The 144179-nt window shown below is 31.8% G+C and overlaps 1 protein-coding gene across 2 annotated transcripts; it reads left to right on the top strand.

Moving 5' to 3' along the window:
* The first annotated feature begins 45477 nt into the window (after nt 1-45477).
* Nucleotides 45478-142722, top strand: SI (sucrase-isomaltase). Of its 2 annotated transcripts, XM_001159286.5 has the most exons (47): nt 45478-45595; nt 46823-46956; nt 52245-52362; nt 52612-52721; nt 53949-54100; nt 56028-56199; nt 58095-58194; nt 59155-59267; nt 61610-61735; nt 62338-62469; nt 62557-62676; nt 66336-66449; nt 71779-71863; nt 72415-72532; nt 74663-74834; nt 78496-78612; nt 80578-80732; nt 81701-81785; nt 82538-82594; nt 83648-83772; nt 85195-85283; nt 88234-88283; nt 88992-89162; nt 90817-90972; nt 97911-98117; nt 100285-100439; nt 101896-102064; nt 103610-103706; nt 103803-103915; nt 104004-104129; nt 105596-105724; nt 106404-106514; nt 108598-108660; nt 112234-112350; nt 113629-113716; nt 114675-114813; nt 122952-123085; nt 124845-124879; nt 124966-125082; nt 127212-127360; nt 129214-129298; nt 129378-129434; nt 130134-130258; nt 134386-134474; nt 138564-138613; nt 139205-139372; nt 142186-142722. In XM_001159286.5, the coding sequence occupies exons 1-47, from the start codon at nt 45478-45480 to the stop codon at nt 142252-142254; spliced, it is 5481 nt and encodes a 1826-aa protein (XP_001159286.2). In that variant the 3' UTR covers nt 142255-142722. The 2 variants fall into 2 exon arrangements, with proteins under 2 accessions (XP_001159286.2, XP_063662639.1); XM_063806569.1 differs by lacking the exons at nt 45478-45595; nt 46823-46956 and adding an exon at nt 49522-49633.
* The last annotated feature ends 1457 nt before the right edge of the window (nt 142723-144179 follow it).

The following is a 144179-nucleotide window of genomic DNA, read 5'->3' as shown; positions in this document are numbered from 1 at the left end:
CCAGAAGAAAGCACTATTATCATAGGAGATGACAGCTCCATGGGTGTTATTGCCCTTATAGACCTTCCAGTGGGACAAGATGTAGAGGTAGAAGACAATGAAATTGATGATTCTGACCATGTGTAGGCATAGAACAATGCGTAGGTTTGTGTTTCAGCTTTCAAACAAAAAGTTTTAAAGGTAAAAATAAAACTAAAAATAGAAAAAAGTCTGGTCCAAAGGTAGTGAGTTATCTCAATTGATTGTTCAGTCAGTTTCATGTCAAACTTTTTGTTCTGTGCTTTTCCACACCTTCTCACTACAGCACTTGAAAAAATTTTTGAAAAGTCATAGAGAAGCCAGGCATGGTGGCTCATGCCTGTAGTCCTAGCACTTTGGGAGGCCAAAGCAGGTGGATCACTTGCAGTCAGGAGTCCAAGACCAGCCTGGCCAACATGGTGAAACCTTGTCATTACTAAAAATAAAAAATTAGCAGGGCATGTTTGTGATTGCATGTAATCCCAACTACTCAGGAGGCTGAGGCAGGAGAATAGCTTGAATCCAGGAGGAGGAGGTTGCTAGAAAACTGGTTTTCTGAAATATGAAAGTCAGAAAAAAGTAGGAAAAAAAGAACAAAATGAAATGAACAAAATCTCCAAGAAATATTGCATTATGTAAAGAGACTGAATCTATGACTCATTCATGTCTCTGAAAGAGATGCAGAGAATGAAAGAAACTTGAAAAACAAATTTCAGAATATCATCCATGACAATTTCCCCCAACCTAGCTACAGGCCAACATTCAAATTCTGAAAATGCAGAGAACCCAAGTAAGATACTCCACAGGAAAATCATCTCCAACACATATAATCATAGGATTCTCTAAGATTGACACGAAATTAAAAATATTAAAGGCAACTGGAGAGAAAGGTCAGACTACCTACCAAGGGGAGCCCATCAGACTAACAGCAGACCTCTCAGCAGAAACTATAGAAGCCAGAAGAGATTTGGGGGCAAATATTCAACATTCTTAATTGAAAGACATTCCAACCAAGAATTTCATATCCAGCCAAATTAAGCTTCATAAGCAAAGGAGAAATAAGATCCTTTCAGAAAAGTAAATGCTGAGGGAATTTGTTACCACCAGACCTGCCTACAAGAACTCCTGAAAGAAACACTAAATATGGAAAGGAAAGAACATTATGAGCCAGTACAAAAGCACACTTAACTGGGCAGACCAGCCAACATCATGATGACAGAACAAAATCTATACATATGAATATTAACATTGAATGGAAACAAGCTAAATGCCCCAGTTAAAAGGCACAGAATAGCAAGCTAAATAAAGATCCAAGACTCATTGATATGCTGTCTTCAAGATATCCATCTCACATGCAATGACACCTTTAGTCTCAACACAAATGGTTGGAGAAAAGTTTACCAAGCAAATGGAAAACAGAAAAAAAATCATGGGTTAAAATATTTATTTCAGGCAAAGCAGTCTCTAAACCAACAAAGATAAGAAAAGATCAAAGAAGGGCATTACATAATGGTAAAGTTTCAATTCAACAAGACCTAACTATTCTAAATGTATGTGCACCTAAAACAGGAGCACCTGGATTGATAAAGCAAGTTCTTAGAGACTTTCAAAGGGACATAGGCTCCCACACAACAATCGTGAGAGACATCAACATCCCTCTGAGTATTAGACAGATTATTAAGGCAGAAAATTAACAAAGATATTCAGTACCTGACTCAAAATTTGATCAAATGGACCTGATAGACATCTATAGTGCTTTCCATGCCATAAAAACAGAATATACATTCTTCTCATTGCCATGTGGCACATATTCTAAAATTGACCAAATATTTGGATCTATAACACTCCTCACCAAATGCAAAATAATTCAAATAATAAAAATCACTCTTAAACAACAGCACAATAAAATTAGAGATCAAGACCAAGAACATTGCTTAAAACCATACAATTACATGGAAATTGAATAATCGGGTCTTGAATGAGTTTTGGATAAATATTGAAATTAAGGCAGACATCAAGAAGCTCCTTAAAACTAATTAGAATGAAGATAAAACATACTAGAATATCTGCGACACAGTTAAGGCAAAGTTAAGAGGGAAATCCCTAGCACTTAGTACCCATATCAAAAAGTTAGAAAGACCTTAATTTAATAACCTAACATCACAACTAAAAGAATTAGAGTACAAAGAGCAAACCAACCCCAAAGCTAGCAGAAGACAAGAAATAAACAAAATAAGAGCGGAACTGAAGGAGATTGAGATACAAAAAATTATTCAAAAGATCAACAAATCCAGAAGTTGTTACTTTCAAAAAATTAATAAAATAGATAGACTGCAGCTAGACTAATAAAGAAGAAATGGAAGAAGATCCAAATAAACACAATCAGAAATGACTAAGGGAATATTGCTTTGACCCAACAGAAATACAAATAACCATCAGATATTATTATGAATACTTCTATGCACTTAAAGTAGAAAATCTAGAAGATTTTCTTGAATAAATTGAATCCCAGAACAGATGAATAATGAGCTCCGAAATTGAATCAGTAATAAATATCCTACCACCACCACCAACAACAACAAAAAGCATGGGACCACACGGATCCACAGCCATATTCTACCATATGTACAAAGAAGAGCTGGTAGCACTCCTGCTGAAACTATTCCAAAAAATTGAGTAGGAGTAACTCCTTCCTAACTCATTCTATGAGGTCAGCATTACCCTGATACCAAAACCTGACAGAGAAAACAAAAATAGAAAATGTCAAGCCAACATCCCTGATGAACATCAAAGCAAAAATACTCAACAAAATAGTGACAAACCAAATCCAGCAGCATATCAAAAAGCTTATCTACCATGATCAAGCAGGCTTCATATCCGGGATGCAAGGCTGGTTCAACATATGCAAATCCATAAACGTAATCCATCACATGAACAGAAGTAAAGACTAAACTCACATGATTCAGTAGACGTAGAAAATGCTTTTGATAAAATTCAGACACTCTTTCATTTTAAAAGCTCTCAATAAACTGGGTATTAAAGGAACTTACCTCAAAGTAATAAGAGCCATCAATGACAAATCCACAGTCAACTTCATGCTGAATGGGCCCAAACCAGAAGCATTCCTCTTGAAAACCAGCACAAGGGAAGGATGCTCTCTCTCTTACCACTCCTATTCAACATAGTATTGGAAGTCCTGGCCAGTGCAAGAGAAAGAAATATAGGGCATCCAAATAGGAAGAGAGGAAGTCAAATTATCCCTGTTTGCAGATGACAAAGTCCTATATCTAGAAAATTTCATAGTCTTGGCACAAAACTCCTTAAGCTGGTAAACAACTTCGGAGTCTCAAGATACAAAACAGATGGACAAAAATCACTATTATACTTGCATGCCTATAAAAAAACAACAGTCAAGCCAAGAGCCAAATCACAAATGAACTGGCATTCACAATTGCCACCAAAAGAATGAAATACTTAGGGATACAGCTAACCAGGGAGGTGAGAGATCTCTACAAGAACTACAAATCACTGTTCAAAGAAATCAGAGTGGTCACAAACAAATGGAAACACATTCCATGCTCATGGATAGGAAGAATCAATATATTGTGAAAATGGTTATACTGCTCAAAGTAATTTATAGATTCAATGATATTCCCATAAACTACCATTGACATTAATCACAGAAGTAGGAGAAACTATTTTAAAATTCACATAAAACCAACAAAGGGCCTGGATAACCAAGAGAATCCTAAGCAAAAAGAATAAACCTGGAGGCATCATGCTACCCAACTTTAAATTTTCTGCAGGGCCACAGTAAACAAAACAGCATGGTACTGGTATAAACACAGACACATAGACCAATGGATCAGAAAAATAACCCATAAATAAGGTCACATACCTACTACAATCTCACCTTCAACAAAGTTGACAAAAATTAGCAATAGGGAAAGGACTCCTTCTTCAACAAATGATGCTGGGAAAACTGGCTAGCCATATGCTGAAGATTGTAATGGGACTCCTTCCTTACACCATATACAACCATCAACTCAAGATGGATTAAAAACTTAAATATATAACTCAAAACTATACAAATCCTGCAATACAACCTAGGCAATATACCAATCTGGACATAGAAACAGACAAAATTTCGTTCTAAAGATGCCAAAAGCAATTGCAACAAAAGCAAAAATTGACAAATAGGATCCAATTAAAGTGAAAGAGCTTCTACAAAGCAAAAGAAACCATCATCAGAGTGAACAGACAACCTACAGAATGGGAGTAAATTTTTGCAATCTGTCCATCTGACAAAGGTTTATTATCCAGAATTATGAGAAATTTAACCAAATTTACAAGAATAAAAAACAAACAATCCCATTAAAACGTGAGCAAAGTACATAAACAGACACTTTTTCGAAAGAAGAGATACATACAACCAACAAGCAGATGAAAAACAGTTCAGTTTCACTGATCATTAAGAAAACGCAAATAAATACCACATTGAGATACCATCTCTCACCAGTGAGAATAGCTATTACTGAAAAGTCAAAAAATAATAGGTGCTGGCAAGGTTGTGGAGAAAAATAAACACTTATACACTGTTAGTGTGGCTGTGAATTAGTTCAATCATTGTGGAAAACAGTGTGACCATTTCTCAAAGACCTAAAAACAAAACGACCATTAGACCAAGAAATTCCATTACTGGGTATATACCCAAAGGAATATAAACCATTCAACATAAACGCACATGCAAGTATATGTTCATTGCAGTCCTATTCACAATAGCAAATACATGGAATCAACCTAAATGCCCATCAATGGTAGACTGGATAAAGAAAATGTGGTACATATGTACCATGGAGTACTATGCAGCCATAAAAAATGAGATCATGTACTTTGCAGGCATATGGATGGAGCTGGTGACCATTTTCTGTAGCAAACTAACACAGGAACAGAAAGTCAAATACTGCATACTCTCACTTATAAGTGGGAGCTAAATGATGAAAACACATGGACACATAGAGGGGGACAACATACACTGGGGGCTATAGGAGGGTGGAGTGGAGGAGGGAGATGATAAGGAAAAATAACTAATGAATACTATGCTTAATACCTGGGTAACGAAATAATCTGTACAACAAACACCCATGACAAAAATTTACCTAAATAACAAACCTGTACATGTACCCCTGAACTTAAAATAAAAGTTAAAACATAGAAGAAAGCTTATAGAATAAGGATATAAAGAAAGAAAATATTTTTGTATAACTAGATTGTGTTTTAAACTGTTATTACAAAAGTTATCATTTTTAAAAAAAATTTTGTTTATAAAGTAAAAAAGTTACAGTAAGCTGAGGTAAATCTATTATTGAAGAAAGATTTTTTTTTTTACAAATTTAGTGTAGCCTAAGTGTACAGTGATTACAGAGTTTACAATAGTGTACAACAATGTCCTAGGCCTTCACATTCATTCACCACTCACTCACTGATTCACCCAGAACAACTTCCAGTCCTGCAAGCTCCATTTATTGTAAGTGCCCTAGACACATGACCATTTTAAAAAATATTTTATGCATTATTTTATTGTATCTTTTCTATGTTTAGATACACAAATATTTACTATTTTGTTATAGTTGCCTATGCCACTGAGTATAGTAACATGATGTACAGGTTTGTAGTCTAAGAGCAATATACTATGCTATATAGCCTATATGTGCTATATTAGATTTTTGTAAGGCTGTATGACATAGGTTTGTGTAAGAACACTCTATGATGTCAACACAACAATGAAATCACCTGATGACACATTTTTCAGAATGTATCCACATACATGACTTGACTTTAAACATAGATCTTCAAGTTATAACCAGTTTATTTTTAGAAAATAATATAACCCTCTCCAAATCAACATTTTATTTGTTTGCAGCAAAAAGATAGTATTACCTACTTAAAATAGTTTTGCAATAATTAAATAAGAGAGTATGTGAACATGGAATGATATACAGATGGTCAAACACTAGTCTATTTTTCATATTTTTTTTAAAAAAGAGAGATAAAACACAAATTACTAATACTAGAAGTGGAAGGCAGGATGTCACTACAAATGCCATAGACATTAAAAGCATAGTAAGGGAATGTTATAACAATTGTATGCATATAAATTAGAATACTTAAATGGAATGCAACAAAACCATGAAATGCTTAACCGCCCCCCCCCCCACTGATGAAATACATAAGCAGAATAATTCTACACTTTTACTACTTAAGATACTGGGATTGTAAATAATCATTCAAAAGGAAATTTTTTAGTCCTAGATATTTAAACTGGTGAATTCCATCAATCATTTATTCCAGAAAAATCATATAAATGATTATTCCCTAATTTTTTATGAGATCAGCATGATCCTAATGGTGAAACCTAATAAATATAGTACAAGAAAATAAACCACAAAAGAAACTTTTGGACTGAGACAATGGGGTTTTCTAGATATTGTCAAACAAAGACAATTTGACTTCCTAACTTTTAATTTGAATCCCATATATTTCTTTCTCTTGCCTGATTCCCCTGGATAGAACTTCCAGTACTATGTTGAACAGGAGTGATGAGAGAAGGCATCCTTGTCTTTTACCAGTTTTCAAGGGGGAATGCTTCCAGCTTCAGCCCATTCAGTATGATGTTGAGTGTCAGTTTGTCATAAATGGCTCTTATTATTTTGAGGTATGTTCCTTCACTACCTTGTTTATTGAGAGTTTTTAACATAAAGTGATGTTGAATTCTATCAAAGGCCTTTTCTGTATAAATTGAGATAATCATGTGAGTTTTTTGTCTTTAGTTCTGTTTATGTGATGGATTAGGTTTATGGATTTGCATATGTTGAACCAGCCTTGCATCCTGGGTATGAAGCCTATTTGATCATGGTGGATTAGCTTTTAGATGTGCTGCTGGATTCAGTTTGCCAATATTTTACTGAGGATTTTTGCATTAATGTTCATCAGGGATATTGGCCTGAAGTTTTATTTTTTGTTGTTATATCTCTGCCAGGTTTTTGTATCAGGATGATTCTGGCCTCATAAAATGAGTTATGGAGGAGTCCCTCCTTTTCAACTGTTCCTACAAAGAGAATAAAATACCTAGGAATACAGCTAACAAGAAAAGCAAAGGACCTCTTCAAGGAGAACTACAAATCACTTCTCAGGGAAATCAGAGAGGACACAAACAAATGGAAAAGCATTCCATGCTCATAGATAGGAAGAATCAATATGGTAAAAATGGCCATACTATCCAAAGCAATTTATAGATTCAGTGCTATTCCCATTAAACTACCATTGACATTCTTCACAGAATTAGCAAAAAAAAAACTATTTTAAAATTCACATGTAAACAAAAAAGAGCCCAGATAGCCAAGACAATCCTAATTAAAAACAATAAAGCTGGAGGCATTATGCTACCCAACTTCAAGCTATTCTTCAACCCTACAACAACCAAAATAGCATGGAACTGGTACAAAAAACAGACACATAGACCAATGGAACAGAATAGAGAGCTAAGGAATAAGACCACACATCTACAACTTCTGATCTTTGACAAACCTGACAAAAACAAGCAATGGAGAAAGGATTCCCTATTTAATAAATGGTGCTGGAAGAACTGGCTGGCCGTATGCAGAAAATTGATACTGGTCTCCTTCCTTATCAATTATCCAAAAAGTAAATTAAGATGGATTAAAGACTTCAATGTAAAACCTATAACTGTAAGTACTCTAGAAGAAAACCTAGGCAATATCATTCAGGACATAGGCACAGGCAGAGATTTCATGACAAAAATAGCACAAGCAATTGCAGCAAAAGAAAAAATTGACAAATGGGATCTATTAAACTAAAGAGCTTCTGCACAGCAAAAGAAACTATTATCAGAACTGACAAACTCCAGAATGGGAGAAAATTTTTGCCATCTATTCATGTGACAAAGGTCTAAAATCCAGTGTCTATAGGAAACTTAAATACATTTATAAGAAAAAAAAAGCACACAACCCCATTAAAAAATGAGCAAAGGACATGAACAGATACTTCTCAAAAGAAGACATTTATGCAGCCAACAAACATATGAAAAAAAGCTCAACATCACAGATCATAAGATAAATGCAAATCAAAACCACAATGAGATACCACCACACAACAATCAGAATTATTACTGATACCAGAAAAATCATAGAAATAATTATTCCCTAATTTTTTTATGAGACCAGCTCGTGGTGGGAGAATAAATTAGTTCAACCGTTGTGAAAGACAATGTGGTAATTCTTCAAAGATCTAAAGACAGAAATACCATTTGACCCAGCAATCCCATTACTGGGTATATACCCAAGGGAATTTAAATCATTCTATTATAAAGGTACATGCACGTATATGTTTATTGCAGCCCCATTCACAATAGCAAAGACGTGGAATCAACCCAAATGCCCATAAATGGTAGACTGGATGAAGAAAATATGGTACATATACACCATGGAATACTACACAGCCATTAAAAACAAATAAGATCATGTTCTTTGCAGGGACACGAATGAAGCTGAAAGCCATTATCCTCAGCAAACTATCCCAGGAACAGGAAACCAAACACTGCATGTTCTCACACTAAAGTGGGAGCTGAACAATGAGAACACATGGACACAATGAAGTGAACAATACACACTGGAGCCTGTCAGCCGGTTGTGAAAACATCAGGAAAAATAGCCAAAGCATGTGGGCTTAATACTTCGGTGATGTGTTGATAGGTGCAGCAAAGTACCATGGTACATGTTTTCCTGTGTAACAAACCTGCATATCCTGCACATGTACCCTGGAACTTAAAATAAAATATTTTTTAAATAAAATACTATCAAATTATAATTTTGAAGAATAAAAGAAAATAAATGTAAGACTAGTATCTACTATGAACAGAGAAATAAATCCTCAATAAAATGTTGGAAATTTGAATCTATCAATGAATACACTAAACAAATACAAAAACCTCAAAACTCTTCATCAAAGTGGGATTTATCTCAGGGATGAAAGGCTGATTCAATATTCAAATGTCAATAACCCATAACATGATCATATAAAATGCATTTTATAATTCCATATCTATTTGTAATAAAAATCTCTCAACAAATTTGAAATAGAAGGAAACTTTCTCAACCTAAGATTCTACAGCTAACGTCACCTTAATGTTGAAAGATTAAATGTTTTCTATGTTAGATAAGTAACAAGGAAGAACAGGTACTCTGATCATCCTTATTTAACATTGTTCTGGAAGTTCTGACCAGTACAGTAGATACAGGAATAAAAAGCTATATGGATGGGAAAAAGAGGAATATAACTGCCTTATTTATAGATGATATATTATTATCCACCTAGAAAATCCCAAAGAATCTGTGATGGTTAGTTTTATGTGTAAGCTTAGCTAGGCTAAATAGATTTGTACCTAACTTAAAAACTAATATAGATCTTATAGTAAAGGTGTTTTGTAGATGCGGTTAACATCTACAATCAGTTTACTTAAATTTAGGGAGATCATTCTTGATAATGTGTATGGGCCTCATTCAACCATTTTAAAGGTGTTAAAAGTAAACTGAGGTTTCACTGAGGAAAAAGAAGTTTTTCCTCAAGACTGCATCATCAACTCCTGCCCCCAAATTTCCAGTCTGGTGGCCTGTCCTACAAATTTTGGAATTGCCACCTTCCATCATCACATGAGCCACTCCCATAGATCTCTCTTTATATATATTCTAGTTATTTTGTTTCTATGGAAAACTCTGAATGATACAGAATCCAAAGCCAAACAAAACAAACAAGCAATAAACTCCTGGAACAAATCAGTGAATTTATCAAGGATACAGCATACAGGGTTAACAGACAAAAATTCAATAGAAATTACAATAACTTTAAGAAATGAAATACTAAGGCACAGATCTAAGAAAACATGTAAAACATATACTTGTATAAACTATGAAATGATAATGAAATGAAAGAAAACCTGAATGCTTGGAGAGACATGCTGTGTGCATGGATTGGATTTTTCATGCACTCAACATAGTATTTATGACAAATCTCCCCAAACGGACATGGAGATTTTGTGAAATTACAATTAACATCCCAGCAGGATTTTTGTTAATATAAACAAACTAATTCTAAAATTTTTATGAATAAGCAAAGGAACATTTCTAGTGGGAATGCTAAATGTTAAAGCCATTTTGGAAAATAGTTTGACAATTTCTTCTAAATTGAAACATACACTTACCATAAAACCCAGGAGTTCCACTCCCAGATATTTATCTTAGACACATGAGAACTTACGTTAGCCCAAAAAATTTGAACACAAATATTAATAGAAATTCTGTTTGTAATTGCCAAAACCTAATTCAACAGGTAAATGGATAAACTGTGGTACATTATTTACAATGGAATATTACTTAGCAATACAAAGGAATAGGGTATTGGTCTATGCAACAATTTGAATAAATCTCAAAGTTATTATATGCTGGGTAAAAGATGCCAGTTTTTTTTTTTTTTTAACTTTTTGAGACAGGGTTTCACTGATACCCAGACTGGAGTGTAGCCGTGCTATCATGACTGTCTGACTGCAGCCTCTACCTCTGGGACTCAGGTGATCCTCCCACCTTGTCCCCCAAAAGTGTTAGGATTACAGGTGTAATCCACCATGCCCTGCCAAAAATGGCAGTGTTAAAGGCTACCTAGTGTACCATTTAATTTAAATTGCATTCCTGAAAATACGAAACTATAAAGATTGAAAACAGATCGGCATTGGTCAAGGTTTAGGGCTAGGGAGAGATTTAATGACAAAAGAGCAGTACAAAAGAGTTTTTTGAGGTTTTTGGAATTCTTCTTATCTCGATTGCAGTTGTGGTTACAGAAATCTATACGTGTGCTAAACTCAGAAAAGCATATACCAATAAAAGGCAATTTTCATGTGTGTTAATTTTAAAAATATGAAATATTGTAATAATGCTATCCCCTGGCACATGCAATCACCTTCTTACTCATTTCTCTACATAGCTCTTACTGTGTTCTAACACAGTATATAATATACTTATTTAATAGGTTAATTGTTGGTTGTCTATTACTTTCCCATTAGAATCTAGGCTCCAAGTATAAGGACAGACATTGTTTTGTCCTTAAACTTTTTTCTTCCTACTGATTTAGGCCTAGTAGCTGAAAAGGGAATTGCGAATAGCAGGATCTCAATAAAGAGTTGAATGAGTAAATGAAGTCATTTTAGAACATATTTAAAGAATGTTAAAATATTTGTATTTTAATTTAAAAAACATATGCTTCATAATTCGTTGAAAACTGGACTTTGTGTTCAAATATTTTCATCAAATATAATTGCAATAAAACAGATAATTTATTGGAGGAAAAGTTATTGTTGTACCTTGATCCTCTTATCACAGTGAACTTTGCGTTGTAAGCCAATTTGTATTCTATCTTTCCTTCTTTTCTTAGTAGGAAGTTAGTTATAAAAATTACAAATGCCTTTTCAAAATGTTATATTGTACTAAAATGCATGAACTTAACATATTTAATTGTAATAGTGTACCAACAGTCATAGCAAGACAATTATGTTTTTTTCTCTTAGGCATATATAATTTTCTGAATTATAATGGTCAATATTTGATTGTTTTTCATATACAATCAAATAAACAAGGTTGAAGACACATTACCTTATTAAAATATTTCATTCTTATAAACAATATGCTGCTAATTATAATTAAATAAGTGTATTTAGGTTAGACTTTAGGTTTTAGGCTTAATGCAATAATTTTCTTTAGAGTTTCCATTCCTTTATTATTAAAGAACAGAAAAGGAAGTAACTTCCTTCTTCCTATCTAAAGCATGGTCCACGTTCATTACTTACTCTACCATCAGTGAAAAGTTTTGCCAACTCTGTTGGTTACTATGAGAAAGGCATCGTTTACTAACTAGCATAAGATTTCACTTTTTAACAGCTTGGTATGATACAGAAATTTCTCTCATCACAATAAGATAACTTAGAAATATTTTACTAACTAGTATTAAAACTTTGAAAACTTCACTAGTAAGCTTATTTTCTTAACATTAAGCTCTCCAGCATCAGTTTGCAAACCTACCTCTGATTCTACCAGGCAATTTTGGTTATTCAGCTATAATTTATTCTTTCTAACTTTCTGGAAAGCATTTCTTAATATTTTTGAACAGATTCAGTTCTATTTAATCCTTGCCACCTAGCATCAGGCTTTGTACATAGCAGCTGTTTGCCAAATGAAAGAAGAAATGTAATATATACATTCATCATTCAATAGCTTCCTTTTGCTCTCTTCCTAAAACCATGTTTTGTGATCATACTAGGTTATAGGGTAAGAATACTATACAACTAATAATAATAAAATGTTATGAAAAATAACTGCTTTTATTAATAGATTGCAATTTGTGAAGAACTTTCAGAATTTTGTTTAACTTGTTATTATCTCTTACATGTTCATAAAAATTTTATGGTATATTTTTAAATGTCTGTTTATAACTATGGAATAAATTAGAATTATCTGTAAAAGGTTGATGTACCCAGGTGTATCCTAGGTACTTCTGATGCCCTAGCACAGTGGTTCTGCAAGTGTGGTTGAGGCATTTCTAGGGTCTCAAGAACCAATCAGGAACTCCTCAGTTCAAAACTGTTTTCATAATAATACAAAGATATTATTTGCTTTTTTTATTCTCAATTTTTCGTAAGTGTATACAATGTGTAATGTAATAAATTAATAACAGGAATAAATATGAGAAGCCAGCTACTGTTTAGTAAGCCAAATATTAAAGAGATTTGCCAAAATGCAAAGCAAAATTTTCCTCATTTTTTAATTTTTTTGAAAACATTTTTCCAGAAAATATTTATTTTAATGTGTGATGGGCTATTATCAATGCTTTTAAATGACATAATATTTTAAACTCTCATTTTAATGTCAAATATGGTAAATATTGATTTATAATATCCACATAAATAAAACCTCTTTAGGTACTTCACTACCTTTTAAGAGCATAGTGAAGTCCTGAAAGTAAGATATTTGAGGACCACTGATCCAGCTAATACAGGAAGCAAGCATAGAAGATCAGGGTGATACATATATAACAAATTATATACCTAACTTCTTAATATCTGTAATATAAACTTGGTTCTGTAATCTGGAGACAACAATAAAGCCTAAACCCAGAGGATGTTGTGAAATTTTCATTAAATGATTCATGCAAGTCTTTAGAAAATTGTCTAAAACAAACTAGGGGCTCAGTAAATAATCTTAAAAATGAACTTCCTAAAAGTTCTGGATTTCAGTTTATACTTGAATTCTCAAGTAATTGCTTGGAAATATAATCATCTATCTTGTTTGTTATAAATAAAATACTACATATGTTAATGAAGTGGAGCACATTTAAAAATTAAGAGATATCCTACCTGGGGAGTATTCTACTTCTGCACAGAAGAGGATTCGTAGTTCCTGTCCATTTAGTTGAACTATGACACCACCACAATGCTCCAATAATTGTAATCATATTGAGCTAACATAGTAGAATTCTACATTTTAAAGTAGTAAAAATGGTTTTGAATCAGAATTTTTATGCATTTGTATTTATTTCATTTCAAATATAAATTACCCCTTGAAAATATGTTATTGCTATTTAATTTTTACAAAGACAGGGTAGCAGCAAAATATTTCTCAAGTAGGTGAATGCATTGACATTGGAAGATACATATCAAATGCAAGTTATTGTATTTCAATACAGTGTTAAGTTAAACTTTCTGACAATAACAAACTGATTTTTAGCTGCAATTCAAAGTTATCAGATGAAAAGAATGCTATAACAGGCGAACATGTGCCTTGTTCATATCATATCTGTGTCATTTTACTTAAACCTATGGAAAATTAAAGGAAGTCTCAGATAACACATATGGTAACTTAAAGGAAGGTTTAGAATATATATCTGTTATTTCTTATTCAGCGTTATACTTTGATCTATGTTGTTTTGTATTCTGAGTTTAGTAATATTACAGGCTTTGAAGAAATATTAACATTCCCCAAATTTCTACCTACATTATAGAGCGTGGCTGTGGAAACACCAGAAAATCTCAGTGTTACATTTTGGTATCATTTTACCAGCTTAAAAATTTGTTTAAATGGGATTATATTGATTTTTCTGGTTAATTCAGAAAGAATCAGTATCTTTATAACATTGAGTCTTTTGATACAGAAACAAAGTATAATTTTTGCATTAGAATATCATATTCACTTATTCCTATTTGCTAGAATTGTGATTTTTGGGAATCTGATATCAAGGAACTCAATGATATCTATGTTACTTTGTTCCCCACAGTAACCCTGACAACTCTACTATGAAATTAAAATTTGATTGTGCTTCCTGAATATTGCCATGGTAGCCACTTATTTTCTCCTTTTTGTTTTCTAATTTTTAAAATTCCAACTTTTGTTTCAGATGCAGGAGGTACATGTGCAGGTTTGTTACATGGGAATATTGCATAATGCTGAGGTTTAGGGAACAGATCCCATCACACAGGTAGTGAGCATAGTACCTAATAGGTAGTTGTTTTGACCCACATCTCTCTCCCTCCCTCCCCCTTCTAGGATACTGCAGTGTCTATTGTTCCCATGTTTATGTCTATGTGTGTTCAATATTTAGCTCCACTTTTAAGTGAGAACAAGTGATATTTGGTTTTCTGTTCCTGTGTTAATCACTCCCAGTTACGGGGTCTTCTTGAAGGCCAGAACCTAAGTCCTAGTAGGACCCTTTGTGTTTTTCCGAATCTGCCTCCAGCTTGGCAAGATTTACAAACAGTATTACCAAGTATTCACTAGTTTTCCAACTCTTGGGAGTGTCTTTAATCACGGGATAAAATATGTGAGAGCCCATGACTTCCCAGAACTTTGGAAGCCTGGAAACAGATGGATTTGATCATGACACAGACGACTATCTAATGGCCTACAGTAGCCAGGAAAACAAATATTAAGTGAACACTCCATATTCCTTATCTGCACCTATTTGTTTTAGTTTTATGTTGTTTATGTGTTTTGTTGAGTAGTTTTAGTTTCCTTTGGCTTAGCGTTGTTTAACATAATAAAAACATAAGTATGCTGTACAATTTACACAATGTACAATATTGTCTAACATTACATTTTGTTATATTTTTAATGTGAATAAAATATTGCATCATATATGTATTGTAAATATTTTTTATTTTTATCTAATTTTTTATGTTATTTAACTTGTGCCTTTACACTTTTGTAAGATGTATGTACTGGAATAAAAATTAGACTACAGTATTCCAAACTCACCGCACACACACACACAAAACAAAACAAAAAACATATACTCCTGGATGAGGAGGGATTATAATTCTGAGAGATTTCTGGGCACCCCATTCTTACTAGCAGTTTCAAGTTCTCTGGAATCTGGATTTAGCACAGGTAAATTTGACAGACAAAGTGAATTGGGTCAGTCTTCGAGCAAAAGTGGTTTGACAGCTGAAGAGGTGTTCCAAAGAGCAGATTGGTATTTGGATGCAGACCTAGAAAAGAGAATGGGACCAGGTGGTAAGTGGAAACAGCTGTTTTGTGATATGGAGAATAAATGGCTAAATCGTATTTTTAGAACATTTTGTGTGTGTTTAGGAAAATAATTCTCATTAATCTCTCAGTCTTCAAAAGTTCTGAAGTTGGAATTCTCAGTGTGTTTGTGTATGTGTAATTGTGTGTGTGTATATATATGATTGTGTGTATGATTATGTGAGTATGTATGTGTGGGTGTATTAAATACAACTCTATGCTGCTGCCAGCACCAAGGTAGCTTAGCTTATTCAGGTTATATAGTGTATATTAAAGATATATATTTAATAAAATTTACCACCAAAAAAGACTATCATATTCACATTTTCTTATATGTCTTTGAGAATAGTACTCAAGTTTTCTTAAGTTAGGTCCTACATGTTACGTCACTTTATTTTAAATTTGGTTTTTTAATGAAGAATCTTTTCTAAATATATTTATAGGAATTTATATTCCCATTATACTTTCTAAAATTACTATTAATATTTTATTAGCATTATAGTCAACTATCACTATTTTTTTTGTTTCTACATGTTTTCCTTGATTTCCTTGTATTTTTCATGTATATATTCATTTTATCTACAGTTAAAATCTCAGTAGAATATTTTCCCATGCTAATAACTTTGTTTTCTTTCTTCTGTCTAACTGCTTACATTAGTAGGTCTAATTAACAGTGTTTAACTGTGGTGATAATGTCCTGGATAATGTTTATTTTCATTTTTTTGTAACAGCATGTTGAAAGTCTCAAATTTCCCGTGGATTTGCAATTTAGAGGGCTGGCTTTTATTACTGTTTCTTCTTTTTATTTTACTTTTAGCAGACTTATGTAGATATAACTTACATGTAACAGACAGTATATTTATTATACAATTTACTAAGTTTTGATGTATACACATACCCATGAATATATCACCACAACCAAAAAAAGAATACTCCTATCACCCCAAAAGTTCCTTGTATACTTCTATAATCTTTCATTCTTTCTCTTACCCTTCTCCTTAGCACCCTTTGCTCTAGCAAAAAATGATCTACTTTCTGTCACTAAAGACTAGTTTTCATTTTCTAGTATTTTATATAAATTGAACCATACTCTATATATTCATTTTTGTTTAATCCATGCTGTGAATGTATTGGGAAGGAAAAATTCTGTTTTCTCTATTGATTTTTAAGTTCTTCACTGGGGGCCCTGTAAATTTGATTAAGAAAAGACAGATTGACAGGAGAAAAACAAAAAAAAATTAACATGCATTATGGTAGCATTAAAAGATGAGTAATTGAAAGGATTGGCTGGAACTTGGCCTTACATACCAACTTAACAAAAGAATGGTAAGTTTTTAGAGAAAAGGAAGTTTATGATTTCAAGGGCAATAAACTGTGGGATGGTAAATAGTAATATATGGGGAGGTGGAATGGAAACTAATTAGATTTTCTGTGAAGGTCCATACGGCACTGACTTTCTGCTGTATGGCCTTAGAACTTCCCTGAGCTAGGATATTTATGGCAGTCCTCGTTTTTCAGAATTTTCTGATTTTAGTCAGATAAGAGAAGCTCTGAGAAAACTTTTTTCTGTATCTGCTGACTCTCATTTGCCTCCAGCTTAAAATAATCGTTATGCCAACATGGCATATTTTAGCATGGTGTATTTTGATCCTTACAAGTCAATTCAGAGTTCATTCAGTTTTTTCTTCTTCTTTTTTTCATTAAGATGTATTCCATTGTATGGATATAACACAATGTGTTATCAATTCACTTGTTGATGGATATTTAGGTTGTTTCTAGTATTTAGCTACTACAAACAAAACTGGTACAAATATTTATTTACAAGTATTTATAGAGATCTATGCTTTCATTTCCTTTGGGTAATTATCTAGGAGTAGAATGGCTTGGTAACATGGTACTTGTATGTTTAAATTTTTTAAAAATTCTAAACTATTTCCCCAAGTGATTGTACTTGGGTTCAATTATTCCACATCCTTACTATCACCAGTTATAGTGAGTTTTGTTTTTAATTTTACACATTCTAAAAGGTTTGTATTAGTATCTCATGATAGCTTTAATTTGCAGCTTTTTAATGACCACTGATGTCAAGCATCTTATCATGTGCTTATTTGCTGTAGTAAATCTTGGAAAAATCATTTCAGTATCAAGGGAAATGGAGAGGAGTCAGCTGACAAGATCAGAGAGACCAGTTATGAGCCTGTAAGAATGCAGGCAGGAAGTGATGCATATCTGAGTTAAACAAGAAGGATAAAAGTGCTTTAGTGCAAAAAGCAGAATAGATACAGAAGATATTGTCAAATTTTATTACACTTTCTGTCTGAAGTACACAATTCTTATTTGGATCATTTTATATAAAGTGTATTTATGAAATCACAATTTCATGCTATTTATAAATTTTGTTATAGTACCTTTCAGGCTGGCGTGAGCTTAGAAACTCACTTACTTTAAGTATAGCACTTCTAATGGTTATGGAATCCCTAATTTTATTGTCACATATTATACCTTTCATATTGCCCATAAAATTATCAACAGATACATTTTTAATTGCTTATATGTGAACACTTGAATTCTTCCTAATTCTCTCACTCAACCCACTTAAAAACGTTGTTCAAATGGAATTGATGTTATTCATAAATGGCTTGATGAATCCAACAAAGATACTTTTCTGATATCAAATTATCACAAATTATTTTAATGTTCTCAAAATAATATATTCCAGATTTTTTCCTCATTAAATCAGTTTGAACAAAAAATCACTGAAATGCTCCTAAACAGTTAAAAAATTTTAAGCTGGATCAATATGCAATAGTTAAAACGTAAGATAACAGCATGCTAACAATTGACACTTGATTCATAGATTCAGTTTTAGTTCTTTCTTTGAAACAAGAAATATTTACTCATTTTGATAGCTCCATCTCTTTAGCTTTCTACAACAATGAAAAATTAGCATTTTTTCTATAATTTTGAAGTAATCTGAGGTACAGCTAATCCAGAACATGAGATTTAATCCCATACTATAGAAGCCAGGCACTCTTGTGTATCTTCAGCTTTCTTGAGATTTATTCTTCCACCGTACTGTTTTAGTGAGAAAGTTATTTTATTTGCCAGAGAAGATAATCCCCTACAAAAGGAATAAAGTAGTGTCTGTCATATAATATTACATATAATATTATTTTACCATTTGTCAAAAAGAGTAATACTTTATTCATTTTTCAGTCCAAATTTGGTTTATGGGTCTTAGTAATTTTCACAAACTTCTAATTTAGAACATTATGAGTCCACATAGTTATCTTAAAAACTCATGTGACTCATCTATGTGTTTTTGTTTTTACTCCTTATTTCTATCATTTAAATAGGCACTTTGTAAACTTTAAGTTCAGTGAGACTTGTCCTTGCAATTACTCTTTTTATCTTCTAATTTTCTTCTTCATTAATAGCTTTTGATTTCTATGTAAAAATTGTGTTTATGAGAAATTCCCAATAATATTGAATCATATTCTCTGAAGTATCCTACATGGAATCAACAAGTTAATGACATAAAAGACTGTATAGTCATTCATTAATCTTAATCCTCTTGTAAGATGATAATTACAGCTGATCAAAATCAGATGTTTGCTTTTCAAGCAAAGTAAATGTTTTCAAAAGAAAGTTGTAGTAGGTAATTGAATATAATTTCAGCCAATTAATTATCTGCAATTGGAGAGCAATAGAGAGCTTCATACTTTAAATATGCAGAATATAATCCCTTAAGGATTTGGGGGAGAGATAGATAATTATTTGAATATTTCATTGGTTTAAATAATTTGATGGGAGCATCATTTAATTAGATAAGAAGACACATCTAAATATATTGTCTATTTTTCTTCATTTTCTTTTCTTTCCTTTCTTTCTCTTTCCTTTTGTTTGTTTTGCTTTTTCTCTTTTGTTCTACCTTTTTATTTTTTCTCATTTAGCAAGACTGAAACAGAAAACTGTTTTAATTTTCAGGAATGAAATAAAACTACTGAATAATAGTTCAAAATCAAGTGAGATATAACAAATAGTAGACCATTATTTCTTCTATTATGTACCTGGAGTCGCAGACTTCTCAAAATATCATTATCATACCAATAAAGCAGAATGAAAAAGTTGTTTTTGTAGGCTGACAAAATTAACATAAAAAGATATTTTCAAAAAATTTTTGATTTTAGATTTTGTTTTCCTTTATATCTAAAGAAAAAGTTCAATTGAATTTTCACATTAAACACTTACAAATTTGCACGTTTATGAATGTGATTGTCCTGTTGAATAAGAATTTCATCAATTTAAAAACGTTTATATAATGATCTCTGTTATTGAGGAGTAGCACAGATACTAAGCTACACACACACATGGCCCATGCTCACATATAGATCCTAACTGATTAAAAATTAGGTAAATAAACAACTAGATTGTAATTGCGGATACAACCAAATAAACTGATCATTACTTCACAGTGTCAATTGTTAGCATGCTGTTATCTTACGTTTTAACTATTATATTTCTTCAACTTCAACTTAATTATGGAATATTAGGAAATACAATTCTTATCAATAGACTCAGTTTTAAAGTTGCATGATTTTAGCATTCTTCCTTTAATTGCTTCTGAAGTACAGGCACTTTAGAACCACAAAGATAATTAGGTTACATTAGTCTATAGTTCTTCTCAAATAAAACTGTGATGCAGCTCCAGAGACAAACTTGTAAATTTCTGTCTATATTCCAAGGTTAAGGAAAATAAGCTTTATATCAAATATATTTTTTAAATAAACACCTTGACTAACAAGTAGAAGTGGAAAAAATGAAGTGAGGCAGGGGATTGAGAAGCAGACTAAAAGGAAATGGCAATGATGTGAAATGAGCTGTTTATGGAACTGCTAATCCCCCTGAACTGCTGATTGATACAGGCGTATAGAATTTCTTATTTGTAAGCTTCCTCCTCAGTGGAGGTATATTTGTGTTAACTGATGCTGCTCTGAGTTCCTGATGAACTGGGAGGTTAAAAGCTAAACCTTTTCATGGCCCTTCATCTGGATTGTGGCTTAATTGCTCTAGGTGAGTTATTAGACACCATGGTTGCCCAGGGGACTGGAGGCAGTCACTGGAAATTGCCAAGGACAGAATGTTCTGTTTAACTACATGTTGTGTAAAGGACTGTTTCCCTATGTGGATATCACTAATTTAAAATAAATATGTATTGTTACATGATAAACAAATTGTGTGACATTTTAAAATTCTAAAGAGACTCAGAAATTAGAGTGTGTTTTGAACATCATTATGGGAACTGAATAATTTTTCATTCTCCAATATATTGAGGAGATGTTCTAGTAATTCTTTGTTTCCTTTATTGTTTATGTTCAGGAGATATGGATGCTCACTGAGATCATAAACCTAAGTTTTGCATGGCTTATTTTTTTTTTTAACCAGGGACCAGACTTCATCTCTTAGTATCAACAAAACATTCAGAAAATGGGCAGAAACCAAAGGATGCTAGGTAGTGCCAGAAAAAGCTATGATAATGCCCTGAGAATGATCTTCTTAGGAGTCTATCAGCACTCCTGGACCCACAACTTCGCTGCTTCCCAGTGAATTATCTCTGGCAGTTAATGTTGCTGCTGAGAGCAAGGAAAGACTCTATGCTCCCTTTTATCATGAGAGACGGTCCTTGTTTCCCATGACTGGGATCTTTCCATTAATAGGAAAGATTTTTGAGATTTTATAACTATGACTTTCATTTAGCCAATCTCTATTGAAGATAAAAGAGAATATCTTGAACAAACTTCAGTGTTTCCTGAGCTTGATGCTTCACTACAATAACAACATTAACTAGTAATAATATACAAGAGGCATTATACAAAATTTAAAACTAATCAAAGATGTCCTTTTTAACACCTTAAATATTTTGTCTTATCTTTTCTTATGGTAACATTTGGCAGTCAGCCTTTTGATTTTATGTTTTATTACTTTGTGTTTATTATCTATGATTCAGTGGGTTTTAATTGTGTCTATAAATAACCTAGAATATATTCAAATATAGACAATGATTTTATTATTCCCTCAGAATGGTGTTGCTTTATTTATCATCAAATAGAATAGTTTCGAGGGTCAGGCTTGGTGGCTCATACCTGTAATCCTAGCATTTTGGGAGACCGAAGCAGGTGGACCGTTTGAGGTCAGGAGGTCGAGACTAGCCTGGCCAACATGGAGAAACCCCATCTCTACTAAAAATACAAAAATTAGCTGGGCATGATGGTGGGCACCTGTAATCCCAACTACTCGGGAGGGTGAGGAGAATCGCTTACACCCGGGAGGCAGAGGTTGCAGTGAGCCGATATCCTGCCACTGCACTCCAGCCTGGGTGATAGAGCAACACTCTGTCTCAAACAGCAACAACAACAAAACAAAACAAACAACAACAGCAATAAGAAGGAAGAGCTTCTTTTTTGCAAGACTGATTTTCTTTACTAATCTACCAACAGTCATTCATTATCTGCTTTATTTTCAGAGTTGGGTACGGTTTAAGGAAAAATAAAACATGCCATGATATATTAGGAGAAAATATGATTATAGAAAATTTTACAAATTATACATCAGAGTAGAATTAAACCAAAGTTCTGTGTAACTTTGAAATAGACATATTATTATTCTCAGTCTCATCAAACTGTCTGTAAAATGGGAATTATGGGTTATACTTAACATAATTTTGTTAAGATTAAAAGTTATTTAGGTAAGACATTTAGCACATAATGTTCATAGCTAAGTCCACATACATAAAACCGTTAGGGAACAAAACAAAATTACCTAGTATTAAATGTATTTCTAAAATTCTATAGAAATTCTGAGAAGGGGAAAAGCTTAAGAGCTGAGATGATCAGAAGCTTCATGCAAGATCTGACATGAATTCACCTATCTAATGAAAGATGTTAGATAGCTATTGAGGATGGTTACTTTAGAAATAGTGGCACTAAAAAGGTCTTGAAACATTTTAGGGGCAAGTTGAGAAAAAGAATACTGAATTTGGTTTCAGAACTGTCGACTTTGAAACATAGAAGCACACTCAAGTAAAAATGTGTGGCATTTTGTTAGGCATATTGTAGCTTAGGTAAGAAGATGATACTAGACAAAAAAGTACAATAGAAAGTTTGGGACATAGTAGTTTTGATAAGAAAAAAATTAGAAAAACAAATTTAGTAGTTTTCAGCATACATACAATTAAAGAAAAAATTCTCTGAGGGGTAGGATTTTAAGAAAATACAGAGGTCTAAAGTAATTTTAAATTCAGTAAACCGTATTATTTTTGTTGTTCTTTTAAGACATGCTCAATATTCCCTTCACAATTATGAAAAAAGATTCCACTTTTAAAAGGCAAATGTTGTTTCCATGAAATCCTAGCTGAAAAACACAAATATAAATCTAATTTCATTTTAGCTAATATACTGGTAAAAAGAAATGCTTCATTTATGAATCAGCTAGCTACATCTTTTCTAATGGAATTTTTCTTTCCCAAATACTTTATCCATTTGGTATAAACAATCCTTGAGAAGCAGTAAAGTATCTTTATTTTCTGGTGATGTACACTTTCTAAAAATATCTTGGGTAAAGAATATAAAGTAAAAAACAAAAGTAAAGATAAATTGTAGATAAAAGAAAATGTAATGTTTTTCATCACCTTAAGTTATAACTGAAAATATATTTATAGGCTGGGCGCGGTGGCTCATGCTTGTAATCCTAGCACTTTGGGAGGCAGAGGCGGGCGGATAACGAGGTCAGGAGATCGAGACCATCCTGGTTAACATGGTGAAACCCCGTCTCTACTAAAAATACAAAAAGTTAACTGCGCTTGGTGGCGGGCGCCTGTAGTCCCAGCTACTCAGGAGACTGAGGCAGGAGAATGGTGTGAACCCAGGAGGCGAAACTTGCAGTGAGCCGAGATCACACCACTGCACTCCAACCTGGGCGACAGAGCGAGACTCCATCTCAAAAATAAAAAAAGAAAAGAAAAGAAAAAGAAAACATATTTATAAATTTTTTATTGCCAGTTCATGACAGAAAGTTTTATCTGATGCAGATGATTTCATTTTCTTACAGATTATTAATCAGCAATTGATTATGATTAGAGATAGTCATATCAGATGCTTTCCCTTTAAGACAAGTTGTGCATTCAAGATGTGAATATTATAAGGATCGATATAATCAAATGCTTTATTCACTAGTAATTTTTGCTCTAAAATTGCACAAATAATTTTACGTTTATACTGTACACCTAAATATATTTTAAACCACCAAAAAGCTAGGATGAACTCATCATTTATTATTATTATTTTAGTTATACCATGTCTCTTAATATCTTTAACTACTTTCAAGTGTAATCCAAATTCTCAATATTACTTTTTCTGATATTGAAGATACTTGTCTTAATATATTATTTTAATAATTTTTCTCATCTCATAAACTTAATATATACATTCTCATAAATTTCTTTTCTAGTATTCTTTTTTTCTGTTTTTCAAAAATACCTTTTTTAAGGAAGGAGAAAATAAGATGGAAAGGGTAATGGATAATATTTACATTTATATCTCAAGTACTTGCGTGCACGCGCTTACACACACACACACTGAACCTCCTTGGGTATACAGTTGAATTGTTGCTACTCAAATTTATTCATCTTTCACTTTGGAGACCAGAGAGCAAGAAACACAATGTAGTCCTGATAATGAGTAATAGAGTTAGTCTTCTGGTTTTAATCTTTTATGTTTCCAGAGATTTAAAACATATTAAATGATCCCAAATTGTATCTTTCTTTTTTAATACCATAATATGTATTTCTGGGATTTCATGCATATTTTTTTCACATTTGATATCATTATTAGTTTACTTAAATTCATTGAGCCTTAGATTGAGGAAAATTTTTTCAGCTTTAATCACACCTAAGGATATCTTTTTTTTTTTTTTCCAAATAGTCCTAATTGGACTATCCCAATTAAATGTCCTAACTATATGAAACCACTACTTTGTGATCACTGACATTAAAACTTGCTCTTTTTTTTCCATTTTAAAAGTATGAGAAAAATTCAAGAAAATATTCAAATATAGTAGTTTCACAAAGATTACTCCACAGTTGTTAGGTAGCATTGAGTAGCTCAATTTGTAATTGCTTAGAATATTTTTTCATCTGCTGATGTCTAGAAGTCTAGATTGGAATATGAAGGTAGTTTATGGTGCCAGTATACAGGAGAATGTGTAGGGGAATAAAAAATTGAAAACGGGAAGGTTAAGCATTCTACTATCTATACTTGGATTAAGCAAGATAAGCAGAAATTTAATCATAAAATGCCATGGTTTTGACTATAAAATTGATTATACTGAACTACCTCCCTGAATAGACCCTTTATTAATCTGTCCTCACACTGCTAACAAAGACATACCCTGAGATACAGTAATTTATAAAGGTAAGAGGTTTAATGGCTCACAGTTCCACATGGCTGGGGAGGCCTCACAATCATGGCAGAAGGCAAACAAGGAGCAAAGTCATGTCTTATGTGGTGACAGAAAGAGAGCTTGTGCAGGGGAAATTCCATTTATCAAGCCATCAGATCTCGTGAGACTTATTCACTACCATGAGAACAGTATGGTGGAAACCGCCTCCATGATTCAATTACCTCCACCAGGCCCTGACCTTGATACATGGGCATTATCACAATTCAATGTGAGGTTTGGGTGGGGATGCAGCCAACCATATCTGACCCATTTTTGTTTAGGTCTATATTGAGAGGACAAATGGATGAAACTTACTGCCTTAGACACTGTAACAAGGTGAGGTGATATCCTTTACTTTCCTGTACCCTATACACCAAGACCCGTGAGATAAATATATTCACACTCTCAATATAAGAAACTGATGTGAGCTTTGTGGACAACTGGTTTGGTTTTATTTATGAACACTGGAAATTATGTAACTAAGTCTGACTCATTTGGCAGAGACTACTAGAGAGCATAAAACAAAATTTTTTATGATCTGTTCGAATATTGAGGAAATTACATCATCAATATTTGTGTTATCATCAATTCTGGTTTCTTCTAATCATATTTCATGTTTTCTATCATCTTTCTTTTTTTCTCTCTCTCCTGCTTTTCTCATACACTCATTTCAAATGTTAATCTATTCTATGATGTTGTTTATATGTAAGTAAACTATAAGTTCTTTTTGTTATTCACTGAGGTAATCATGTGTAAACAAGAAAGATTACTTGCTAACACATTGAGTGATGTTTGGAACACTGAAAGAGTGTTATTAAGATGGTTGGCAAATATACACAAATATTTATAAAACAGGAAAAGGGAGATAAGAGGAATCTAATGTACCATAATGGGGTTTCAGGGATAAAATGGCTGTTAGCTAGGGTGAATCAAGTGGGGTGGAGGAGTTCACAAAAGTCTTCATTACAGTGAGGGCATTAGACTTGATCTTTAAGGAGTTCAGATTTAAATATCAGTGCTGTGCTATATGAAATATAATTATTGTAAATCTATTGAAGTTTCAAGTGAAATTACTTCTAAAATTTTAAATTTACATTTCTTATTATAGCAGCCTGTCCAAATATTTTAAGCTAAGTAAGAGAAATAAATCTCCCCTCACTGATTTGATAGGGTAACCTTCCTAACATCGGCAGATTTCAGGAAGGTTTGTTTTGTTCACGTTTACTAAGTAACTCTGTCTAACACTTAACAATTTACATGTGTCAGGCATGCCATTCACTGTGAGAAATGAAAACATGATAAAAAGTTAAAAACATAAAAATCATATAGTGAATTACAGGCTATTTCATGTTTATTATCTTAAAGAAATACTTCAATTACAATAACTTAAGTGAATAAAATATGAACTTATAGAAAAAAACAACAAACACAGGCAAAACTTCAAACACAAAACCCCATGATCTTATTCTGTTACAATTATTGTACAAGTATAAAATAAGGAGAAAATAAGAAGCATCCGTTTTTTTCTTACTTATTCATACAGAGCATCAGAACTCAGAAATTAAGAGGATAAATTATCAAAATAAAAAAATCAATGCAAAAATCAATAACCATCTGCAAAAGCAAAGACTTTCATTCTGGAAAGCACTGTGACTGCCAGTGATAATCAGACCCAATCTTATTTGATCTTAATGCACTTTACTTTTTAAAATACATTATCAAATGTGTTATATTTAAATACATTATCAAATGTATCAAAAGGCAAGAAAACACAATCTCAGGATAGGAAGAACTGAATTTGTGGCTTAAACTCAATAAACTATTTACACAAAGATACAATTTAAATAAACATACAATAATTATTTATGTTGATTTATTTTTAGTATTAGAAATGAGGATGCAATAAACATACATATGCATGTGTCTTTATGGTAGGATGATTTATAATCCTTTGGGCATATACCCAGTAATGAGATTGCTGGGTCAAATTGCAGCACTATTCACAATAGCAAAGACTTGGAACCAACCCAAATGTTCATCAATGATAGACTGGATAAAGAAAATTTGGCACATATACACCATGGAATACTATGCAGCCATAAAAAAGGATGAGTTCATGTCCTTTGCAGGGACATGGATGAAGCTGGAAACCATCATTCTCAGCAAACTAACACAAGAACAGAAAACCAAACACCACATATTCTTACTCATAAGTGGAAGTTGAACAATGAGAACACATGGACAGAGAGAGGGGAACATCACACACCATGGCCTGTTGGGGGGTAAGGGGCTAGGGGAGGGATAGCATTAGGAGAAATACCTAATGTAGGTGACAGGTTGATGGGTTCGGCAAACCACCATGGCACGTGTATACCTATGTAACAAAACAACACATTCTGCACATATACCCCAGAACTTAAAGTATAAATAAAAGGGATCCCAGAAAAAAAAAAAAAAAAAAAAGAAATGAGGATGCAAAATCTTTTGGTTTCCAACAAATTCTTTTGTACTTATTAAAGGCTGTAACCAAAAACAAAATAAATTGAAAATAACATAAACAAAGCAGAGTGAGAGGTGGAAATAATTGGATTTGAGATGTTTATGTACTAAGTCTTTAGGATATTAGAGTTAAATATTACTGTATTTTAACCACTGTTTGTCTCGCTGTCTTCTCCACTTAATTGTGTAAAGCAAAGTATTGTCATTTTTGCTATTTATCATTTGTGCCTAAAACAATGTCTGATAAAAAGTTGCTAAATATTGATGAATAAATAAATTTAAAGTACAAAATCTATCTCATAGCAATTAGCTTTCAGAACTGAAGGTCTCTTGGAAATCATAATGTATTTGTGACAAAAATTGCACTTACTCTATAAAATATTTGAAAACTAAAAAAAAAAATTTGACTTTCTTTCTCACTGCAATTTACTTAATTAAATATTTATTCTAATTTAGAGACATAAGGGATGCATTTAAGACATAGTTGCCGTTTTTGAGGGGCTTTGTGGTGTCATTAATATGACAAGTATGTGGCAAATTGTAAAGAAAGAAAAGTGTGATTTAAACAAGAATTTATAGAAGTTGCCTCTCTACTTATTTTATGACTCTTAATAAAATCAGACTCCAAGGCTGAAATCAAGGTGTTTCTGTTTTATCTTGAAGCAAAACTGTCCTACCAAAATATTTTAACTGCATTGATAATGGTATTATTAACCTACTCTGTTTACCTGAACTAAATTACCTGCCTAGTATTTATTTAACTTTTCCTTTTTTTAACAGAAAATATTTAACTTATGGTTAACCTTTCTTACGTTTTACATTTTAGGTACCTTTCACCCCACAATAAATGGTAGTTGCCCAGGAAAAAGCAAAGCTATGTAAATTTACATCCATAAAATTGGATGTATATATATATAAATAATATATATAATATTATATATTATATATAATATATATTATAAATAATATATAATATTATATATAATCTATATTATAAATAACATAATATAATATATAATGTTATATATAATATATAATATAATATATAATATATAATATAATATATATAATAAATAATATATTATAATATATATAATAAAGCAATAATTTTGATTTTGAATAACTTTCATTTATGTAGGAAATTAAAAATTAATATTATTTGTTACATAGTCTTATTAAATATCTTTTCAGTATCTCTATGCATAATTTAATTAACTTATGCAGTTTTACTTTAAATTGTGATGATCAATTTACTTAATCAAACACTTGGTAAATTTATTACTACTACTCTAGTTGCTCAGATGTGAATGCCGTCTTTAATGAGTCTAAACCATATAGATGAACAAAAAATTCCAGTCAGAATTTAGTGAACTCAAATTTCTTATCTTTTACATTATATTGGATGATGACATCTGATCTTACATTCTAAATAAGCTACTAGACTATAATATCTATGAAAAATAATTTATAGCTAAATATATAGCTGAAAAGAAGCCCCCATGATCAGATTATTTCACTGATAAATTCTAACAAACATTTAAGAAAGAAATAATGCCAATGCTTTATAAATACTGAAGAGGAGGAAGATTACAGAAGAGGAGGAAGCACTTCCCTGTTGATTGTATGAGGTCAGATTTACACAGATATCGAACCAGACTAAATAATTAGAGACCAGTATCCTCATGAACAGAGACACATGAAAGCCCAAGAAAATACTAGAAAATAAAACCAACCATATGTATTATAATAATACATATGATCCATGTATAATAATACATATAATAATACATATGGTTACGATAAATATATAATAATACATGTAATACATATGATCATGTAGAATTTATTCTATAAATGAAAGACTTTTTCTAACATTAGTAAACTAATCAAGGAAATTCACCAGTTTAATAGAAAGAAAAGCAATTTGATCATCTTAATACAAGCTGAAAAGCTTTAAGTAAAAATTAGCATCCATTTAGCCAAACAAGACAGGTAACTTTTTCAACCTGATCAAGAGTATCTACAAAGAAAAACCCTATAAATAACATTACTTAAAATAGTGAATGATTGTAGGGTTTCTCTGTGATCAGGAACAAGGCAAAAATGATTAGTCAAATCACCCCTATTTAACATTGTTTTGGAGGTCTCAGTGCAATAAAACAAGGAAAAGAAATAACAGACGCAAACATTTTTGAAGAAGAAATAAAACTCTATAATCAGACAGCGTGGTCATTGTTGTAAAAGTCTCAATGATTATCAATAATGGTACAAGAACTCTGTGAGTTTAGCAAAATTGCAAGATACAAGATCAATATACAAAAATCATTCGTATTTCTATAATTAACACTTAAAATTAAAATTTAATATAAGAAATTTATTTTACACTAGCACCATAAAACATAGAAACATTAAGGTGTAACTTTTAAAAAATATAAACAAGATCTGCATGCTGAAAACTTCTAAATGAAGAAACCAGAGAGCCTAAATATATCGGAAGATATGCCACGTTGATGGATTGAAAGACTCAATACCGTTATGATGTAATATCTCTCAAACTGATCTATAAATTCAAGGCTATCACAAGTAAAATCTCAGCAGGCATTTTTGGTAGAAATGTCCTAACTGATTCTAACATGTACATATATATGGAATTCAAATAAGTAAAGCAATTTTGAAAAAGAACAAAGCTAGAGGATGAACTCTATCAGTTTTCAAGAATTACTCTAAAACAGTAAGTAGTGTAGTATTTGAGAAATGCTAGACATAGATCTTTGGAACAGAATAGAGTCCAGAAATGGACCCACACTTATATAGACAATATATTTTAAATATAGGTGTGAAAGTTATTCAATCGAGAAAGAATACATTGGTTTCTAATGAATGGCACTGGAAAAACTGTACATCCATATGCAAAAAATAAATCTTCCCAGATTTTACACAGTTAATAAAAATTAAGTCACCATGGGTTAGGCAAAGACTTTGTAGATATGACACTGAGGCGATGAACCAACAACTACAAAAAAAGTTAAACTTTAAAAAATTAAGAAAATTAAAACTATGTTACATGAAATGAAAATTTCACATGGTCTTTGCAAATTAAATATATAATAAATATGCAAAATTTTATATAATTATGTGTACATTATATAATCACATTATATATTTTATATAAGCTGTATAATCACATTGATAGTATATTCAATCAATATATAGTCAGCTATGTAAATCTGTTTTAAATGCATAAATTTATTTATATAACTACATACGTAAGTATATTAGTTACATATATTTTAAATTATATAACTGATTATATATAACACATATGATTATTATAATTATTACATACATTCTGTATTATACAATAACATTACATTGAATATATATGTCACATATATCATTATGTATACTTATATGTACGTTTTTCTTTGTGGCCTCATTATAAGTGTACATCAATGGTTGAAAAGTTCCTTTCATTTAAAGGTTAACATTTTTACATATAAAGCAATATATATGTATATTTTAGTAAACAACACAATTTTATTTCTCACAGTTCTAGAGGCTGGAAGTTAGAGATCACGGTGGCAGCCCGGTCAGGCTCTGGTGAAGACTCTCTTCTGAGTTGCAGACTGCAGACTTCAGATTGTATGCTCACCTGGCAGAGACGATGTGGGGGGGTTCTCTCTCTCTCTCTCTCTCTTTTTTTTAAATAAATGCAGTAATTCTAATTATAAAGCCTCCACCCTCAGTTCCTAACTAACTCCGATCTCCTAATACCATTACATTGAAGGTTAAAATTTCCACATGTACATTTTGGGGAGAAAAACATTGTCTATTGCAATTCCCAAGATTTCATTACAAAAAGAGCTGTCATTTTCCACCTTCTTGCTCTGTCCTGTTTCTTTCCTCAATCTCTGTCTTTGTCTCTGTCTCTCTCTCTTGTTTCTCTCTGTGCCTCTCTGTTGTATTTTTCAAACTGAGGATGTGAGCTCCAATGTTATAAGGTGCCCTGTGTAGATGCTTACATGCCAGAGAACGGAGAGAGTACCTAGGCCAACAGACAGGGAGGAACTCAGGCAGAGAGTAGTTCAGTCCACACTGAATCCTGGTAGCTCGTCCAATCCAGGTTCATTTGAGACCACAGTCCCAGCCTCATCAGAGACCCTGAGGAAAGGCGCCCAGCTAAGCCTTGCTGATTCCGGTCCCTACAAATTGTGAAATATTAAGTAGTTGTTTAAAATACTAAGCTTTGGGGTGATGTTGTCATAGAAGAGCAGATTGCTAACCTCATCTCCCAGGGCCCAGGATCCTTCCTCTCTCTGCTCCGGCTCCCCACCCTCAGAATCTCTACAGCCACACTGGCCCCTTATTCACTTCTGACAGATTCACTTCCAGTTGTGAGTGTCTGCACCATGGGTGGCTGCTCTTTGACACTGTTTCCAGAATTGTATAGGGTTGGCTCTCTAAAGTCATTCTGGTCATAACGTAAATGTCACCTCAGTGAGGCATTTGGGTCATGACTTCTTAACCCTCTCTCCCAACATCTTTATTTTTACTTATAAATCAATAGTTTAATCTCTCCTGTTTCTATTTAATATTTGCTCTCTCATTAGTTTTATATCTTTATCACTTCCTTCTGAATTCTAGAAGGACATCTCTGTTTTTCTTTTGTATCTTCTGATTTAAATTTGCCAGTATGAAAACTAAAGACAGCCATAACAATATTCTTCAAAGAAGATGAATATACCAATTTAATTAAAAAAAAAAAAAGAAAAGAAAAGAAGAGGCCGTAAAAAGTTAAAACCAAGACAGCAAATTTGGGAGGTGAAAAAGTTCATTTGAATGTGGGTCAAAGGTCTCATTTCTAAGTTGATGGTCAAAAATATTGTTTTTAGCTTGATAATGTTAGCTAAAATTTAATTATCAAAGCAATATTGATTTTATAGTAAATAGCAATACAACCTGAATCCCAATCATAGTTAAAGTTTAGTTCTTAGTATTTATGTACAGGAATATTTGTCCATTTTCTTAATACATTTTTCTAAATAATTTAGTCAGAAATTGGTAGACCATGTTAAAAAGTTTAAAAAAAAACATTTAAAATGTTTATATTCAGTTCAGCTTCTGAATTCTGAATTTTAATGCTACCAGCAATTTGACCCATGTTGTTTTATTTTTTAAATGTATTTATTATTTATTTATGAATTAATTCATTTTTTGAGACAAGTCTTCACTCTGTTGCCCAGGCTGGAGTGCAGTGGCACAGTCTCAACTCACTGCAACCTCCGCCTCCCAGGTTCAAGAGATTCTTCTGCCTCAGCCTCCTGAGTACCTGGGACTACAGGCGTACACCACCGCCTAGCTACTTTTTGTGTTTTTAGTAGAGACGGAGTTTAACCATATTGGCCAGGCTGGTGTCAAACTCCTGACCTCATGATCCGCCCACCTTGGCCTCCCAAAGTGCTGGGATTCCAAGTGTGAGCCACCACATCTGGCCTATTTATTTATTTTTTGAGAGAGAGTTTCGCTCTTGTTGCCCAGGCTGGAGTGCAGTGGTGTGATCTGGGCTCACTGCAACCTTAGCCTCCTGAGTTCAATGGATTCTTCTGCCTCAGCTTCCAGAGTAGCTGGGATTATAGGCATGTGCCACCACGCCCAGCTAATTTTTGTATTTTTAGTAGAGACAAGGTTTTGCCATGTTCTCCAGGGGGGTCTTGAACTCCTGACCTCAGGTGATCCACCTTCCTCGGCCTCCCAAAGTGCTGGGATTACAGGTGTGAGCCACTGTTCCTGGACCTTTATTTTTTATTTTAATTTTACATACATATGAATTTTTTATTGTCTTAAGTAAAAATAGTTTGCATGAAGAATTGTAATTCCTACATATATACATAAATAAGCAGGGGTTAGCATTTCTCCTGTAGTATATCTTCTGGCATTAAAACTTCATAGAATGTACGTATCTCATTGCATCACCAAAAATTTGCCTCAATACATTTTAATCAGCTAATGTGCAATCACTAATATGTTTACTGAATAAGGTAAATAAAGGAGGATACTATACCATCCATGTTTTTATGGGCACACATTATTTAGCATAGTTGGATAATTAATATAAATCTGATAGTAAAATTAAACCGGGATATCTTTTGTAGGATAGTGGAGCCTGAGGTAAATAGTGTAATACTTAAGCCTGGAAAAGGTTACATTTTTGCCTTTGCTAGGCCTTTATTGTGGAATGTTGTATCAATCTAGTTAGGAGCTAAACTGGGTTTGGATATTGTTGTTGCTATGAGTACCCTAATTGAACTATAAGCTTCAAATATCTATAGAATCTCTTTAAGATTGAAGCAGGGGGTGGTTGTAAGGATGGTTGGCTTGCAGAGTGTGTTTTTCTCAATGTCTGCTGACCCTTGGCTTTAGGTCATATATTTTCCTCTGTGCCTCAGAGAATATCTCTTTCCATGCTCTTGACCATTCCCTTAACAGTGGACTACTGTTCCCTGTTTCTCAATGCTCTTTACCTGGTTTGATAAGGGTGTCGTTCTCTGTTCTAGTTTGGCCTCCATTATAGCAGGTGCTGTGTCCCTGGGTCTCAAGGGCGTGGCCTTCTCAGTGTTTCTGTTCCAACCCAGGGGCAGGGAGACCCCCTCCTAGTGGTCGAGGTCCAAAACATATTTCTGCCCATTCTCCAAGAGAGTTTTTTTGTTTTGTTTTGTTTTGTTTTGTTTGTTTGTTTCTATTTCATTCCCCTAGCTTCAGGTCTTCACCTGTGTCCTAAGGACACCAGATTTGTTACCTTTTCCCAGCATCCTAAGGCCTTTGCTCTGTAGGGGAGCACGTGGGATATTGTACTTTTCTTGCAGTAGCAGTCATATATTTCCACTGAAACTGTCTCATAAGGGAGGGATTCACAAAACTCTCCACCCAGTCTGCAGTTCTACGCATGAGAACTTGTGAGTGGGTGCAAATTCCCCTGTGCCTTTGGCTGACAGAGTTTCCACACTCTCATGATTGCTCACACTCAGCTTTAGCAATTCATTACAGGTTTCAGTGGCATACTTCTTACTCACTTGCATGGCATTAATGCCCATCTGCTTCAAGAACACAAGAGCTAATATCCTGTAACTCTTTGAGTTCTTCTGGATTTACTTAGATTTTGAGTTAATAGTTTTACTGTAACTCCAACTGCCAAATGGGTTCAAGGAAAGTTGTTTTTTTGAAGAGTATTCAAATGTTTTCTTATAAATGTGGTAGCCTTATGACCTTTCCAACTTTCTAAATTTTGTGCAGAAGGCAGAATCTAGACATTTTGAAGCATAAACTACTTTTGGAAAAATCCTGTTGCCAAATTAACCTAACAAAAAAGTAGAAAGTCCTAACAATTCTGTATTTGTGAAAGATGCTGACATATTATTCTCATTAAAGCATGTCTTGATGTGGTGTTTTCAGTTTTGTGCCAGCAACCTAGTTCCTATCCAAAGCACAGCATTAGATGTTTCTAGGATCTTTTGTTGGGTAAGTGTGAAACAACTCATTAGGTTCATGTATTATGGGTGACATGTAACATGGATTATTTTCTCAATTAAGATTTCTTTTTTTTTGAGATGGAGTCTTGCTTTGTTGCCCCAGGCTGGAGTGCAGTGGCACAATCTCAGCTCACTGCAACCTCTGCTTCCTGGGTTCAAGCAATTCTCCTGCCTCAGCCTCCCAAGTAGCTGGGATTACAGGTGTGCATCACCATGCCCTGCTAATCTTTGTACTTTTAGTAGAGACATGGTTTCACCATGTTGACTAGGCTGGTCTCGAACTCCTGACCTCATGTGATCCACCCACCTCGGCCTCCTAACATGCTGGGATTACAGGGGTGAATCACTACGCCTGGCAAGGATTTCTTTTAATATAATTTGAGTACTACAGTGTAAACCTAAAATGAACTCCAACTATTAGTCTGATATCATATTGTAGCTATAGAACTTCGCATATTCTGAGGAAAATAATTACAATGCTAGTATTGTAACATTTGTCTTGTATATTCTGAAAACATCAAAGAAGTTTTTAACAACATAAAATGTCTTCACAATGGCTGATTCTCTCATTTTAATTGAACACTTTTCCAATTTTTTCATAAAAAGTTTAATAAATTGAGACTTTTGCATCCAGTAGAAGTACACACATTGTTTATGAGGCAGTGATTGTAGAAAGGGAATATTATTCTTTCATTTATTCTCCCTAATACAGATATGGCATTATTTAACATACCGATAGGTTAGAATGGTCATAAAAATCTCACAATGTGGTAAATGTGAATATTAGAGCTGGACAGCATTTCTTGATTATGTTGGTGGCCATTGGCTTAACATTTGAGTTAAATGAGCAATTGAACCCATATTTTGTGCCCAAAAACTTATGTTTCTAGAAATAATTGATCATATGGATGAATACAAAAAGGAGTTTTGGAAGATGATTGCTGTAATCTTGATTGAAGAATTAGAAAGGTCCACGTCTTGGAGATGCTTACTTGTAGAGACTGCTTCATTACTTTCAAAAAATTTATACTTGAATTGATTTCAAATGTACTTTTAGTAACTGCTAGTTAATTAACAAATATTATTCCAATTAGGTTTTATGTGTGAAGAAAAGAGAAAGTAAATGTTTAATCCCTGTTTCATTGATAACTTACTATCGTTGTTAAAACCTTCATATAATTAGAATTAAAAATTAGTTTGAGAGAATCTGATGAACACCCAGGTCTATGAAGTTTTACCAATTAACTTTAATAGTATAGCAAGAACCTCAGAGAAATTTGAAGAAAAAACAAGTTTCTAAGCTGGTTTTAGGATTCTCAATTTATTTGCCAAAGAAATATGGCCATAAGTTTCTGTCAAATATTTAATTAAAAGTAGGTAAGCCTCACAGTGCTCTAAGGAGAGTGGATTAATTTCAGAGTTGCCTCACTTTATTTTTATTTATGTTTACTGTTATTTGTGAAACTTCTATTTCAGGAATGTATAAGTTAATAACCATTACAGAGAAATCATGTCCTGTTTAAATTTCTTATTGTCCCTAGTCTTTTTAGAATAGCTGTTTCCAATATGTGAACAAATATTTCATATTCCAAAAGTGATATTTTCTGTAATAAATTTCCTAGAATAAAATATGGAAGTAGGATAAAGAAAATTATTAACAAGTTGAATATTTTAGGACTGGAATATTTCAGGAAGGAAATGTATTTTCAATTATATTTATAATATTTATAGTGATAATTATAAATATTCTCATTCATTTTTATTAGTTGTTAATTTTTGTGTATTCATAGCATGGATAATATTATACAGAAAAAAGTTTTTTACATATCAAATGACTGAAATTTACTAGGTAGCAATTTGTTTTGTCAATTTGCTTCAGTGAAGATTAAAGAACGGTTTTTATATATAACTGGAAGGTAGTTCTCCAAGAACTTGCATTTGAAATCAACCAGCTCTTCTCCATCTATCTTAGTCTGTCCAGGTTTCTGTAACAAAATACCATAAACTTTGTGGTTTGTAAACAATAGAAATTTAATTCCCACAATTATGGGTGTTGAGAAATCCAAGATCGATATGCTGCCAGATTTGATGTCTGGTAAGGACCCATATCCGTGGTTTATAGATGGTGCATTCATGTTGTGACATCACAAGGTGGAAGGGGCATAGGTTCTTTTTGGGGCCTCTTTTATAGAAAAGCACTATTTTCATTCACAAGAGCTCCATCTCAATGGCCTAATCATCTCTCAAAAGCCCCAATTCCTAATAGCATCATCTTTAGGGTAGGAATTTCAGCATATGAATTTGGAGAGGACATAAACCTTCAGATCATAGCACCATCCAAGTCCACAGTTCACATTTCAAAAATGCAGATTTGACAACACAAATAAAACTTTTGTCATCAAACACCAAAGCATGAGTGAAACTCCTTTTCATTTTACAATTATCTATAATGATATTATAATCCTTTTAAGGTTTTTGGTTTTTATTATTTCTTCTTAGTCTTACATGTTTACGCAGTGTATCTATGCAAATAGTTTCCTGATTCATAAAAATACTTGGCAAGTTACATAATGGAAGGCCAAAGAAGGTAATAGATAATGCACATAATCCAACTAAGAACCTCTAGATCCATAGTAGAGGTACTTAACATTTTATTGTTATAATTCATAATTCAATGGCCAATATCTTGTCATATGTTATTAGATGAGTATGAAACAAGCTACTCTAATGAAAAGATTCAAATGTTCACTGGGTAAAAGAAGATAGATTATTTCTTTTTCATTTACTATTCAGAAGAAGGTGAACGATCTAGGGTAGACAGGTAGCTATGTTCCACAAAGTTGTCATGGAATCTTATGAGCCTTCTAACTTTTTACTCCACTATCTCCAAGGAAATACATGGTCAAAGCTGACTTACAGAAATACATATGTGTTTGGTTCATAGAATGAAGTAAAGGATGAATGAGAGAAAGCTGTTTCTTTTTTTAAAAAAAATGTACTACGGAAGTCACATGCGTGAAATCAGGTTTCATCCCATTGACTAGAATTTAGCTACATACACAAAATTAGCAACATGAAGGGTTTAATAGCATAGTCTGGACAGCCACATACCCTATTAAATTTAGGTGGTTCTATCACTAAAAGAAAGAAAAGAGAGAAAATGAAAAATTAGCTGTTAATGGTCAGATTATAATAAATCATGTTTTTAACAAGGCCATATTGTAGCTGCAAAAATTGACTTTTGAGTATGTTGCTGTTTTATTACCAATGATATATCCCTAGCATGATTTTGTTCCTCCAGTGTCCTGAACAAAGATTATGATACCTGGCAACTATGTTACTGAATTGCTCTTGCTTCTGGACATTATTCAATTCAAAGCTAGCCTTCCTTTCTCTAGCCTCTATAGCCACACAGCACAAGTCTAAATCCTATAATAAGCCTCTTCCAACTTCCTGTTACTAAGAGACCCTGCTCTTCCTTGTTTGACCACATTTGAGTTCTGTATAGACTTTGACTGGTGAGCTTTGATAAGGGAGAATTGATATGGATATACAAGTGGCAGTCACTGCTATATTCTACTGCATATAAAACATCCTGAAAAGCATTTTGAATTAAGCAAAGGCAAGGAAAGCATTGTCCTGGCTCTCTCTGCATTTCCAGTCTCACATGACCAATTGAAGCAATTATGGATAGCTTTAATATGAGACAAGCTAAGACAGCACTATACTACAAGCATGAAACACGTTGTTATGAAGGGAAAAGTAGGGGAGATGAAATGGCAAATATGAAAGGTATAGGGTTTTAAAAATAAGGTTAAGAAATTTGGTTCTCCGCCTCCAGGCATTAAGTATCATTGGACTACTGCACTGGGAATATGAGTTGAATTATTTTGTGGTGAGAGGTGGGTGGATTTACTTTAGAGAAAAGAGAAAAGTTGAATAACTGGAGTTTGGGAGACCAGTTAGGAAACAATTACAATAATGTAATTGTTATACCAGTAGCAGCAAAGTAAATAGAATTACGTATGAGACACTGAGGAAGAGCACTTGCAGAATTAAGTGTCAATGTATAACACTTAACAAAAAGGAATTAAAAGTCTTGAGCTCGCGTTGCTTGGGGAGATGTAAAGATATCAATTGAGATAGAGCTAGATAAAGAATTGTCTTGATGGAGCTGGTAAAGAGTTCTACTTTAGACTGTTGAAGATATCTGGAAATTTGGATATGAAGCTTCTAAGAATCGTTACATCTAGAGATACATCTAAAAAGTCATCTGTGCTATTTATTAGCAAATGTGTGATGTTATTTATTTATCTATGCATCTGTGTGTAAGACTGGAATACCACCACTTGTATATGTCCTATTTTCTGGAAGCTCTTCACGTAACTCTCCATCTTTTGGTCTTTCCAATGGTTCTGGTGTCTTGCCCCTGGCTTTGTCTTCTCCTTCTTCTTCTAAAATCTTTTGTATCCAATATTTTTTATGACCCGGACAGGAACCTTGGCTTCCCTTTTTATATTTGTGTTCTATTGCACCTGCTTCTGTCTTCTAGGAGAAAGAACTCAAACAAATTCAACACCTCCCAGAGCCTTCTTCCATTCCTTCTTCTCTTGCCATGTGGCTGTTTTCCTTCTAGTTTTTTCACAGGCCTCTAAAAGAAGCAGAACATTTTTTATTATTTAATATTTTGAAATATCTCTGCATTAGCGCTGTGAAAATTCAATTTTTGTCTTTTTGTTGCATCCTGGTGGCAAGTAACATATAAAACTAGTATATTAAATCGTGTAACTTTTAACCTAAGGTGCATATTTGAGGTCCATGATTTAACTACTGTAGACGTCCATGATTTAACTACCATATGTTTGAAATTCTGACATGCACATTTCAGAGATAAAGTACATAATACTCCCTAAAGAGAGTAGTTGAACATTAATCTGTTTTAATTACACTAGGTGTCAATCACCAGTTATGATTCACTTTTGGTGTTCACAACTCATCCTGCCTGCTGACTATCCAACTCAATTTGGGGGTCATTTTGCTTATAAAGTTTTAAAGTTTTTGGATAACTTTATATTCATAATTGAAATTTTAAGAATTTATATTTGTTTTTAAATAAAATGATATGTTTTAAGTTAAAACGCCTTTTTAATTACTGTACATAACTTCCTTATGCTTATAATTGAATACATTTATTTTGTGATTTTTATCTGAATTTACCTTCTAAGCATTTTTTGAACACCTTATTCTATTGATTGAGGTTCATTGTTGGAACCAGAGCTAGGGTGGCAGAAGTAATTGCTTAAAACAAAGGCCAGTTTGTCGACATGACAGGGAGATAAAGATACGAAATAGAAGGTACACAAATTCAAAATCACACAAAGTTTTTTTTTCTGTCTGTTTCTTTAAGACTTTTTTTAAATTATACTTTAAGTTCTAGTACATGTGCACAATGTGCAGGTTTGTTACATATGGATACATGTGCCATGTTGACGTGCTGCACCCATTAACTAGTCATTTACATTAGGTATATCTCCCAATGCTATCCCTCCCCCCTTCCTCCACCTCATGACAGGCCCCAGTGTGCGATGTTCCCCTTCCTGTGTCCAAGTGTTCTCATTGTTCAATTCCCACCTATGAGTGAGAATATGCAGTGTTTGGTTTTTTGTCCTTGCGATAGTTGGCTGAGAATGATGGTTTCTAGCTTCATCCATGTCCCTACAAAGGACATGAACTCATCCTTTTTATGGCTGCATAGTATTCCATGGTGTATATGTGCCACATTTTCTTAATCCAGTCTATCATTGATGGACATTTGGGTTGGTTCCAAGTCTTTGCTATTGTGAATAGTGCCGCAATAAACATACGTGTGCATGTGTCTTTTTAGCAGCATGAAAATCACACAAAGTTTTTAACTGGAGAGAACAAAAGCTGTTACTTGAAATATTTCTATAAATAAAGGAACATGTAAAGGAGGACTAGTTAAAACTTGACAGAGGCTTATCGTTTCAATTCAAAGATGTGGAAAGCTGGAAAGAATCTTTGCTCTCACTTTTAAAGGAAGAAATAAAAAGACAACTTGTTAACTATTTCTCTTGAATCTATCAGAAAACTAAAATTAAAGGGAAAACAATTGATCTGAAATATAAGATTTATCAATGTTGTTGCATAAATCAGTAGTTTATAACTTTTCATCACTGAGTAGTTTGCTATTGTATGGATATGCCAGAGTTTACAGACACTTTTGTTGTTTCCAGTTTGGGGAAATTATCAATAAAGCTGTTATACAAATTGGTATACAAAATTTACAATCAGCTTGTCTATATTTACTTCATGGAGTTTTGATTTAGATTATATTTTATGTGTAGATCTAATAGTGGCAAATTGGCAGCTTAATACTGAGTTTTGCAGTCTATGAATATGGCATATCTCTCAATTTTTAAAATCTTTAACTTTTTCATAAACATTTTTTGGTGCTATTCTAATTGATAATCTAGCTATCCATCAACTTATATCTCTGTCTATATCTATATTTTAGTTTCAGTTTCCAATTCTTCCTTGCTATTATGTAGGATCATGATTGACCTTTGTATGTTGACCTTATATCCTGTGACCTTGCTTTGCTTGCCTATTGGTTCTAGGAGCTTTGAGTTCATTTAGTGAGATTTTACACATATAAAATAATGTGGCATATGAATAGAGAGTAAATCACTCAAAAGTTTTATTATATTTTTCCTATTTAGATCATTCTGGACTGATTTTAAACTTTTTGCTATATAACTGATTTTATATACTGAAATTTCTCCTTTATATAGCTACTGAGTCTTACAACAATCTATGCATACTTTTTTTTAAATTTTCTTTTTAGACTCATATTTAGTTTGCTTCAAAAACTAATTGCTCTACTTTATGCAAACACATTATTTTAATATATATTTTGTTGAAAAGATAGTATCCAGATGGTATGCAAGGCTTAGACTCTGACAATTTCAGAGTCAAATTGGGGTCAATAATAATTAAGCAATATTAGCTCATATAATTCTCTTAATGATTTTATAGGTAGTATTTTGCCCACAATTTCTCAGGTAAGCATAGTACAGCCAGCATTTATATCCAAATTTATTATATCAAATCCATTGCTTTTAAACATTATGCTAGCTTAAACCAGTAGTGTAATTAATTTTATACATTTTACTACATGAAATGAGAAGGTTTACAATATGATTTTTTATAATTCAATGAGTGCTATCTGTGGTAAATAAATAGATAAAAATGTTGATTTTATCTCTAAATTACTGATCTGGGCACCTCTACTTTATGTTTTATACTTAAGGATTTGGTCACTTTTTCAACCTTAAGATCGAAGACAAGATACAGGGAATAATTTTTATTTAATCATTACTTTTTATAAAATATTATCTTCTAATTGTTATATCCTGAAAATTTTTCACAGATTCTGTCTTTCAAATATGTTTCTACTTTCCAGTGAGGATCTAAATTGCACATAATGAGACAAAATAGTTATTATAACAAAATCCAAATATAAAATAAATATGATTTTGAAAGGAGAAAAAATAGAAAGAACTACTTTTATGTTCTTAAGATATTAATAGTTCACAGCTTTGAGAAATCGAAGAGTATCTGACAGTACAATTACTAATTAACTTAGATTCCCAGAGAGAAACATTTATGTAAACTACTTTCAGGGTTAAGGCTTTTAACAATTGTATGTTGAGCAGAAGATTATTAAATACTGATAGGCTGGTGAGGGTGCAATAAAACTTTATGAGTAGGTCAATATATACCTAAGCAGCTTTCCTTGATCATTATTTTGGCAGCCTTATCCAAGTCTGGTACAACATAGCAAAGAGAACAGGCTATGAAATAAGGTAAGTCTATGGCTCATAAGTTTTTTGTTATTTTTATGTTTTCAACTAATTATATTTTTTCTTAATTTGTGTTAGCAGTATTCCCGTCTATCTGCACTAGGCTAAAATAGCAATATCATATATTTTAAGTTGCCATTTGAAATATGTAGTACCTTGTATTAAACAGGAAAAAATATTTCTAATTTTTTTTTAAATACAGGATTTTTTTTGGCCCAACTCTTCATTATAACTTTTGTAAGACTTAGGTGGACTCATAGCAAGTTTTCTTTAATGACTCTATATGAAAGAAAATGAGTACTGATTAAGATTTTGAAAAATAGATGAATAATAAAGTATGCTTAAATATATTTTAAGAAAATCTATATAAAATAGAATGCTACATTTATAAAACATTACTGTTTTATAGCTGCCCTTTTAAAGATCATTCATCAAGTTGTTATACAATAAAGTATTATTCATCTTCATAATAAATATGCAGAGAAAGGGTATCAATATATATTTTCCAAGAAGAGTTGCTTAAAATTACTGTAATCCAAAATTACAGGGATCATATTTTTTTATCACAGTAATTTTAAGCAATTGTTTTAAATTTTGTTTTGATTTTTCTAGACAAAGGAGAGTTTGTTTCATGACAAAAATGCATTTTTTAAGATTTCCCTTACCAAAAAGGAAAGCACAATTCTCATTATTGACTTCTTGGTAGCAAAGTAGGTTATCACTTCAAATGAGATTTACACTTATTTAAAGTTGTACACTAAATGTAACTTTGTCATTTCTCAACATAACATCACGCGACTGGGCTTCATTTTTCGAACAGCTTTGTATGTTACCTGTTGCTCTGTTTACTTTACATTCATTTTCTTTGAAAATTACTGATGCAATAAAGAGCTTACATATCTGGAACAGAAAATTGTATACTAAGAATAAATGCTAATCTGCAGATATTCATTTATAAGCTATACTAAAAAATTAAGTTTTTGCTTACTTAATATTAGTCTCTGACTACTTTTATAATTTTTGCTAACAAGAATGTAACGATCTAATTGAGGAAATTAACATATACATAAATAATTGCAATGGACATTTAATATGCTATGGTAAATGAAGAAAGGATAGATTAACTGTGCCTCAGAGTGGTAAGGAACTCACCATGGCATTTGAATTGAGCAAAATTTAGAATTCACCTAGAAGAGTGGATGGGGAGGGATTGAAATTGAACAGCAGGTATGAAGGCAATATGTTATCTAAAAATTATGCTGTGGTGCTGGGGATAAAATGAAGGCATAATTCTAAAAATACTTTGAAGATAAAGTCAAATGGACTTATTGAATGATTGAATGTTGTAAAACATATGGAAGAAGGAAAAAAAGTGTTTAGGTTGGGACAACTGGGTACATGAGTTGACATAGTTACAGAACAGGGACCATTGTGAGACCAAAAAAAAAAACAAACAAACCGTGATTTTAAACCCAATAATTTTTTAAAGCACTTACTGTAGTAATTCTAAGTTCTACTTTGGTATATGTCTTTGAATTAAGATTTATACTAAAATCATAGAATACAGATAATCCATGGAAACTTGAGAACTAAGAAAAATAAGATATATGTGGTCAAAATTAAATTAAACAAATATGCTTTCAGATAATTATTGGAGATGTGTTCTTTCCTGTCTACATTTGGGTATCTTCCATATGCTACCTCAAAAGTATAATGTCATTTAATAATAAATATGTATTTTTGATATAAGAGTTTTGTATATCTCATTTGCTGCTGTTTGATGAAGGAACTTGGTGAAAATTCAAAAGATTTTTAAACAGAGTAGCAACTCCCAAATATATACTATTCTATCAAATATATGTATTTATGTTCTTTTCGACAATATTGTGGAAAGTTGTGTTGGAATTAGAGAGAGGAGAGTTCAACAAAAAAACTGAAGTTTTTAACTTTGAACTATAACTTATTCTTTGTTAAACTTTAAGTTCCTGATCAGTAAAATGCGAATAACTATTTCCTTCATAGAATTGTTGTGAGAATTGAGAAACAGTGCAAGTGGAAGCCTTTGCCTTGCAAAATGCTCTAAATGAGAAGGCAAGACACACCTACTTGAAGATCTTTTTTTCCATCTGTATTTTCATCTTAGTGTACTACTACTACTGTAATGTGCATCAGTAATTCATTCCTTTTACTTTAAATTGCATGTGTTGCTTACATTTTATATCAGTATAAGTTTCAGGTTATTAAGTACATGCTTAATATATTATTAAGTAGGTGCTTAATTTAGGATATTATGTAAGTGCTGTCTTCAACTCTGCATTATACTTAGTAAAAAAAAATATGTAATTTCATGAGAATTGTTGGTGGTTTATTATAGTTATATATTTTACATTTTAAATATATATTCTTTTCTGTTTTTAGATGGCAAGAAAGAAATTTAGTGGATTGGAAATCTCTCTGATTGTCCTCTTTGTCATAGTTACTATAATAGCTATTGCCTTAATTGTTGTTTTAGCAACTAAAACACCTGCTGTTGATGGTAAGTAGTACATTAAAAGCATGGCTACATTATCGTGAAGTTAGGAGGAAGTTACTCCACAATAGTTATAGGTTTTAAAAAATAATCTGTGTAAGATGAAACACTCATAGAAAAATCCAGGGTAAGTTACACAATTACTTCAACTTTTTCTATTCATTATATTCCATTTATTTCAATGATGAGCTATTGTAATTAAGGAATCCATGTGCTTTGACATTAATTGCCTTCCCTAGCTACTTGACAAAGAGCAAAGAGGCAAAGGGATCAAATCGTTAATGTAAGGTGGAATAATCACCTACTGGTGTGAGCATCATCTCATTAGTGGGAAAACCTGGGTTTTTGCTCCAGCCTTCACACACTTGCAAAGGAAATAAGGATTTTAGCAAATATTCTTTGTTCTGGTTAGATTTTATTTTAAGGAGAGAGAGAGGTTGTATGAGAAAGGCAGGTAGAGGAAAGTTGAAAAAAGACTTGGATAGTTTAATTATCTTTTTCTGAATATTTTAATTCTAATTTAGAGTTGGTACATACGGAATGCTGAATCTCTTCATTATTCTCTCTTGAGCAAATCAGCATCGTAAAGGATGTTACACATTATCTTCTAGACTACAGTTAGCATTTCCTATTCCTGTTAATCTTTCGTTTTACCTACTTCCAGAAACTGAGAGCTTACTGTATTATGAAGCAATATATTTTAATGATATCTCATTGCTGGAATGTTATTTATATGGCGTTGGTATCTACCATTCTTCGCTATTCCAGCTTTCTCTACTTTACCTATCAAATTATTCCCTTGCAAGGGATAATTTGAATAACTTTCACCTACTTTCCTCTTCTCTAATTTCTTCTCACCTTCTCTATATGTTTTTCATAACTCATATTGCTCCATCTTCTTTCTTCAGCTATAAAATACAAGTTGTAAATACAGTATGAATGTATATTTTGTTACCTTCTGAATCTACACCAAGTCCTTTTGTAAATATATTTTGTATTTCTGCAGAAACAGTCAATAGGATTCTACACTGTCAATTTTAAAAGTATGATTGGATCTTTTCCTTTTGATGACTAGTGCTTGAATTTGTGGGTCTTTTTAAATGCAAAATTTATTTTAAAATTTTCATTTTATATGAATTCATGTATTCTTTCAAAAAGTACTTATTACTTGATAATTCTGAGAAAATTAATTTAATGTCATGTTTTATTTTATTGAGTTTTTTCCTCCCCCAGAAATTAGTGATTCTACTTCAACTCCAGCTACTACTCGTGTGACTACAAATCCTGATTCAGGAAAATGTCCAAATGTGTTAAATGATCCTGTCAATGTGAGAATAAACTGCATTCCAGAACAATTCCCAACAGAGGTCTGCAGCAAAAGTCTTTAATATTTTTAATGACTATATACATTATTATATTAAGATAATTGCTGAATATTGGATTGATCTTATTTAATAAAGGTCTAGACATAAATTAGGCTGAATTTATCATTTTATTATAGCTTCCTATTAAAAATGATAGATAATAGAAGTTACTGGCCTTGCTTTCCTTTATCTCTGCTCAATTTAAATTAACAAGTTAATATTCATCCATATTTAACAAGTTATAGTTAACTTTATAAATCTTCATGAAATTCTGTCATCTCAAATCTACTTCTTGAAGAAAGTATACCTTTGATAATATAGAACATTTAGGAGGGAGTTTATATGTTCCAGTAGAGTATTTGTAATGATAGCATTAAGAAGTATCTGTGGAAAACAAAATGATACTCATTTTATGAAAATTATTAATTGTTTTTAATTTAGCAATTAGAAGTGAAGAAGAGAAAATGGAGAAAATTAGGAGTAACCAATTGGATTCATGTAACCCAAGTTCACTCTTCCTTTTTTTTCCCACAAACCTGTGTGGGAATAAAAGTCATTGTGTGTGGGTGTATATGTACACTCCTTCATGGGTATCCTCGGGGAATTGGTTTCAGGACTTCTGAGGATACCAAAATTTGCAGATGTTCAAATCTCTCATATAAAATGGCAGTATTTGCATATAACCTACGCACATTCTCCTGTATACTTTAAATCATCTGTAGAGTATTTATAACTCTAATACCATGTAAATGCTATACAAATAATTGTTATAATGTATTGTTTTTTATTTACATTATTTTTATTACCATGTTGATATTTTTTGTTCCTTGAAATATTTTTGATCCACAGTTTGTTGTTTCCACAGATGCAGAGGGCTGACTCTATATATTGACATTTTGCAAATATTTGCATTTGCAAATATGATATGCAATTACAAATGTCACCTTCTCCACTCCACCTTACCACACACAAATTAACGGAATAAACTATAACATTTATTTTGTCCCTATTCTATCTTCCCTACATCATAGTAAGCATGTAATTTTCTAATTAATTTGAAAAAAAATTGAAAGAGATGAGATTTTCCTTTGAGTAACATTACAAATAATAGATCCTATAGCTTACCTGCTGATAGAAGAGCTAAATAACATAGTATTTACTGAGATACACTGAGGAAAGTGGCCAGATATTCTCTTTACTTAACCTTCTTAGGTTACGTAACCTTGCAGTGGGCAGAGATCGCGTCACTGTACTCCAGCCTGGGTGACAGAGCGAGACTCCGTCTCGAAAGAGAGAGAGAGGGGGAAAGAGACAGAGAGAGAGAGAGAGCAATGATTGAAGCTGAACATAGAATTCTATTAGGAACAATATGGGTTTTGAAGGTCTTATAGGGAAACAATATTTGAAAGTCAGTGGTTTACATTTTTCTTGCCTAATATTAGTCTTTAGTGTCAACCTAAACTGTTAGATTGCTGAAGAATGTTTTCAGTGTGAAATAAACTATATTTGTGAAGTAAGCAAGTTAAACTTCAGCCAATATATTTATGCTTGTTATTTATAAAAAGACAACTTACAGTTTTAAAAGTTTAACTTAGTATATCTCAAAAGAATTTGAGTGTTTTCTTGACATTTTTAACTAGGAAAAGTGCAAGTTAACAAAATGATTTTAAAGAGATTATCATTTAAATGGTATCTTATTCATAAAGTTTTGGATTTATATGGAAGCTTAGACTGTTTTTCAAGGCTAAATTAATATTCCAGTGTCACTTTGCTAGTTTACAGGCAAAACTGGAATTAGAACAGTGGTATGCAAATTTCAATGTGAGCTCATGTTTCACGAACTCAGTAGTCACTGTTCTTTAACTAGCATGTCATAATTTTCTAAGTAGATGAATTTTCAAGGTAGCATTTTTCTATTATAGGAAATGGATTTAAAAAATAAATCATAAAGGAATGAAAAATGAAATCTACCTGAAATTAGAAAACGGGCCTAAATATTTGCCTTTTTTTTTGCTTTTGGAGATGTTGCAATTTTCAAATATGATTTTTATTCAAACTTTGTCACTCAGGGTTTTTTTTTGTTGTTGTTGTTGTTATTTACAGCTATGTATCTTTAATAGTACTTTTCATTAAATACCCTAAAGATTCTTTAAAATACTTCAAATGTTAATTTTCCACCATCTTAACGGATCAACTAAAGCAATTATTTATCATCTTAATTATATACACTTACTCTTTTAAATATTTGAGAAGCATTCCATCTGACTAAATATTATTTGTTCCAAATGCAGTGGTAGAGATTGAAGTTGGTTAAAGTAACGATTTTCTAAAAATTTCCTTAATTTAAAAAAAAAGATTTATCTTAGGTTTTCGTATACATGAGGATAGATCATGATTGTTAAATATTGGAAAATTGGTTATATTAAACTTACTGTATAAATTATTGTATACTAGAAATGGCATGTTTATTGTATGTTAGAAAGGGCATGTTTACTTATTGCACAATGATGACAAAATATGGAATAATCAAATGGTTACCTAAGTAACAGCCATAATTCCATGCAAAGTGCATTAGCTCGGGCTGCCATAACAAAATTCCACAGAATGGGCAGCTTAAACAATATCAATTATTTTCTCACAGTCTTGGAAGCTAGATGTCCAAGAACAAGGTGTCATCAAGGTTGGTTTCTAGTGAGGCCTCTCTTTCTCGCTTGTAGACAGCTTCCTTCTCATTTTATCCTCACATAGTATTTCCTCTTCGTGCACAGAGAGAAAGAGATCTTTGCTGTCTTTTCCTCTTCTTATAAGGACACCAGTCCTAATGAATTAGGGCCCCACCCTTATATCCTTATTTAAACTTAATTAACCCCTGAAAGGACCTATCTCCAAATATCTTCACATTGGGGGTTAGAGCTTCAACATATGAATTTCGGGGGCATAATACAGTGAATATATATATCTACATATTGAATACACATATATTATTACATATGAAATTATTACATTTACTATATAATCACTTATAATTGTATATACATATATATGATAAAATATGTTAAAATATGATAAATTTATTATACTTTTATTTGCTAGAGTTTAACTGTGTCAAATGAAGGCAAAAGGAAAATAATTAGATGAGAAATTAAAAATAATGAGGAAAATGCCTAAAACCCTGAAAAATAGGAAGACCAACTAAACATAAATAGCAAGTATCAAAATCTTCGCAAGATAAATTAAAATTACTAATATTTTGAAAGCAACAACAGGGAGATACATTTTTAATTAATATATTGGAGTGTATATGTAGTAGGTTAAATAATGTTTTCCAAAAATTCGTGTCTACTTGGAATCACAGAATATGAGCTTATCTGGGAATATAGTTTTCCAGAAGCAATTAGTTAAGATGTAGTCGTAGTAAATTAATTTGGGCCTTGCGTCGAATGACTAATGTCCTTATAAGAGGAAGGAACCACACACAGAGACAGACAGGGAAGAAAGCCCTGTGAAATGGAAGCAAAAATTGGAAAAATGCGCCTATAAGCCAAGGAATGCCAAGGATTGCCAGGAGCCACTAGAAGCTAGAGAGAGACAAGGGAGAATTATTTTGTGAAGCCTTTGGAGGCAGCATGGCTCTGCTGACACCTTGAGTTAGGACTTACAACCTCCAGTACGGTGAGAGAGTAAATTTCTGTTGCTTTAAGTCACCGTTTCCATGGTTGTTATGAAAGACATAGGAAACTAATATGGCATATTTTCAGGAAATTAACGTAAGCCTATTTTACTATATATTTTTAATTATGTAAATTGTGATTATAGTGTGCTTATTTCTTTCCTTTTATTTTTTAAACTTAGCACCCTTGTGTGTTTTATAGATATATTTATATAAATATATTTAGAGTTTTATATACAAATCTTTCATAGAGACTGCTGTAAATAATTTTTTTTTGTGGAATTGTCTCTTTGTATTGCTAGGTATTTCTACAGGTTAGATAATTGGAGATAAAATTGCCTGATCAAAAGTTGCACGCACTTTAGACTCTGATAAGTTATTAGATCCAATTGTACCCCAGTTTGCAATGTATATGTGTATATGTGTGTTTGGGTATGAATATATAAATACATACTCAAACATACACATATATATATGGTGTTTAGAGAGATTTTATATATATAATATATGTATATATACATATAATTATATATGTATATAATCATATATGTATATTTATTATACATAAAAATAAAACTGTATTTTTATTCTATATAAACATATTTTATATATAATATATGCTTTAATATATAAACAAATATATCAAAATATATTTTACATATAATAAATATACTTATATCCCATATACTTATCTATTTAAATATTATATAAAATATATAAATATATAGTACATATACTATATATATTATATGCGTGTGTGTGTGTGTCTGTATCTGATACCATTTTAATTTGAGGATAAAATAGGAGAAAGGTTAGTGCACACTTTCAGCTGATTAAAATGGAGGCTTTTAAAAACTTATTTTCATGGAAAGTAAGCAAAGGGGAAAATCCTACAATTTTTCAAATTATGAAAGTGTGTCACACTATTAAATTTACATAGATTTATAATTATACTGCTATTCATGCATAGCATCACTATTTTGCTAAACTATTTATAAATAAACATTTATAATTTTTCTTTCACTTCAGATAGTATTTCCATATGGTTAATAAAATTACTGAGAATTTAGTATTTTGCTTTATTAATTGAATGCTATTGCAGCAACTACTTGTGATACCTGGCACATAAACTAGTTAAGATAGTTTAAATAATTAAATATGAACTAGTAAGTAGGTAGAATTAAATCCCTTACACATTTTAAGTGGGTTTAAATTCAGGGCCATATTTTCATCCTCCTAGTTTAAATTTCAGCTTGATACATAATTAGTACAAAATAAATATTTCAGTTCTTCCATGTCAATACCATGACAACAGAATAAATTATAATTACTTAGAGATCAGGTTCCTTTAAAATACATGAGCTTACAAAAATTTGTATAGATACGTGATTTTAATAATCACATCTCAGGTCATAAATTTCTGACAGGGTGTAATTAATTCAATTTATTAAATACTTGTATTTCTTCCAGGTAGAAGAAACAAAAGAGCAAATGCTATTTTGGCATATTATACATTTGAAAAAATTAGATTATTTTAAAATATTCATTCCTTGGAAAAAGAGAGACTGGGACATCTGATAATAGTAGTAATGATATAATTCCTTTAAAAATATTTTATCAGGGAATTTGTGCACAGAGAGGCTGCTGCTGGAGGCCGTGGAATGACTCTCTTATTCCTTGGTGCTTCTTCGTTGATAATCATGGTTATAACGTTCAAGACATGACAACAACAAGTATTGGTAAGAAGTCCTCTGTTATAATGATTCAATAAGATATATTCTAACTGGAGCGAAAATGTGGAAAAATACCTTAAATAGAATCAAATAAGAAATATGTTCCTGAGAATGTTCAAATTCCTTATTTTTGCATGATTGTAACAAATTTAAAAAGTACTCATTTGTGGTAAATACAATAACATAAATATATTTAATAATTTTTGTTAACATTATAAATCAAGTCACTCATGGCAGCTTTTTTTATTCTTTAAGGAGTTGAAGCCAAATTAAACAGGATACCTTCACCTACACTATTTGGAAATGACATCAACAGTGTTCTCTTCACAACTCAAAATCAGACACCCAATCGTTTCCGGTTCAAGGTTCGGTTTTTAAGGTTTCCAAAGATTTAATACTAAAAGACATTTGATGGGCTGGGCGCGGTGGCTCACGCCTGTAATACCAGCACTTTGGGAAGCCGAGGTGGGCGGATCACGAGGTCAGGAGATGGAGACCATCCTGGCTAACAGGGTGAAACCTCGTCTCTATTAAAAACACGAAAAATTAGCCAGGCGTGCTGGCGGGCGCCTGTAATCCCAGCTACTCGGGAGGCTGAGGCAGGAGAATGGCGAGAACCCGGGAGCTGGGGCTTTCAGTGAGACATTTGATGAACACACCTTTCATCCTACAAATACATTTTCTCTCTTGAGAAATATTTATTCCAAGGCAAAGAATTAATTAAACTGCACTTCTCTCAAATTGTTTATGCAAATATAACATACGAATAATAATAGTGTGCTCTGCACTTATTTTTGGAGGCTTTAAATAATATCGTTCATGTAAAATATTTAGCTTAATGCCTTGAAGAAAATAAACATTCTCAAGAAACATTTGAAAATTTTTATTATTTAAACTACAGGCTATGATAGAAGATTAATCTAAAATTTAATTTGAGAAAAGTGTTAGTGTCGTATACATGCAACATAATACTTTCACTGATTATAAATTTTATTCATGATTTTAAAAACTATGATTCTTTTTTTTAGCATGTAGTTTACTAGTATAAATATTTTGGATTTGGAAGTAAAAACAGCACCAAATTCTTTGTATATCACCTTTTTAGCAATAATTTCACTGGAACTAAATTTTTCTTTTTCTCAGTGATTCTGCTTTATTTCAGTGCTTCTGTTTAGTTTCTATAAATTTTTTTAAACAAAATTTCTTATCTTTATGGGTAAGATTCTTATCTTTATATAGTTATATAAGGACCCAAACACTGAAAAGCATTGAGATTGATTAAATTCACAAAGGTCTAATATTCTGTAATCAATATTTGGTAATACTGTCATTTTTATATCAGTCAATAAAAATCTGTACTTAATTTTATACATAATACTTCATAACCAACTAATTCTTGTATTTCTTTAAAATTTATACACTTTGTGCATAGCCCTTCAAAAATATTAAAATTAAGGTTCTGAATTAATACTCTTCTATGAAACTAATCACCACGTTATTTTTTATTTGGAACTTGCATTTAATAATTCAGAATTGGAATATTAAATAATAGTTTAGAATCAAGTAATGCTACCTTGCTTAAATCTTTCCAGGTTACTGATCCAAATAATAGAAGATATGAAGTTCCTCATCAGTATGTACAAGAGTTTACTGGACCCACAGTTTCTGATACATTGTATGATGTGAAGGTTGCCCAAAACCCATTTAGCATCCAAGTTATTAGGAAAAGCAATGGTAAAACTTTGTAAGTGTATTATTTTACAATTATATAAGTTTATTCTATTATTATAGAATTGGAAAGTCTTAATTTCAAGACATTTTCAGTAGAAATAAATTTCCTCCCAAAAGAGGGTAGGTGGATAGGTTTATAAAAATTACGGTGATAAAGGAGTTTGGTTTCTTGTGGATGAAAGATACTGGAACATAAATTAGAATCTACAAATAAAGGTTGAACAAAGATGAAGGTGGAGAGCTTCACTAATGCAACCCTAGCCTTGCATATATTTGTACATACCTAGAATAGCTCTTGTGTCTTTCCCCCTTATATTTATCGTATTTTGTTGCCGATTTGTAGAATCAGACAGTTACTATTCAAAGACCAAAGAGGAGTTATTTCCCATATTAATATTAAAATAATTTATATATATGTAGAATCCAATATAGAATGAACACCTTCATTATGATTGTATGAGGGGTGTAGGTGCAAGAGATTTGGTAATTTCCTAGGAATGGTTTCAAGATAAATGCTCTTGTATCCCCAAGAATTGTTAATAAAGCAATTGTCAAGATTAAATCTCAGCAATTACTCTTATTAAATGTATCTTAGTATTTTTGTTTATGACTTTGTGTTAAATCATAAAAATATTAAATGCCATGTGAAATAAGCCAGGCACAAAAAGACAAATACTGTATGATCTCCCTTATATGTTGAATCTAAAACATGTTGGGACCATAGAAGCAGAAAGTAGAATTATGGTTTCCAGAGGCTGGGAGTGGAGGAGAATGGGGGAGATGTTGGTCAAAGGATTAGACAGAAACAACATGTTTTTGAGACCAGTCAACATGATGACTATAGTTAATAATAAAATAATAGTTTAATATATATTGCAAAAGTACTAAGAGACTACTATAAATTCTAAATGTGTGGTAAAAAGTATGTGGTGTGGTGGATATGTTAATTAGTTTTATCATCAAATAATGTACATCAAAACATCATATTGTCTCCCATTAATACAGACCTCCCTCAGTATCCATGGGAGACTGCTTTCAGGATAATCCCCGCTCCCCCACTGAGTATACCAAAATCCATGGATGCTCAAGTTCCTTATATAAAATTGTATAATATTTGCATATAAACTATGCACATCTTCTTGTATACTTAAATCATTTCTAGATTACTTATAATAATGAATACAATGTAAATTATACGTAAAGAGTTTTTATACTATATTGTTTAGTGAAGAATGACAAGAAAAATAAGTCTGTATATGTTCAGTATAGATGCACCATTCTTTTCTTTCCCCTTAAATAGTTTCCATCTCTGATTGGTTGAATCCATGAATTCAGAACTCACAGATATGGAGGGCTGACTGTATATGCAATGACTAATTGTCAATAAAAATAAAAGCATAAAAATCATAAACATCATTTAGCATTTCTTGTAGTACATATTTCATCTGCATAACACATAAAACTTTTTGGGGGAAAAATGCTTTCAAACTTAATTTTTAAGTGTGGAAGCCAGTAAAATACTGTATTTTAAAATCTAGTACCTAGAGCAAGCAGAATTGTGTTTGAAACTTGGCTCTCCTGCCTACCAGTTTGTGACCCCTAAAAACATCAATTAATTATCCCAGTTTGTGTCATCTTTGAAATGTGACTGATAATGGTAGTTATGCTTTGAACTTGTGATGAAAAGTAAAGAAATGGATGTGAAAGATATTGGCAAAAATTGTGTTGATGCAGTGAACAAATTTCTTTTATGGTGTAATTTGTGTGTTTCTAAGAAGTGACCAAAGCTAACCACTGGCATGTTTAAAATGAAATATTCTGGATTATGTTAACATAAACCTGTATCTGGTAGAACATTTTATATATATATATATATATATATATATATATATATTTATATATATATATTAGATTATTTCTTTATTTCTTTTATGGTGCAGGTTTGACACCAGCATTGGTCCCTTAGTGTACTCTGACCAGTACTTGCAGCTCTCAACCCGTCTTCCAAGTGATTATATTTATGGTATTGGAGAACAGGTTCATAAGAGATTTCGTCATGATTTATCCTGGAAAACATGGCCAATTTTTACTCGAGACCAACTTCCTGGTGATGTAAGAAATTATTTTTCTTGTTATAAATAAAATCATTATATTGCAGCAGATGATAATCTTAGCATATTTGAAAACAGCATTTATTTTAACTGATCAACTAAACTATTTCAATGTCACTGATACCAATACAGAAGCTTGTTTAGCTTGGGAGGGACAATTGATAGGTTCTAAATTGACTCAGTGACTAACAGATTTTGTAAACGTTTTCACAGGATTTCCAGTTTATAAATGTTTTATTTTGACTCTCATGATCGTATTTTATTATTCCTTTTTCACTCACCTTGTACTTATATCCATCAATGGCTAGCCATTGCACTAGAATAATTCCAAACACTGTTTTACATGTCTTCATATAATACAATGTCTGCCTAGCTACCAGATATTATCTCACGCATCTCTGTCCTTCTTACGGTTCTATAATATATGGTCATTTTCCATAACTTCAAATCTTTGCACAGTTTGTTTTTTTGGTAAGTACGGAAACTTAATGTTCTTTATCACTCATATATCATTCAGCACTCAACGAAAATTTTATCTCATAAGAACTTCTCCCAAACTCTCCCATAAGGACTTAGTCTTTATCTTTATACTTGACTTAGTATAATAATCCTATTAGTGTATTATTCCTGTATATGTTTGTTTCTATGTTTGTTGCTCAAAAATGTGAGATTTTTGAGACCAAACATCATAACTTTAAAAAAATATTTTTGATTCATGATGGATTTGGGTCAAACGTTTGTCAGTTACTTCTTTTTAAATGGCAATGCTAACTATTTCTATATCAAAGATAAACCAGTGAGTAGTTGTTTTAAAGAGTTTCATTTGGTACAGAATTATTAATAAATTTTACTAATCTCTGTTTGCAGCATCACTATCTATAATCAACACCAGAGTGAGACTGTCAGAGCTAATTTCCATACATCCTTTCCTTTAAAAATCCTTTAAAAATCCATATCTAATTAGTCAGGAAGTCTTTTTCCTTTCATCATATCAGTGTATTTCCAGTTTGTCTCTATCATGTCAGCTCTTCATCAGCTCTCAAGAAACAGACTACTAAATTTTTATTAGGGTACATATCATTTTGGAAACTCCTGCAGTACCTTGGGCATACATGGGCCTAACTGATAAACATGCCATTACCTTATCATGACTAAGTTATTATTTTTATTTATTTTTATTTTTTATTTTATTTATTTATTTATTTATTTATTTATTTTTTTTTGAGACGGAGTCTCGCTCTGTCGCCCAGGCTGGAGTGCAGTGGCGCGATCTCGGCTCACTGCAAGCTCCGCCTCCCGGGTTCACGCCTCCCAAAGTGCTGGGATTACAGGCGTGAGCCACCGCGCCTGGCCTTTATTTATTTATTTTTGAGATGGAGTCTCGCTCTGTCACCTAGGCTGGAGTGCAGTGACGCTATCTCAAATCACTGCGACTTCCGCCTCTTGGGTTCAAGCGATTCTCCTGCCTGAGCCTCCTGAGTAGCTGGGATTACAGGTGCGTGTCACCACCCCCAGCTAATTTTTTGTATTTTTAGTAGAAACAGGGTTTCATCGTGTTAGCCAGGATGGTTTCAATCTCCTATCTCATGATCCACCCACCTGGGCATAAGTTATTAAAATTAATGTAATTAAAATGAAACAGGACAGTTAAGTAACATATTAATAGTATTATATATGTTATATATTTTATACATTACTATATTAATAATGTTAAAAAGTTTGAAGTTTTTTGTTTTACCTATAATGTTTCACTGGTACACATAGTGAAGACAATTTGTGTAGAAACAGGAGAAGTAAATTATAGCAACAAATTAATTCATGAAGAGCATATAAAATATATAATATTTTTGTTTTAAATATATTTGAAAATCGTATTTTCAAATTCTTGCCTTATAGAATAATAATAATTTATACGGCCATCAAACATTCTTTATGTGTATTGAAGATACATCTGGAAAGTCATTCGGTGTTTTTTTAATGAATAGCAATGCAATGGGTAAGAATAATTCATTTGATAATATATTTATAGATTTCACTTGAAATGTTTTAACTGCTCTCTTTATTTCAATCATTCATATTGTATGTGAGAGTAAACTCTATTATAGTTAATATTAACATGTGACATTATTATAAGAAGATTTTGAAATTAAAGACAAAATCAATTTTTGCATGCCAGCACATCTATTTTGGGGAGAGTATGCTATGCTGTGGTATTCAGGCACCCTATTTTCCTTTCAAAGGAATATTGAAACACATCCATGCCAATGGGCGTTTTCATTCCCACAATCTCATTTGTCGAGATAAGTAAACATGCCACTACAAATGAAAACAAAAAAAGATGTCTATGGAAGTAGAAAAAAAGAGTATTTTTTTTAGTTTATCATAATTCATATAATGTAGTATTTTATTTTTTAATATTATGAGTGTAGTATCTAATAGGTGAATTGGTGATAACAAAAAATTAAAGAAATTAATCACATTTCAGCAGGATCAGTTTATTACATGGTTTTCCAGCCAGTTACTGTGTCTTATATTTAGAAAAGTTAAATTAAAACTTTTGACATTTTGTCTTTTAGAAATTAATATGTGATAATTTGATCTTTCAGATAATCTTCAATTTAAATGACTAATTAAAAATGCAGTTTTAGAGAAAAATCTTTTGGTTGCCAGAGAACTAATCCTTTGCAACTAACCCTTTGCAACACAATATCCAGGGGAGCTTTTGCCACCATCTGTGAAAGAAAATAGCTGGGATATTTTATTATAAGCCTCAGACATGTTGGCGTTTTACTTTTTTCCTATGTTATTCCTGCATTCAATATTTCATTATTTCTTAATTATTTAAACATATTGTAAAATAATGTAGTTAATACAAATTAATTTAAGTGGACTTTGCAATTAACTACTATAATCCTTTTCACTATTTACATATAAGTTTACCAATTTTATTTTGCAGAGATTTTTATCCAGCCTACTCCAATAGTAACATATAGAGTTACCGGTGGCATTCTGGATTTTTACATCCTTCTAGGAGATACACCAGAACAAGTAGTTCAACAGTATCAACAGGTGTGTTTCAGGTCTATTTTATAAAATTTTTTCTGCATACTTTTATTTCATCTAACATGACCACATATTTAGATGACTTTATTTTACATAGTAGGGGCCTCTTAGCTAAATGTTTTTGAAAATCTTATCATATTTAAGATGCAGCTGGGTGTTTTTTTTTTCCCCCTATACAAAGAACTCTACATATACTCAAGTATCTATGTTTCTGAATTCAAAATTTCTTACCTCTAGGCAGCTGAGTTCAAGAATTGGAATTCATTGAGATGTTGAATATTATATATTTACTTATTCATGACTTTATCTGATGGAATAAAGCAAAAGGAACTATCTTATTTAACACTGAGGATAGGCAATAAATGTGTAGGTCATATATCCTTTTGGTCAAAATCCTAGAGGTAACTGAGTTGTGAGAAGACCAATGAATCTAGCCATAAATTCATAGCAGGTAAACTCCAGGAAAATTGGCTCTTATCCTGGGGACTTCAGAAGGTTGAGTTTGAAACCTAGCCTGAAACTTTACATCTCCAGTTACTATCTAAGCAACTCTTATTTACATATTAAGTAACATCTTGTATACCTGAGACCAATATGGGCTTTAGAGAGGTGGGGAACCCAGGACCTACACTGAAGATGATTCTAAAACTTTCATGTAATTTCTCTCTTCTAACTGTTGATATATATGATTCCTGGTGTTACAATGGAAAAGAAAATTATTTTCATTGGTTTAAGATTTTAAGATTATGCTTATTTTAAAAATCTTATTTTCTTGATATACCTTTTGACATAAAATTCCCATTTGCAAAAATGATCTCAAAAGATAATTGATTACTATAAAAAAAATTTAAATTAGGATCCAAAAAGCTGAAATGAGAGCAGCTAAGGTTTTTTGCAGTTTAATCATTTACAATGTCTAATCATTCCCAAATTCATGTTTATAAATGTAAAATTTAGAAAAGAAGCACAGAAAATTTACAATATCTGTAATATAAAATCATAATTACAGTTCTAGGCTGGCCTACATATAGACTTTGTGTGTGGTTATCACATGAACAAGAGAGAGAAACAACACTCTTTGATATTCCAATTGTCAAACATAAGTTGGTATAGCTATCTCCCACATGTTAAGTAAAGTCAGCAGAATGTCAAACTATTTCAAAAAGAGTATTGTTACATACATGTTGATTCTTCACATATATATGAGAAAAAATTTATGTCAACATATATGTTGATTCTTCACACATATATGAGAAGAAATTTCAATCACATGTCTAAATCTTTAATTCTATGGAACATATGGTGTTTAGGAGTATAGTTTAAAACATACTAATTCTTGAGAGCTTTATTTGATATCAGGTTTATTTGATATCAAGTTTGAAATAAGTTTAGTATTTCATTTGAATAGAAAATAATAACCCAACATGAGTAATTAATTTCTTTTTGATTGTTACCTAGTAACTTTTTACATATGTATCATGGAGAAATCATGGATCCAATATATATATGTATTTAATATATATTATATATGTATTTAATATATATATTATATATATATGATATGTATATAAAAGCCTAAACCAAAGAAAATTTATTATGTTGAGTATGATTATGCATCATATATAACCTAACTGGTGAAAAAAAAACCACCAGTTACATCCAAATTTCCATGTGCAAAATTATATCATCTGTTGTAATGTGACACTGATATTCTCTTGCACTGAGATTGCTTGGGCCATTACAGAAATAGGAAGAGATGGCGATCCATTTGTCCCCAGGAGGAAGAAATGAAGCTGAGGCACTGCATGTGAATAAGAAAGAGCCTATGCAATAACTGGGTGGGAGCATTGCAGAACATATATTTTATTAACATTTTTGCAAACCAGGAGATAGATAACTGCCAAAATGTAAGGAAACAGAAATTCTGTACTTTTAAACATCTTTTCTGTTTTTCTTTTATGGTGACTTGTAATAGAAAATAGGAGTGTGGTGGAAAATTTTCCCTTTTGTTATTTATTTGTTGCTTTTCTTGTATTATCTTATTTAACTTTCTACAATAGACAAAACATATCTTGGCAAATGCTACTTTCTGATATGCTACACTTTCTAATTTTTAAACACAAACTAAAACGTGAAGTACAAGACATAAACTTGTTAAAAATTTCATAACACATTCAAATAGAATAGGAAATTGTTTAGAATCCAGGTAACACTAAATGTTTGTTTAAATTATATAAACTTAAATGGATTTTAGAGATATAAGAAAATAAGAGGCACATTAACCTTGGTTATTAATGCTAAATAAATTTATTTCTATTCAAACTAATTACATGCTCATTTACTTTAAGCTTGTTGGACTACCAGCAATGCCAGCATATTGGAATCTTGGATTCCAACTAAGTCGCTGGAATTATAAGTCACTAGATGTAGTGAAAGAAGTGGTAAGGAGAAACCGGGAAGCTGGCATACCATTTGTAAGTAGAATGAAGGGTCCGTGGGAATATATATCGAGTTAAATATTGTCACATAATAAGAACTGTAGGAAATTGTCAGGAATATCTACTATATACATTATATAATATAATTACGAGGCTGCCTTTTAATTGTAAAGTATATTTTATCTCATATGTAATGCCCTTGCCTCCTGAAAGTACAAATTTATGCTTTTGAAGAATCAATTGTTAGTTATACTAGAACAGAATACATATTCCACTGTAAACAAAATCATATTTAGTTTTTAAAATAGACCTTAATTTTAGAATCTATATATTTTTTAAAAATTTTCTGAAAAGTGTATTTTTGATTTTTGTATGTTGAAATCCATGTATATAAAAACAATGCATTCTAGTCATTATCACTGACAAATATGAATAATCACTTAATGCTTTTGTACTTAATAATTAGAAAAACCAGTTTACAAACAGTACAATTGCTTCTTTAGTGAAATGAAAAGGATGGACGTTCATTTATTTTTTAAGGGTTATGTTTATAATACACATTCAATGGAGTTAAAGATTGACCTGATTAGAGAGCTCTTTCAGTACTATGTATTGAAATATAATCTTCTAACTTTCAGGATACACAGGTCACTGATATTGACTACATGGAAGACAAGAAAGACTTTACTTATGATCAAGTTGCATTTAACGGACTCCCTCAATTTGTGCAAGATTTGCATGACCATGGACAGAAATATGTCATCATCTTGGTAATAATCAATTATACCTTAATACATTTTTAGTGTTTACACATGTGTAAGTTAATAGATTTTGCAGTTTCTTCTTTCTATTATTAGGACCCTGCAATTTCCATAGGTCGACGTGCCAATGGAACAACATATGCAACCTATGAGAGGGGAAACACACAACATGTGTGGATAAATGAGTCAGATGGAAGTACACCAATTATTGGAGAGGTAGAATATGATATTTATTAAAAATGTGTTGCTCAAATTTTCTTCTCTGAAATAATAAAGTTTCTGTGGATGTGCATGTGTGTGTGTGTGTGTGTGTGTGTGTGTGTGTGTATGTCTGCTTTCAAGTCTGAATTTTATATTTTAATTGTGGAGAAAAATATTAGACAAAGAAACTATTCCAAGAATTTATAAAACAGTTCTTATAAGAAGTCATGCAAAATGTAAAGATATACCAGATAAATTTCTTCATGGTTTAATCTTAGTAGATTGTATGTGTTTAGGAATTTATGCATTTCTTCTAGGTATTCCAATTTATTGGCATATAGCTGCTCATACTAGCCTCTAAAAATTATTTACATTTCTATGTTATCTGTTGTAATGTCTCCTTTTCAATCACTGATTTTGTTTATTTGGGCCTTGCTTTTTTTCTTAGTCTAGCTAAAGGTTAGTTGATTTTGTTTATATTTTCAAAAAACCAACTTTTCATTTCATTGCTCTTTTGTACTGTTTGTTTTTCAATTTCATGTATTTCTTCTCTGATCATTTTTTCTTTCCTTCTACTAATTTAGGGTTTGGTTTGCTCTTGCTTTTCTAGTTCTTTAAGACATATGATTAGGTTGTTTATTTAAAGTTTTTCAACTTTTTTGATGTAGGTACTTACTGCTATAATTTTTCCCCTTAGCACTGCTTTCATTTTATCCCATAGACTTTGGTACATTGTGTTTCCATTATCATTCGTCTTAAAAACATTTGTTAATTTTTTCCTAAATTTATTCATTGACCCAGTGGTCATTCAGGAGCATATCGTTTAATTTTCATGTTTTCATATAGCTTCCAAAGTTATTCTTGTTATTTATTTCTGATTTTATTCCATTGGGGTGTAAGAAAATAGTTGATATGATTTCAGTTTTTTAAAAAAATATATTTTAAGACTTGTTTTTTGGCCTGACATACGGTCTACCCTTGAGAATAATTCATGTGCTGAAAAGAAGAATGTCTGTAGCCATTGGATACAATATTCTGTAAAAATCTATCAGGTCCACTTAGTTTATAATAAAGATTAAAGACAATGTTTCTTTGTTGGTTTTCTGTCTGTCTGGATGATCTGTACAATGCTGTACAAAGAACTCTCTTTAGCATATCTTATAGGACTTGTCTGGTGTTGATGTAATCCCTCAGCTTTTGCTTGAGAAAGGCTATATTTCTTTTCCATGTTTGAAGGATATTTTCACTGGATGTAGTCTACTAAGATAAAAGGTTTTTTGTTTTTTTTTTCTCTACAATATTTTAAATATGTCATGCCACTCTCTCCTGGCCTGTAAAGTTACACTGAAAAGTCTGTGCCAGATATATTGGAGCTCCTTTGTATGTTATTTGTCTCCTTTATCCTGCTGCTTTTTGCATTCTTTCTTTATCCTTGACTTTTGGGAATTTAATTATTAAATGTCTTGAGGTAGTCTCTTTTGGGTTAAATCTGCTTGGTGTTCTATATCTTTCCTGTACTTCAATATTGATATCTTTCTCTAAGTTTGGGATGTTTCCTGTCATTTTCCCTTTCAATATACTTTCTATCTCTCTCTCTCTACTTCCTCTTTAAGGCCAATAACTCAGATTTGCACTTTTGAGACTATTTTCTACATCTTGTAGCCATGCTTCATTGTTTTTTATTCTTTTTTTGTCTCCTCTGACTGTGTTTTCAAATATCTTGCCTTCAAGTTCACTAATTCTTTCTTCTGCTTGATCAATTCTACTATTAAAAGACTCTGATGCATTCTTCAGTATATCCATTGCAGTTTTCAGCTCAAGTTTCTGCTTGATTCTTTTAAATTATTTCAATCTTTTCATTAAATTTATCTGATAGAACCCTAATCTCCTCCACGTTATCCTGGATTTCACTGAATTTCCCCAAAACAGCTATTTCGAATTTTCTGTCTGAAAGTTCACACATCTCTGTCTCTCCAGGATTGGTCTCTGGTAACTTATTTAGTTCGTTTTGTGAATTCTTGTTTTCCTGGATGGTCTTGATTCTTGTGGATGTTTGTCACTGTCTGGGCACTGAAGAGTTAGGTATTTATTATAGTCTTCACAGTCTAGGCTTGTTTTTGCCCATCCTCATTCATAGGTTTTCCGGGTTTTCTAAGGGACATGGGTTTTGTGATCTAAGTCTTTGTTAACTGCAGCTGTATCTGCTTTAGGAGGCACCTCAAGCCCAAAAATGCCATGGCTCTTGCAGACTCATAGTCTATGGCTAGTGCTGTTCTAAATGCTCCATCCATGGGTGTAAGCTGATTTCTGCCCCTTTGTACTTTCTGCTGTGGCAGGCCAATACTGAGCTCCAATGCAAAAGACCACAATCACTTTGCTCTCCCTTCACAAAGTGCACAGATTCTCTCTACATGCACCATGGGCACTGTTGGGGAATGTGAGGGGGTGGTGTATGCAATCCAAGACTCTCTTTCCTACCCTCTTCAATGACTCTTCACTTGATATGATGCTAAAATCAGGTACTGTGATCACTCACCTGAATTTGGTTCTTAGGAAGGTGCTTTTTTTGTGTATGGGTAGTTGTTCAATTTGATGCTTCTGCAGGGGGGAATGGTCACTGGAGGCTTCTTTTCAGCCATTTTGCTCTGTCTCTCTGCCATAAGCTTCATTCTTATCACATTCATCCAACTTAAAGTTTCCGGTGAAAGTCTTTTAAATAATTATGAACTCCTTTTGTAAAAAAAGAAAGCCCACACAATTTCCTACCCTTAATTAACATTTCACAGAATACATGTTAACACCAGCTTTGTTCCTTATGGACAGATCAGACAGCCAATTTGAAATGTTTGGATACAAAACAATATAATTTAGCTCAACTTATCTGAAATTAAATTCTCCTTGCCTAATGTGATTATTGTAAGTAATAAGTCAAATAATGTAAAATAATTTCAAGAAGCCTAAATCAGAAAAAGACAGCATAATACACATAGTGTTTCACAGCATGGACTCAGGTGTAAGACTGTTTGGGTTTAAATTGCTGCTGTACCTGTTATTAGTGGTTTGACTTTGAACAATTTACTTAACTTCTCTGGGCATCACTTCTCTAATCTGCAAAATGACTTTAATTACAGTACCTACCTCATCTGTAAGTGGTGATAAAAATAGTACCTGCTTTCAAAAATTCTAATGAAGATTATATGTTAGTAATTATGAAAGTACTTGAAATAGTGCCCAGTATGTATCATATTCATGTTTATTCATACAAATAAACATAAAAGACAGTTTTTAAAATTGCTGGGAGGCATACACCTTTGGAAATAAGCTAATGTGCTTTATTTTATGGGATATAAAATATATTATATAGAATATTTATTGTGTATTTATTAAACTATCCTACAAGGATGCTTAAAAACAAATTTAAAGTCAAAATAGCAGCCTTATACCATGTTCTGATAATTTTTTTCTTCCTAAATGCTTCATGATTTCACCTTTTTTTACTGCTCTTCTTTAAATGCATTTTAAAGTCATGATATTCTTGTAAATTTATATGAGTCACATATGCCTAAAGAAGTAGAATAACTTTTTTTTTACTATTCTCAACTTTATTAATTTGAAATTCCATTTATTTATTTTTCTATTTTTTATGTATATATGTGAATGATCTATTCTTCTAGGTATGGCCAGGATTAACAGTATACCCTGATTTCACTAATCCAAACTGCATTGATTGGTGGGCAAATGAATGCAGTATTTTCCATCAGGAAGTGCAATATGATGGACTTTGGATTGTAAGTAGCTATTTTAAACCAATGATTTTGGTCAATGACCATAGACTTATTTATCTGTAAAAATTACTAAGTCAAAAAAATATTTTTTTTTCTGATGTATTCAACGTAAAATTTAAAGCTACTATAATGTTTTTTCCTAGAACGGATAAATATACCCATCGTGTGCATAAGTAAGAAAACAAAACAAAACAAAAAATGCCAATCAAGGTTTTTCTTTTTTAGCAATACACTTTATAGAATAAATTTTATTTCTGTACACAAGGTTTTGTTCCTTTATGACTAATACTTTACCTGAAAATTAGTTAATAAGATTTGGTGGTGATAAGCCTATTGCAGTGCAATTAGCAAAACATTTATTAAAGTTGACAACAGTCAAGCAACAGCAGCAATATGATCTGAATAAGCCCCTGTCCTTTAGAGACTTCTCTTTAGTAAGCTATGGAACAGAACAAATAAAAATTGGCAATAGGTTAAGTATTACTGTATCTCAAAAAAGCAACAAACAGAACCCTACTTTGCTCATAAACTTATTAAAGAAAAATACAGTCTTGTGTGGTGGCTCATGCATGTAATCCCAGCACTTTGGGAGGCTGAGGTGAGCCAATCATTTGAGTTCAGGAGTTCGAGACCAGCCCGACCAACATGGTGAAACCCCGTCTCTACTAAAAATACAAAAATTAGTTGGGCTTGGTGGCACACGCCTGTAACTGAGGCAGAAGAATTGCTTGAACCCGGGAGGTGGAGGTTGCCTGTGAGCCAAGATGGTGCCACTGCATTCTAGCCTGGGCAACAAGAGTGAAACTCTGTCTCAGAAAAGAAAAAAAATACAAGTGTTTAAGAGTTTCTTTAAATGAAGTTGTGTATCTGTAGTTATTGATGGCCTGCTGCTAGGCATAGAAACTAAATTACCACTGGCAAGAATTTGGAAAAAATACATAATGGGCACACTAAGGATGACTATATTTTCTTTGGTTTTTGGGTCCACACCATCTCTATTTTCCTTAAGTGCTCATTATTGATTCAATCATTATTCTAATTATTCACTTATTTATTAAATCAATCAATCATTTAGTTAGCAAATATTTATTTTGCACCGTGTATCTATCAGACATGTTGTTGGGAATACAAAGATGGAAAAATTATGTTTCTGCTGACAACATGGATTTGGGTAAAGGATTAGCATAATCTTCAGGATTCCTATGATGACAGTAACAAAATGAAGATGAAAAGGCTTCAGTTATTTAACGTAAAATCAGTGATATCACACCACTAATAACTAGCAATTGGTAGAAATAAAAAAAAATTTACTGTGATCTCGAGCTTTATTTTTAATTCTAGTTCTTATATTATTTAACCTATATTGAAAGTTTCTTTAGTCTTTTTTTTTTTTTCTTAGTTAGGAGCCACTTTGATTACGGTAAAGTTACAAGTATAAATAATACTGTAGGAATAGTGAGACAGAGCCTGATTGTGTTATAGAAAGAGAGAATGTTGCATTTCTTGCATTCATTGAGAACTGAAATTCCTGATTCACCTCCAAAGTGTGGGAGAGAAGGTTATCTGAGAAAGGCAGAGTATTTCCAACACTGCTACAGAAGCACTGTAACTAAGCCTTAAACAAACAAACAAAAAACACAAGAAGCAGTATAATTTCAAAGATCAGTGAACATCAGTGAACTAATATATATCATGGATAAACAGTGGATATTCTACTTTCAGCTATTACTTATATACTTGCCATATCACACTGCTAAGTGGTTTATCTAATTATTTCACTTTCTTCAGATTATTGTTTCTGATCCAGCTAAAACAAGTTGTTATTCAACTGATAAAATTTTAATATTTATGTCAAGTATAAAAATAGTTTTATAATTTACTAGATTTGTAATTTAGTTTCCATGCTAACATTTGTGAATTTTAGGTTTAAATATTAAAATCACTTTGGGAAATGATGTGAGCTTAATTGTCATTGAAGTATAGTTTTTGTGTATAAAATATAATAAATTTGAATTCTCTTTTTTTACATCATTTACGAGATAATCGAATAGTTGAGAAACAAAAGCCTACTGTACTTAATATAATTAAGACCAAAACTATGATTTCAAAACAAAAGTGTTAGTCAATATTTTTAAAATTAAAATACCATTTCCATTTTTTGAATACATATGCATATTTTGATATCATTGTTGTTATTTTGGTTCTATTCTTAAAAATCTAATAAGCAAAACTATTCAATGAAAAAACTGAATAATTTAATATATAGTATTTGGAAACATAAATTTTATTAAGAAGATATGCCCAAATAAGTTTACATATCCAAATAACTAGAAGCTTATTTGGTTATATTCTTTCTACATTTCATGTGAATCTTATAAAAATGAAATTCTTTTACACATTCTTTTAAAAATAGGGCTATATATATTTAGATTTAGTTTAGATGTGAATATAAAATGCCATCAGATCACTATCACAATTTTTAAGGAATTTTAAAGAAACTTGAGGTACATTCTCAGAAACAAAGTTGACTATTTTTTTTTTGTTTTTTGAGACTAAGTCTTGCTCTGTCACCCAGGCTGTAGTGCTGTGGTGCTATCTTGGCTCACTGCAACCTCCGCCACCCAGGTTCAAAAGATTCTCCCTGCCTCAGCCTCCCGAGGAGCTGGGATTACAGGTGCACTTCACCACGCCCAGCTAATTTTTGTATTTTTAGTAGAGACAGGGTTTTGCCATGTTGGCCAGGCTGGTCTGGAACTCCTGGACTCAAATGATCCTCCCACCTCGGCCTCAAAAAATAGTTTTTAATAGACTTAAGATGATTTGAATGACACCTACATATCTTTAGATGTTTTTATTACTATCAGTCCACTGAGGCTTTTGCCTCATGACTACAATGTTCCAAATCTACTAGTTTTAATATTAAAAATCTTAATTTAATGCACTGGTATATGACATTAAATAACTGTAGTTTCACTTAAATCATTTGGATAAATTAGAGAATTAAAATGCTTTTATAATTCTCAAAATACCACTTAAAAACACTACAATAGATAAATTCTTTAAAAATATGGGTAGTAAGTTTAATTTAATACAATCTTGCTATATAGACATACTTTAGACATATTTAAGGAAGGTTACTAAAATATTAAATGTCATGTATTATGTAAAATATGGTTAAAATTATGAAAAAGTTTTTGCCTCAGTAGGTTAATAATTTATATTCTTGGTTCAAAAAACTATTTTCCCTTTTATTGTGAGCTGGCAAAATAATCACATTCTGATTCAATCATGTTGAAATGGTCATACAATAAAACTTTTAAATATTTTAAAAATTATTTTCAGTAAAACCAATTAATTATTTTCTAAAAAAATTGTTCATCCTTAAATTACATAATAATGTTTACTTTCAGTGATGAAAGATTTTGTGAAATTTATGGCAAATTTACACATATTTAACTCAAATTGAAATGATATTAATATCATAGTTGAGTGTTTTACCCTTGCAATTCCTCAACTATATTATATATTCGGATGTTAAAATTGTTTAGAAAAAGACTCTTTTAAAATTTAAAATAATGCAGCTCACTATTCCCAAATTATACATTTCAGCAGCAGTTTTATAAAAATTTAATGTTATTGTGGAATCATGAAGAAAAATGTAGTTTACCTACACTTATTTGCTCTGTAACTACAGTATACCATTATTAATTTCTACTGGACACAGGAAACAAAATTGAATATAACATTCCAGACAATTTCAAAAAAATAATTCAATGTAGCTTTAGATATTTTTGTACTTTGGAATAACTATATTAATTTCTCTCATTTCTGCTTACTCTGAAAACATTTGGGAAGTGGAAATATATACCGATTAAATGTGTCATGATAACAAATCTATTCTTTTTTCCCTTGAGCACCATTAATTTATCATTTCAATTCCATGTATCAAATTTTCTTAGCTTCTTTTTATATCCATAGTTAGAAACTTTTATGAGAATATTTTGAGAATAATAGAGATGAATAATCATATTGAGTGTGCTTGGGTCAGAGGAACTCAATATTTATGGAAGCTTTTGCAAACTAAATAAGTATGTCTAGTTATAGTTATAATTTTATGAAACAAATGACTACAATACAAATGATTCACCATTACATGTGTTTAAAAAATTATTTTATTAGTGTCTTTGAGTGACACCATCGGTCTCAGATATTTTCTAATCTGTTAATAAATATTATCTGTTTGGGAAGTCTCAGAAAGTAGTATGAAAGATAGGTTTAATGATTGCAAAGTTAATATAGGAGTGTTAAGGTTAAAGGGAGGATTGAAAGCTGAAATAAGAGGGGAAGGATTCAAGAAGCTGAAAAGCAGTGAGTCTTAAAATATGGGCATGATGTGGATGGGGAAAAGGAAATGTAATTAAGAAAATCTACTTTTTCTGAGAGAAATAAAAGTAACACAGACAAGGATGTGACTGAATGTGATGTCTTTATGTGAAAGGAGACTATTATAGAGATGAGAAAAATAAGGCTTATAGAAGTCCTCAACACAGTTTGCAGAGAAGAAAGATGAAATGCATATTTCTTGAGTATATGTACTGTGATATATGATTTTATAAAATTTATCTTTTTTAGTGCAAAGACTTAACTGGGTTACGGTCACATAGCTAGCTGGCAGTGGGATGAGATTGGGGCCTATGTTAAAATGGCTAGAAAATCCATGGACATAATATCCCACCACTATTTCTTCAAGAGCTGTTTAGGTCTTGGTTTTCAGAGTGTGATCATGCTCACCTGGGGTCCTCTGAATGTTTCAGAGATTCTGTGAAGCCATAACTATTTTAATTAAAACACTAAAGGCTATTTGCCTTTTTACAGCTTTCATTCTTTTATGAGTGTATAGGAGCTGTTGGTAGGCAAATTTTGCTGCTAGCAATGTGCTTAGCACATCATAGAAACTAGGTAAAGTTTAAATGAAACCAAACATATTGAATCAATGAATATGCAAGGAATGTGTACATTAATGGACTCATAATGAGAAGACTAACAGCTATTTAGAAATGACTTAATACTTATAATTAATGTAATTATATATAATCAAAACTAGACACATGAACTACATTTTGATTGTTTAAAATCTCTCTATCCCATCTAAGATACTTATCTGATATAGACATTCTGTTTATTTTTAGGTTGGTAGCTTATATTTATCTTCTAGGAATTAACGAGCATTATGGTTATCTTATATAAAACATTTACAAACAACTAGAGAGTTTCTGCTAATAGGATTTATAATTATGTAAAATCTGCTGTTCTTCATTTTGTATCCATTCAGGACATGAATGAAGTTTCCAGCTTTATTCAAGGTTCAACAAAAGGATGTAATGTAAACAAATTGAATTATCCACCGTTTACTCCTGGTAAAATTTATTTGGTTATCTAATTACTGTTTTAATTGAGAATAATTTTGTAGTTGACTAGTAATTTCTAACATATATTTCTAAATTACAATTTTTGGTATAGTTCTAAAACCATAAAATCAATTTGTTTATCTTTTCTTCAGACAAATATTTTCTGCCTAGGATTATATTTAAATAGACAAATCTAATATAAGGCTTTAAAATTGGTCCATAAATATATGATGTACAATATAGTTTGGTATAGGTATATTTCTATATTGTTAAAGGTTATTTTTAAAGTTAAATTATTTGTTATCAAAGTTAGGAAACAGAGTATTTGCCAATGTAAATATAAATCTAATAGTTAATCCAAGTTTAGCAAGAGTGAAAGATGAGGACCTAATTGGAACTTATTTTAGGTTTAATTGGATTGTCCTTTGTCATTGTTTTTGACCAAATATGGAATTTCATTACACAAATGAAAAGGAATATGACATTTATGATGGAAAATATATATTATAACATTTATAATGGAAAAATATAAGAAATGTTTCTTATGTATTTTCTCAAAGATATTCTTGACAAACTCATGTATTCCAAAACAATTTGCATGGATGCTGTGCAGAACTGGGGTAAACAGTATGATGTTCATAGCCTCTATGGATACAGCATGGCTATAGCCACAGAGCAGTAAGTGCAATTTCATTCAAAGACTTCTTTCATATTTATTGCTTAAAAATGTTTTTGATAATTTATCAATGTATTCATAGTTAGGAAATAGCAAAGTTGAAAAAAAGAAAGATAATATTTTATGCCTGCTAAAAAGTTATGGCATTCAAAATATCAGTTCTCTTACTAATATTCATGAATTTGGGACTCATTTATTAAGAATGACATGGTAGGCTGGGTGCAGTGGCTCACACATGTAACCCCAGCACATTGGGAGGCCGAGGCAGGCAGAACACCTGAAGTCAGGAGTCTGAGACCAGCCTGGCCAACATGGCAAAACCCAGTCTCTATTAAAAATACAAATCTAGCTGGGCGAGGTGGCAGGCACCTGTAATCCCAGTTACTTCGGAGGCTGAGGCAGAAGAATAGTTTGAACCCAGGAGGCAGAGGTTGCAGTGAGCCGAGATCATGCCACTGCACTCCAGCCTGGGTGACAGAGCTAGACTCAGTCTCCAAAAACAAACAAACAAAAAAGAATGACTCTCTCTCTCTCTATATATATATATATATACATATATATACATATATATATACACATATATATGTATATATATATTTAACTAAGACCCTTTTTTGTAACTCCTAGATTTAAATTATCCTTCAAAATTTTACCATTTCTGAATATAACTGTGTTTTAAGCTTGCATCTCACAATTGGCCTGTGAAAATATTGCCCCAAGAATAGGTCTTTAACTATTTTTCAAAAAGAAGTATTTTAATTAAAACGTAGTTTTCTAATTAATATCCTTCTAACTAATTTTCTAATACATTTTTATAAAATATGATACAAAACAAAAGAAGAAAACAATCATATGTTCATTATCTGCTAATTTTCAAGCATTGTTTATGGTCCTGTGATACAATAGTCAGTAAACCAAATACTATTCTCAATATACTTACGATTTTCTCATAATTAAACAGTTGTGATTGAGTGTTTATTCAAATTTGTATTTTTATGGTCTTAAATCATACTGATACCAGAACTCTTAACCACTGTATTCATGGTGTTACTTTAATTTACTTTGTAAACTCAATGGAGTATTACATGAAGCAGTGTTTAAGTTATTATATCCTAGGAAAGGAAAAAACAGGCTATGTTTCAATATAATAAAGATTATAACATGGAAAAGCACTTGAGAATGTAGTTACACATTTCCTAATTGTTTCCAATTATGAAAATGTTATCAATAATAGTTAGGTAACGTGAGTGATGCTTGTAGTTGTGGACGGTGGTTAACTTCTAGAAACTAAAAAAAAAAAATCTTCTTAAATACGTAAGTTTTATCCCAACCTTGCCGGCTAATATTTGAAAATGTAGAAATAAATATATAATTGGAGTCACCACACTACAAAAAATGTATTAGGTTCAAGTTCAGGTATAATATTTTCTATTTATAAGGGAATTCAATTACTTTAAATAGTATATTTCAAAACCAAATGTTGAGTGGATACCAAATGCCCATGTTTATGTAATTTGATAAAGGATAATTGGAGTCATTCAAAATTTAGTGATTTCTAAAAATTCCTTTTCACTGTATTTTACCAGAATATATTTAAATAAGTAAATATTAATAACAAAATACAAAATTGATATAAAATTTTGACATAATTATTATAAATATTATGGCATGGTGTATTAGCCCAGTTTCATGCCACTGATAAGACATACCTGAGACTGGGCAATTTACTAAAGAAGGAGGTTTATTGGATTTACAGTTCCACATGGCTGGGGGGGCCTCACAATCATGGCAGAAGACAAGGAGAAGCAAGTAACATCTTAGGTGGATGGCAGCAGGCAAAGAGAGAGCTTGTTCAGGGAAACTCCTATTTCTTTAAAACCATCAGATCTCATGAGACTCATTAACTATCATAAGAACAGTGCAGGAAAGACCCACCCCCATAATTCAATCACCTCCTATCGGGTTTCTCTCACAACATCTGGGAATTGTGGAAGTTACAATTCAAGATGAGATTTGGGTGGGGACACAGCCAAACTATATCACATGGCTTTGGAATTATGAAATTTTAGAATTTAAATACCAACTTTATTTTTAAAAATAAATTGTATTTGTTAATTTGCTTTTATTTTTAGAGCTGTACAAAAAGTTTTTCCTAATAAGAGAAGCTTCATTCTTACCCGCTCAACATTTGCTGGATCTGGAAGACATGCTGCACATTGGTTAGGAGACAATACTGCTTCATGGGAACAAATGGAATGGTCTATAACTGGAATGCTGGAGTTCAGTTTGTTTGGAATACCTTTGGTAAGACAGTTTCATACAGTGTTACTCATAAAAGCTACAATTACATTAATTTTTAATGTAATCAATTAATTTTAGTGAAATGATCAAAAGGCATGTTACAGAAATAATTCAGTTTTTTTTTATTTTTATGGAGTTTATGAGGAAAATAAGAATACAGATGGTATCTATAATTTCCAACCATTAAAGTGGGAATGTAGAACTAATAAAATTCAATGAAATCAAGATAATTGAGGAAAACAAATATAAATATAAACAGCATAGAAAAGCTTATATGAAAGATGTAAAGAAAAAAATAAGATGGTGAAGAAAAGTTCAAATATATTGGTTATAAAAACAAATGTCAGAAGTCTAAGTCTATTTAAAATACTAGATTACCAGTTTAGATTTTAAAAGATAATCTTTTGTTTACAATATATATAAAACATAAGAACAGAAGAAAACGTTTAAAATTTCAAAAGTGGAGAAAATGTGTACTAGGAATTGTAGACATGAAATATCTGAGAAGTCTAACTCTATCAAACAAAAACATAGTATCCAATATTGATATTCAAGACTAAAGAGAGACACCACATAACAACAATAATGTAGAAGGCATTATAAAACTGTAGTGATTTGTTTTCTTTCATATGCACAAATAAAACAAACACCAAAAACCCGATCAATAAAAGTAACACCCCCCCCACCCACACAATCTTGTGTTTGAAAATTGAAAAATAGGCTGGACAAGGTGGCTTACTCCTGTAATCCCAGCAATTTGAGAAGCCGAGGTAGGTGGATCACTTGAGGTCAGGAGTTTGAGACCAGCCTGGCCAACATGGTGAAACCCTGTCTCTACGAAAAATACAAAAAGACGGGCATGATGGCAGGCACCTGTAGTCCCAGCTACTTGGGAAGCTGAGGCAGGAGAATCGTTTGAACCTGGGAGGTGGAGGTTGCACAGAGCCAAGATTGGGACTCACTTTTTTGAGACCCTATCTCAAAAAAAAAAAAAAATTGAAAAACATATTACCAAATTCATTCATGAGTCAAAAGATAAACTGAATAGAATTGAAAAATAAAACAACCTAAGAATTAACTGTTAACAATTTTACTTATTAAATCTTGGGAAATGTCAGCTGTTAATATTTAAAGAAAAACTTACTGATTTAAATACTTAAAAAGAAAGACACGCTGAACAGTGAGTGAAGTGCATGAATTTAAAAAGTGGAAAAGGAAAAACAATAAACCTAAAGAAAGATGTAAGTAATTAAAATAAGAGAAAAAATTAATACAATGTAAACAAAATCTCTAGAGGAAAAATTTTAAAATACAAAGGGGACTCTTCAAAAATTTTAATAAAATAGAACAATTTATAGCATATTTGTTAAAAAAAGAAGGAAAAACAAGCAATATTCAAATGTATTTTAGTATAAGGTGTCACTTATTATAGCAACCAATTAATAAACTGTAACCAACAGTCAATATTAAAACTAAATGTAGGACTTTTTGAGAAAATATAAGTGATAGCTAAGTAAATTAAAGATATACCCTGTTCAATAATAAGAAGGCTCAATATATTAGGAATAGGCATTCTCTACAAAATGTTATCAAAATTTTGTGGAATTCCAATTTAAACAATAAAAGGGATTTTGGGAAACATAAAAGGTGACTCTAAACTTCATATGGAAAACAATACATTTTAAGGAAGTAGAGAAAAAGAATGAGGATTATTTCTAACCAGATAAAGCTATAGGTATTAACACAATGATACTGGACTGTGGATATACAAATAGATTAACACAGCAATATAAGACACAGGCCCATGCATGTATAATTTGTTAAATGACAGCAGTGAAGGGAAGTATCAACTATTTATATGGACTATTGACTCAGTATTTAGGAAACAATATAAAATGTGTCAATTTCTCACACCATGCACAATAAACAGTCCCAGATAGATTAACGGACCTATGTGTGTAAAATAAACTTTATCCATTTCAGAAGAAAATATAAAATGGTAAATTTATGACATCAGGTTAGAGAAATAATTTCTTAAGCAGAATACAAGGAGAATAAATCTTAAGAGAAACATACATAAATTTGACTACAACAAAATGAAAACTTCTGTTCATCAAAAGAACATTTGAAAAGTTAAAAATTAAAAGCAACTCACCAGGAAATGTTATTTTCAATTCACATAGTCTATAAATGATATTCAATTTGAAGTGCCTACCTTAAATCTGTAAAAATTAAGAACAATAGAAAAATAAGTAAAAGATATAAATAGGCAATTCTATAGAAAGAGTAATCTATAGGGACCCAATAAAAATATGAAAAACGTCTCAATTTCCCTGTAATCAGAGAAATGCAAGTAAAAACTGTGGTGAGATACATTTTATAAAGAAAGGTGATAAAATTTGTCTGAAAATATCAAGAATTGGCAAGAAAATGAAGAAGGGGAAGCTTCGTGTGCTATATAGTGCTTGCAAATGGTTACAAACAGTTCCGATTATACAATGCACATTATAAGTAAACCAGAAAAATAATCCTATGTATGTACACCATAGAATAAGAATATGTTTTTTACATATTCACAAGGATATCTATACAGGGTGAGTAACCCCTATCCAAAATGTGTGGGACCAGAAGAGTTTCAGATTTCAGGTATTTTCAGATATTTTAATATTTACATATATGTAATGAAATGACTTAAATGAGCAAATTTATGTTTCATATACACCTTACACACATAGTTTGAAGGTAATTTTATATAATTTTGTTCAGGAAACAGTTTTGACTGCAACCTGTCACTTGAGGTAAGGTATGGAACTTTCCACTTCTGGCATTATGTTGGCTCTCAAAATGTTTTGGATTTTGAAGTATTTCAGATTTTGGATTTTTGGATTAGGGATGCTCAGCCTATATATAAATTTCACGGAAGAATTTTTATAGTCATGAGTTCCCATATATTGGAGAACTAGAGTGACATTAATATAATTCAATTTCACACAAAAAGGAAATTACATTATAATGCATACAACATGTCATTTATACAGTTAAGAAAACATGCAAAACAATGCTATATATTGTTTATAGATACATATATACTTACACAGAAAAAATAAAGAAATGTTTGTAAATGGTAAACACTAAATTCAGGATAGTATTTTCTGTAGAGTCCTTGAATAAGGATAATGCAGTCTTACATGGGTACACATTGGGCAAAGCTCAATTTTATTTGGAATAATTAATTTCAAAGCTCAACATGAACACATGGTCACAGTTTGTTATTTTATTCCTACAGTTACATATTATATTCTAAATAAGAAAAATCAAATCAAAGAAGTTGAGTTAGGGATTAAGAAGCAACATATTTTAATACAGTAATTTCATCTTTTACAATGAATTAATGAGAACATCAAAATAAAAAATGAGTAAAATGTAAATACAAAAGGATAAGAAAATGCATAAAGGGACAATGAAGGAAAGAACATATAAAATAATGCAACTAGAGACAAGGATGGAGCAAAAATGGAAAATAAATTGGTTTAAGGAAGCATATATAAAAGGAGTAAAACAAATTGTATATAAGGCACATTCATCAGTTGAGGCATACAGTGTGATGCTCTAGGCAAATTTGAGAATCTTAACATTATAAATAGTAAATATATTTGTTATTTAGGTTGGAGCAGACATCTGTGGATTTGTGGCTGAAACCACAGAAGAACTTTGCAGAAGATGGATGCAACTTGGGGCATTTTATCCATTTTCCAGAAACCATAATTCTGACGGATATGAAGTAAGAGCCTCTTGTTCTCCATGTTGTGAAATAAAAAACAACCATAGTTTTTATTAATGTTCTTAAATTAAATCTATAGAGTATATGGTCTGAAAGATTGTAGCATAATTTATAAGACGTTGTTAGAAGTCCCTCTCTCAAGTCCTATACATATTTTGTATATTTTTACATTTTTTAAAAAACGGTCAAATAAGGAAATCATGAAATGAAATGTATTCACAGCACAAATATTTTAGTTGAGACTAACGCATAACTGTACAAGTATATTAAGTTACCGGTATTTTAAAGTAGAGCCAAAGCTTTTAGAGTATGAATTCTTGGATTCTAACAATGTAAGTTCCAGGTAACTTTTATACAAAGAAAAGTTATAATATACTGTCATGGATTTTGAGTTTGTGTTTAGTTCATGTAAAATAAGAATTTAAAGATAGTCACAAAACAATTAGAGTCCAGCGTCTTTCAATAATAAATAGAACTGGCATAGAGACAAAAACAAAACTAACACTTTTAAAACACGGTTTTGGACTGGTAGGAGCAGAAGTGCAAGACAATACAAAGCTAGTCTACCAGTCGTGGGAACTCAGCATACTGTGGGCTCATGATCATAGGCATGTTTTTCGGAGAGAATAGTAAAATTCAGTTAAACCATTAAGTCAATTAAGTATCTGTTGGTTAAGAAACCATTCAGTGTTCACACACTGGTTGCATACAGGGCTTATATTGTGTTTGAGAAGAGGGACAACTACTGAGCTCAGCCTGGAAGGAGGCATGATGGAAAAAAATTAAAAGGTACAAATTGGAGATTAGTTTCTTCCTACTACACTGAAATGATACTTTCAGGAAATGTGTGTCCATGGGAGATTTTGATAGAAATTACATGACACTCTGCGTTCACTTGTATTCTCCAAAATGCTGATGATAAGACAGAAATAAATTTTGAAATTTATTGGTGAAATAATGTGAATGACAAAGGGAGTGGGCATGAGAAAATGAGGAGAGCCTGCAGACCACCGTTCAGGTCTGAACTTGATGAAGATGAAGGGAAGGAAGGTGGTTTGGTAGGCAGAATCCCGAATTGCAGCCTAGTTCTAACCAAGTTTCAATCAAGTGAGTGGGGAGTCCTTCAGGGAAAGTTGACCATTGACCTTTCTTGCATCTCCCAAGAATAGGCCTGCATGGTGTTCTTACTATGCTCATTCAAGGCTGGGAGCAGCACTGGGAAACATGGTTTTCAGTGCAAACTTAATAGTGGATTCAGGGAGACAGTAGTTGAGGTCTTCAGTTAATATTGTTATCCAAAGCAAGAGGTCTACACAGGCTTGTCCATATCAGTGTTACTTGGCTGAAGGAGTCACTTATCTAGCCTGAGCTCAGTAGAGAGGCTGCACTACAAATTGTAAGTCTACAGGCTGTCCAGGTAGCTCTGTTCACTGTGTTCCTGAGCCAGCAACCTACCTGTGATAATTCTAATAGCAATGGGATAAGACAGTAAGTCCTTAGGCAAGCCCATTTCAAGCCTCTGCTTTAGTGTGTCACATATAATAACATCCTATTGGCCAGAGTAGTTTGCATGACTGAGCGCCACATCGAAGCATGGGTAGGTACCCTCCACCTTCACTGGTAGGGATTACAACATTCCATGATAAAGGCTGTGGGTACAAGGAAGCATGAAACATTGATTTACAAGATAAAAATTCTATTTTGTAAAAAAAAAATTTATTATTTCTGTGGCAACGCTTTAAATATGTTGAAATGTCCTCTTCAAAATTAAGTTTAATTAAAACATATAACAAAACCTAGAAATATTCATTCAGACACTTTGATGATGAAATAGGAATAATTTTAATTTCTCATAAACAAGCTGAAATTTATGTAGTTGCTTTAAAAAGCAGATTAAAATGCTTCTACTTTAATTTTCACTCATACTTTAGCTTTCTTATTTTAATTTCTCTTTCTATCTCACAGCATCAGGATCCTGCATTTTTTGGGCAGAATTCACTTTTGGTTAAATCATCAAGGCAGTATTTAACTATTCGCTACACCTTATTACCCTTCCTCTACACTCTGTTTTATAAAGCCCATGTGTTTGGAGAAACAGTAGCAAGACCAGTTCTTCATGAGTGAGTACTACGTACAATAATTATAATAATACCTTTTAAAGTATGTTCAAACATACACAGAAAAGTTTAATGGAGGTAAATCAAGATATCAATTAAATTTCTGCTACTTGTTTTTACATTGGTGTAAATGATTTTAAGGGCTATATAATGATGCCAGTAAATATAATTAATTGGACAATATTTAGGTAGAAATGAGAGAATTAAATAGAACTTACAAGGAAAAGATATATAAAATATGTTAGGATATTATATCAGTAAAGAGATTAAGCATAGAATTTTTAAAAATACATCAACTAAATATTGAAAGAATAAACTCAATATAGATCAAGAGTAGAGTATAAAACTTACAAAAAAGGGAAATTGTGCTTATCTTTGCATGTATCTTTGACCAGAGCAGGGCCTTTCTGTGATGACTTAAAGATCCTTTTAAATTCAGGTAAAAACTAGAGCTTACCACAAAAAAGTTAAGTGAAGAAAGTAGAACATGAAAGATTTCCGATACTTTATGAACCTATCTTATAGGAGAAAATAATTTAACAGAAGAATTTTTGTATAAATAAAAAGTAACCTTGTCATCTGTGATAGATTTTTCTGAGTATGAGATAAACTTTCTCCTTCTCTCTTTTCTTCCTTCCTTCTTCCCTTTCCTACCCCTTTTCTACTTTCCTTCCCTCTGTTCCCATCCCTTCCTCCTATCCTCCCTCCCCTCCTTCTTTCCTTCATTTCTTCCTTTTCCTTTCTCCCTCTTCTACTCCCCCCTTCTTCCTTCTTCCCTTCCTCCCTTCCTTCCTGAGTGTCAGATGAACAATAAAGGATGTAAGAACTATGAATTGAAAATGTCGTCTGAAACAAGCACAATTCAAGATAACAACAATTCCCAGGAAAAAACTGAAAAGATAAACTGAACCAGGAATTTGGATAAACTTATTTTTTCATTATTATACTTTAAACATTGTCATTGTTCTTAGGTTTTATGAGGATACGAACAGCTGGATTGAGGACACTGAGTTTTTGTGGGGCCCTGCATTACTTATTACTCCTGTTCTAAAACAGGTAGGCTCTACAGGTTTAATAACCTTACTGTTTGAACTTTGCATAACTAAATCGACCCTACATTACAAAACATCTGAATAATAGATGTTACTCAGTGGACTGTTTCAAGCTGATAAATATCAAGTTGGAATTCTACGATGTGAAACAAATTTCAAAATGTTATAAAAATATTAAGTAGATTGCTTACCAAATATGTGATATCTAACTGGGGACAAGAAAATTGTATGAAGTTATTGTTCTCCTGGAAAAAAAAACTGTATTATCAAATCAAAATCAATTCATAATAACAAAGAGTTCTCATTTAAGTAGACATATACATTGAAATTTTGCTCAATTGTAAATAAAGAGGAACTGGAAAACTCGCTGATCAGATGAAAATGTTGGAGAAACACTGGAGTGGGTTGGTAATTATTACCTGTTTTTAAAAGGTGCATGTGTCCATTGAGTTATACAGAAATAAACATATTCACATTCACAATGACCATGTGGTTTATAACAATACACATATATGCATGCATTATTTTAATTGCTATCTAAATTACTTTTTTATTTACCTCTTTGCTTTTTTAAGTTTTACAATATGATATTATCTAAAGCTAATAAAATAGCCCTTTGATTATTATCTATAGGAAATATTGGAGTGTAACAACATAAAGTTTTTTTCCCTTGACTATGAAAACCCAACTTAATACTGGATAAGATCCTCTTTGTTAAAAATTGAAATTAAAAAATACATATTATCTTTATTTTAGGGAGCAGATACTGTGAGTGCCTACATCCCTGATGCTATTTGGTATGATTATGAATCTGTAAGTAACCTTAACATACTAATGGACTCACAAGTATTATATTTTCAAACACTTCTACATAGACACTTAATTCCATAGAAACTTAACTACATAGCATACATATTTTTAGAATTTCTGTCATTACTATAAAAAATAATAATTTCAGACTTTAAAAATGTGTTAGAATTTGTGTAAGTATACCCTTTGTTGCACATGAGCTAGACTCAAATATGAAGTTATATTATTTAGCATAAAGAGATATTATTTATTTTTAAATTTTGGAAATAAAAGGTTAGCAGTAATTTAGGAAGGAGTGGCAACTTATTTTAATGTTTTTTCCTATTTTACGTATTTATCTTATTTCCAGAAGACTTGAGTACTGAGCTAGTCTTATATATTTGTTTTTATATGGTATATTCAAATATCTGAAAAAGGCTTTTATTTCAACCTTGAAGAGGCAAAGTAACAGCACTCAAATACACCATCCATTTTTTCAATTGAACAAGACCTTTTGAGCAATATTTATTTTATTTCTTTTTTTTGAATTTTTTTTTTAGTAGAGATGGGGTTTCACCACGTTGGCCAGGATAGTCTCGATCTCCTGACCTTGTGATCCGCCCGCCATGGCCTCCCAAAGTGCTGGAATTACAGGCGTGAGCCACTGCGCCTGGCCTGCAATATTTATTTTAAATGATATTATTTTGCATATCACTTACATTGGCTAAGTATACCCTTTATTTTTACAGAAATAATGATTTTAAGAAAATACTTCCTAAAGGCATAAACTTTAAACCAAAACAAAGAATAAAAAAGCTAATTAAAGTACTGTTAATTATTGTAGAAAGAAAATGAGTCTCTTTTTGTTGATTTTTTTATTTTTGAGACAGTGAACTTATTTTTCCTCTACTTTGTTCAGGAAACTGAAAAAAAATTCTCCTAAAGTTAGAAAACAATATATTCGTATTCATTTGGATGACATAAATTGCTCATAATAAAAATGCCTTTTAATTCTTGTGAAATAGAGTTTAAAGTCTTCAATAATATTAAGAATGTTTTTAATCTTCCAATTATTAGGGTGCAAAAAGGCCATGGAGGAAACAACGGGTTGATATGTATCTTCCAGCAGACAAAATAGGATTACATCTTAGAGGAGGTTATATCATCCCCATTCAAGAACCAGATGTAACAACAACAGCAAGGTAAAATGAAAAATCATTAGATGAAATCTAAAATAAAATTCAAATCAATATTTCATATTTGCATTAAGAATTAGAGATAATATTTAGTTTCTGCACCAGAAGATATTTGACATACAGAGGTAATACTGAACTATAACCATCATAGCTATAAAAAGAATGAAATTATTTATATTATTATAAATATCTTGATTTTCAAAATTTCTAATTTACTTAGAAGTTAACTTCCTGTATCAAAAATTTACCCACATTAGCATAATTAAAGATAATATTTGATTCTTAATAACTATACAAAATGTGAATATTTGTTATATAATTGAGTGAAGTATTTGTTAATTTTTACATATTTGAATTTCCATACATAAATAAATCCCAATGTATTTCTTTCTGCTAAAATGCTTTAAGTTCATAAATGAACTGGATATTTTATGTTAGGTAAAGAGTGAGAGAGAAACTAAATTGCTCACTAAGTGTAAATCTCAGAAATATTTTCTAAAAATAAAAGAAACTTGAAAATGCTGGTGCTCCATCTCACATGTTCATTCTGAGTACAAAGAGCACAGAAAGTGCCGTATTGAATTTACATACTTTTCCCTATTCTGCCACAACCCAACAGGAAGTTACTCTTTATTCCTTACCCTACTGTATTTTCTTCATAACATTAAGAATATCTGAAATTATATTATTTTTTCTTTTCTTGTATGTAGTATGTTAGCGATATGCATTAGTAATTAGTAATTTAACTGTTTTGGCATTCTGGAATGGACTAGTATCACAATGTAACTGATACAAGAGTATGTTCTCAAAAAATTGTTATACACCAGAGCTGTAATGATCAACAGCAACAAACACTTTGGTAAATGCATACTGGAAGGAATACATCCTATACAGTCCAGGAGATGCCTGGTAAAATGTAACTAAAAAAAAAAAAACCATATTTCTTGACTACATTTCATTACTCCTGTTATAATCATTTCATTTATAAGATTCTTACAGATTCCACTAAACTTTTTTTTAATTTTAATCATATTTTTTTTTCTCATAAGATGTAAACATAATACATTGAGATTTAGGATTATACAGGTGGAGTTGAGCCTTAATAAGACATTTAATTTTTCTTGTTTGAATTAAAATATTATATTATTTCAATTTTGCAAGTATCTCAGCCTTCAAAAAATCCATTATTGCATTTATTACATTTATTCTTTTGACTTATTTTCTACATGTATAAATTATTTCGGTATTCACATAAGAACATTGATATCGGTAAATTATTAATACATATAAATACAAATTTATTGATGTCAATGTCCTTACTGAATTCAGGGCCCATAAAACAGACAGGTTGAAGTGGACTTGTTTATAGGATATTGTATTATTATGGATTTATTTTTAATCATATATGCACCTAATTTTTCTTAACAGCCGTAAGAATCCTCTAGGACTTATAGTCGCATTAGGTGAAAACAACACAGCCAAAGGAGACTTTTTCTGGGATGATGGAGAAACTAAAGGTAAGTCTGAAAGTAATACGCTTTAAATGTTCACTCTGATAATGGGAAGTTTTGGCTTTATTGATATAGGTTGTATCATTTTTTAAATATCACAAATTTTTATTTTTAATTCCTAATGTTTTTTTACCTGTTTCAGGCTTTTAGGCTACTTTAAAACTTTTAACATTGTTATTTGCTTTATCTATATGTAATTAAAATATCCAGTTTTGTGCTTTTGTTTGTTGTAAGTCTTTGGCAAGATTTTTAATCTATCTTTATCTTTTAGATTAAAATATTCAATAAATTCTCAGATATACTAATTGCATTATATTTTCAACTGTTTTAAAGTAAGGTAGTGATTATAACTAAAATTTTGTTACTGTAAACAGAAAATAAAACCAACATTTAAAGATTTAGTTATTTCATGTCAAATTATTTGAGGTAAGAATATCATCGTATCAATTGTTTACAACTTATTTTCCTTATTATCTTTCATTGAATTTCTTGAGCTCCAAACTTGGGAATTCAATATACCAAACAAGATGTTTAAAAGTGATTTTGTGCTATGGTATTTCTAATTATGCCATAGTAAGTTTGTCTATTTGTATTTAACTATTCACTTACAATTTTCCTTATACATTTTTAGAAACTTTTTAGAAAAATCTCATTTCTTCTAATAGAGGGCTGTTAGGTATGTGTTTTATATATGAGTATAAAAATTATAGTTTATCTTCTATTTTAATTAACTACTTCTCAGGTGTATTAAGGAATATCCTTGTACAAATTTTAAAGAGTTACAGATAAATATAGGAAGGACAACAAGAAGAAAAAGACTATCCTAAACGCCTTTAAATGTATATGAAACATGTGAATATTTATTTATTTATTTTTGAAAATGTGTATATTTAAAAATTACCACAGGATTCTATAATTCTCTCCTAAGACTTACATTCACCCTCAGTTAACATTCATTTAAATAAATTACATTTATTTATGGCATTATATCAATGTATTAGCAATCAAACTTATTCTAATGAAAGATCTATTCTCTGGGTGATTTTCTCAATGCAAGCTATGAATTACTTGTATCATTAACAGCTATTAATTATAAATATTCTCTGTCTTTTAATTATTACTATTCTTTACCAGTAGTCCTTTCCTTGATAAATGTAGTCTTTTATACCATTTACCTGACTTTCAAATTTATATCTCCAAACCAGTCTTCTATGTACTTCTCTATTTGTTTGTCTAATAAAAATCTAAAACATAATCTGCCAAGATAGAACTTGGATCTTACCACCATGTATCTGCTCCATCTATGGTGTTCCCTTTGTCAGTTGATGGTAACTTCATTTCTACAGATGCCAACACCTTGGAATGGGCTATTATCTCTCACAACCTAAGGATTTCATTGGTTCTACTTTGATCTGAAGCCTCTCATCAGTTCCTCCACTGTCACCACCATCTTTCATGTTAATTTAGGGCAATAACTTCCTAACCGGCCTGTAGCTCTTTTTAACCCCTTTTAAAATTTTATTACAATCCAGCAGGTAGAGTAATCATTTTAAAAGGTGATTCCAGTAATTGCATCTCTTCTCAAAACCTTCTATTGATCCTCCATTTTACTCAGTTAGGAGACAGAGTTTTATCCCGACCTAGAGAGCTTATTATTTGTGCTTTAACATGTGCACACGTGCATGCGCGCACACACATACACGCACGCACACACACACAAACACATTATCCTGTATTGCTTTCTATTTCTCATTCAATTTTAGCAGACCAATCTTCTTGCTCTTTCTTAAATACCCTGAGGTGTAAGCACACTAGGGTGAGCTCTTCTGTGAGATTAGATTCCAAACCTATTCTCTGGCTTATGTAGTAAGCCAAAACTTACTACATAGAAGTTTTGTAAAAGTGGATTTCAGCTGAACTTAACATTACTTGCAGTCATCAATCAAACAATGTTGAGATAATACCTCCATCGATAGCATGTGTGGAGCAATTATAAGATTATTCCTATTACTCAAATTATATAAATATTCCAAATACATACTGTCTACTGATAAAGATGCATATGAATAGCTTACTTTCATATAAGTAAGTAGTTAAGAATATGAATAATATAATTCAATCAGTTATCTAATATGATACCTATGTATCTATGTGCATTTAAAAAGTGAAAGAAAACCAGAATTCTGATTAATAGATTTGTAAGCAAACATGGAGACAGTAAAGTGATCTTCAGTTCAGGTTCTGAATATAATATTTTTTCCTAGGACTAAAATTTTAAGCAAATTAGTGTTATGGAAAGTATATTATATGAATCCTAGGATTCCCTTTATATTTTAACACTGTTTATGACAAACTATTTCAGTACTTATCTTCAGTTTTTCTTTAAAGAGATACATTGAATAAAAGTTATATTACATATATTGTACAGAATCATTGTATTCATCCATTTTCCTCATTAAAGTTTATTTAAATTACAGACTAAAGTTTATTTCAATCTTCAACATGTCTCCAGATTTATTGTTTTCCTTGAATACAAAAATAATAGAAAAAAATAAAAAGATGTAAAATGTATTATAATATGCCATGTCTTCCTAAGAAAAATGTACTGTTATGAGGTTTACAAGGGAGAGAATATCTTTCAAAATAATACATTTTTAATTATATATTATTTACTGTAAGTTTTGCTTTCTCTTAATTTCCAGAAATATCTTGGTAGTCTTTGAAAAAATAAGCAAGGCAAATATGTATTCATTACCTCTACTTGCTGTGAAAATGAAATACCATTATTATATAATTTAGAGACAATTAAAAAATTTAAAAACAAAATCTGTTTGGGATGCTTCATTAATAAACAGCATCTAGTTTGTTCAAATTTCTTAAGTGTTATATAAGTGTAAAACCAGAGCAGAGAATTTAACATTGCATTTTGTACTGATCACGATATTTTTCATTTCAGATACCATACAAAATGGCAACTACATATTATACACATTTTCAGTTTCTAATGTAAGCACTCTCTTTGTACATATACTTAAATGTATAATTTGTTCATGCCTAGGTTATTCTTTTATGATGAATTTTTTGGAAAAGATGTTTACATTTGCCTACAGATTTTAATGGAATGTAATGAAATAAATTGTTCAATTAAATTGTTATATTTAAATTGTTAAATTATAAATAAATTGTTACCTTAAAATTTTATAAAGTTTGTGACCATGTAATTGATGGAAAGAAACCTTTAGACTTCTTGACATGTTATGTTTGGTTTTAGGCAACATGCCCTAGGAAAACAATTTCAACATATCTGAAAATGTTTTAATGAATTAGTCACAGTAATAATTGATGTGGATTTTGGTTTATTAAATTTTGAATAGTTAATAGAAATGATTTTTTCATAGATTTTGGGTTTTTTCATACATTCTTCTTTAGCAAAGCTAAATTATTCTTCATCAATGTTAGGGCTAGAATAAGAATGAGTATATATGTGTTGCATATGAGTAATTAAGGTTATCTCTGAAAATAAAATTTTCTGGCATATATATAAAAATGAAAATAGATATTAATGAGTATATTTCTATGTGCTACTTGGATGAGGAGAGCTGGTGGGAATAGAGATGTAGATGATGACCTTTTTTTCCTATTTCTTATCGGTATTGTTATTTCAGGTTTGTATCTGATGACCTAATATATAATACCTTATACTATTTTTCTCAGAACACATTAGATATTGTGTGCACACATTCATCATATCAGGAAGGAACTACCTTAGCATTTCAGACTGTAAAAATCCTTGGGTTGACAGACAGTGTTACAGAAGTTAGAGTGGCGGAAAATAATCAACCAATGAACGCTCATTCCAATTTCACTTATGATGCTTCTAACCAGGTAATTACAATCTTTTAAAATATTTTAGCTATCATATAATCTCACATTTAATATTATGTAACCATTCAGGCACTTATCCTATTTCTCCTCACAGTGTGTCTTCCTTTCTTCCCTTCGTTGCTTCCTTCTTCCCTTCATTTTTTTCTTCACTTTTTCTGAACAATATTCCAATTTATGTCAATCCAATTTGTATTTAGATATCAACATGAAGGGAATTCCTTGTTATTTCTCTATATATATTTCATTTTCTCATGCATTCTAATTATATGGGACTTTCTAATATTTTCCATAAAAATTCTTCAAATCTGAACTCCAACCTACCTATTGCACACAAAAGAAAATCCCAAATGTTTTAGCTGCTTTAGATTCTTTAACAAATTGGTTTTGTTCATTTCTTTAGTCTTTCTCCTGTTTCTTTTTTAGTGAGGTCTCATTGTCCTCAAAATATATCTTGTACTTTTCTAACTTTAATTTTGTGTTTACACTTTTCTTCTCCTGTAGAAAGCCTTCCTTATATTGTGATTTTTGTCTCTTTTTACAGTTGTAGTATAGAGGGGAAAAAATAACAAAATTGGATGCACTGTTATTGGATGCACAGATTATAACTCTGCTATCTCTGCTTCTAAACGCATTAAATCAATCTCTCATTATTTTAGCTTTCTCATTTGCAAAATGTAATATTTCAATCATAATGTTGCTTTGGGTAGTAGACTGATGTATTAAAAAAGAGACTGTAATATTTAAAAACACGAAAGCAATTATTTTTGTCATTTACCTTTTCTCCATTTATATAATACTGAATTATTAGTAATATTACCATAAATAATTTCTGAATTATTTAAGATATAGAACATTGTCTTATAATATTTTTGTTTTAACTCGTAAGACCTCTGGCCCAGGGCTTTTCAATTATTAGTTTTCAGAAAATATGTACTGGTCAATTATTTTTTATTTAATAGGCATATTATGATTTATATTTCCTAGCACTATAAGAATAAATTGATATAAATTAAGTAATACAAGCTTATTGTGAACTTTATGACTCTAATAGAGATTAAAAGAGGGAATAATAAAAAATAATTTTATTGGTTATGTATGCAATATAAAGGTCTATCTGTGGCTATTTGTATGTCCACTTTTATGCTTATAAATATATATATTATATATATATAATCTTCATAATTCTGCTGTGTATACCTTCATAATTCTGCTGTGCATAGATTGATCTTTATATGAATTTTCATTCCTTAAAGTTTTGCAATTATGTTTGATGGGTATCAAAAAGTAAGCTATGCAGATGAAAATCTAGGTGTGGGATAAATCTTGCTCACATTATTCCCAAGGCATATAAGCAATAATCAAACATAATTTTGAAATCCCAATTATAGACACAATTCTATGTGTGTGACATATGTACATATATGTATATATATACATAAATACACGCATATATATTGCATATATATTTTCTGTTTTTCTAGTATTTTATCAAAACTATTAATGATTTAATTTGAAGAATTGCCCTCGTTGCCACATTTTGTGAAATGTAAAATGTTTTTTTAAATCATCCAATGATCAGATACAGTGTTTAATGTTTTTGTTTGTTTGTGTTTTTTTTTTCTTTCTTTCTTTTCTTTTTTTTTTGTCTTCAAAGGTTCTCCTAATTGCAGATCTCAAACTTAATCTTGGAAGAAACTTTAGTGTTCAATGGAATCAAATTTTCTCTGAAAATGAAAGATTTAATTGTTATCCAGATGCAGATTTGGCAACTGAACAAAAGTGCACACAACGTGGCTGTGTATGGCGAACGGTAATAATAATTTTAATTATTACTCATGATATGGTTATCACATAAGCATTTTGATGCAAATTTTACATGTTATAATTTTAAATCTGCAGCATATAAACTAAATTCAAGTAGATAATCATTTGGAATTTGAAGTTAGCATCTCTGACAGGCAATTCACTTTTATCTTAATTAATTATCCAAAGACATATCTTAGTAAATGCCAGGCTGAATTGATGTGTAAATTGCTTTCCAGGCACTTTGGATAATGTAACTTTACTTAAAAATTAATACTCTGTCTGAGAGTTACACTCTACTTGGTGTTGACTGTAGCTGATTTGCTCGTTTGGGTAAGATATGCCAGTAGTGGACACTATTTTGAAAGAGTTGTCTCAAGTTATTAAGACATATGATGTTGAGTAATGGGCTACTTCTCTTCCACTAAGGATGATAATCTCTTGCCAGTTATTTTGGCTTTCATTTTAACAAAATGATGATGGCTGAGGATGGCAGGTGTTTTTACCAATGTCACAGGAAGGACATTGTAAAACATTCCTCTTGCTATGCCTGTTTTTCAAATTCTGGGCTTTTCATTACATCATTGAGTTTTGTCAACAAATATATTTATTTAATATAACCAAATAACTAAATGCATCTGTTATATCACTGAGGCGAGTCAAGACATATTTGTCAGCAATTTCCCAGAGACATTTACATTTGTATAAAGAGATGCATAGAATCTCTGCCTCCAGAGAAATTATCCCAATTTCTCTCCATTAATTGTTAAAGCAGCATAATCTGTATCACTAGTGAAGAATAGGGAAGAATATAAGAACAGAAAAAGTAAGGAGAAGAAAAGATTCTAAAATCAATAAAAGTCAAATAGTGAAGTTCACTTCTCTAAACCTTCTCTTAAGTTGCCTCTTTTCAGCCAAATACACATCCATTCCCCTTTGCATTCAAAGTATGCTAACTTTATCAAAACGAATATAAAGGACAGGTGGGAACAATTCATTTTACTAAAGAATAAATATCTTCTAAACATGAAAATGTGAAATTTTATCTTTCCTATTAAATAATTTTAATGTTATATATATATATAAGGCTAATGTTACATATATATATATATACATATATATATGTATATATATACACCACAGTTTTTTTATCCACTCATTGATTGGTGAACATTTGGTTTGGTTCCACATTTTTGCAATTGCAATTGTGCTGCTATAAACGTGCACGTGCAAGTATCTTTTTTGCATAATTACTTCTTTTTCTCTGGGTAGATACCCAGTAGCGGGATTGCTGGATCAAATAGTAGTTCTTCTTTTAATTCTTTAAGGAATCTCCACACTGTTGTCCATAGTGGTTGTACTAGTTTACATTCCCACCATCAGTGTAGAAGTGTCCCCTTTTCACTGAATCCATGCCAACATCTATTTTTTTTTATTTTTTGATTATGGCCATTCTTGAAGGAGTAAGGTGGTATTACATTGTTGTTTTAATTTGCATTTACCTGATCATTAGTGATGCTGATCATTTTTTCATATGTTTGTTGGCCATTTGTTCATCTTTTCTTTTGAGATTTGTCTATTCTTGCCTTTAGTCCACTTTTTGAAGGGATTGTTTGTTTGTTTTTTCCTGCTAAATTATTTGAGTTTGTTGTAGATTCTGGATATTCGTTCTTTGTCAGATGTATAGATGGTGAAGATTTTCTCCCACTCTGTGGGTTGTCTGTTTACTCTGCTGACTGTTCCTTTTGCACTGCAAAAGATCTTAGTTTAATTAAGTCCCAGATGTTTGTCTTTGTTTTTATTGGATTTGCTTTTGTTTTTTGGTCATCAAATCCTTGCCTGAGACAATTTCTAGAATGCTATCTTCTAGAATTTTTGTAGTTTCTGGTCTTAGATTTAAGTCCTTAATCCACCTTGAGTTGACTTTTGTGTAAGGTGAGAGATGAGAATCTAGTTTTATTCTCCTGCATGTGGCTTGCCAATAATCGTAGCACCATTTGTTGAATAGGATGTCCTTTCCTCACTTTATGTTTTTGTCTGCTTTATCGAAGACCAGGTGGCTCTAAGTATCAGGGTTTAATTCTGGGTTCTCTATTCTGTTCCATTGGTCTAGGTGATTATTTTTATACAGTACCATGCTATTTTGGTGACTATGGCTTTATAGTATAGTTTGAAATTAAGTAATATGATGCCTCCAGATTTGTTCTTTTTGCTTATTCTCACTTTTGCTATGCATGGTCTTTTTTGGTTCCATATGAATTTTAGGATTGTTTTTTTCCAGTTTGGTGAAGAATAATGATGGTGTTTTGATGAAAATTGCATTGAATCTGTATATTGTTTTGGCAGTATGGTCATTTTCACAATATTCTTTCTATCCATCCATGAGCATGGGATGTGTTTCCATCCGTGTCATCTATAATTTCTTTCAGTAGTGTTTGTAGTTTTCCTTGTAGAGGTCTTTCACCTCCTTGGTTAGGTATACTCCTAAGTATTTTAGTTTATTTTATTTTCTGCAGCTATTGTAAAAGAGGTTGAGTTTTTTATTTGATTCTCACCTTGGTTGTTTTTGGTTTATAAAAGAGCTACTGACTTCTGTACGTTAATTTTGTATCCAAAAACTTTGCTGAACTATTTTATCAGTTCTAGGAGCTTTTTGGAGGAGTCTTTAGGGTTTTCTAAGTAAACAATCATATCATCAGCAAAGAGCGACAGTTTGACTTCCCCTTTACTGATTTGGATGCCATTTCTTTCTTTCTCTTGTCTGATTGCTCTGGCTAGGACTTCCAGTACTATGTTGAAAATAAGTGAGAATGGCCATCTTTGTCTTGTTCCAGTTCTCAGAGAGAATGCTTTCAACTTTTCCCCATTCAGTATTACGTTGGCTGTGGGTTTGTCATAGACAGTTTTTATTACGTTGAAGTATGTCCCTTGTTTGCCGATTTTGCTGAATGCTGGATGTTTAAAATGTTTTTCTGTGTCTATTGAGATGATCCCGTGATTTTTGTTTTTAATTCTGTTTATGTGGTGTATCACAATTATTGACTTGCATATGTGAAACCATCCCCGTATCCCTAGTATGAAACCCACTTGGTCATGTTGGGCTATCTTTTTGATATGTTGTTGAATTTGGAATTTGGTTAGCCAGGATTTTGTTAAGGATTCTTGCGTCTATGTTCCCAGGGATATTGGTCTGTAGTTTTCTTTTTTGGTTATGTCCTTTCCTGGTTTTGGTATTAGGGTGATACTGGCTTCATAGAACAATTTAGGGGGGATTCCCTCTTTCTCTTTCTTGTGGAATAATGTCAATAGATTGGTACCAATTATTCTTTGAATTTCTGGTAAAATTCTGCTATGAATCCATGTGGCCCTGGACATTTTTTTGTTGGTAATTTTATTACCATTTTAATCTCACTTCTTGTTATTGATCTGCTGAGGTTATCTAATTCTTCCCGATTTAAGGTTGTGTCATTCCAGGAATTTATCCATCTCTTCTAGGTCATCTAATTTATGTGTGTAACGGTGTTCATAGTAGCCTTGAATGATCTTTTGTATTTCTGTGGTGTCAGTTGTAGTATCTCGCATTTCATTTCTAATTGAGCTTATTTGGACTTTCTCCTTTTCTTGATCAATCTTGCTAATGATCTATGAATTTTATTTATCTTTTCAAAGAACTAGATGTTTGTTTCAGTTGTCTTTTGTATTTTTTTTGTTTCAATTTCATTTAGTTATGCTCCAATCTTGGTTATTTCCTTTCTTCTTCTGAGTTTTGGTTTGATTTGTTCTTGTTTCTCTAGTTCCTTGAAGTGTGACCTTAGATTGTCTATGTGTGCTCTTTCAGACTTTTTGGTGTAGGCATTTAGGGCTATGAACTTTCTTCTTAGTACTGCGTATGTTGTATCCCCGAGGTTTTGATAGGCTGTGTCACTATTGTCATTCAGTTAGAAGACTTTTTAAATTTTCAACTTGATTTTATTTTTGACCCAATGATCATTCAGGAGCATATTATTTAATTTGCATGCATTTGCATGGTTTTGAAGGTTCCTTTTGGAGTTGATTTCCAGTTTTATTTTACTGTGGTCTCAGAGAGTGCTTGATATAATTTCAAATTTCTTAAATTTATTGTGCCCTATCATACAGTCTATCTTGGAGAAAGTTCCATGTGATGAATAGAATGTATCTTCTGTGGTTGTTGGGTAGACTGTTCTGTAAATATCTGTTAAGTCCATTTTTTCTGGGGTATGGTTTAAATCCATTGTTACTTTGTTGACTTTCCATCTTGATGATCTGTCTAGTACTATCAGTGGAGTATTGAAGTCCTCCACTATTACTGTGTTGCTGACTCTCTCAATTCTTAGGTCTATTAGTAATTGTTTTATAAATTTGGGACCTCCAGTGTTAGGTGCATATATATTTAGGATTGTGATATTTTCCTGTTGGACAAGGCCTTTTATCATTTTATAATGTCCATCTTTGCCTTTTTTAACTGCTGTTGCTTTAAAGTTTGTTTTGTCTGATATAAACATAGCTACTTCTCCTGGCTTTCAGTGTTCGTTTGCATGGAATGTTTTTTTCTACCCCTTTATCTTGAGTTTGTGTGAGTCCTTATGTGTTAGGTGAGTCTCTTGGAGGCAGCAGATAGTTGGTTGGTGAATAGTTATCCATTTTGTAATTCTGTGTCCTTAAAGTGGAGCATTTAGGCCATTTACTTTCAATGTCAGTATTGAGATGTGAGGTACCATTCTATTCATTGTGCTATTTGTTTCCTGTATACCTTGTTTTTTTATTATGTTTTATAGGTCCTGTGAGATTTATGCTTTAAAGAGGTTCTATTTTGATGTATTTCTAGGATTTGTTTCAAGATTTAGAGCTCCTTTTAGCAGTTTCTGTAGTACTGATTCTGGTAGTGGACAATTCTCTCAGCATTTGTTTGTCTGAAAAAGGTTATATCTTTCCTTCATTTATGAACCTTCGTTTTTCTGGATACAAAAGTCTTGGCTGATAATTGTTTTGTTTAAGGAGGCTGAAGATAGAGCCCCAATCCCTTCTAGCTTGTAGGGTTTCTGCTGAGAAATCTGCTGTTTTCTTTTATAGGTTAGCTAGTGCTTTTGCCTCACAGCTCTTAAGATTTTTTCCTTCATCTTAACTTTAGATAACCTGACAGCAATGTGTCTAGGCAATGACCTTTTTGCGACAAATATCCCAAGTGTTCTTTGAGCTCTCTTGTATTTGGATGTCTAGGTCTCTAGCAAGGCCAGGGAAGTTTTCTTTGATTATTCCTTCAAATATGTTTTCCAAATTTTTAGATTTCCCTTCTTCCTCAGGAACACCAGCTATTCTTAGGTTTGGTCATTTAACATAATCCCAGACTTCTTGCAGGCTGTGTTCATATTGTCTTCTTCTTTTTTCTTTGTCTTTATTGGATTGAGTTAATTCAAAAACCTCATCTTGAAGCTCTGAAGTTCTTTCCTCTGCCTGTATGATTCTATTGCTGAGACTTTCATTTCTGTGTTTAAGGCCATGTGGTAGCATGATATCGTCAATGAAATAAGCTTGAATAGATGAGAAGTGTTCAAAGACTAAACCCTGGGTGATTACAAACTTTAGCCAAGGAGGAAATGACAAAGGAGGCTTAGAAAGAACAGCTCAAGTATTGGGTTGGAAATAACATACTGGGTCCTGGAAGCCAATTGAACAAAGCATTTAGAATGGAAGAAATGATCAACTATGCAAATTGTTTGTCAGTAAGATAAGGACTGGAAACTGACATGTGGATTTGGCAACATGGAAGTCTTTGGTAACTTTAACATGCAAACATTAGATGTAGTACTAGGGATAAAAGCCTGGTTAGAGTGAGTTCAAGAGAAAATCAAGGGACAAATTAGAGATAGTGAGTATGATGAACACTTCTATGTTTTGCTGTAAAGAAAGCAGAAAAAATAGAACAGTAGTCAGAGAAGTTACTGAAGTGACATTTACTCTAAAAAAATGAGAGAAATAAAATCAGTTTATGCTGTTAAAAATAACATAATGAATGAAATATTATTGATGCAAGAGAGAGGGTGGAGAATTGAGGGAGAAATATTTTTATAGGTAAGGAGGCCTGGGATAGGGTACACAGATGAAATTGTTCACTTTAGATAGAAGCCAGACAGTACACCCTGAAGAAGATGAGTCAAACAGAGTATCTCAATTTAGTCAGCTTAGGCCCCTTTCTTTTAAAGAGCTTTTATGAGGACTTACACAACTTCTTTAAAAGGAAATTGGAAATGTAGATAAATGTAATATTTCTCTCCAAAATATAATAATTTAATAAACAAGGAAGATAGGGAGAATGGATTGTGGTATGGCAACCAGCCATCAATGCCACAGTTTATAATTCTTTTTCTTAGGTTTTATCTCTCACTTCTATGTTAAACCAATCAACTCTGATTCTTGGCCAGGGTTCCTATTTCAAATCCAGGTCAGGATGTAATTAACCAGTATAAGAACATGTTAAAAAAAGAAGGATTGAGAGTTTCATTATAAGTAACAGAATTCTAGCACTTGCCCTTTAGAGGCATGTTATAATGCCATTTTTATACACAATAATGAACAATCACTATGAAGAGTAAGAACAAACATGGAATCAAAATTTATTAGTAATATACTTGCTTTTGCAGACAACACAATTTAATGCTATTTTTTGAGTTAAAAAATGTATGACATTTGATCCTTCTGCTCTACCATTCTTTCTCTAGAGTGTAAATGTAAATATTTTGTATAAAATTTTAGTACATGGGATCCCAAATTGCATAAAATATATTTTGCGTTATAACTGTTATTTCATTTTTGTATTAATGAAACTTGTAAATCATACAATGTGTGACTAAACATCAGTATAATTTTAAAGAGTAAAATATTACAAGGCTTATAATTTCTGGCAATGAACGTGCATTGTGTTTTTAGGGTTCTTCTCTATCCAAAGCACCTGAGTGTTACTTTCCCAGACAAGATAACTCTTATTCAGTCAACTCAGCTCGCTATTCATCCATGGGTATAACAGCTGACCTCCAACTAAATACTGCAAATGCCAGAATAAAGTTACCTTCTGACCCCATCTCAACTCTTCGTGTGGAGGTGAAATATCACAAAAATGATATGTTGCAGTTTAAGGTATGCTTGATATAAACTACCCCAAAGCTTAACTCATCTTATGAGACGAGATTTTGAATAATCCTGTGATTGATATTTAATGTAATATTAAAGGTTATTAACAGATTTGATAATATTTTGATTCTATACAAATATTTTTCCTACACAACTCATAGCTAGGTGCCCAATAAATGAAACTGCTCATTCTTGCTAACTTTGTGATTAATACAATGATGATTTTAAAAATAAATTTAAATTCTTACAAAATACATAAGTCATTTATTATCACACTATGCTGATAGTGTCATTAAAATAAACAAAATTGGATGCCTACTGTTTCCATTATTTTTAAGTTGTGGTCTTAATTTTCTGGCCAATGCAATAAGACACACCAAAGCAATAATTTCATTCAACTTTTAGAGATAGCATTTTTTAACTTAAGAATTCCAAAGGAATCCATTAAGAATAGTATTAGAAATTTAAAATATCAACAAAATAACTAGATGTAAAATTATATTTCCAAAGATTTTTTTGTGCATTATTGCTCATTATTTAGAAGCAGAAATGGCAACAAATCTCATTAGCAAACTCAAATGAAAAAATCAAATAATAAATCATCAAAAATTATAGGACCAAGTGGAGTATCTATAAGGAGAAAAATTATTAAAAATGTTCATATTAAGTATTTTAAAATTATAAATAAGAGTAAACGATATTTTAAATGTTAATTCACTTTAGCTCAGTCGCTGCTTTTAAAGTATTTTCATATAAATCTTAGTGAAATATCTTTTGAGACTTCATAAAATAACTTTTAAGTTTCTCTGAAAAAATAAACACCTTGCAATTGTTAAAATTCAGCAATGGGTAAAGAATAAAAATTCATATAATTAAAACAGTGTGGAACTGGAGATAGCATTGCCTGGTTGTTTATTGAAACGAGACAGCACAAAAGCATGGAAGATTTTGTGTGTGTGTGTGTGTGTGTATGTGTGATGGCACAAAAGCATAGAAGATTGTGTGTGTGTGTGTGTGTGTGTGATGGCACAAAAGCATAGAAGATGTGTGTGTGAAGAAAGGTTCGCAAATTAATAATGAAGAGGTAGGTTATTTAATAATTTATATTAAAAAGTGTCTGTTTTTAATCATATGCTAAAATAAAATTTAGAATGAGTTCCATGTGAAAACTAAACATAAGCCTAAAATACATTTAGCTGCATATTTATTTTGTATCTGGCTAGCAAAGGCCTTTCAAGCCACAGATAAAAAGGCGTTAAGTGACATAGGTAAAAATCTACACATTTTCTAACATAAAAATAAAATATGTTTTCACATCAAAAAACACTATAAACAATTAGAGGACAAAAAAATGGGTAAACATCTGATAAAGATGTGACATAGGGAAAGCAATTCCAACTCATGTAATCAAGAAAAAATATCAAGACCTCTCATAAGAAGACATTTAACAGAAGAAACTAAAATATCAACATAATTACACTCATTAAAAATTCCAGGAGCAAAATGCAGTTTAAAGTACAGTGGAACATAAATGTTGAATAATAATGTAGAAAAAGATGAAACCTCATAAGTAGGAAATGAAATGATTAACAATGAAAAATAAATGCTTTTAATTTAACATATATTAGCACTAGAGTACACATTTTGGTGAGAATATTAATCAGTAAACAAATTCTGGAAAGCAGTTTGTCAATAGTTATCAAAGACCCTAAAACGGTAAGTATACTCAGACCCTAGTGGTATTTAAGAAATGTGCTGAAGAAATAAAAACACAAATAAACATAAATTAGCATTAGGGTTTATTGTATAATATAATATGTATGACAAAAAATATTGAAACAACTTCTGTTTTTAACCATGAAATAATTTTGGTATACCCATACAACAGAATATTTAGCTCTAAAATTTTTGTTTTGATTTCTTATTATTTAGAAAACAAATCACGAAACATTTTTTAAAGGTTCAAAAATGCAGTACTCAGTTAGGACCCATTATAAATGTGTATGTGGAATTCTATATTGATATGGTTATATGGACCATGAATGTAGAATTAGAAATTATATGGAGAAAAATTCTAAATATTCTTGTTTGAGCCATTATTTAACTTAGTTCATGATATGTACATGCTATGTCAGCAATCAGAATAAACTTTTTTACTACTTATGTGCAATAGATTTATGATCCCCAAAAGAAGAGATATGAAGTACCAGTACCGTTAAACATTCCAACCACCCCAATAAGTACTTATGAAGACAGACTTTATGATGTGGAAATCAAGGAAAATCCTTTTGGCATCCAGATTCGACGGAGAAGCAGTGGAAGAGTCATGTAAGTAATTGAATTATTTGATATAAAGGATATTTTAATTTTAGCTTAGGAAGGGAAAAGTAAAATGATTAACAGCCTTCACTGTCCTAGAGTAGCATCACACAAAAAAATTTAAGTCGTGTTAAATAACTTTGCCCATTTTAATATTTCTAGCTAAACATAGTCCATGGGACTATTTTAAAGGATTGGCCCACAATTTTATCTACACTTTGGAGGTGTTCAATTTCACTATTAGTATCAGACTGATTCTTCTAATCAAGTTGAGAACCAAAACCAAAACCTCTTTTAAAAAGCATGATGAGTGTTGGCAAAAATAAGTATTTGGAAACAAGTGAAGTAAATATTTTATTAAAACTGTTGAAATACTTTATTGGTGCTTGAATCTGATAGAATTAATAATTTATCTGCCAGGTATTAGTGAAAATAAGTTACAACACGTAAGTCTAGATATATTTTTATGTTACAATGAATAAATTTAATTTTAAAATTGTAGTCTTTATTTTATTCAAAAGATCTATAAACTATAACATATTAAAATATACTTTTATGTAATTTAAGTTTGCCATGCCATTCCTTAGATGATGTTATCAGGATGTTTTCTGGTATTGTCAAGATATGTACAAATAATATCTAAAACTATATCTGGATTATTTTAATAATTTTGTTGTTATGACAATATTTTTGTTCAAAAACATGGGAAGCTAAGTCATTTTATAAAAATATCCTGGTGCAAGGGCATTATTTATTGTCATTTGACAAGCATTATTCTCGATTAAATAGTTTTCCAAAATAATAAATATAAAAAGTTAAAATATGCCCAGATTACTTGTAATACTGATGCTTCCTCTCCTTGCCCATGTTACTTTCTTTCCTCTTTATGTTCTTCTTGCAAATGAGTTGAATAATAATATGTTTCTTGTAACACATTTCTTCATACACAGCTATTTTTATGAACATAAAATAAAGGAAGAAAAACACAATTGGCAGTAGTAATTGGAGAGAGTTCAACATTTGAAAATCCGTTAAACGTAAAATTCATTATAATATTGATTTATTTTTATTCCATATGTAGAAAAAAATGTATTGTGATTATCTCAAGGGAGCAGGAAAATTGAGACCTTTTAATTTCTAGGTCACACATTACTAAGTCATTTATGATTTCATATTAATTTTATTTTTAAAAGGAATACTTGTCTAAAGAAAAACGTGCAATCATATTATTTATATTATGATTCTCCTATAAGTATATGAAACATATTTTACATATTCCTTAACTTAGCTAAAAGAAAACATGTATTAGATTAATCATCTATTTCCATTTGGTACCTAGGTATAATTAGGAATATGGAAAATAATATTGATTTTTAGATAATCTAAGAAAGAATTACCATTATTATTTGTGATACTACGTTGCATATATTTTGACAGACATAGCTTTATTTTCTTTTGTTTTCAGTTGGGATTCTTGGCTGCCTGGATTTGCTTTTAATGACCAGTTCATTCAAATATCGACTCGCCTGCCATCAGAATATATATATGGTTTTGGGGAAGTGGAACATACAGCATTTAAGCGAGATCTGAACTGGAATACTTGGGGAATGTTCACAAGAGACCAACCCCCTGGTGTAGGTACCAACATGTGACCACTCCACGAGGCAACTAAGACCATGAGTAGAATCCAAGCCACTTCTTTATGGGCCTGTGCTTTAGGATTGAAGTAATGACAAAGGCATTAGCTAGAGATCTCCAGAGCAGCTATAGCAATTTTCTGAGAAACAAACCCAAAAAGTCACCATAAATTACAGGTGGAAGTAGAGGAGTGGATGGATAACAATTTGCTTGACTACTGTGAGAAGCCAGGCTTTGACTCAATACCTTAACTGTTTCAAATGCATACAAAGAATATGCTGATTCTGTATTCCCTGTCAAGTTTACCTTTACTCCAGCTTTTAGAAAATAACTGCCTAAAGTTTTTCTTGATTGTTTTTACTTCTCAGGTACTGATTTGATGTTTTTTCCCTTTATAACCTACTATATACCCAACCTATAACCAGTTGGGTAACTTTATGTGGCCAAACTGCTAATTACATCTTTACAATGTGTTTTTATATACTCATGACTCTTTTTCCAAAGATTTGTCTTGTTAATGCAACAGATTTTATGAATATTTAATGTACTGTGCAACAAATAATATTATCTATAACATTCCAAACTTATCATAAAAATATATTTTAATAAAAATTATTCTATTTGTATTTTTCACATGTGATGTATACTTAAAAGGATATATTCAGTACCATACTATAAGTCTGTGAACTATTGTAAGCATTTTTTATTGTTAGGTGCTCAAACAGCTTGCATTTATATCATAATACTCCAAACTTAGGTTATTGAAGGCTGTTTTCTATTAACACTAACTTGAAAGAATACATTTTACCAAAACTGATTTCTTAAAATCCCTTCAGCATTTGTACCAATATTATTAGACTAATATACTTTTGATTCTTGATATCTAAAATTACTTCCACTAGTAATTTTGTATATTACTAAAAATAAATTACTATAAAATCTATTTCACTGGTAATTTTATATATATAAAGAATCAAAAGTATATAATCTAATAAAATCTGACTATGATTACAGTATGAAACAATGAAATATTTTATAAATATAAAACTTTAAATGTTCTATAAATATAAAATATATAAACAAGATATTTTCTGGACAGTTTAATTGTATTCATCACTTTTATCATTTCCAGGACATTTTACTATGGAAAAAATACCAATTTATAGATAAGTTAAACACATAACCTCTGGAAATAAACCAAACTACTCTAATGGCAATAGTATTCTATGTCATTTAATGTGGAAGCATTTGTAGTTGTTACATATTTGTATATTAATACAAATATATACATATTTGTATATTAATTTCTATTAATATACAAATATTATAGAAACATATTTGTAAACTACACGAAAGCAGGAAAAATTTAAACAATTATTTTCTAGGGAGACACATTTATTTTAACTGAAGCATAGCTTAAGGTTGGGAAACGGGAATTTAAATATCAAGTCTCGATTGTATAATAAATTTTAAAATAACATTGATTAAATTCACATGCTATTGTTACTTAAAATATATTGTGCATATTTTTCATATTTCAGTACAAACTTAATTCCTATGGATTTCATCCCTATTACATGGCTCTGGAAGAGGAGGGCAATGCTCATGGTGTTTTCTTACTCAACAGCAATGCAATGGGTAAAAAAATCATTTGTTGAATGTCTCTTATTTTATGTGACTTTTTCATAAACTAGTATACATACATGAAAATGGGATCTTATTTTGGATTTCCAGATGTTACATTCCAGCCAACTCCTGCTCTAACTTACCGTACAGTTGGAGGGATCTTGGATTTTTATATGTTTTTGGGCCCAACTCCAGAAGTTGCAACAAAGCAATACCATGAAGTATGATTGCATATTTCTTTTAAAAAAAATTAAAAATTTTTATAGCATAAAGTAATTCTCTTAGTTCACACATGAATTTTTTTTAAAGGTAATTGGCCATCCAGTCATGCCAGCTTATTGGGCTTTGGGATTCCAATTATGTCGTTATGGATATGCAAATACTTCAGAGGTTCGGGAATTATATGACGCTATGGTGGCTGCTAACATCCCCTATGTATGTATATCAATTTTAAAACAATGTTAAATATGGAATATGTAAAAGTAGAATGAAATAATTAAACATGTATACTTTAATTTAAGCAGCTGGTAATAATGCTTAGCTTTTTTTACTGGCACCTTATGTATTGGATATGAGATTTATAAACAGTGTCTTTGTCAGACTGATAAAGGAGAGGAAGAAATACCATTCCTTTTCCTTTTCCCTCCCTAATACTATCATGCTGTGTTGTGCTAAACAAGTCACTGTGCACTTGATTTCCTCTCACAAACTCTGGGTTGTACAGGCAGTCACTATGTTCTCTTCATGTTAAAGTTCACAGAAATATGTATCGTCAATAAGATAAGAAATCTGTATCATCAACCAGAGAACAAGTTGGAGGTGGAACTAATTTTTTTTTTGCCCTGGAATAGATAATAGTTGTAATATATAATACAGATTCACTCAATATTCGGGAAGCTAAATATTCCAAAGTATCCACAAATGATCAATCTCTGAATTTCCTCATTTTTTATCAAAATTAAGCAATCCTAGGGATGCTGTTGCTAACACCTAAACATTAAAATATAGAAGGATTGATATATGAGTTTATTCTAAGAGAAATCAGAAAAACCTCATTATAAGACATTGGTATTTATAGTAGGGTCCAATATAGGGTTCCTGAATTACTAGTATGGGAAATTAATTATATATGTTGACAATACAGAAACATGCAAGTGGAAATTTATTATTTAAAAGGAAGTATACATTATTGACCATACTTTCTATAACACATAGAAGAAGAAATTGAGATAATGTCAACTAACAGAAAATAATTAACAAATTTTGTATTTAGGCTTAAATTGAACATTCCATGATATAATTCAAATATTTGTTGGTTTAAACATACTTGCAATTACCTATCTTAAAGCAATTCTTGCTTAGATAAGCAGGGCTGTTATTCTAAAAATGACTTTGATGGATATTACAAGAACAAGATTATAGTAATTGATGTAATTGTTAATACTCCTTTTGCCAATATTAGAATTATTTGAAATTACCCGATATTTGCTGTATAGTTCCCGGAAACAGCAACATCTCTTTCTGTATATACTGTACAAAAGTCCTATTTGTCATTTAACCTAATTTCATAGTATCATAAATCCTATTGCTCAGTGTCTTTCTGTTTCCTTTGAGGATTACATAATATATACCAATTTAGAACAGTTTTTACCTCTAAATCAAAATGACTAAATGAACTGTTGACAAAACAGAACATTTATAGAAAGTTGTTCTTAGAAAACTTTACATCTTTACATGCTACTTTTATTCCTTGATCACTAAACCACTTAATTCTTTTTAGGATCTAGTGAGGAGGAACTCAAACTTTCATATTGCTGTTACTTTTATAAGTATGATAAAATATGATACACTTACTATTTTGTATTTTTTGCCCTACTTTGATGAATTTTTGTGTATTTCAGGATGTTCAGTACACAGACATTGACTACATGGAAAGGCAGCTAGACTTTACAATTGGTGAAGCATTCCAGGACCTTCCTCAGTTTGTTGACAAAATAAGAGGAGAAGGAATGAGATACATTATTATCCTGGTCAGTACTTGGAGTTTATCTGAGTCTTATTTCTTGTTTCCATTAATTCACTTAAAATGAGTGGGGGAAGATGTTTCAAAATAGAAAGTATATAACTTTGAGTAACACTCCCAAATCTAAAACTCTGTTCCTTTAGCACTTCATTTTATTTGCATGGGTTGTGATCAGCTACCTTTGTATTTAGGTATATCCCTAGAGATTTAAAGCCAAAGCTGAGTTAAAGGGAAGCTGTTTTCTAGTTATCATCCAAGCTACAGATTGGCCTCTTTCTATTTTTATACAATTATTAGTTCATTCTCTGGGATTGCTTCTGATGTTTTTCATATTTAAAAATTTGCCTTCAGATTGGTGATTCAGTGAAGATAATTTTTTTATCACTATCTTATAGGAAGTAAGCTAGGTAGCCAGATATGTCACCATAGAAATAAAAACAAAATAAAAACCTCTACTAATCTTTCTTGAAATGATAGCTGATGCATTTCCAGGAGTCCTTAGAATTTCCTTCTAAGAAATTTGGAGGGTAATCTAGCTAGAACACTGATGTTTATATCATTTGTCATTTCATGTGAGAGCACATTATTATGATAATGTAGTAATGAAAACTTATGCTTCATAATCACTGTCCAAGTAGTTACGCTTTTTTCATGTGTACCTTGTTTATATTTCATTTTAATTTTAGGATCCAGCAATTTCAGGAAATGAAACAAAGACTTACCCTGCATTTGAAAGAGGACAGCAGAATGATGTCTTTGTCAAATGGCCAAACACCAATGACATTTGTTGGGCAAAGGTACTAAATCGATATCTTGAAATAGAATAAATACAAAAATTATATTTCAATGAAAGTTTCCATTTAATTAGTAAAAGTTAAAACATTCAGTAGAGCTATACGGAAATGTAATGATTTAATAACTAATAAAATAATGTAGAGTCTTTGGTTCAATCCAAATTAGACACAAAGAAAGAATTCATATAAGTCACATGTCCAAATATGATTTGTTTCATCTTTAAGACATATTTTATTATATTTATTGGTACCACTTGTAATTTATTATAAAACTACCATTAGTAAGATGGCTACTCATTATTCTGTACTGCAAGTTATTTAAATGTTCACTTCTCTTGAAAACATATTGTTAATAGTAGCAACAACATGTTTTGACAGCTATACTTACAGTTAAAACTTAGATCATGAAGTATAATTCACTGTATTTTATATAAGCAAGTATATTCAGACCTGATATATTAATATATTACAAAAATATTTTGATTTGGCTTTTATATAAAGCAATCAAGAAAAAAAATCTCATAGTAGAAACTAGAATGAACAACAATGATAACACCCTCAAAAAAATCTATGATGAGGGCCAGGCGCGGTGGCTCACGCCTGTAATCCCAGCACTTTGGGAAGCCAAGGCGGGCGGATCATGAGGTCAGGAGATCGAGACCATCCTGGCTAATGTGGTGAAACCCCGTCTACTAAAAATACAAAAAAATTAGAAGGGCATGGTGGCGGGTGCCTGTAGTCCCAACTACTCAGGAGGCTGAGGCAAGAGAATGGAGTGAACCCGGGAGGTGGAGCTTGCAGTGAGCCAAGATCGAGCCACTGAACTCCAGCCTGGGGGACAGAGTGAGACTCCGTCTCAAAAAAAAAATAAAAATAAAAAAATAAAAATCTATGATGAGAGACACAATTAAATGAAATGTGAGAGGCTTTTTGAATCTTGGGCCAAAATTAAGACATTAGTGATTAAATCTGCGAAATGCAAACATGTTCAATAAATGTTGATTGTACTGTATCAACATTAATTTCCTGGTTTTGATAAGTTCACTATTGTTATATAACATGTTAACATTAGAGAAAGCTGAGTGAAGAATATAGACAGGGCTGGGCACAGTGGCACATGCATGTAATGCTTGCAGTTTGAGTGGCTGAGGTAGGAGGATTGCTTGAGCTCAGGAGTTCGAGATCACCCTGGGCAACATAGGGAGATTTTGTATCTACAAAAAATTTAAAAATTAGCTAGGCATGGTGGTGCATGCCTGTAGCCCCAGCTACTTGAGAGGCATATTAATCCAGAAGGTTTTTTTTTTTTAACTTCCTACTTTCTCCTCATTCTGTATTTCTACACATTTTGTCAGATTTCTACCATTTCTCCCCTTCCTTTAGAGCACTATTCTCTACCATCAGCTAATGCCTTGTAAATAATCCCTTTTTGGTGGATTATTTATATTTTTATATAGGACTTTCTAACTTCTACAATATAGATCCAAATTTCCAGAGCTTTCAGCAAATTGAATTTCAGCTCTGTTTTGTGTGTTTCTGGTCAGAGTAGAAGGAAAAAAAATGTTGGTAGGCAATGAGGTCAGGCTGGGAATAGTGGTGGGATGAAGGGAGAGGAGGATTTAGTACTAATTCTGAAAATCACTGGGTTGTTTGATTCAGCATGACATTATTCAATCGGATCTTTGCTTCCTTTCAAACAAAAAGATTTATTGTTTTTAGTTTTTAACCCTGGAGTAATTCTACAAATAATTCTAATATACTATATTAAATTAAATTTAACATATTTTTCATATTAGTTTTTGACCAGAACCTTTTGGTTATATGTATTATTTTCAAAATCACTAACTACCATAAAGGTTGGCAATGCTATTTTGTATTTGCCATATTAAAGAGTAGACTAACATGGAAAATGGGAATAGTTCGCAAATGATATGTGTGTCAATAATAATGAGATTTGAAGGGATTACAGATCTGAAGACTTTGAGTTAATAATATGCCTCTAATACTCCATTACACTTCATCTACATAGCAATCATATCATGCTGACTATGTTTTGATCGGCTTTTCCATGTCTTGTCTCTTGTAGGTTTGGCCAGATTTGCCCAACATAACAATAGATAAAACTCTAACGGAAGATGAAGCTGTTAATGTAAGTTTTACACGGGCTAACTATACAATGAAAAGAAATTCAAAACTTAGACTTGATTATTTTAATCAATAACTAAATTTGAATGCTTTTCTTTAAAAATAGATGGCCATTTTAAATTATCGATATCAGACCATATTTAGATAAAATTTACCTAATTTTCCTAAATAACAAAGTACCAGTCACCCTATTAAGCAATTTTATATTTTGCTTTATTTAATCCAAGCAATCGTTCCTTTATTTAAAAAGTTATGGCCTGGCACGGTGGCTCATGCTTGTAATCCCAGCACTTTGGGAGGCCACAAGGTGGGTGGATCACGAGGTCAGGAGATTGAGACCATCCTGGCTAACATGGTGAAACTCCATCTCTACTAAAAATACAAAAAAAAAAAAAAATAACCAGGCGTGGTGGCAGGAGCCTGTAGACCCAGCTACTTGGAAAGCTGAGGCAGGAGAATGGTGTTAACCCAGGAGTTGGAGCTTGCAGTGAGCCCAGATCGCACCACAGCACTCCAGCCTGGGCGACAGAGCGAGACTCCATCTCAAAAAACAAAACAAAACAACAACAACAAAAAATTATTACAGCAATAACATTTAACATTAGATCTACCCTCTTAATAAATGTTTATTCATATAATAAATCATTGTAAACTATAGGGGCAATGTTGTGCTGCAGATCTCTAGAATTTATTTACCTTGCGTAATTGAGATTTTGTGTCTATTTCTTAGCAAGCCCTTATTTTCTCCCACTTACAGTGCTGGACAACTACCATTCTACCCTATGCTTTTATGAGTTTAACTGTTTTAGATACTTCATGTAAGTTGAATCATACAACATTTTTCTTTCTGTTACTGGTTTATTTCACTCAGTATAACATCCTAAACATTCATTCATGAAAGCAAAAGGAATGAATAAGATATTAAATGCAAATGATAAACAGAAGGGAACAGGAGTGGCTATAGTTATATCAGAGAAAATACATTTTAAGACAATGACTGTCACAAAAGACAAAAGAAGTCATTATATAATGACAAAAGGGCCAATTCATTAGGAAGATACGATGATTATAAATATTTGCTCCCAACATGAAAGCACTTAAATATTTAAAGCAAACATTAACAGAATTGAAATGAGAAACAGCAATGCTGTTTGAAGACTTTGTTGCCACACTTTCAATAATAAATAGAATAATAATAAATAATAAATAAATAATAACAATAATGAATAAATAAATAATAAATGATAATACATAAACAGAACAATAATAAATAAATAATAACAATAATAAATAGAACAACCAGAGAGCAAATCAACAAAGAAACAGCAGTTTTTAACAACACCGTAGGCCAAATGGACTTAACAGACATACATAGAACTTTCTACCCAAAAGCAGCCATATATACATTCTTCTCAAGTGCCCATAGAACATTTTCTAAGAGTGATCACATGTTAAGTCACAAGACAAGCCTTAAAAATTGTGAGAAGATAGAAAACATACCATTTATCTTTCCCAGCCACAATGAAATTAAACTAGAAATCAGAAAAAGAGGGGAAATAAGTCAATTCAAAAATACGTGGAAATTAAACAACCCACTTTTGAACAGCCAGTGGAACAACGAAAAGATCAAAAGAGAATTAGAAAATTTCTTCAGACAAACAAAAATAAAAATACAACTTAGCAAAACTTCTGGGATGCAGCAAAAGCAGTACTAAGAGAGAAGTGTATAACATGAAACACCCACATGAAGAATAATAAAAATCTCAAATAAATAACATTACCTCTCAATGAATTAGAAAAAGAATAAACTTAAAGTTAGTAGAGGGAAGAAAATAAAGATTAGAGGAGTAAAAATTAAAAGAAAAACACAAAATAAATAGAAAATATCAACAAAACTAAGAGTTGGTGATCCTTCTTTTAGCCAGATGAATTTATAATCATTAAATTATACAAGTTTAGGTAACTGTGAAAAATTTAGGAGCTTAAAACTTACCAAAACTACTTCTAAAACAGAGTCAGATAATTGAACCTACTGAACTATGTCATTGAGGAAAAAAGTGTTATTTCAACTTGAGTTCCACCCACTATTCTTGAGAACCACTAGAGACACAGGCATGGATTTTTATATAGGTGTTGGAGGACAGTGTCAATTTACGTAGAATGGCTTATGCAGAATTCCCTGGGATTGTCTTCCACAAAAGGTAACAACAGTGTTGGATTACATGTACCTGATTGATTTTCTGGATATAATCAATGATTTTATTTAAGTGATAGAAGCAGCCAGCTAATAGAATAAGTTAAACTAAAAAATGAATTATGTAAAGAGCAGAAAAGTGAAAATTAATGAAAAAGATCTGGCGCTACCATTTGTTATTAATTATCATACGGGAGATCCTTGCATAGAAAATATTCAATATAATCCCACCAAGCCTTCTATCCTTATGAGTAAAATGTAATTAATGGGTAAGATGATAAAATTAAGTCCCTTTCTACTCTTGAAGATATTCATCATAGGCCAGGTGCGGTGGCTCACGCCTGTAATCCCAGCACTTTGGGAGGCCGAGGCGTGTGGATCACCTGAGGTCAGGAGTTTGAGACAAGCCTGACCAACATGGTGAAACCCCGTCTCTACTAAAAATACAAAAAATTAGCCAGGCGTGGTGGTGGACATCTGTAATCCCACCTACTCTGGAGGCTGAGGCAGGAGAATCCCTTGAGCCTGGGAGACAGAGGTTGCAGTGAGCCGAGGTTGTGCCATTGCACTCCAGCCTGGGCAACAAGAGCAAAACTCTATCTTAAAAAAACACAAAATCCATCGTATGTATTTTGTAAATCTCTATATTCCCTACTCTCTGCATTTTCTGTATGTCCTCTGATATCCTGTTCATAGAGAAGACTGTTAAGGCAGTTACAACAGAATCTTAGCATATGCCAAAAAAGCATCCAGTTTGTCATGTCATTTTTTTGAGACATACCCAATTAACTTAGCTGCAGGTCAATCTTTTGCTAACACACGGTTACTCTGACACTGGAACTTTTATGTTTCGACTGGCAAGTAGGGAATATTCTTAGTAGAGATTGGAATAAAACACCTCTTCTCTGCTGGGATGGGAAGGGCTAGATGTGAGAGACAAAAAAAGAAGCAGTTGATTAGGGTGGTGAGATGGTTCTGGGAAGTGAGAAAGCTATATAAAAACAGGCTTTATACTATGGCCCTTTGCTGTTTCATTGTGCTCCACAAAGGTAAACCTGAAGTATGGGCTCTGCAGTAACAGAGAAAAAAAGCTTCCCCATTACTCTAGGAAGCACTAAAAATAATGCTTTTGTGGGTTGTGAACTGTTCCTTTATAATTCACATAGGATTCCAAAATGGCTCTATTATCTCCACCGATGTCCCTCTTTACTCTATTGAAGTGTTGAGGAAGAAACCACACACATTTATGTAATTAAGATTGATGTCAATTTCCTTCATTATCAGTCATACATGACTTGTGAATCTGTCAAATACAGTCAGATTTATATGTATATAATCTCTCTTAAGACTTTCCACATGTGAGCCTAAATTTTGGTTTTACAGGCTTCCAGAGCTCATGTAGCTTTCCCAGATTTCTTCAGGACTTCCACAGCAGAGTGGTGGGCCAGAGAAATTGTGGACTTTTACAATGAAAAGATGAAGTTTGATGGTTTGTGGATTGTAAGTAAGCTTTGAACAATCTATGTTTTAAGTTATTTATTGTGCAGTGATTATGCAAAATTAGTACTTGGCTCAAATAATGTCAACAAAATATTTTATTTGAAAACTAGTCCACCTTTTTCCCCCACAGAACTTTCTTACGCAAACAACTGCTAAAGTTTCAAAAATTAAATTTATATGTATGGATGCTATTTCCTGGACTTTTTCAATTTGCTAAATTCAAAAAGCAAAATATTCTATATATTAATAAATCCTTGTAAATATTAATTTCACTTTTATTTAATATAGGAATAAGTCTCAGGCTTAAATAACCATTAGTCGTTTGTATGAGAGATAAAAATTTCTTAAATTTGGTAACATTGTCTTTTAAAGTTTCTTTTTTGATGTAACCTTAAAATGTTAGTAGTAAGATTTTTAATAATATATTTTTTGAGATAGCATAAAAATAATTTACTTTGCTACAAGTAAATGCTTAATACAGAAAATTTTATATAATATATTTCAATTTCCGGAGGAAAAATTTTTTACTTTGTTGATTTTTCCAGTGTAAAGCATTAGTTTACTTATTTTTTAAATTGAAAAAAGCTTTATACAGCTGTCACTATGTGGAAACTTTGTAGATATAAGATTGTATAAAGCATATATTTTGTTTAAAAATTCATGGAACATCTATGTTTATTAGATGTATCAATTGGTATAACATAAGGGATTGTCTTAAGTATATTCCTGAGAATGTCATCTGGATCCAGAGAAAATTATCTTTTTCAGGTGGAGGCAATCCATTTTAAATGGTGGCTGACTTATTTATTTAGATCATGATTCTTTTAAATATGACTACTGAGATTCTGAGATATGTACTCAATAGAGATACTTCTTGAAATTATCTGCATTTGTAAACTATTAATATATCTTGTAGTTTTAGCAGTAAACGCAATTGATATCAGGCTCAGGGCAGGAGTGGAGGGGAAGGAGATGATAGGGCACATATTATTATAATGCTATGTCTTAAAGATATGAATATAAACTATTTTATGGGTATAAGCATAATACAGAGAAAACAGAACATTTTATTTTTCAAAAGGAAACTGATTGAAAAAAGCAATCAATGAGATAAACTAATATCATTGAGATGTTTTACAATTTTGTTTGTTTAGAATAGTGAGTATATATAACATTGTTCAAATATGTTAACCTACTTACTTTTTGAACTAGCTCTTTTGAGAATATACATTGTAAATTTATTTTTTGTTTACCTTTTTCTGTCATCTTTTTTTTAAGGATATGAATGAGCCATCAAGTTTTGTAAATGGAACAACTACTAATCAATGCAGAAATGACGAACTAAATTATCCACCTTATTTCCCAGGTACAATATTGTTGGTATGCCTTTGATATTATCATGTTATTATTATATATTAATAGGTATATAATATAAACTGATATATATCAGTTAGCTATACATAGAATATGTATATAGAATATATATATGTATATATAAAAAATCAGTTCGATATATATAGAATGTAGGGAATAGGATTCACACACCCAATTTTCACTACCCACCCACACACTGGACCACACCTTGACCCATTACCAATATTATTTAACAACATTTTGAGAAAAAAATCAAGGAATATATTTTATCTACATGAACACAATTCTAAATTTGTTTGAAGTTGTTATTTTGGTTTGCTTAATAATTTTCCCAGATTCAAAAAATGTTAAATACTCTTTAAGATAAAAAATAAAATTATTTTGAAAGGAAGTTTTTATAAGTGTTTCTTTACTAAGGATAAGGGAAAGAATGCTAACACTTATCTGTTTACCTTTGACATAGAAGGAAATGAAGATGAATGTGATGTTTCATATTCATCATCATTCTCTTATGCAGGCAGAAAACGTCACAAACTATTAGCACATAAAGTGATGGCAAAACTCTGGAAAAAAATCTTAAACTGAGAAAATGTGGATCAAAAGGCAGTGTTATAACATTTGCCTAGCCCTTAAACTCTGGGCTTTATGATACCAAGTGAATTTTTAATAAAACTCTAATCAGTGTTCTCCATCTAAATGCACTAGAAAGAGTAGACATTGAGGAGTGTACTTATTTTTCAGGTTTTTATTAATTCATGTAATTCAGTTACAATTTCAGGCCATTTTAAGTTGATAATTAACTCATACAAAGTATACAAATGGTTAAAATATACATAGGTTTTAAAAAACACTGATTAATTTCTTTGTCAAGGAATACATAATTATGAGTTACACGTTTCATTGTAGGGCACTGTATAATATATTAATATTTTTTCATTGATTCTTTCCAGAACTCACAAAAAGAACCGATGGATTACATTTCAGAACAATTTGCATGGAAGCTGAGCAGATTCTTAGTGATGGAACATCAGTTTTACATTACGATGTTCATAATCTCTATGGATGGTCACAGATGAAACCTACTCATGAGTAAGCAATGTTCTGAATTATCCTCTCTGACTCTTTTATTCTTTGGATCTTACATTTAATGCTATCATTTTAACAGTCCCGACAATCTTCTCTTGTATCTCTTTACTTCCCAATTGTTCTCTGTAACTTCTTCCTTCATAGCATTTAGAAAAAATGTGTTTTTCTATCTAATTTATCCAAATATCTTTATTGTTATTATTCTAATTTCTATACTATTCCAAAATAAATCCTAGACCATTTTTATTTTGTTTCTATGTGCCCAGCATAGTGCCTGGCCAATTGTAGGTGCTCAATAAATAATATTGGATTAATATTAATAAATTAATTAATAACATATAATTTGATATCATTAAGACATAAAGCATCAAACATTTGGCTAAATCTGTTATTTGAATTCATTGTCAGGCCAGGCACAGTGGCTCACGCCTGTAATCCCAGCACTTTGGGAGGCTGAGGCGGGCAGATCAATTGAGACCAGGAGTTCAAGATCAGCCTGGCCAAAATGGTGAAACCCCATCTCTACTAAAAATACAAAAAATTAGCCAGGAGTGGTGGTGCAGAGCTGTGGTCCCAGTTACTCGGGAGGCTGAGGCACAAGAATCGCTTGGACCTGGGCGGCAGAGGTTGCAGTGAGCCAAGATTGTGCCATTGCACTCCAGCCTGGCAACAGAGCGAGACTCTCTGTTTCAAAATAAAAATAAAAACATAAAATAAATAAATTCATTATTAGTAAATTAGAGCCCTTTTAATGAACTTCTCAAATATTAATGATCATACTAATTATCTGCATTTTTAACAAACTTTTATGTAAGGCCAATGATGATGGAATACAGACCATTCACTGAAAATCAATTCTTTATTAGCACTTTCCAATACAAGTTTTGCAATGATTGAAATCTTCTGGCCAGGCACAGCAGCTTATACTTGTAATCTCAACACTTTGGCAGGCTGAGATGGGAGGATCACTTGGGCCCAGGAGGTTGAGGCTGCAATGAGCTGTGCTCCTACCACTGCATTCCAGCCTGGGCAACAAAACAAGAACCTGTCTGAAAAAATAAATAAATATATAGAAATCATCTATAATTCTGGGTGCCAATGTGGTACTTACCAGCCATATATGGCCATGGAACAATGTGTCTAGTGTGACTCAGGAATGGAATTTTAAAGTTATTTAATTTTAAGTAGTAGTATACAATAATTAAATATGAAATAATAGATAATTAGTGGCTACCATATTAGACACTGCAGTTGTAGATCCCTGGCTTTTGACTACATATTATAATCACTTGGAGATTTTCTTTTTAGGGTTTAGATTTTTTTAAGTGTCATGTGCACATAGTAGGTGGGTATATATATTGGGTGAGTGAGATACTAAGCATGCAATACACAGTAATCACCTCATAGAAAACAGAAGGATTTTTCCCCCCAAGATTTATCCTTTGTGTTACAAACAATCCAATTACACTTTTAGGTTTTTTTAAGTATACAATTAAACTATTATTGACTATTATTGACTATCGTCCTGTTGTGCTATCAAATAGTATATATTATTCATTCTTTCTAACTATATATATAGCACCCATTAACCATTACTGCTGTATTAGTCTATTTTCACTCTTCCATAAAGATACTACCTGAGATTGGGTAATTTAAAGATGTTTGTTTAAAGACTGGGCAATTTAAAGAGGTTGAATTGACTCACAGTTCTGCATGGCTGGAGAGTCCTCAGGAAACATACAATCATGGCAGAATGTGAAGGGGAAGCAAGGTGCATCTTACATGACTTTAGGAGACAGAGATAGTGATGGGAGAACTGCCATACTTTAAAACCATCAGCTCTCATGAGAACTAACTCACTATTACAAGAACAGCATAGGGGAAACCGCCCCCATGATGCAATCACCTCCCACCAGGTCGCTCCCTTGACAGGTGGGGATTGCAATCCCTGATGAGATTTGGGTGGGATCACAAAGCCAAACCATAACACTTGCTTTCCCTTCACCCCCACACAACCCTTCCTAGCTTCTGGTAACCATCCTTCTCCTGTCTATATATATGAGTTCAATGTTTTGCTTTTTTAAAATTTTTAGCACCCACAATAAGTGAGAACATATGAAGTTTGTCTCTGTGTCTTACTTAATTCATTTAACATTTAGTGACTTCCAGTTTCCTACATGTCATTGCAAATGACAGGATTTTATTCTTTTTTTATAGTTGCCTAGGACTCCGTTGTATACATGTACCATATTTGCTTTATCTAATCATCTGTTGATGGACACTAAAGTTGCTTCCAAACTTGGCTATTGTGAACAGTGCTGTAATAAACATGGGAGGGCAGATATCATTTTGATATATCTTTCTTTTGGATGCATATTCAGCAGCAGGACTGCTGGATCATATAGTAGCTCTATTTTTAGTTTTTGGGGAAATTTCAAACTGCTTTTCATAGTGGTTGTATGAATTTACATTCTTACCAACAGCGAAAGAGCATTACCTTTTCTCCACAGCTTCAACAGCATTTGTTACTGGCTGTTTTTTGGATAAAAGCCATTTTAACTACGGTGAGATGATGTCTCATTGTAGTTGTGATTTGCATTTCTCTGATGATCAATGATGTTGAGCACCTCTTCATATGCCTGATTGCTATTTGTATGTCTTCTTTTGAGAAATGCCTACTCAAATATTTTGCCCATTTTTAAATCAGATTATTAGAAGTTTTTCCTATAGAGTTGTTTGAGCTCCTTATATATTCTGGTCATTAATCCCTTGTCAAATGATTATTTTGCAAATATTTTCTCCCATTCTGTGGTTTGTCTTTTCACTGCGTCTTTTGATTGGAATGTTTAATCCATTTATATTCAATTTCATTACTGATGAGTAAGGACTTCCTCCCACCATTTGTTATTTGTTTTCTGGTTGTTTAATGGTCTTCTCATTCCTCTTTCATTTCTTCTTATTTCCCTTTTCTCTGGTGTTATTTGATTTCTTGCTTTTTATATTTTGTATATCTGTTGTATGCTTTTTCATTTGCAATTACCAGAAGGCTTGTGATTTTTAAATAAATTATTATTTAATTGGTCTCTTTTATAGCCTAAGCATCTGAATATTTAAAACTTTCCAGGCAGTTCTAATGAGCAGACAGGGTTGAAAACTTCTGTTCTAACAAATAGCTGAAGTTGATAAAAGAATAAAAAGCATTTTGAAGAGTATGGATAAAATTTCTCGCTTAGTAAAACGTACTTATCTTATTTCTAGCAATTAACTCTTAATCAACTCAGAATACATGAATGTATGACCAAAAACTCACTTGTTCACCAAATCCAAAAATAAAACACTAAGTTATTTTAAGAGTGAATAAACTGGCATTGAACAATGCCTTTTCACTGGGGCAAATGTTACTTTTGATTAACCCTGCTGGAACGTAATATTGGGGCATAATTATCCACAGCTAAATTTACTTTAACTAAAACTGTAGACATTAAAAAGAACAAAAATATTGAAAATTGACTGATGATCTTATTGACAAAAATTATGCGCTTTGAGTTGAAAGTATGTAGCTTAACAAAAATTGAAAAAAAAAATTCCTCTCCACAGAAGACAGGAAATAAGTATACTTCTGAAGCACATTACAGAGTCAGACATGATTCTTGACACATTGTGGATGCTTAGTAAATTTAAATAAATTCATCATTATCCTGTTATAATCACAGGTATCAAAGTTATTTTGATAAATTCAAGGTAGATACAGGTAAATTTCCAAATAGTCCATATGCAGAGATATTTAAGCATATGTAAGGTCCATTTCCACTTTTAAGTAAAATTATGAGGAGGAAATCAGCACAATCTTCCATGGAATATCCTTGAAAATGAAATCAATATACATATACTTATTAGTGCTAATTTTGCTCTCGTTCATAAAACTTTTCAGTGCAAGTTTCAATCACATTACTTATATTGAGTAGATTAATTGGATTAAGTATTAAGTAGCCTACTTTATACAGTCTTAGATTTTTCATATGTTTCAGATACTTTCTTAATATTTTAATTTTTTCAATTACAAAAAACTGTTGAACTCGGAAAATTTTAGAGATTAAATAATTAATTACATGTATAAAGACCTTGACAAATGTAAAAAAACACTATAAATAAGGTACATGTTACATTTAAGCAAATTATGAAGAGTAAAGTCTTTCTGTTTATCATTGAGGAAAACTGAACAAATTATAAACACACGTTTTTTTCTCAAGTTATACAGACCATAGCATTTTGTTTTTTAGTGACTTATTTTCTGTCTTATAAACTGCCACATATTTGACATTTAGCTATTTCTTGCTACTGTGCTCTTTCACTTAACATGAAACAAACAAGAAACACAACGAAAGAATAGCATGCATGGATTCAGAAATGGGATTTAATCAGCTTGAGAAATTGCAGATAGTTTTACACAAAGAATCATGGACACTAATGGCAAATAAAAAAAGCTTCATATAGAAATCCTGCACAAAAAGTTTTGAGTCTTCAGTTGCTCTTATCTCTTGTAATTTGAAATTCAATGTTGTACTGAAATAAAGCCTATTCTTCAAATGTAGAAAGAAATACATTCAAAAATCTACTTCAAATTATGGGTTCAAATTTCAGACAAATATTCAAGGATTATGTAACTACATATATATTATTTTCATTTTTACCAAAAGCTTTAAAGATGTTAGGGATTAGTACATACTATTCATTAGAGAAGACTTAGAAAATTAAACATCTTTGACTCCCTCTGAATGCTTAGGTTGTGTTTTAATATACAATTTTTAAATAAGTGCCCAAGAGTTTTGTAATCATAAAATGGAATGGAAAAAGTCAATATTTATAAATTATTTTTGCAGATATTCTTATAAACTGGGATAATTTGCAACTTGGAAAATTATATTTAATGTAACTTTCTGGAAAAATAAGAGTGCCTTTTTGAAGTGGGGGCATTGTAAACTATAGGAAGTGGTCTCTTGTATTTTTTTTTAAATAAACAAAAACTAGTCTATGAAAAACAAACACAGTATACCTCACCTCATTCACTAATTTAGAAGTTACTTTAGTTATAGCTGTAACTTTCTATTAATCAGCTGTTCGTCTCAAGACCAGATAGTAAATGCATGTCTTCCAGACATTAGATTCTGAATGATATAGATGAATAGAACATTGATACAATTGGTATATCAAAATATAAAATTTGAGATATGAATCTATAAAACTCTTTCCATGATATAGTCTTTCACATTGTCTTCTTGCTAAGGGAAATTTCAAATTTCATTAATTTGTTATACACTAAAACATAATTAAAATATTTTAGCCTACAAAATACTTGTTATCCAATTTCAAAATTAAAACAGATATTACATTTTCTGATCTAATGGTGACTATTTGAAATGTGAATTGGGAAAATTTATATTTCTAATAAATACTAAATATATTGCCTTCAAAAATAATTCAATAAAATATCTTTGATTTTTCAAAGAGTTGTTTTCATAAAAATGAGGATAACAATTCTGTAATAACTTTCTTTTCTCTACTATACAGCAGTCTATATTCTAAAATAATTTAACACCATCCAATCATGAGAACACCATCCAGTCATGAGATAGAAGTGTTTGGAAAATGTTTATAAATTGATTTCATCAGTAATTAAAGATAATAGTCACATTAATTAATTTAACATTTTCTTTTAGAAACTATGACTAAAATAAAGATATTAATTATTGTTGGAAGATTAAAAATATGTTTTAAATTTTTAAATTTAATATTCTCTTCACATATTTCATTTTTGTAATATATATGTAGAGTTTCTGGTTTTAATTCTATAAAAAACTTTTTTATAATAATTGAAGATATATTCTAATTTTTAAAATATATTTCAAGAAAATGCTCTTGTAGGCAATAATAAACACACAACAAAAATATCTCTTTCCTATAAGCTGAACTCTCCAATGTCAAGTGGTAACAAAGAACAAACTCTCCTGGCTTAAAGCTGTTTCTCAAGAATAACTTAAACTAAGTTAATTGTTACTGAACAATTTGTAAAATTGAAACACTGTTGGAAATAATTAGAATATATTTACCGTGTTTGAACTTTATATCTTTAGTGGCGTCAAATACATATTCTGTGTGAGGGTTTACAGAGGAGATTCCTCTTATATAAGAGTTTAGAATTCCCTTAAGAGAAAATTATTATGTAAATACTTCATTTATTTTATAGTTTTATTTTAATTTACAATTAACAATAGTAAATATGGAGTACCTTGTGATGTTTTCATACATTATACAGTGTGAAATGATCAAATAAGGCTAATTAGCTTATTTATCTTCTCAGATATTTATCATTTATTTGTAGTGAGAACATTTAAAATTCTTTCTTTTAGCTATTCTGAAATATACAATATATTAACTACGGTCATCTTGCTAAATTTATTCTTCCTATCTAACTTTGTGCCCATTGTGTGAAACTACTTTATGTAGAATCCTTATCAACCTGATAAGCATATATTCAGCTATTAATTTAAAGTATCAGTAAAGAATTTTTTCAAGTGTAAGATATATAATAGAGAAAAAAAAGAAATCCTCCAGAAACATAATTTTCTTGCATGTGAACACGTGAAGAATTTGTGACAACACTGTCCTTGTAAATAAATTTTATATTAAACAAAACTAATTTTGTTTGCAAATGAACTGAACTCCAAAAATACATTTTCATATAGATTTATAGAATTGTCACCAATTATTACTCTTCATATTTATATATTTATTTCTTATTAAATTTCAAAAAATATATGTAATGTATATTTAAAAGATTAATATTCCTAAATGGCCCTTTTATATTTGTTATGAAAAAATAAAGCAGTGAAGATCATTTTCTTTTATTGGTTTTTTAAAACAGTGACAATTTTGAAGTAGAACATTTTAAGTTAACTAACACAATATTGCCTTTATTAGCAAGTGATGGTTCAATATGTTATGTCTGTTTAATACATTTTTAGTTTCTTGTACTTTTGACTTAAGACATTTGTTAATTCCGAACTTTCTTGAGCTACTATTACATGCCAAGCATTGCATTAGATATAAGGAATGCAAGGAAGATTAAAGTATAGCGCTTGATTTTAGGAATCTCAAGGTGTCATGGAAGGAGCTTTACATACATACAAACACTGGGATCCTGCTGTAACAAGGAAATGACTCAATACTTTTGATAATGTGTTAGTGTCCAGTAAAGTCTGCCTAATTATGTATTTGTGGTATCTTCTTCTAAGATAGTTCTGTAGCTCTTATTCATATTCAAATTATTTGAGTAATATAAAAATAAAATTTTTATTTCCAACTAATATTAGAGTAAAACGTTATTGATACTCTTATAATCTGTGTTCAGTCAGAGAGAAAGGCAGAGGGAAAAGAAAGGGAGATAGAAGAAAACAGATGAAGATGATATAAAAATACTTATTTTTTTCTAAAACTAGAACATATTTTAACATGCATGTCATTAAATTCATTCTCCAAAGACTGAGAAGGGAAATAAATCATATGATGTCATTTACACAACCCATTCTGTTGAGAAGAACTTACTCCCAATAGATTCTACACTTGAAATGGAGCAATTCTTTTTAGTTTTAAGACCCGAGAATACTTTGCTCTCTTCAAATTAAACCTTTAAAGCAAAGAGTATGATAGTAGGCATTGTCTGCACAGTAATATGTACATTAAGTGTTGATATGTTACAGTTGAGAGGCGTTGGGGCAATGAATAGTTAGAGCATAAGCCTTTATTAAAAATACATTAAAGTAAAATAAAAAGCTCAATGTGATGAACTTGTTGATTTCATTCAATTAATAGTTGATTTAACTTGTATTCATTGAAGGAATATATAAAGGCCTCTTAATATCTGCATGTCACTCTGGTAAATGTTGGAAGGGAAAAAGACGTCCTTTATGTTTTGAGGATTTTATAATTTAATGAGAGAAGACAAACTTATCAAGAGCCAGTTGTAATAAGTGACAATATAAGCACCACAAATCACTATTTTTTTTTACAAAGTAGTCATAAGTAGATATATTTGGAGAAAATATCTCATGTAAAAACTCAAAAATACTTCTCTACTATATTAGTGCATTGCAGAAGACAACTGGAAAAAGAGGGATTGTAATTTCTCGTTCCACATATCCTACTAGTGGACGATGGGGAGGACACTGGCTTGGAGACAACTATGCACGATGGGACAACATGGACAAATCAATCATTGGTAAGTGAAAGTCACCATCTTTATTATTATATTGTGTTTTCTATTAGATACTCACTTTTGCTGGTGCTAGGTCATAACATTTATAAGTCCTCAGAATTTTGTTCTTCACATCGTACTTTATGTCATATAGCATCAGAAAAAGACAGTGGGCCAGGAAGCTGGATTGAGGGTGCTGTGTAGAAACTAATGATCTTCAATTAGCTTATTTTGAGGAAACAGTGTCATTGTTATTGGCCTGAGTTTCCTTACTGAAAAGGGCAGTATCTGGCAAAGATAACGTCTAGAGCTAATAGAGAGAAATGAATAGAAATTCTAGATTTCATGGCTATTATTAAAAAGTCAAAAAATAACAGATGCTTTCAAGATTGTTGAGAAAAGTTGACATATATACTGTTGGTAGTAGTGTAAATTAGTTAAACCATTGTGAAAAGCAGTATGATGATTCCTCAAACAGCTAAAAACAGAATGACCATTCAACCCCAAAATTCCATTAGTGGTTATATACCCAGAGGAATAGAAATGATGCTACCATAAAGACATGCACAAGAAGGTTCATTACAACACTATTCACAAAAGACACTTTTCACCAAAGACATGGAATTCGCCAATTCGCTATTCACCAAAGACATGGAATCAGCCTAAATGCCCATGAATGGTAGACTGAATAAAGAAAATGTGGTACATATACACCATGGAATATATACAGCCATAAAAAATGAGATCATGACCTTTCAAGGGACATGGATGGAGCTGGAGGCCATTATCTTAAGCAAACTAACAGAGGAACAGAAAACAAAATACCACATATTCTAACTTATAACTGGGAGCTAAACACTGTGTACACATGGACACAAAGAAGGGAACAACAGACACCAGGGCCTATATGAAGTTGTAGCGTGGGAGGAGGGTAAGGATTGAGTAACAGCCTGTCAAGTACTATGCTTATTATCTGGGTGACAAAATAATCTGTACACAAAACCCCTGTGACAAGCAAGTTACCTAAATAATACACCTGCAAATGTACTTCTGAAACTGAAATTTAAAAGATTCTAGATTCTAGGGAATATAAATCACTGATAGATGCTAAAAAAAAAGAAACATTTCGAACGAAATTTGGAAAGAAATTTGTGACAATAGTAGAATAAGTGCTAAATAAGACATTATCATTTTAATAGAGAAATAGATAGTTTTGTGCTCTATGTTTAGTCTTAAAATTTGTTCACCATTGATAAATAAATTCAAGGAAAACAATTAATTCTTAGAAATATTCCTTTAAAATAAGAGCTCAGAAATCATATTCATTGTATTTTATAGAATTGATTACTCCTTAGAGGATTTGTTTAATAAGAATGATTCAGTTTTTTCAAATGATAGCCTGAAACCAATTGAATCTATAGTTCAATCAGACCTATAGTTAAGTAACTGCAGAAATAGCATATTTATTTTCAAAAATGAAACTGTGGACACCACTTTCTTCTCACACTATAATGTGTTTATAATGTATTTGTTGTCTGAATATGTCACCTTGCAAGTGTCAAGGAAGCTTATAGTATCTTATTTTTGTAAATATCATAAATGCTACAAAGTCAAAATGTGTGAGCATTATGAGAAGCATTATGAGATAATTATATTAATAATCTGAAAAATGTTTCAGGTTTGGAGGTTGATATTAAAAAGAGAACATCATCATAAATAGAAATAAAAATATTAAAATACATGAAATAATAACTTTCTAAGATATTTTTTCTAACTTTTTCAGGTATGATGGAATTTAGTCTGTTTGGAATATCATATGTAAGTAGTTTTATTCCTTTTATCTTCATAAATTATAAACATTCATAAACTATTCAAATTTAACTAAATATAACAATATATTTTAGACTGGAGCAGACATCTGTGGTTTTTTCAACAACTCAGAATATCATCTCTGTACCCGCTGGATGCAACTTGGAGCATTTTATCCATACTCAAGGAATCACAACATTGCAAATACTAGAGTATGTAATTACTACATTTACTTTCAATATTTTCTTACTTGGGCTATGCTTCATTATACTTTAGTGTACATGGCTTGGTTAGCTGGTATATTTATTGATGTTATATATAATTTTGGAGTAGTGAGGAAATTGTCTGGAGGAACTTTTTTTGAGTATCTGGGGAGACATTACTAAAAATTATGGAAGAGTAGGAACAGTTAGAGCCAATATCTAAATAAGCACTAAATTTCATGATGCTGACTTTCAGTGAAGAAATGAAGAAAAATGATAAATTAGCAAAATGCGCATGATGGACAGGTTAAAGACAGAGCTGGCCTTTAAAAGATGTGCTCTGCCTATAGTAAGTAAATGGCAGAGCTCGTGATGTGCTGTGAAATCTACATGGTCCCCACACTGGAAACTTGGGTAGAAATAGAGAGTAGGATTTATTTTAGAAAATGCTGAAATACAAGGATTGTAGGCAGAACGGAACCACGTTTGAAAGAATTTGAAAGCTGGACAATAGAGACATAACTTGACGAAACAGTAATATCTCAACAGGAAAATTTGCTGTCAATAATGCAATTTAGAAAGCTGTAATATTGGGAAAGTAGAGCATGAATCAATGAAAGCTTGGAGAGAGATTCATTATTGAGAATATACTATTTCATATTTACGAAGTCCTTGCTCAAATGATTTATATATTCTAAAAAGGGATATAAATAATAGACCATTTTATATGTAATAGGTCAGATACAAATAAATGTCTATAAGGGAAAATAGATTAAGCTAAAGTGATGGAGTTTTATAGAGATTCTGCTTTAGGAAAAGTGCTCAGAAAGGTATTAAATGAAGGAATACTAGAGCTGAGATGGGTGTGGGGAACAGTAACCAATATAAACGTATGGAGAATTCCACATGGGAGCAACAAAGTAAAATACCCAATGATTGTAATGTGGTTGGTGTTTTTAAGGAAAATTCAAATGCAGAAGGAGGGAAAGACTGAGGAAGTATTTCTAAATAAAAATCTAGAGGATAGAAAACTCTACTTAAGTTTAAATATGAGTTGGTACAAATGAACTATTGAAATGTGTTACTCGAATTGTATAGTTTAGAATTAGATGCTTGTGTATCAACATGTTAAAACTAAAATCATATTAATCAGGTCAATAAGCAACAGATATGATCTTTGCCTTTTTTCTTCTTATTTAACTTTGGAAATACCAGCAATAGGATTACATACAGCTTAACAGTTCTTGGACCATTTTTACTTTCAAGATTTTCTGTATTCTAATACTGCATATAACAGCTATGACACAAAATTTTCATTCAAACTTTCTTACTCCTAAAATACAGAAAAATTGGAATCATCATCGATATGACACAACTATAAAGGGCCCCAGTCATGCTGATGTCAACGAAAAACATTTAAATGTTACCTCGAGCTTTGTGATGGCCTTGCTTATTCCCCTGGTGCAAATCAAAATACAAAATAGTAATAACTTTTCTTGCCTATTATTTTTTAACTAATATGTGCAAGAATTTTTTTTGTAGACTTTTAATCTTCCACTCTAAACTTTAGACTAAAAATTTTAGTCTTTTGAGCTGGAGTGTGCATTCCAGAGCATACTCAGGCACATTATTTCCTTTCATTCAACTTTATGCCTTCCCTTCTATCTGTACTATGTATTCTTTAGTATTCTTTAGTACCATAATCTGTTCATTTCTCCTGAGAACCCACAATGTGCATGGTCACCATCATTTGCTCTGCTTGTCTATGTTTATTTCAATCGACTTTGGATAGCCTATCATTTCATTTATCTCCTACACTGATCACTCTAACACTGACTATCACCTAATTGACAACATATTTGTCATCCATTAAAATGTGAACTTTTCTTTGGGTATGTTCACTTAAACTAAATCAAGCCATGGATTTAATTTGAATTTCTCTTATTAAAATGTTGTGTACCTTTTCTCTTTATCATGTGATAGAAATATTATTGTGTAAGATTTTGGGAAGAAAGTACATAGCACATGACAAGCAATTAATATCATGTCTTACTTTTTAGTTCTTCAAATATGAATATGAATATTATGACTTAAACAAGGACCAAAGCTTATAACTATGTTATTTTGCTTTGTTTCAGAGACAAGATCCCGCTTCCTGGAATGAAACTTTTGCTGAAATGTCAAGGAATATTCTAAATATTAGATACACCTTATTGCCCTATTTCTACACACAAATGCATGAAATTCATGCTAATGGTGGCACTGTTATCCGACCCCTTTTGCATGAGTAAGTACAAAGTTTGTTTTCTCTTATCACAGAGAGATACTTTTCACTTAATTTACCCAATGATCTCTTATAGTGCAATATAAAATATTTTAGATTGGCAATTTTTCCATTGTTATATTAGCATACATTTTTTATTAATAAAGCATTTACACAAATATGTCCATTAATAAATAGACTAGCATAAGCCATTAAAGAATGAACCACATTAATTAGTTATTAAAAAATAATGATTCTATTTCAGAATAATTACTGTATACAAGGTATTGTTCTACATGCTTTGTATATGTGCTTACTTTGAGTATTCTCAACATTTCCAGGGAGATAAGTAATGCCCCTCATGATTTAATTAATCACGGTTTACTGCAGTTACGTAAATCTACTATATACAGATGTCTTACCGGAGACCATTCCACCTTTTCCTTGATGTATCCCAATGAGATACACAGGAACAGTTTCAACATTATCCTTATAAATTTGTTTTGGATTCACCTCTTAAAGCTCAAACTTTTATATGACCAAATCTTAAAAATTCTATTTCATGGAGCATATTTGCAAAAATTTTCACCCATTTTAAGTTGAATACAATCAAATTCTTATTGTAGATATTACAAAAAGCAAAGCATGCAGTCAAACATAAAAACAAAAAAACCCTGAATAATCACAGTATATTTAGCTTTTTGAGCACCCTATATTACCAGAGTAATTGAATGAGATTATTTGTTAGATTTCACTATTGATAAGCCCATTTAAAAAAGGCAGATATTTACCCAAATTAAAACAATACCCAAAGTAAATTTACCAAAATAAGAAGTGAATTGGTATGCCTTCTCTTTTGATGATAGGATAAGCGATCCAGTTTTCCTAAAACAACAACAAAAGATTCCTTCTGGATTCAAATTATGTTCTGGTTGCTTTATTAATTTATCATCTACCATAATCCCTTCTTTATTTCTGATAACATTTTATTGAGCTCCTTTTTATTTTCAGACTTTACCCCTTTTTGTTATTCTTATTTGCTTCCCAGGATAATGGAGTATCACCTCTGGGCTGAGTCACTAGTCAGAAATATTATTATTAACTATACAGACTGTTGTTCTATTGAGATTACCTGGGTTTCTACTTTCATGAGTTTATGGAGGTGTAAGCCCATCTTTCCAATTCAGCATTAATCTCAGCTTTTAATAAGGCAAAACAAAACCACAACAAAAGAACAAACAAATTTTAAGAAACAGCTTTTCTTTTTCATTTCAATTGGAGAAGAAATGTGAACATTTAATAGTGGCTCTTAAGCCATTAAAAAACAAAACAAAACAAACAAAAAAAAAACCTTTGTTTTTCCTAGCCATTTGCATCTCAAAGTCAGAAATCCATTAACATGTTACAGAGCCTTTAGGAACATGTAAATCTACTATTTAGAGAGTTTATTAAGTAAGATAAGCAAACTCTTTTTAAAATTAATGAATTAAAATTCTTACAGTATGTCTCTCAATTTTCTTCCAGTGTTTTTAATATGTTTTTTAATTTGTTGATCATATACTAGGCAAAGTTAATATTTGTACCTCTATTAGTTCTCTTCCAAAGTAATTTCTCATTTAGTTGATGTTACATGCCCATCAGAATTCTCTATTTTCTCGGGAAATTTAGTCATAGTCTAGATTTACTCATAAAGTATTATACTGCTGAGCATTGTACTATTACATTTCAACTGATATATTTTTTAATTTTTTTACAGTTTTGTTTTTATTTTAATCCACAAAAATCCATACTACAAAATGTAATTTGAATAATGATTTTATGGTATTCAGAAGAAAGTTATTTGTTTTAATTTAATTATTTGTGATAATTTTGTCAAGGTTCTTTGATGAAAAACCAACCTGGGATATATTCAAGCAGTTCTTATGGGGTCCAGCATTTATGGTTACCCCAGTACTGGAACCTGTAAGTCCCACCACATATTTTTGTTTACACAATTTTCTTTGGTTTATATACAACTAATGGCTATTTATTTACATTCCAGTATGTTCAAACTGTAAATGCCTACGTCCCCAATGCTCGGTGGTTTGACTACCATACAGTAAGTATTTAAGGAATTCTGGGGAATTGACTAAACAGAAATGGGTAATTGTTTGGCCCTAGCCTTTTCATTAACGGTATGTTGGATTTACTTTCCACTTAAAAAGAGTGGAAAGTAACATATTTCCGGTAAATTATAGCTGAATTGAATAAATCCACAGTGAAAGAGAGTTAATTTATTCTGCTACAGTTTGTTATGTAGTCATTGATTTATTTTAGCAAATAAACATGGTAACTACACATTACATACAAAAAGATAATTGTCTTTTATTGGATATGTAAAATGATCATTAAAGGTAGTGCAGTCCTTCTAAGAATAATGTACATGGCAAGTCAAGCAGAGCTTTTGTGACTTTTCAAAAATCCACACACTTTAGGCATGTGAACTCCACAAAAACAACACTATAAATGATTTTCAAAGCTATCATAAAGACTTATATTTAACTAGATTCTAAAGATATGCTTTTTTAAAAAGTAAATTTCACCATGTATATTTAAGGTATACAACATCATGTTATGAGATATATATATAGTAAAATGGTTACTATAGTGAAACAAATTAAGATTTTCTGAATAAATGTTAAGTTTTTAATCTAAAAGTGTATCATTTGATTTTTTAAAATGTATATCCTCAAGTACCAGTGTTGCTGATGATTCCACTTCTTGCTCCACCTGTTCTTTCCATCCCTTTCATTTCCAGGGCAAAGATATTGGCGTCAGAGGACAATTTCAAACATTTAATGCTTCTTATGACACAATAAACCTACATGTCCGTGGTGGTCACATCCTACCATGTCAAGAGCCAGCTCAAAACACATTTTACAGGTAAGTGAACTGTTTACAAAGCTCAGGTTAAATTTTGAGATACATCATGCTAGCATTGTTAAGAAATAGAAAGGGTTTGAAATTTTAACCCATCGCCAAGCTAGTACATTAGCCTGCCTCAGTAACATGAATGCCAGGTCAGAGACAAAAGTGTTTGTGGTTTATAGCATAGCAAGAAACAGGAACTTTATCTTAGCATCAGGTTTTCTTTTCCACCAAGTCCCATGGGGATGACATGGAGCGACCCAGGCAGACGTTGCACATGTAGGAGGTCTGTGTCACAAATAAGGAACCCCAAGTTTAGGAAAACCCTGTCTTTAATAAGACTACAAACAAATCTATCCATTATTTGCTTCAAAAAAAAGATATTATCTTTTTTATATTGGACAGTCAAAAGAAATATTAAGAATTTTTAAAAAGAAACCCTGCCGTCCAATGCTATTCATTTTTTTTACTATACTTTAAGTTTTAGGGTACATGTGCACAACGTGCAGGTTAGTTACATATGTATACATGTGCCATGTTGGTGTGCTGCACCCATTAACTCGTCTCTTAACATTAGGTATATCTCCTAATGCTATCCCTCCCCCATCCCCCCACCACACAACAGGCCCTGGTGTGTGATGTTCCCCTTCCTGTGTCCATGTGTTCTCATTGTTCAATTCTCACGTGTGACTAAGAACATGCGGTGTTTGGTTTTTTGTCCTTGCGATAGTTTGCTGAGAATGATGGTTTCCAGCTTCATCCATGTCCCTACAAAAGTCATGAACTCAATTCATTTTTAAAACATCCCTGAAAAGACAGCTCAGAAGACAGGCTGTCAGTGCCTCTGCCTATGACATATAAAAATGCAAGAGACCCATGGAAAACTGTCTTCCAACAGGATATTCCCTCTTAAAGTAAGAAAGCTTCCCAGATAAAAATATAAATGAAACCTTTATGATCTCTGTCTATAATATGCAGAAAGTAATGACAAATTAATGTCTTATATTTTGAATGGCTGCCTCAACAAGATTTTTACCCTACTTTTCTGTTTCTGACATGTGGAAGATCTAGTATTATGAAGATCACTTTATGAAAACATGAAATATTTATTAACCTGTTTTTCAAAGACTTATTTTTTAGAGCAGTTTTATACAGCAAAATTGAGAAGGTCCAGAGATTTCCCATTTACCCCCTGCTCTCCCACACATGCATAGCCTCTCTCATTTTCAACACCCCCCATAAGAGTAGCACATTTGTTACAGTCATTGAACCAACACTAACACTTATCACCCAAAGACCACAGTTTACATTAGGATTCACTGTTGATGTTGTAAATTCTCTGGGTTTAAACAAATGTATGATGACCCGCATCCACCACTGGTGTCCTTTAGAATTGTTTTACTGACCTAAACATCCTTCGTGTGCCACCTATTCATCGCTCTTTCAACCCATGGCAACCACTGATATTTTACTATCTCTAAAATATTATATTTTCCAGAATGTCATATAGTTGGAATCATACAGTATGTAACATTCCATTTGACTTTTTTTACTTAGTTATATGCTTTTAAGATTCCTCCATGAGATACCTGGGTTGTATCTCATTTCTTTTTAGCACTGAATAATATACCATTTGATGAACCTTTTTTATAAACTTTAAGTCAGTATTGCTTGGAGGTGTCTCTTTCCTTTCCATTAATTTGCTGTTTCCCTTTCTCTGTCTCTGTTCGTCTGTCTTGTGATATATTTCCTGACTCATTACAGTACATGAAAATGTAGACATTCACTGGCAGTACCACTATTCCATCAAACTACTAAGTGTCCTGCTGTCCAAGAGGAACCAGACCTGTTTCTCTTCTCTTCTTTCTCTTCTCATCTCTTCTCTTCTCCTCTCCTCTCTTCTCCTTCTCCTCTCCTTTCTTTCTTTCTTTTTTCCTTTCTTTCTTTCTTTCTTCTTTCTTTCTTTCTTTCTTCTTTCTTTCTTTCTTTCTTCTTTCTTTCTTTCTTTCTTTTTCTTTCTCTTTCTTTTTTTTTGACAGAGTCTTGCTCTGTTGCTCAGGCTGGAGTGCACTATCTTGGCTCACTGCAACCTCCACCTCCTGGGTTCCAGCGATTCCCCTGCCACAGCCTCCCAAGTGTCTGTGATTACAGGTGCCTGCCACACGCCTAGCTAATTTTTGTATTTTTAGTAGAGACGGAGTTTCATCATGTTGGCCAGGCTGGTCTGGAATTCCAGACCTGTTTCTTTTTTTTATTATGTATGTATGTATTTATTTATTTATTTATTATTATACTTTGAGTTTTAGGGTACATGTGCACAATGTGCAGGTTAGTTACATATGTATACATGTGCCATGCTGGTGTGCTGCACCCATTAGCTCGTCATTTAATGACCTTGTCCCATATAAAGATGAAGGCTATCCCAGATTTCTGTCTATCACCATTTTTATAACTGATTGTCTGGCCAGGCCCTTCTCCTCTTTGCCTGAGAACCTCTACCTGGATTTCTGTTTCTCTCATTCAGCAATATGTCCAGTTTACCAGGGACAATGGATCTGCTCTGTCTTCTCAGACTGACATAGGTGTAAATCTCTTATTCCTGTCACAGTCTTTATTTCCATTGCAAAATTCCTTGCTTTGACATTCAAATTCTAGAGGGCCCTGTCTCTGTTTTTCTTCTCTTTTTATGCTATATCATCTCTCTTGGTGATCTACATGCTGACAGCCCCCGATGGCATGAACAGAATCTTCTAATCTCCTGGACCCACCAAGGTCCATTTCTACTAATATTCTATCCTGATATCAATTAAAGAGGAGAGACATTATTGCACCTGAAAAGTGAGGGCTTCATGGAGGAGACCATTCATAAGGTGTGCCTTGAATAATCCTTATTTTTTTATGAGAGAGAAGACAGATCATTGTACAGGGTAGAAAGTTGTAAAACTCTTTCTAATCACAAGTTTTAGTATATGTTGGGAAATTGCAGGTTAAGCCATATTTTTGATGTTTCTAAATTATATTTAAACCCCAGTGACTGTGAACTGAAATTCATATACATATTCATGGTAAGGTATGTTAATATATTTCACTGGAAAATATCTAATTACTGTGGAGATTTGAACTCTAGAGATTCTGGAAATTTTAGGAGACTTCCGTGGCTGTACATTCTTCAACATTTATGATTAGAAAAGGCAGACAGCTAAACAATTGGTCTGGTAAATTATTTCAAACAATATGAGGCTGCTAAATCAAGTTGCTTCTCAAAGATTGCTGGAGATGTAACATGGAAGCAAGTATTTAGTTCACAAATAGCCCTATGCAGGAACATGCTTGAAAGGTATTCTCTATTACAAAGATAGAACTTAGAACTTGGAGGCTACTTTATACATTCTTATTAATTATAACCAGTGATAACTCCGTGATTTATGTGTGGAAATGTGAGGAAGGCTTAAGTCATAAAAGATTTAAAAATGCTATTAAAATTGTTTCATATTTAATGGTTAATGACAGGATTACCCGAGAAGCATGAGTAAATATATGAATAAAATTAATGTGGTTTTAATTACTTTCAATGAGGCCACTTCTGATTTGTTACATTACATGAATTCTTGAGATCAAAAGACATGCATGATATTTCCTATTAAATATGAAGAACTTTATTTTTGATGGAGTCTTGCTCTGTCACCAGGCTGGAGTGCAGTGGTGCAATCTCGGCTCACTGGAACCTCCACCTCCTGGGTTCAAGCAATTGCCCTGCCTCAGCCTCCCAAGTAGCTGGGACTACAGGTATCTGCCACCACACCCAGCTAATTTTTGTACTTTAATAGAGATGGAGTTTCCCCATGTTGGGTAGGATGATCTCGAACTCCTGACCTCATGATCCACCCACCTTGGCCTCCCAAAGTGCTGGGATTACAGGCGTGAGCCACCGCACCCAGCCTAAATATGAAGAATTTTATTGTTTTATATCATTCCTGTTAACTAATTTAGAAAAATGGAAATTCTTTAATTTTCTTAGTCTAAGTCAGTTTGCACACTCTTTAATGCTTGGGTTCCTGTAGACCCTTATGTGGATGTCATATCGTAACTAGACATATGCTATTCTACAAACATGGGTAAAATTATATATTTCTTTCTTATAGTCGACAAAAACACATGAATCTCATTGTTGCTGCAGATGACAATCAGACGGCACAGGGTTCTCTGTTTTGGGATGATGGAGAGAGTATAGGTGAGTGCTCATTTTAGTAGATAAATTTAATTGATGTCGTATTCTATCACATTACTTTTATGTTATCTATTATTGTTCTTTGGAAGCTGAGTACAAAGCTATTAATATTATTCAAGGCTAAAAGATTTTACTAAATTCACTGAATCAACTTAAATAGATAAACAATGTCACAAACATTTAAAGACTTCTCTTATCCTAAATATAGTCAATCCCTATGGTAAGTGTCTAGGTAAGAAATTTGTGTGGGCAGAATTATGTATCTATTATCTTTGTACTTCCAGGAGCTAGCACAGTGCTATTCACATAATAGACACTTGGCATATATACAAAGTTAACTTAGCTGAATAACCACATTATTATATGTGCAAAATATTGATACTACAGGGACAAAAAGGGGTGATACTTTTCCTCATTTATCGTAAGGGTCACAGCCAACACCTCTATAACAAAACACAAGTTAACAAGAGAAAAGCATAACAAACATATGTAATGATAGTTTTATGTAAAACAGGAACCTTCAGAATAAAGGCCCAAAGATACAGAGAATGCTCTCAGGCTTCATTCTTAGGGTCAGTGAAACAAGAACTGCCATGTAGAAATGTGATTGGACAAAAAGGGTATAAGCTAATGGAAATAGATTGACTGAGGAAATCTAGTAAGACCTGTCCACATTCTTGTTGGCTTATTAATTGTAACATTTCTTCCTCTCAGGTATGGGGTAAGACCCCTCTGGAAGGAGGTTGTTAACTTCTTCATGGCCAGCTGTTACACAGAAAAGCAGGAAAAGAGAGTAACATTTCTAGGCTTTATAGCTAGCTTTGGGGGAAAAGGATTCTAGTTTCTGTGACTTGCCTTTGGGAAAAGGAATTCTAGTTTCTCTCACTAGAGAATAAGGAGCAAGAGACAGGAGGGCAGGAGAAGGTCAGAGAGAAACTTTGCTTCCAGTGTTGCTTCTGGGACCTTTATTTTGAGAAATCACTTTTTGAGCCCCCAAAATGTACAAGTGGTGCCTCTACAACAAGGAGGTAGTCCAGAAACCAATCTCAAGTAAATTTGATTTCTGTGTTTTTATATCTACTCTTTTGGCTTGTTTGCTTGCTTTTGGCATTAGTATTTAGCATTTTTTTACATGAGGAGATATATTTTAATTTAGATCTAGGCTTATTCCATTCATAACTGTTCCTCAAGACCATACTAAACTTCTAAACTCCTAGCCATGTGAAAAATTCATTAACCGTTGTTATCAGAAACACCTGGGACAGCTTGCTAAGAATGCAGATTATAGGACTCATTCAAGTTTCATTAATTTTAGGAGAAACTCAGAAATCTCCCATAGGAGATTTTTATTCTGTATGTAAACACTGATAGAGGATAGGTTTACTGACCGCCATTTAATAGTGTCAGTACTACTAGATGAGCGTTCTGAACATTTTGTTGACACAAACTTTAATCATAAAAACTGATATCTGTTTGAAGTTGACAGTTCTCTGCAATTTAAATAACTTATCCGAAGATAATAGTTTTTTCATTAATAGCAAAGACATGCATCTTTTATCTTTAAGGTAAATCATAGTTAATATTCTGCAACCATAAGAAATAACCCATTAGTAAATAAGTGTGATAAAGTTGATATAAGAATTATATGCTAGACAGCAAGACTTTTGGGAAAAATAAATCCCTCTTTTTAACATTTTGTGACTTAGAAAGTGAAGATATCAACACAAGTTAGTCCTTTGCTTTTAGAGCTCTGACCTTCATCACCACAATAACTGAGGGTCTGTGAAGTTTTCAGCGTTTCCCTTTGTGTCCAGCAGGAAATTTGCCTACAATTTCCCAGGGGTGTAAAGTTTTAGTATGCAACTTGGGATCTTTGAATCTCATAATTAACAAATTAAGTTAATTCATTTCATCAGTTATGTAGACAAAGCTTCTCTTAGAATTTTCTCCAGCTCCTCCTATCCAACTACAGCATCGATGAAAACATTTGGTGTGGACTTTACCCTATTCAAGTTTCATGGCAGACTTTTTGTAATCACTGGAAAGTACCTGAGCATAATCCAAATATTTCTCTATGATCTCCTCATGCAAGTATAAAAAATTGTTTTTTGCCAATTGGATCTACTTACTTTGTTATGTTTCACAATATCAGTTTATTTGGTATAATTTAGTATAAATATTTTTAAATAGTCCCTTGAAATTTCCTGAGTTAACAGCAAAAACCATATATAGCAAATGCTTATTCTCTGGATTTGTTAGACCAGAATCTCCAAAGAGGTTTTCTCTCACAGCAAACACAACAATCTAGTTGATGGGCATCCAATCTGAAACGATGTCTTTCTTTTAAGCAAATATGTTCAAATTTTGTGATATATTATAATGTGGTAACAAATTATCTTGAAATAATTAAACGTAAATCAAAATGAACTTCTCCTAAAACTTGTTAACATTAAGTAAATTTTAACCATTCTTGATTAATAAAGTTATAGCTTAGTAAAATGTTAATTTTTCTATTTATCTTAATGAAATAGTTATATGTGTGTCCTTGACCAAGATCATATGTGAGATCTTTCTTCCTCTTATTAAAAACAACAAAGCTACCCATATCTTCGTAATAGCTGTCACTTTTGCTTTTTTAACTCAGAATTCTATACTTAAAAGATTGTTCATGAAAACTTAAGTTGTAATTGTATATTTGAAAATAAGAACTAAAATGGTTAAGGAATATTGACACTAATGTGTATTGTAATACATATTAAATTAGCCATACATATATTAGCATACAAAGAAGTCTTAGGCAGAATATCCATTTTAGTATAGGTAAAATCAATAGCAAGTTAATTTTAGTTGGTTAATGAATACAGCCCTGATACGTTTAAGTAGAGAAGAGAATAAAAATATATTGCTTTTTCAATGTTACCCCAATACTTCTTTTATTTGACTCTACTCTGCTCTTTCTATCTTATGTCTGCTTATTTGTTTTTTTACATAAAAACACAATCTTAGAAGTCAAGGAAAACTGGGCTTGATTCCAGACCTTGGCAGTAATTAGCTTGTTTTTTTACTTTTGGCAATTTATTTAACTGCTTTGAAAGTCACTTTACTCTTCCATACAGTGGGAATAATAATAAAATATCTTTTAGAGTAAAGTGATAAAGTATTTAGAATTTGGCAAATAGTAAGCACTTAACAAGTTTTACCTCTAGGATGATCATTAAAATGGGTTTTAAATATGGCAAGATTATACTTTAAACTGGTGATGGTGGCTCATGACTGTAATCTCAGTTCTTTGGGAGGCTAAGGCAGAAGGATCATTTGAGTGTAGGAGTTCAAGACAAACCTGGGCAACATAGGGAGAACCTGCCTCTACAAAATTAAGAAAATAAAAAAGCCAGGCATGGTAGTGCATGCCTGTAGTTCCAGCCACTCAGGAGGCTGAGGTGGGAGGATTGCTTGAGCCCAGGAGGTCCAGGCTGTAGTGAGCCATGATTGTGTTACTGCACTTCAGCTGGGACAATAGAGCCAGACTTTGTCTTAAAAAAATAAAAACTAAAAAATAATGATTATACCTTAAAGAGGTGGCTATAAACCTATATTTTGCCAGTTTAATTTTAGTTGACCTGTAACAATCTCTAACTATTGAATTTGTTTTTTCAAATGACACTAGAATGTGTTGCTACCATGTTCTTTTTTCCTTTATATTATTTTGTCAGTCACTAAGGTGACAAGTAAGTGTCAATTGCTATCATCACTGAATTCTGTTTATTCTTGCATTACTTGTGCACTTCTTGCCACCTTCCCAGTGTTGTGTGTGAAAATGATTTTAAACCTGTTACTGCTTTATCATTACCCCCCCACACACATATACCACCTAGCATGTCTTCTTAGGACCTTACCTGGTGACTCATCCTTCATTTCCAAGGCTCCTTGGATTGTATCTGAATTAGTTAAATCGGCTTAGAGAAAAAATAGGTACATCTTGATACTATTTGCTACTTTTTATACTGGGAAAGAGAAGCAAAGTATACAGGTATTTACTATGGTTCTTCTTTGGAAATAACAATATATCACATTTTTTTTCTCTCTCTACAGACACCTATGAAAGAGACCTATATTTATCTGTACAATTTAATTTAAACCAGGTATGTAAGATTATTTATATGCAATTCTGTTAAGGAATATTTGAAGTTCACAGCTGGGTGGGTGGCTCATGCCTGTAATCCTAGTTCATTGGGAGGCTGACATGGGAGGATTGCTTGAGGCCAGGGGTTCAAGACCTGTCTGGGCAACATAATGGGACCCCCATCTCTATAAAAACATTAGCCAGGTATGGTGGCATGCAACTGTAGTCCCAGCTGCATAGGAGGCTGAGGCTAGAGGGTCACTGGAATCTAGGAGTTCGAGATGGCAGTGAGCCATGACTGCACTATTGCACTCCAGCCTGGCAGTAATGGATTCACCTCCCCTTCTCTTGCATATTTGGTGACTGAATCCAAACTTTCTGAGCCTGGGTGGCAGAGGGAGACCCTGTCTCAATAAAGAGATACATAGGAAAAAAGGAAGAAAATTTGAAGTTTTATTCATGTTTATTATATAAAATACCTTATATCAAATGCACAAATAAACAATTTATTATACTACGAAATACATTTTTGGTTAACCGACATATTTTTAAAGTTTTAATTGCTTTTGCAAATAAAGTGTTTATGTTATTCCTTTTTCTTTATTTATAGACCACCTTAACAAGCACTATATTGAAGAGAGGTTACATAAATAAAAGTGAAACGAGGCTTGGGTCCGTTCATGTATGGGGAAAAGGAACTACTCCTGTCAATGCAGTTACTCTAACGTATAACGGAAATACAAATTCGCTTCCTTTTAATGAAGACAGTACCAACATGGTAAGTAATGTAAGAAAATATTTTTCAAAAGCGTACGTATTTAAAGCATCTACATGGACTTCTTATATCCCTCATCCGTAAGAAACATAATTATGAGTCAATTATGACATTCTTCATATATTCCTTTTCATTAGGCCTCCATATTTATTTCCTTATTATTATCCTTAGTAAACTGTCATACAAATCAATCTAATGACATCTATTTTATTCTTATTATGATACAATCAAAGCAAAATTAACTTAAAACTTTAAATAACTGTTATCCCTATATGATAAAGTGCCTCAGAAAATACTTTTTAAAAATAAGATATCTGCATTTAAACATTGACTATGTCTTGAAAATGTATTTGAAAATTCTTGAAAACTTAATAAAACTGTCAGCACTCATTAATACAGGAGTGTGATACATATGATACAGATAATACACAAGGAATCAGGATTCTTGCGTTAAAGCATCATTGCTGCCAGTATTTAGCTCTTTACTTTGAACAAAAAATTTTAGGCCTATTATTCTATCCAATTGAATAAAAAAAAATGCAAGTAAATGATCAATCTCTTAAGCTCCTTCCAGTTCTAAATTCTGTGAATCTATGGCTTGCAAAGGTGAATTTCAAATACATGTTCTAGAAAACAGCTAACTGTTTTAGGTGTTCATTTTAAGTTTAAGCCTACTTATGCACTACTAAAACTGTGTAAATTTGTGTGCACCCACCCTTAATTGTTTAAACTTGGATGAAAACAAAGAGCCTTTAATCAGTCACTTTAGATGAACTTAAATTCTAAAATTGTCAGATGTTCGACTAACTTGAACCTAAAAAAAATATATATATGCATCTTGGACACAGTCCTAGGTCCTTGTAGGTGTCAGAGGATGTTAGAGTTAAACAGCACCTGAAAGTCTGTTCCATCTTTTTGAAACTCAACATCCATCCTACTGCTACTGCTGTTTTGTTGACAAGTGGGGTTTTCCTTTAATATGGAACTATGTTTTTCTTACTGCTTTTGCATTGCAACTCGCTATTTTTCTTAAAACTATATCAAGGATGGGAAATATAAAATAAAATTTCCCAACTTTGATATATTTAATGTCCTTCCTTGGTAAAATAAAAGTTAATATCTTAGTGCCTTACACTCATATTTTTATTTTTATAATTTGACTGATTTATAAAATTCCAGAATACCTGATCTAGTCCAGTAGTCTTATGTGGCTGACAAAGAAATTAAGTCCCCAAAGAAGGAAATTAATTCCCCAAAACAACTACTCAATAGTTATCAATCACAATTAGAAATCACTTTTTTGCATGGTCCAATGTTCAATCAGATAAAGAAAAGACGGTTTGGCTTAGATAATATCTTACCTTTTATTTACTAAATTACAATGGTGAAAATTAAGCTCACAACTTTTATGGTAAAAATAAAGTAAATAAACAATGCCAAATAAGATATTTTAATATTTTGGGGTGTTATTTCAAGGTTGTTTTGATCAAATATGTAGCATAAAAATGAACCATTAAAAATCATTTTTTTTCTATTCTCTTTAAAAACATTCACAAATAATTTTAAGTGTTGAGAACAAATATTTGACAGTGTTTCATTACCTCAGTGATGAAGAAATATACATTTACTTTAACCAACAACTCTGGGCAGTTCCTTCTAAGTGCATTTAAATAAACTCAGTATTTATGAGTAATCACTGTTTTCCAAGCCTTCATAGATACATAGGAAAGGAAGAGAGGATGGTCAATTTCTTTCTCCACCCTGCTTGTCCTTTAATTTATGCAAGAGATTATTTAATTGCTCTAGCAATATAATTTCAAAAACATTTTTCTAGTAACAATTATGTCCAGCCGATTTATGTAAAAGTATTAAAAGCTATGTGGTGTATTTTTGCTTTCTACATTTAAGTTAAAAAAATAGTTTAGGTTTTGTTACAAGATGGATCTGTTTTAAACCTGTCTAATGAATACTCAATTATTTAACTATTACTTTTTAAATTAATTTATCAAATGTGGTAAATTAATCCAAATGTGCTGTGCTTTAAGGAAGATTAAATTTTATAAAGCCCTTATGAAAGGGCCTGGTATATGGTAGGCAGTAAAGGATTCACCTCCCCTTCTCTTGCGTATTTGATAACTGAATCCAAACTTTCTGAGCTAAAGCACAGAAAATCTTGTCGGTTCATTGGACAAAAAGCAGCAATGGTAAAGTCTCCTGAAATCGTCATATCATAAAACTATGACAGAAGATCATTTGACTACAGCAACTTAATAATCTCCATGATAGAGATAATAATCTCTCTAGAGTCTACTTTAGATTATCTCCAGTGAAATAAAGTAACACATGCAAAATTGAATCATTGGCAATAAATGAAGCATCATAAAATCTTTTTTGATTGAGGTAAAATAACACTTTTAAATCTAAACTTTGGCTGAAAATGACTGGATAATACTTGACAAAGGGATGCATTGAGATTCATGCGGTGCAGTTATAAATAACTCCATATTTCGAAATTATGTGAAAAGTGTAAAGTCATAGAAATCAATAAAATTGGCTGAGGGTTTTGGGTTTTTCAGTATCTTTTGACAGCAACTTCACCTTTCTGAGATTTATTTTAACCTTAGGTAAAATGGATAGGTTGGGTGAAATTGTTGCTGAAATGGTTGCAAACTTTCTGAGAGTAAAAATTTCTCAAGATATAAAAGAAAATAAAGGTATATACTATTTATTAGAAAACTTTTTTTGAAATAGCATTCATGAAAATAAGAAAAATGTGGTTCTGATTAAACAACTAATTATCATTTTAACTTTTTTAGATATTACATATTGATCTCACCACACACAATGTTACTCTAGAAGAACCAATAGAAATCAACTGGTCATGAAGATCACCATCAATTTTAGTTGTCAATGGGAAAAAACACCAGGATTTAAGTTTCACAGCACTTACAACTTTCCCTCTTCACTTGGTTATTGTACTCTACAAAATATAGCTTTCATAAAATCGAAAAGCTATTTTGTAGCATACATCAATGATAATGCTAATTTTATAATAGTAATGTGACTTGGATTCAATTTTAAGGCATATTTAACAAATTTGAATAGCCCTATTTATCCTTGTTAAGTATCAGCTACAATTGTAAACTAGTTACTAAATATGTATGTAAATAGCTAAGATATAATTTAAACGTGATTTTTAAATTAAATAAAATTTTTATGTAATTATAAATTATATACTATATTTTTCTCAACGTTTAGCAGATTTAAGATATGTAACAACAATTATTTGAAGATTTAATTATTTCTTAGTATGTACATTTAATTAGAAAAAGAGAATAAAAAATGTAAGTGTATAAAATGTGCATTTTGTCTTTATTTTCCTAATGGAAATTGTCTTAGCTTGCACTGCTATAACAATTTATCATGGACTGGATGGCTTAAACAACAAACATTTATTTATTATAGTTCTGAAAGCTGGGATGCCTGATATCAAGACATTAGCAGATCCACTGCTGATGGTGGTAGTCTTTATGCCTTACAGACAATTATCTTTTTGTATCCTCATATGGCAGAGAGAGAGGAAGAAAACTCTCTCATGTCTCTTTTTATAAGAGCACTAAGGTGCAGGATACAAAATAAACATGCAAAATTTAGTAGAATATCTATATGCCAATAATGAACTATCTGAAAAAGGAAAACAATCCCATTTACAATAGTCACACACACACATAAAAATCACACCACCACCACCACCAAAAAATCTCTGGGAATAAGTTTACTCAAGCAGGGGTAAAATATGTATAAGGAACACTAGAAAACATTGATGAAAAAAAATTGAGGAAACACAAATAAGTGGAAAGATATCCCATGCTTATAAATTGAATACAAAAATAAGTTAAAATATTCATACTACCCAAAGTGATCTACATATTTGATGCAATCTCTGTCAAAATACTAGTAACTTTCTTCACAGAAATAGATAAAGCATTCCTAAAATTTGTATTGAACCACAATTGACCCAGAATAACCAAAGCAATCTTGTGTAAAAAGAATAAAGCTAGAGGCATTACACTACCTGACTTCAAAATATACTACAATGCAATAGTAACCAAAACAGCATGGTACTGACATTAAAAAAAAAATACACACAGACCAATGGACCAGAATAGAGTCTGGAAATAAATTCGTGCATTTAGAGCCAACTGATCTTTGGCAAAGGCGCCAAGAACACACATTGAGGAAAAGACAGTCTCTTCAGTAAATAGTGGTGGGAACACTGGCTATCCACAGGCAGAAGAATAAAACCAGATTCATATCTTTCAGCATATATAAAAATGAACTCAAAATAATTAAAGACTTAAAGAGTTGAACTATGAAACTACTTGAAGGAAACATAGGAAAAATACTTTATGACATTGGTCTGAGTGAGAAATTTTGGATAGAACCTTCAAAGCACAGCCAATGGGAGCAAAAAGAGACAAATATAATTGTATCAAACTAAAAATTATCTTTATAGCAGAGAAAGCAATCAGTAAAGTGAAAAGTTATTCCCCAAAATGAGGGAAAATATTTGCAAACTATGCATCTGACAAGAGGTCCACATCCAAAATATACAAGGAATTCCAACAACTCAATACCAAAACAACAAATAATCCAATTTACAAATGAGCAAAAGGCCTGAATACACATTTCTTAAAAGAATACATACAAATAGCCAGCAGATATATCACAAAATGTCCAACATTACTAATCATCAGGAAAATGCAAATGAAAACCACAAGGAGATATTATCTCACCTGAGTTAGAATGT

Source organism: Pan troglodytes, chromosome 2, assembly GCF_028858775.2.
Source record: "Pan troglodytes isolate AG18354 chromosome 2, NHGRI_mPanTro3-v2.0_pri, whole genome shotgun sequence".
Classification (NCBI taxonomy): Eukaryota; Metazoa; Chordata; class Mammalia; order Primates; family Hominidae; genus Pan; species Pan troglodytes.
Note: the sequence above shows the minus strand (reverse complement) of the source record. Positions and strands in the feature narration are given on the sequence as shown.

Coding starts and splice junctions, on each gene's coding strand:
- SI (XM_001159286.5), top strand. CDS start 45,478: ATGGCAAGAAAGAAATTTAGTGGATTGGAAATCTCTCTGATTGTCCTC. Junction 81,786..82,537: donor TTACTCCTGTTCTAAAACAG/GTAGGCTCTACA, acceptor TCTTTATTTTAG/GGAGCAGATACTGTGAGTGC. Junction 90,973..97,910: donor GTGGCTGTGTATGGCGAACG/GTAATAATAATT, acceptor TTGTGTTTTTAG/GGTTCTTCTCTATCCAAAGC.